This window comes from Saccopteryx leptura, chromosome 2 (genome assembly GCF_036850995.1).
Source record: "Saccopteryx leptura isolate mSacLep1 chromosome 2, mSacLep1_pri_phased_curated, whole genome shotgun sequence".
Taxonomy (NCBI): domain Eukaryota; kingdom Metazoa; phylum Chordata; class Mammalia; order Chiroptera; family Emballonuridae; genus Saccopteryx; species Saccopteryx leptura.
The window spans coordinates 85,888,853-86,033,031 of record NC_089504.1 but is presented as its reverse complement, the minus strand read 5'-3'; positions in this window follow the sequence as shown (position 1 = coordinate 86,033,031).

Genomic DNA, 144,179 nt, shown 5'->3' with positions numbered 1-144,179 from the left:
CTCCACAGTGCATGGACAGAGCATGCTTAAAGGTAAACTACATACTGTCTTTTCTCTCTGGAATGTACAGTTCAAACTTCACCAGTTTGAGAATAATGATGAAAGTATTTTGCCAGGAGGGAGGTAAAGGAACTCCTACCACTGACTGATTTTGATGGCATCATTTGTTAGATAAAAGCCCCAGTTTGAAAAGAAAGCCAGTAGTATGCCTTTGAACATTTACAAAGTAGAGATAATTTACAAAACCATACAACTTGCAGAGATGAAAGTGATGTCAGTGCCTCACAGGCTTTGTTATTATCATTGCTTTATTGTGGTTTCCTTGTTTTTGTAACAGTAAAAATTATGATCATCAAGGCAGGTGACCTAATCAGGAGGAAAGCCCTCAGCTTGATAAAATAAAGTGACAACCAGCTGTCAAAGTGTGGGTCGTGGAGAGTCACACATTATTTATTAGGAGGATACTTGCTGTTTGAAAATTGTTCCCTTATTTCTAAGTTAGTCACCATTCTGATCTCTTCCCCCAGTTAGCTTCCTTTCCAAAACACAATCAGAGGATATTATTTATCAAAACACTTGAAGGATCTGGATGAAAGCAGTCGAGTGTGTTTTGCATACAGATTCAAAAGATATTTTCATTTTAATCAGCAGAGGATTTTCGATAAATATAATCCCCACAGGATTCCAAGTGAAGAGGAAGTCACACTCTATGGATTGTGTTTACTTCCCAGTGCCTTCCATCTTGACAATTAGATTGTTGCCTTGAGTCCATGTGAGTGTACATGTGTGTTGTGCCTGTAGACCAACTCGCAGTCTCTTAAACTTTCATTATTTATTACAGAATACTTGGCAGATTAATTATTAAATAATAAATTTTTTTTGAAGATCAGAGTAATAATGAATAAAACACTGACTATTTTTTTTTTTGGTATATGTGTGTGAGAGGGAGAGAGAGAAAGAGAGGGGCAGACAGGAAGGGAGAGAGATGAAAAGCATCAACTCATAGTTGCAGGAATTTAATTATTCATTGATTGCTTTTTCACATGTGCCTTAACCAGAGGGCTCCAGCTGAGCCAGTGAACCCTTACTCAAGCCAGCAACCTTGGGTTCGAGCCAGTGACCTTGGGCTTTAAGACAGCGACCTTTGGGGTCAAGACAGCAACCATGGGGTTATGTCTATGATCCTATCACACTCAGGCTGGTGAGCCTGTGCTCAAGTTGGCAACCTTAGGATTTTGAACCTAGGTCCTCAGTGTCCCAGACCAACACTCTATCCACTGCGCCACTGTCTGGTCAAACAATTAAAATATTATTACATAGTAGAAGCCACTTGTCTTAGTCTATTGGGGCCAATATAACAAAATACTAGAAACTGGATGTCTTATAAACAAGGACTGTTTTATTTAACAATTCTAAAGTCTGGGAAATCCAAAATTGAGGCAGATGCAAATTTGGTTTTTGATGAAAGATGGAATCCTGTTTCATAGATAGTTACCGTCTGTCTGTGTCCTCAAATATTGGAAAAATGAACTCTCCGTGGTTTGTATATAGGAACACTAATTCATTTATGAGAGCTCTACTCTCATGATATAATTACCTCCCAATGGTATAATTACTTTAGGGGGTAAGATTTTAACATGAGTTTTGGGAGAGCACAGTCAGTTTATGATACCACTGCTAACATTTAAACCAGATTTTTATTTCAAAACTTTCCATATGTATTTTCAAGATAAATAACATCATGTTATACATTCAAAATTATATTCTGTTTTATTTCACTTTAGCATAAATGAAATATTCAATGAACAAAATACTAAAATCATAAATTATTTAAATAATTTTTTACTTTTCAATTACAGTTGACATACAAGATATACTGCTCACAAAGATTAGGAAATATTTCAAAATGAATATGAAGCTATAAAATATCTCCTAATTTTTGTGAGCAGTATATATTAGTTTCAGGTGTACAGCCCAGTGATTAGACCATATATAACTTACTAAGTGATCATCCCAATAAATCTCATACTCATCTGACACCATACATAGTCATTACAATATTACTGACTATATTCTTTGTGCTGTACTTTACATTCCCATTTTATAGCTACCAATTTGTACTTCTTAATCGTGTCACCTTTTCCACTCATTCTTTTAAAACCCCTACCATCTGGCAAGTGTCAAAACATTCCTGAATCTATGAGTTTGTTTCTGTCCTGTTTGTTTATTTATTTTGATATTTGCTTCAATTGTTAAAAAATATGTATTTATTGTCATTTATTATTCATATTTTAGAAGAACCTTTAACAATCATGTAATACTGGTTTGGTGGTCATGAATTCCTTTAGATTGTTCTTATTTGGGAAGCTCTTTATATGTCCCTTGATTCTAAATAATAGCTTTGTTGGGTAGAGAAACCTTGGTTGTAGGTCCTTGCTTTTCACAATTTTGAAATTTTTTGCCAACCCCTTCTGGCCTGCAAAGTTTCTGTTGAGAAATCAGTGGATAGTCTTATGGGAGCTCTCTTGTAGGTAACTAATTGCTTTTCTCTTGATGCTTTTAAGATTCTCTCTTTATCTTTAAATGTTAGCGTTTGAATTATGATATGTCTTGGTATGGACATCTTTGGGTCTATCTTGTATGAGATTCTCTGTGCTTCCTGGATTGTATGTTAATTTACATGACTAGATTCAGAAACTTTTTCATCATTTTGTCATATAAGTTTTCAATTTTTTGTTGTCTTCACCTTCTGGCACAACCAAGATAATAATGTTGATATGCTTGAAGTTGTACCACAGGCTTCGTATACTATCCTTATTTTTTTGGATTTTCTTTTTTTGGTATTTTTGCTGCTCTGTTTAGTAGTTTTCTACTTTTTTATATTCAAAATCTATGATTTTATCCTCTGTTTCATCTACTCCATTTGTTATTCCCTGTAATATATTCTTTTTTTTTCTGACAGAGACAGAGAGAGGGACAAATAGGGACAGAAAGACAGAAAAGGAGAGAGATGAGAGGCATTAATTCTACTTTGTGGCACCGTAGTTATTCATTGATTGCTTTTTCATATGTGCTTTGACTGGAGGGCTTTAGCAGACCGAGTAACCCCTTGCTCTAGCCAGCGATCTTGAGCTCAAGCTGGTGAGCCTTGTTCAAACCAGATGAGTCTGCACTCAAGCTGGCAACGTAGAGGCTTTGAACCTGGGTCCTCCGCGTCCCAGTCCGATGCTCTATCCACTGCATCACCACCTGCTCAGGCTTCGTTTCAGTTAATACATCCTTCATTTCTGACTGGTTTTTCTTATTGTGTTCTAGTTCTATTTTCATATTTTCTATTTCTTTATTGAACTTCTTATTAAGTTCATCTACTCTTCCCCTATGTTCATTGAGCATCCTTATAAACTGTTTTCTGAACTCTGTATTTAACAGATTACTTGTCTCTGTATTGTTTAGTTCTTTTTCTCATGTTCTGTTTTTTTCATTTAGCACGTTTCTTTATCTCCTCATTTGGGCAGGTTCCCTGTGGTAGCTGCTATGTATTAGGTAGAGTTGCTACAGTTTCTGGGCTTGGTAGAGTGACCTAATGTAGTAGTTATTCTGTACAGTTTAGTGGCATAGCCTCCCTGATCCTCTAATTGAGCACTCCAGGTACATAAATCTCTGCTCCCCACTTTGTGTGAGCTATGTACACTGTCCTGCTGTAGCTGAGACTTAACTGCTGTTGGTATGTCAATGAGAGAGATCTATCCTAAGTCAATGGACTGCAAAGACTAGCTGCTACTATTGTGGGGAATCAGTTGTGCAGGGGCTCATCACACAAAAGATCTTATTTTAGTGGCATGCCAGTGCCTATTAAACCTATCTTTTGAGTGTGTCACTTGTGGAGGTAGTTGTGTGGTACTTAGACAAGGTCTGGGGCTGTTCTTTGGGTGTGCTGGCTCTGAGGGCTCCCAAAGTTGTGGGCCAAGGTTAGCCACCACCTGTGCTCTACCTGGGGCCACTCAACATGAACTACAGAACGATCGCAGATGGCTGCTACTTGTTCTGGGCTTAGAGATGCCCAAAAGAGGATAAAATGAGAACCAAGGCCCTCTCCTTCTAGTGCCAGGCTTAGAGCCATTTATCAAGAGGTATAGGGTAAGCCAAGGCCAGATGCAGCTTGCTTGAGAGATTTGAGGAAAGTCTGAAGCATGAGCTAAAGCAGTCTATTCCTATGGAAAAATTATGGGAAACATGTTGGATTGGGCCTGAAAGCTGGGTAGGGTAGGATCTCAGGGAATTACCAGGGCAGGGTGAACAGTGATAGCCAGGTTGATGGAGACTCAGATATATCATTCACCTGCCAGCTCTGTGAGTGGAGGGCTTAGAAAACAAACAATGATTTCTGTCAACACTGTGTCTGGGAGAAGGCTGCCCCTCAGTTTTTGTCCAGATGTCAGATAATTCAGTTCCTCCCCATATGTCACTTGTGTCTTTCAAGTTGCTGCCCCAGTGCTGGTGCTCAGAGCAAGTGAGTCCACTGAAGTCTATGTGCAAACCTTTAAAGTAGAATGCACAGGACTCCACAGCCTTCCATCTCACTCAGCCATAATCCTCATTGCTTTTACATCTGGAAATTATGAGGCTTCTCTTCCTGGTACTGGAACCTTGGGCTGAATGTTGTGGTGTGGGGTTAAGACCCTTTGTTCCTCAGGGGAACCACCACCGCCGAGATATCCCTCACAATTTTACCAGCCCATTCTGCATGGCAGCTGTATTGATGTTGCTTCTTTTTTATATCTTTAGCTGTAGGACTTCTGTTCAGCTGAATTTCAGGAAGTTCTGAATGATAAAAAGATCTAAATTATTTTTTAAAATACTGAAATTTTTGATTATATATATTTATTTATTTGTGACAGAGACAGAGAGAGGGACAGATATGGACAGAGAGGTGAGAAGCATCAATTCTTTGTTGCGGCACCTTATTTGTTCATTGATTGCTGAAATTTGTGATTATATTAAAATATAAGACTTGTGTACATCATATAACTAAAAATAATAAAAATATAGTTACTATCTAATATATTTGAAATATAAAAACAACAGATGATTGAAAAATATAGTAATCTAATCAAGAAGAAGCTAATATGAAAATGTGAGCAAACAACAATTATAGAAGAGAAAAACAGAATAATCAGTAAAACCAAGTAAAAATGTTGAATTGAAGTAGAATAAAAATATTTCAAAATATCCACAAAGAATAAATCACACTAGGATATTCACTAAAATATTAAAGTCTGAAAAAGTTAATTAATGGGTTTGGGTTAAAATATGGTGCAACAGGAAGTCTTATTCAAGCTATCAGAAGTGCAAATTAACTTACTTTGAAAAACAATTTCTTATTATGTAAGAGTATAAAAATAGTACCTCCTCTATGACAACATTTCCATTTTTATACATATGTACTCGACAGAAAATTTTAGGCATGGGATGAAAGTGGCATCTAAAAAATGATTATAGCAGTGGTGTTTTCATAGAAAAAAACTGAAAATAACCTAAACATTTAATAACACAAGAATCAATAATAAAATTGTGGTATATTCACATACTAGAATACTTAAATGAACTAATTAGAAATTATTAATTACAGCCACCAGTATAAATAAATAAGCCAGTGTAAATCAGTATAAACAAATAAAGCTAATTATATTGAGGCCAAAAAATGAGTTAGCCAAGTATATATATATAATATAATGACAGTTAAATTTAAAACATATGCAATATTATGGACTGCTTCTGTTTTATGTTATTAGTATATAATTGTGTGTATTGTATGTTAAATGTATTATCCTCTTTATATATGTTTATATGTAGCATATAAAATATTTATATTCCTCTCTACATATATATAGATACACACACATATATAAAAGTAAACAGTTGAAGATAATAGATACCATTGGAGTGAAGGAAGTGATGTATTTATAGAGGGAATGTTAGATGATTTAACTGTAATTAAAATGTTTTATTTTTTAAATAACAATTGGAATAGCTACACTGTACTTTACTAAATCTCAAGTTATTATGTAGTTGTTTTACATATATTAATGTAGTATTTATTCCTCTCTGTAACACTAAGGTTTTGTTTTGAATTTAACTCTTGTTTTGCAGATAAGTTTTTTGTTGTTATTTGTTTTCTGTTGTTTATTTTTTAAGTATGAAAGTATAAGTCACTTGCCTGAAATCACTCAGCTAGTATGTGGCAGAGTCAGGATTCAAATCCAAAAAATTCAATTTTAGCTTCTATGGTTTCCTGACTGCATAATCTGCCCCAGTCAGCACTCTTTGGTACCACAGGAAATAACCAAAACGCACATTAGATCTGAGGATGTTCGAGAACATTAATATTATCACTTACAATCTAGCTCTGAAGCTACTTACAAGGCCTAACTTTGCTCTTTGGGGCTCTGAAACTGCCTCCAGGGCAAGCAGCTCTTCTGTTCTGATTGTACTGTTTGATAAATTACCGTATACTCCCTGAACCATTAATAAGCAATACCCTTTATATAGGAACTACTTTACAAAAGATTTTGTTCTGTGAACCTGAACCGAAACTAAGATGTTGATAAATGCTTAATTATATTGTTTTTATCATGGCAAGTCCAGTGGCCCCCACCAATCAGAAAATGAATGATATGAGTTTTTAACTGTTTCACTAGCAACTCTTCTTTTTAAAACCCTACTGTCTCTGCACCTTGGAACATATCTTTATTGCATACCAAGGGCTACATTTTATGATTTGAAAATCACGTATAAATAAAACTTATTTTCTTTTGAAATTTTTGTTGACTGATTCCTCCTTACCTTTGACATGCTTGAGCTATCTCATAATGTGAATTATTAATATAAGAGATGTGGACACTAACATACAAGACAAAATTACTCTTTAAGGCCTTTAACTAAATCTATCTAGATCCATGAAGGGAATAGTGTTCTAGAATGGCAAGGATGTGAGGCAGGAGTGACACTGGGAGTTCTGTGCCCAATTTGAGAATATGAAATTAGCATAAATTAGAAAAGTTAATGGTTCTATACAAAGTGTGATAATAAGAATAGCTTCCTGGTCTGGATCCTAGGGAATTCAGTATAATTTTACAGTTATAAGGAGAGTTAAATTCTGCCTTTTATGAATCAAAAGAATTAAAACTACTTTCAGACAAAGTCTGAAACCTATTAAACTTTTCCGCATTTGGTACACAGAAAGAAGCAGCGTCCGGTTGAGCAGTGTCAGTAAGCAACAAGACAAAAGACTACCTAGGTGTGCTCACAGCATCGCCTTGAGCTCCTCAATGCCCAGCTCTCCCATTCCGTGTTAACTGTGGTCCACAGGTGTCTGAGAAGTTGTCAGAAGTAGAGAATGATGAGACATAATGAAATTGTTCTCTTGGATTTGGGAAAAACATTCATTTCTTCATCTACTGTGAACTTTTGGGGACAAAGAGAAAGATAAACTCAAGCAGCATTTCTTTTTGTTATTTGTTTCTTCTGCACCTATTAAGAATCAATCCCTTATACCACCATCATTGCAGCACATGTTTTAATTAAATGTTTACCTAGTTGCTTATTATAATTTCCTGGTTTGGCCTTCAGGTTTGTACTGTTCAACAGGAGCCTTCACTTTCACAGAAACGTGATTATGTGTGAATCCTTCACTGCAATGTATAATGTCAATTAAATATTCAGGAAAATGAATGCATTTTTGAGACTTGCACAAAAAGAGAATGCATGTGCTTGCATACAAATGCGTTTTTTTTTCTTTTAGGAAGCATTTTCTAAATATTAAAAATGTGTTTTGCTGATTTATTCAGCATTAGAATTACTTCTTTACAACCACTGGCATGATTTTTTGTTTAAAACATTATTAAAGATTTTTAATGCTAAAAATCATTTCACTTTTTTTAATTAAAAATGGAGTTGAATCAAATATCTATATATCATATTTAAAGTTTATAACTATTCAGGCAAGTGAATTATTAGCAATGTTTTAATTGAATGCATAATTTATACCAAAAAAGAAAATTTAAATGTTTCTAGACACCACTTGAATGCTTTCAAACTGTTTTATTTTTTTGTTCAAATGACTGTTGTCTAGTTGAATCTATTACTTTAAAAAATTGGACCACATTACTAAATAGAGCATGCCCACTAGAATTAAGTAAATTCTGAAAGTGTTACCATTGGAATCTGGAATCACTAAGAAACATTGAAAGTGGATTGCCATTTAGGAGATTCTTCCATAAGAAACTGCTTGGGTATATTTTTTCTAATAAAACCGTAGTGTGTGATGTTTGCTATGATCAATGAAACAGGGAGTGGAGACAACCCTGATACATATTTGTGATGTTTCCAAAAAGCATTCATAGAGTCATTAAAAATGTTTTTTAAAAGTAATAATCTTTTTTCAAAACACGAAAACATAAACTTACCAGCTGAAGTCTAATCAATGAAAGATGTAAAGTCTGACTATGTAAATGCCCAGAAAAGTTAGTAGATGACATAAACAATCATTTTGTTTGGCAGATATAACCCTAGACAGTGAAAGTGGATAATGTGCATTATCAAAACTGTTATACTTCTCTTAGGATTCTCCTTGCTCTTTTGTAGAAATTTATCAAGAGATGCAAGACTTTTTTTTAGGAAGCGAATATCAGTAAAAACCAGTCTAAGTATTCTGATTTGCAGAGGTAGGTATATTTTCTAACTAATAATTTTAATTGCTTTAGAAATTTGTGACTATGGTTAGACAGTGTCTACCTTCCAAAAACTGAACATTTCAGGAAATATTAGCATAATGGTTTTTTAACCACAAAAATCTAGATATGAATATCTTTATGATTATCTTAATAAAAATATATTAAATCATAATTTGCAGTTTCTTACCATTTTCCTTCTCCTACTGCAGAAGATTAATTTAATTTTTAGGCTACAGATTATTCTATCAAAGTAATCAATGTAATCATACAAAAATAATCAAGGTTGAATGCTTTCTATTGACCAAATTTGTTAATAGACCAATAGCTCTTATATAAATTCAAATCGGTCAGAAAATGTCAATGTGCTATGATACCACATAGATAAGGTTCATACAATATAATTTATTAAAACAAATTTTCCTATAAAAGTTCCTGTTACCATTTCATCTAATGTAAGACTCTTGAATGCATGGTCTTTAATACATTATATGTTTTTTTGTGAATTTTTCTTTATGCATGTGTTTATCTGAACTTTGTTCTTTTGTTTGGTACTGAATCTTGATATTTATAAGTATCAATTTGCACCCTTAGAGATTTATAATGATCCTGTTAAGGACCCTTCTTTGTCTAGCCTAACCCTCTTGAGGCATTTGAAAAGCAAAATTCCGTGACTAAAAGCTGCTATGCATTAATTTGTACCAACACATGGTATCAAAGATCATGAAAGCAATGTTTTCATCCAATTAAACTTGCTAGAAGCTAATGAAAACTGCCCAGAGAATTTCCCTTTGTAAATTAAAAATATACAACTAGGACTGTCACTTGACTTATTTTCAATTGGCTTTGTATGGCAGAAATGATCTTGGTTAGTAATAGCTATAAGGAGTTTGCATGTGTGAAAGGCAAACCACAGAGGACAGAGATTAGCCAGAATTTGGCTAAGCCCCTTCCAGAGTTTCATTGTTTATTCCAAACATCTTCAAACTCATTAGGTCTATAAAATTGAGTTGCAGATCTCTGGAGCTTATGTTTTATTAAGAGATGGCTGATTTTTTTTTCTGGTTAGGCAGAAGCCCTGTGAGGATTCCACTGTTTCCCCTGGGAGAATGTTGGCACATCTGTCAAAGCCCAAGCCAGAATCAATAAGTCCATCGGAGTGTGAAACAATGAATTATTACAAATATTGTTTTTGGACTCATAGTCTTGGACATTTTATAAAATTTTAATGTATCTGTTAACTTGAACCATCTCTCATTTAGAACTCTTCAAGTAAAATATTAAATCACCTGTTTGAGGCCTTTTTTTTTTTTTTTTTGTATGAAAGATCTCCTAGTATCTAGCATTTTTCCAGTTTAGCTCATAGTTTTCCTTCAATTGCCATATCTTCCAGCAATGGTGCATTCATTAGGACAAAAAAAAAAACACCCAAAAAAACACTTGGAAGAGGTATGTGGTATTTTGCTTTATATATCCTATCTTTCATAGGTTTAATACTGAAAAAGAGGTTCAAAAATATTAGCTTCTCATATCTTGGCTTTCATAGGGTTAAGACAAAGAGATAGATCCAGAAAATACTAGATTGGGAGGACAGGTCCCTGAAGATGCTAGGCTTAGAGCCATGGAGTCCAAGCCTGAGGTAGGTCAGATGCCAGGATTTCAAAGGTCATGTAAAGATCAGCCAAAAACAAATTCCAAGAGATGCCAGCTCAGGTGTCAGCAGATTTCTTACACTGAGAATTGGGAATGCTTTGTTCCACTAACTCATCTGTCTCAGAGTTTTCCACATTAAAAGGGGGAAAAGGCCAAAACAAAAACAAACAAACTGGTTTTACAATATGGTTCATGCACAAGAAAAAATATAAAACCACTTTTTAAAAAAGCCTCATATCACAACATTGAGAAAAAAAGGACATGGCTCAGAAACAATTAATCCAAAATAAGAAAATGAAAGTTATCTTGAAGATAAAAATAGTTCATAATCAAATAGTTATACATTGTGTCATCTACATAAGCTCCTATGGTCTTGTTGCAACTGACAATGTTAATCTATATAAATTCAGATTTTTTTTTGTAACTAAGCAACTTGTATATGTGTATATTAATACTTCTTTGTAAGAAAAATTATTTCAAAAAAGCTACCTCAATATAGCTGTGTGAAATTTTCTGTAAATGTTTTAATCTACACTTCCAAACCTTCATATCCTAGAGACATCGGTGTGGAAACTATACCGCTACTAGTGGGGCCAAACAGTAGCATGTCAAAAGTGTAGTGATAACAACAACAAAAAAACTAAAACAAGAAAAAATGAAAGGAATAAAAATCTAAACATTAAAGTTGACTGGATTGAGAATGGTATGAAAAAAACGCAATCAGTGTATGATCGCATAATCTTGTACAAATGAAAAAATTTCTAGATCTCAGGTTTTTTATCGCAAAGAATACTTTTGTTGTTCTAAATTGATTGTATTCATTTCTCAATATTGCTGTTTCCATAAAAAAGAAATGGAAAAAGTGTCTATTTGTTTGCTCTAATTTTATTTTCCTAAAATTCCCCATTTCAAACATTGGTCACTATTCTAGTGTCACTTCATTAACAATACAGAGCTAATAATTGTCTGTGTTCCAATAGCTATTAGCAAAACTGGTTATTTCCTAGACCTGATTAAGTTTGCCTTTAAATAAAATGTGATACATACCTTGTATCTTAAAAATCTAAATTTCCTCTGATACTCAGTGACCTCAAAAATTATTTGGTATAACACTGTCACAACACTTTGATGCTTTTTCATTAGTGAAGACCAACAGCATCTTAAATATACAATTAAAAATCTGACAAGGACAAATGATAAATAATGGCAAAAAAATGAAACCATTTAGCAAAGGCGTAGACAAAAATGTGTGCCTCAGGACAAGAAAACAAAACACATTAATGAATGTTGCATGTAAAGCAAATTATGATTTGCAGAAGGCATAGAGAAAGGTCTCATTCATTATCTCTTAACAGTGGAAAAGAGCATAACGTGTTCTGCTATGCTGTAGTGCTGTGACTGTTCAGCTTAACTCTGGCCTAGTTACATCAGTTCCCAATAAACAGTTCTTTATCCCAACCATGGCATTGTGAATCCATCTATATTTTGGGTCTATGCTCCAGAAAAAGTGTAACATGCCAGAGGCTCTGATGAAAAGTTTGAAAATATTCTGAAAAACATATTTAGTCTTTAAAAAATGTCTAAGATCATCTTGATATTTTGTGTTTAATATATATATAATTTTTAATAAAGGAACTGGTAGATTACTTTCATTTACCTTTCAAAATAGTTAATGCCCTCAAAAATCACTATCCTAAAAGCATTGTAGAAGGTGAAAAGGGGGGGTATGAGAAGAGGAATAAAATTTGCATCAGGATTGCTCTGTGATAGACATTGTATGTATATCATTTCTACTAACTGTGGCAATGATTATATAAAATAGCTATTCCCATACTGCAGATTATAAAATTAAAGCTTCTAAGTCAGTTAAGTCACCAGCCCAATGCTACATAGCTAAAAAGCAGTAGAGGTAGAGATTAGGTTCAGGTCAGAAACCAAATTTCATATCTTTCTACTAGCATGACTTAAGAGCCAAAGAGCAAAGATCATTTCCCTAGACATTTTGTAGTAATGACAACATGTCTTCCTTTTTGGCAATCTTGATTAAAGACTTAAGCAAACCTTAAAATGCCAACCACAAATTAAGAATTGGCTTTTATTGTTTCAACCACCATTAGCTCTAGAATCTTAGTGAAAAGAATCAAGTCAGATTAAATATCAATAAATATAAGACTTAAAGATCCATGTTTAGAGTAACAAATTTAGTAAGTTCCTAAGAGCAAATTTCTCTAATTTATATTTGTTCTCTTTCATTCATAAAATTCTGTAAGGAAACATGTAAGATATTTATCTAATAGTGTTTCTGTGAAAAAAAAGAACAGTTACATATTGTAGAAAACAACTAGATGGAAACACAGTAATATGAATAGATTCTTAAAACATAGAAATGAGTAGCCCTGGCCAGATAGCTTGGTTGGTTAGGGCATCATCCGCATACACCAAGGTTGTGGGTTTAATCCCCGATCAAGGCACATACAGGAACAGAAAGAACAAATTGATGTTTCTCTTTCTCCCCTCATCTTTCTTTAAAATCTATAAGTAAATAAAAAAAAAACCCGCACAGTGTAAATTATGTAAAACAAAAGTAGAATGTATCTAAATAAATATATATATACCCCAAAACCTCACTATGTAGTTACAATATTATATACCAGTTCAAAGACATATATTTACATTTCAGCCATTGCCTATAAGAATATAGAGAAGAATGAAAGGTGTAGTTAAGGAAATATAAATGAAGCATGAAAAGGACACACAATGCAATATACAGATTATGTATTAGATTATGTAAATTTATTAACTAATATCACCCCACTAAATTTAATTAAAATAAATAAATTTAATAAATGAATAGTTTCTCTATGTTAGACTTGTGATTCCTTTGTCAGGCTCTGGGAAATGTTACTAATCTGGGACCAACTTTTAAGTCACCTTAAATCTTACTTGTGCAACATTTAAGTTAGAATTGTCAAGTGTAAATCTTGAATAAGAAGACCATGTATGCTTACTGTCTCTCTTCATAGATTTCATAGGGGTGTTTGTGTATGATAGTAGTAGGACTGGAGTGTTGGGATTGATGCTTATATCTCTTACTGAAAGTGTTGACTCTTCTCAGTCTTGGGTCTTGGCTAAAGGTATTTTTAACAGGTTATTCTGATATAGTTTCAGGTTCTGTTGTGTCCCTGTTTAGACACACCTTTAAATGCATTTATGTCCTAATTCAGTACACCGATCTGCAAATACCTTTAGGGCAATCTGCAGCTACAATACTTCATTGACTTTTGTTCTTGTTCCTGAAAATGTTCTTTATATAAATCAACAGATCAGCCATATTTTAAAATTAAAATTAATGTTTCTGTATATATCTGGCATTTTAGGTGTTTACCTCAAAAGATGAAAATGATTATAGCGATAATGAATATCATTTTAAAAATAGCTTATCTATCAGTTCTTTATTCATAAGATTCACCTCTTAAGATTAAAAAAGAGACATTTTTTCAAATTGAGTTGACATAAAAAAATATATTTTCTAGATAGGTTTAATATTTCAAAAAGATTTTCCAAAGGATTGTTTTTAAAAAAACAATGATATCTGTAATTGTGTTGTATGAATGGTTTGCTTCTGATATAGGTAATTTATGTTTAATGTGATCATTTACATTGCATCAGCATTTTAGAAAATGACCTCAAATAACCAACAACCTATTTTGGATAAATTCAAATAAAGAATTATTTGTTTTAATCTTGGACATAGATTATGACATTTCATTTTATTCTCAAATATATTTAGAGATATAAAAATACCTTTTGTAAGCCCTTTCTAAAAGATAAAATACATTATGAACTTTGACAAGCATCAGGTAAAAAATTGTGATATAATCTTCTAGAATCTTCATACCATAATTGGAGCACATTCTATATTATGTTGTCAGTAACCGATGACTAAAAGTAGTAGTTATCATATATTGAGTGTGCAAAATATGCCAGACGTTGAGAGAAATTTAATTATCACAGCACCTCTTACAAAAAAACAACCTAATTATATATATGAAAAAATTATGATCTATAAATTCACTAATATGCTTTGCCATGCAATGCTCACAAATTACCTAAATCCAAGGAAAGAATAAAATGCTGAAGAAATTAACACGTAGTTATAGTAAATACATTAATAGATAAATCTTTGCTTATATTTGACCAGTCTGTTCCTGTCTTAATTGATATTTTAAATGTTTATTTAATATTTTGTATCTATTATTAAGCTACAAATTATCATCCTTTTCCATTATCAGTAAAGTGATAACATGTCATGACTTCAAGTATGAGCTCTATGCTAAGATTGCCTGAGTTTAAATTCTGGCAACGTCATTTTCAACTGTATGACTTGGGGTAAGTTATGTCACCTTTCTGATCTTCAGGTTCATCATCTCTAAAGTGAAAATAAATAATAACTCATAGTAATAATTTATAAAATAATTCTATTTCATGGTGGTGATATAGCACTTAGTATAATAAATGTCAAATAGTAAGTGCTCAATATGTGTTTATATTGACGTTGCAAAATAGTTTGCCTCGAGCACTCATTTATGTGCTATTACTTTTAATGCTGTCTGAAATGAAAGCCTGTACTTTGTTTGTTAGGCTGGAAATTAGTGCGTGCATTTTGCAAGTTCTCTCTGTGGTTCAGAGGTTTTCTACTTATTTCTGTGTGGTTTTCTTTTAGTGTTTTCTTAACTAAACATGACAGAATTGTGAGCTTCGGAGTCAGCAAATTAATTATATATTGTGATTTTTGTCTTTAAAACTACTATTTTATATTTTACACAGAAGAATTACAAAAGCAAAACAAAGAATAGTTTGCAACCTTTTAAAAATCCTTTTGCCTTTAGGTGCTAAAGAAAGTAAAAATATCCCACCAAAGCTGTGAAAAGAAAGAAGACAATTCTGAACTTGGGCTATCCTATTGTCTCACATTGAGGCTTGAAGAGACTGAGAAGATATCAACATTCATTGATTTAGTGACTGAGTAGAATATTTTGCTTTGTGTGGTAGACCAAGTTTTCTCATTCTTGCAAAAACTCCAGTGAACTTCCTTTCTAGTGTTTGTTACAGCATCATCCTGTAATGATAGGTAACGGGAATCAGCCTAAGTCTAAGTATCATTCAGTGGTTTGCTATTCAATACCAAGTATACTAACTTTTCTTTGATTATAATATAAAATATCAGAAGGCAAAAAGCCCAAAATAAATTACTTTCCTTTCCCAGTGTTCAAATATTCAGAAAATCTCAACATTAACATGTTCAACTCTGTTCAAGTCTTTGGAAAAATTAGTTTCTTTCTTTTTCTTTCCTAGTACCATGTAATACTTTAAATTAAATGGACATTAGGGAAAATAGGATTCACTCTTCTTCATTTTACAGATGCAAAGCTGAAGCTCAGAGCCACACACTTTTATGCAGCTCATGGCCAAGGCCAAACCAAACTGCATCACTCATTTCACTGCACCCCCCATTATGCCACTTAAGGAAACATTTTTCATTGTTTATAATTTCCTTCATTTTTTATTTTTATTTCCTGAAGGACTAGTGATTCAGTTAATCCTGTGGACATCATAAACAAAATATATCTGGTATGGACTTGGTGAAATTGAATATAATAAATTAGAAAAAAGGAAAAGTGCTTCCATTTTTTGCCCAGATTTTAAGTCCTTATGATTAAGTACTATCACAAGGTACACTGATTAAAATAAAATGTAAAATTTATGTTGTGGACTAATTTGCCCCCCTTTTTGATAGTTACAAAATGACTTGATGTACAAGATGAAAGTTAAAAGATGACTGGAGGCAGAGTGTTTTCAAGAATGATAAAAGTAAGGGTCCTTAGCTTATTTCCCACGGCTATATCTATGATCCTCAGTGAGATAATGCATGCTGAGTACTAAGACTGATACATGAAACACAATAAGCACTCAGTACATATCAGTAATTCGTTCTTCATCATCACGATTAAAGGAATTAGAGAACTGAATGAAATTAGTTGCCAGGTCCACAAAGTAATTTCCTTCTAGATGCCACTAGACTTAGGTCACATCTGTTTTTGCTATGGAGGAATAAGATTGTTAATCTCAAAATATATAAAATGTGTTCTCTTTGGAAAAAAAAGTCAGAGATGGAGGTCTCTGCAGTATGTTCTTATCTTCTAAATTAAGAAACTATAAGTTCTCAGCATTTAGATTAAAAATTAATTACTACCTCTAATAGAGAAGTAAATGGTATATACTATATTATGGAATATTTATATACAGCAAGGTTAATTCCAGCAAATACTTCCAGAAATTAGTAGGTATCTTGCATTCTAATCCTTGCAATGTCAGTGTTAGTTTAAAAAATTAAATTATTTTATGATATTTCTGAATAACATTTAAATTCATCCATGAAGCTGTGAACAACTCCTATGTGATATTCTAGCATGTTAATCTTGCAAACTCATTCAGAGTGTCTTAAGATCTATGCTAGGAGAAGAGATAAGAATGCTAATTTCATTTATTTTTCTATCTGTTTGCCTCTTAAAGGAAATTGAATTTTTTTAAAGCTAATTTTTGTACCGCACTTTTATGGTAGATACTTCTTTCAAGATTGAACTGTTCTTGTAAGCAAAAGTTAAATATTAAATTTTCCACAGGGGGAAACTACTCTCAGAGATACCTGCAATGTAAATTATTCCAGGTAGGGAGCTGAGGGGGAGAGAGTCTCTGGGATAATTTTGTTTCTCAATCAATATTTTAATATCATTCACTCAATAAAAACTTATTAGACACATAACCTGTACCAGGAACTGTTGATAGAAGAACAAATAAAAATCTTCCCTTTTCCAAAGATCTCAGTGATACATGAGGCAGTCTTTGACCTTACATAATGTTGCCACAGTGAAATTTGAAGTCAACTATAAGAATGGGCATAAGAATGGTACAAAAATAAAAAAAAAACAATTTTATGGTTAAGAAAAAAAAACATTTTGAGAAGACATTTGATATGAAGATTGAACAAATGTAACATTTTTACAGATGGAGGGGACAGAGCAGTAGAGAAATTTAAGGGAAAGAGACTCTTGGGCAAAAGCGTCAAGTAAGAATCTAGAAATAAAGCAATAAATAAAGAACAAAAATAGATAAGTTACAAGAGATTAGGGTAAACAGAAGCCTACTAAAAGACAAATGGCAACCTTAAGTAATTTTTCACTCTTAATATTAAATTGAAAAAAATATTAAATTGAGCTAAAAGTAATAATCTCACTTTGTGATACTGCATTTAGTTTTTTTTATTAATTAACATATACAAGTATCAAGATGGTAATATGGTATCTGGAGATGCCCCTATAAAAGTTAGAATACTTTTGACTTTAAAAGTGACACAACTTAAAGTATATTATACAACAGGGCCAAAATTTTTCCCTTATTATGATGCCTAGTGATGGATTCTGAATCAAAGGCAAGTTATTTCAGTAACTCAACTAAATTTTTATGGACACCAGTTCCTTTCAGTTTACCATTCTGACGTTTGTAACTTGTTGATTTCTCCCTTAACCCTAAGGTTCCAGATTGTTAGGCCTACTGAAACATCCAAAAGTAACATTTTCAAACGAAACTGTCCCCAAACCAGAAGAGCGTTAGAATAGCATCTAATCTTTATATAACACTTAAAAGAAGAGAAACAGCGTGACCAGGCAGTGGCACAGTGGATAGAGCACCAGACTGGGATGCGGAGGACCCAGGTTCGAGACCCCGAGGTCGCCAGCTCATCTGGTTTGAGCAAAACTCACCAGCTTGGAACCAAGGTCGCTGGCTCGAACGAGGGGTTACTTGGTCTGCTGTAGCCCCATGGTCAAGGCACATATGAGAAAGCAATCAATGAACAACTAAGGTGTCGCAACAAAAAACTGACGATTGATGCTTTTCATCTCTCTCCGTTCCTGTCTGTCAGTCCCTATCTATCCCTCTCTCTGACTCTCTGTCTGTAAAAGAAAGAAAGAAAGAAAGAAAGAAAGAAAGAAAGAAAGAAAGAAAGAAAGAAAGAAAGAAAGAAAGAAAGAAAGAAAGAAAGAAAGAAAGAAAGAAAGAAAAGGGGGGAAACATACCTTAAGGCTGTGAAGAAGGTTTTTCATTACATCTCCTTAGCCAGAAATGCATTACGGGTTTTTTTGTAGTCCAGTCATTGGCAAGGTAAATAGGGTTACTGAGTACTGCTGAAACTAATGAAATTTCACCAATTTAAACTGGGGACATCGGCTAAAACACTTGGATACTAAGTAACTGATCAGAATTGTTTTGTTTTATTTTTCTGCTTCTACTGACATAAACTGGGGAGGGAGAGCTATTGAGTGTATGAATAAGATGTTTGCCACATATTTAAAGCTTTTATGCTTTTTAAAATAAGTTTCTACTTGTAGCCAATGTTTTCAGAAATAAAAGTTTATTTTATTTATCCATACAATCCAAAGATGTATTTCTTCCTTATAGTATGTATGATTATATAAGCAGATTTTGAATAGAAATTAGAAAATGTCAAATATATAGGTTTAATATTTAACACACATATAAGTTTAAATAAAAATAGATATTTTAGAACAAGGGGGCTTCTTCTGGCTATAATGAGGTGGATTTTAATAGACTGGTACTCTGGCTGAGAAGCTCTAGAAAGCTGAATGAAATATTTCCAAAAATCTATTTATAAACATTAATGAGCTTCAAGGGCAGTCAAATTAAAGAAGCCAATATCTTTGGAAGAATAGGTCATTGAACAAAATCCTGTATCACCTTTTGCCACTTTCCCCCTTTGGCGTTCTACAGTTTCTTAAGCTTAACTAGTCTCAGATTCCCAGCTAAGCATGGCTGCCACGAGGAAGGAAACCACCAGAACTTTAGACAATCTTCATAGGACCAGGTAGAAAAAGAAAAAAATTCTAGCCTGCTAAAAGGAGGATGGAATTGAAGGTCCAAAACCCAAAGAGGAGGGAGACATCAGAGAATGATCTGGACAGTATGCCAGTTTCTCCAGAAATGATTTGCTATTCATAAAATGTATAACATAAGAGAACTAGGAGCCTGTAAAGAACGTTGAAAGCTCAATGGATCTTTCAGCAGATATACAGTGCTGAGGATAAAAAAAAAAAAAAAAAAAGAGTTTAGCATCTACCAAAAAAAAAAGGGTGTGTTTCTTCAGTAAACACAATGGACAATCCAGAAGTATACTGATTCTTGTAGCAAACTCTGAAACCCCACCTGAGAGTTAAAGTTTAGTTCTTTTTGATTGTGTAGGTAAGGAAAAATAATTTTCCCTTTACTCTTCTAGGTTTATGGATGAGACTTCCCTGGAATAAATGATTAATGGAGAGAAACAAACTGAAGTTTAATAACATTTATGCCTCCTGCATACATGGAGAGACCTACGAAAATTGAGTAACTCCCTGAAATGGCTAAAGCCACCACCTGATATATCAACTACAGCTAAAGACAAAAGAATGATTTTGAGGACAGGGAAAGCCAATTATTGGAGGTTACCAGAAAAAAGACAGTAAACAAGAATTCGGTTGTTATGCAGCTCTAAGTCTCTGCCTTCTTTTGTAAGAGTTTTTAGACTCTTACACTCCTTTCTTTTTGGTATAGAAAGGGAAGCAATCTTACAAAAGAGATTTTCCTTATAAATGTACAGTTTTCTTACACAAGGGTAACTTCTACTCTATTTTCAGTGTCTACTTTGTCTGGTATTTCTTAATAATAATCAACTGGAAATAATTCTTATGCCAAAGAAGATTGGGGTGACAAATACTGCTTCCCTTTAATTAAAATATTTTTTTCCATTTTTGATGTTTAACATAAAATAAGGCAACTAGTTAGTGGAAGAATGTAACATTGCATTTTGTGTCTTTGAGTTTCCTCTAAGAAATACAAAATTTTATGCAGATTTTGACTTTTTTTTCCATATTTTAATACTGCAGCTAGTATGATAGAACCTCTATGTAAATCCTAAATTATTTATATCTGTGTAAAAAAAATGGGAGATGAACAAAAAGTATAATTATCTGCATAAGTATTTTGATAAATATAAATGCCCATAATTAATATAAATTTACACATAAACACATAGAAAATATATTAGTATTTGCATCAGAGCAAAATTTTAGGGAGTAAAAATGACTGCCTTTTTTTACTTTAATTGCATTAAGATTTGAAAAATTTGTTTTTGACCTTGTGAATAGGTTCTCTGCTGACAGATCAAAGAAAAGAAAATGAATTTAAAAAGAACAAAACAGAAGACTTTTATTGAGTGTTGTGTGCCTGATCACAGAATCTCACATAGAAATATTATTTAAGCTATTGTAGGGAAACAAAATTTGCCACCCCTAGATATTTCTCTTTGACTTAAGAACTATTTTAGGATGATTAATTTAAAAAAAATACTCAGAAAGAACATTTGACCTTCCGTATTTGTCTAAAAGAATTTACATAGAAGACCTGCTTCAGGAAGACAGCTATCACCACAGACAAATGTATTTTAATATGATAGGTGTAATAGACAGGGAGGAACTTAGCAAGGTCCATTTGATCAAAGGTCTCTCTTCCTCTCATTGTTTTTATATTGCCCAGAAAACATTTGTTTCCAAAGATTAAATCTTTTCATCTTGCTGTGAATTGCTTTACTTATTGAAGTTGCAGAACTCAATCTCCTCCTTAATCCAGAAGGGCATATATACTTCATTTTGCCTTACTATTCTTGGAATCTTTCATGTTTGTGCAAACTCCCCTTATGTACATATTAAATATGATTTTCTTCTGTTAATCTATTCTACGTCATTTTAATTATTTGACCAGTCAACAGAACTAAAGGAAGGAAAGGGAAATTTTTCTTTCCCCCTGAGAATTAAGATTATAGAGACAGAATATCAGCTTAGTTCTTACAATAACAATGTGTAAGATAGGGAGAAGAGAGGTGACCAACAAGAAAAGACCCTAAACAAAAGAGATATAAGTAGACTTGGAAAAATTACATAAAAGAAAAATGATATAAATATAATGACAGAAAAGAAAAATAACATAAATGATAAAGATCAACTTTAAAATTGAACTTATTTAAAAATAATTATAACACTTCTAAACATTCTAAATATTAGTGTGTCTCTAAAACATAAGTAGGATGGAGAAAAACAACACAACATAGATTCACTTCATTTTCAATAAATATTGTGTGAAGTCTTAGATGCTCTTATCATTTAGAAGGATATTTGTTTTTCCATTCATTCTGTGTACTATTAATACATAATAATGTATGAAACTCTCTTGCCACTAGTTCTTTGATTACTGTATAGGATTATTCAGTCTGATGAGAGATCATAATTTTGAGGCAGAAAAGGTAGAGGTAAGCTGGTTCATAATCTTGTACACAATTTTTGACTAGAGGTGACTCTTAATTTCTAGTCAAAAAAAAAGATTATAAGCCCTGGTCAATTGGCTTAATGTATAGAGTGTAAGCCTGGTGTATGGAAGTCCTAGGTTTGATACCAGGTCTGGGCACACATGAGAAGCAACTCTCTGCTTCTCTCTCTCCTCCACTTTCTCTCCCCTTTTCCTTCCTGCAGCCAGTGGCTCATTGGAGCATTGGCCTGGTTGCTGAGGATAGATCGATTGGTCCAAACGCATCAGCCTAGGTGCTAAAAGTAGCTTTGTTGATTTGAGCATTGGCCCCAAATGGGTGTTGTCAGTTGGATCCTTATAGAGGCACATATGGCAGTCTGTCTCTCTATATCTGCCCCTCTCACTTAAAATAAATACATAAATAAATAATAAATAAATATTATAAAGTCTTCTCTTGTAGCACTACTACCATACATATAAAAGTACTTTTCTAAAAATTAGAGTTTTTTTTAATTACTACTTTCAGAAATAAGTGCAGTGCAAAAGACAAAATATATATTTTAATAATGAGATGAGGTATCTGGATCCAGAAATTGTACCAGGAGCCAATTGGCCTCATTTGATAGTGCTGTTGCAAAATAGTAAAAGGGGAAGATAAATTAAGTCTCTGAACTTGAACTATTAAGTCAAATCTCAAGTATCGCCTTTCATGAAGTTTGAAGTTTGACACTAAACAAAATGAGTTTTCTGAGTTGGAAAAGAAGTAAGCGTCAGGAATATTTCATCTTGCCATGTAAATTCCCCACAACTGACACTGTTATTGAAAGCACAGATAATACATAAAGTATAAAATTTTAGTTAAAGTCAACTTTATATTTTGACAAAACACTATTTCAGTTTTGTTACAAAATTAATGAAGTTACAGAAGAAAATAATTTCCACTTATCAGATTGGGATCAGTTAAAAGTTAGGTTTGGTTGTTTTAAAATTATTATTTGCTTTCTCTCATTTTCTTTCTCATCTGTTAACAGCATCATCAATTTGTTCTCTGGGAACATCCTTTTCACCAATAAGTGGGGAATAGAGCACGTGTACCAGACCAAGGGCCATCTGAGCAATTCATTAACTATTCATGACAAACACTTGAGTCCATCAGAACCATGGAAACAAAATATTACTGTTGATGGAGCTTTTAGGAAAGAAACAAACATTCTAGCACCTGATTCAAGCTGAGGTCTGTTGGATCTAAAGCTGTGATAAGTGTCTTGAAATCACAGGAAGTCTTGCTGAATATGGAGGGAATCAGGAGAGAGTTGAGTTGGAGAGATAAAAGAAAATAAATAAATACTGTGGCCAGGAGACATTGTTGGAGTGCTTCCATCTAACTGCTTCCTGTGCTAACCTTACACTTAATATTCTAGTTACATCATCAATCAATAATTTCCCTTTTAAACTAGTTCGGTTTGCATTATATTACTTATAAACCAGAGATTTGAAATCATTTGATGCCACTTTTTATGACAACTAGAGAAGGTGTCGCACCATAAAAATGTAGGGACCTGAGGTGAGTGACATGATGGAAACAATGTACGAAGAGAGTTAAGAAAAGAACTGGAGACAGAATTTCAGAGCCTAATATTTTTTCATTGAATTGGATATAAGAGGTCATTAGTTATGCTCTCTAGGTCATCCTGACTTTAGATTAAGTTTCCTGAAGAAACATTTTGGGTTTCATTTATTCCCTGCTGTAGTATATAGTTTTTAAATTTATTTATTGATTTTAGTCCTGGCCAGATAACTTGGTTGGTCCTGAAGCTTAAAGGTCGCCTGTATGTGTCAGGGCACATACAGGAACAGATTGATGTTTCTGCTTCTCTCTCTCCTTCTTCTATTTCTAAAAATCAATAAAATAACACTAAAAACAAGATTTTAAATTTATTTATTAATTTTAGAGAGAGAGAAATAAACCTGCTAAAGTATAAATATATTAAAAGTTATTTAAATAAATAATATGAGTTACACAAACTCAATAAAAACACTTGGATTAATTAATATTACCTGTTCTTTGAAAAATTATAATTTACTCATTTTTAAAAATTTCATCAATATCCACACTCTTAGGCTGATAATTGCTAACTTATTTTTCACACTATTTTCCTTCATTTCATAGTCTACCTCTGACAAAGTTAATTATTTCCTGGACTTGTATTAAGTTTTTAAGTTTTTTCCATTCTCATAATTTAACTCTTTTTAGAATAGTTTCAGCTCTTTATTTGATGATTTCTATGTTTCCTAAATGTTACCAAGAACATGATAAATTCTATTACAAAACCTCCCTTCAGTCTTTCCTTTAGAAATATTTACTTTTTGCTCTAAACCCCCAAATATTTTCATCTCTTCACTATTTTTGTACCTATCACAATATAGCTACATTTTAGTGGTTTTATTTGCATGTATATTACATCCTTTAAGACTGAAAATGTTTTTTATACAGTCTTAATCTTCAAATATGATTCAGCATTCACAAGAGTGGTATTTACATAATGTATATAACATATACATTATATGTTATATGTTAAATTAATTACACAAGGAGCCATTAGACTAAAGGGGTTTTAATGCTTTGGTTTATATAAGAAAACCAAAACCTAAGCTTATAAATGCCTCGATGTTAAGAAATCAAAATTTATAGACAACTAATCAAGTCACAAACGGCCAAATGAGGTTTTAAGCTGTAGACAGTCAAATAACTCCCTCATATGCTTCTTCCTTATCTCTGTACAAGCCTTTTTCCTAGCTCCTACCTGAGGGGTCCTCCTAACCTCTTTCAGTTTGGTACTGATGGAATTGAGATGATTTTTGCTCTGATAAACTATTAACATTTTTAAAATGCCTCGGTTTATATTTTAATGTATGATGAATTATTTTTAGATACTCAAAATAATGAATCAATAAAAAAAATTCTGCGCTATATCGTTAAAACAATTTCAATTTAAAGTATGCCTAATCTTCATGTTTGATACAAACACAAAAAATACTAAGGAGCCCTGGCTGGTTGGTTTAGCAGTAGAGCATCAGCCCGGCATGTGGATGTCCCGAGTTCAATTCTTGGTCAAGGCACATAAGAAAAGCACCCATCTGCTTTTCCACCCTTCCTCCTCTCCTTTCTCTCTCTCTCTTCCCCTCCCACAGCCAAAGCTCCATTGGAACAAAGTTGACCAGGGTGCTGAGAAAGTCTCCATGGCCTCTACCTCAGGCATTAAAATGACTCTGATTGCAGCAGAGCAACACACTAGATGGGCCAAACATTGCCCCCTGATGGGCATAACCTGTTGATCCTAGTAAGGTGCACGTGAGAGTCTGTCTGTCTGCTGCCCCCTCACTTCTTCCTTCAGAAAAATACACACACAAAAATAAACACTAAGGCAACATTTTCAATAGTTTTGCATTAAGGAACACTTAGAATATTGTATAGTATTATTTTATGAAACTTCTAATAAAACCTATAAAATTTCATACTCCATGAAAATTGATGTTATGTAAATATCATTTATGGTTTCTAATTCAGGTTAAGTAGTTTTAATTAAGATTTTATTGTGTATCACATCTATACATTCTGATTAATTCAATTGGTATATGGCATCATGAAACATATGGAAGAAAAAGTTTTTATTACTTTAAGAAGATTTCATTATAGTTTTAATGACACCTAAACTTCATTTTTTGAAAACAAAAATATCCAAAAATTATGAGGTATCTAAACACATATGATCAGAGAAGACATTTATCCTAATTTGGATCTAAAAATTTACTTTTGGCTGAAATTATTCAGAAAGCTATGTTGGTTTTCAAATTTTTTTCATCTGTATACCTATAAACTAAATTATTTACCCTAAACATACTTAATTAGGCATTAAATTGAAATTAATGGGATCATTATTGAGGTTAAAAATACTTTACTGATTTTTGAAAAGACACTATGAGTGTATAAAGCAATGTTTAGTATGTGGTTGTAAATCCTTAACAAACATCTTATATTAATAATCTATTATTTAATAAATATAATTAAATTCTATGAAGATCTAGTTATTGAAGTCTTGCCTTATTATTAACTGATCATTATTAAAATGTATTTTGGGGACCTGAACTGTGCAATAACTAATAATTAACATACTTAATGATTAATTATCTGTGACGAGTGTTATGTGAACTGACATTAGTATGTTACATGAAATAAAATTAATTTCTTTTTAAATAAATATTACGTCTATTATATATACAAAAATTTGGAAAATAAGTTTACAACTGTGGTTACAGAAAACACAGTTTACTATTGTATTATTATTTATTAATTACTGTATCATTTATTTGTATTAAAACTGTAAACCTACTTTTGCTCCCTCCATATTTTACTTGGACTTCACACTAAATTTTTAATATTCTGTTACATCATGACATATTATATAGGACACATCTTCAGAGATGAAATATTAAAAAAATGATATCACAAATAAATATTGAGCACTGATAAATGTGTGAATAAATATATAAGATATGCCTGACCTGTGGTGGCGCAGTGGATAAAGCGTCGACCTAGAAATGCTGAGGTCGCCGGTTCAAAACCCTGGGCTTGCCTGGTCAAAGCACATATGGGAGTTGATGCTTCCAGCTCCTCCCTCCTGTCTCTCTCTCTCTGTCTCTCCTCTCTAAAATGAATAAATTTAAAAAAAAAAGAACAAAAAAAAATATATATATATAAGATATAATATACCAATAGAGAAAGATCTCTGGAGGATTCCCAAATACTCAGAGATTAAGGAACACACATTTAAAATAATAAATATATCAAAGAATAAATCAAAAAAGGAATTAAAAAGTATATTAAACTAAGTGGAAATGTTATGTTGACAGCTGATCCATGACTCCTTGCTGATGAGCAGCGAGGGTGGACAGAACCAGAATAAGAGAATACAGTGGGGCACGCACAGTCACTGGATTGATGATTATTATGTTAATTATCATGATTGTCATGATTTTTCAGTTATATATATATACATCTAAATCTTATTAAATTGTACACTTTAGGCCCTGGCTGGTTGGCTCAGCAATAGAGCATCAGCTTGGCATGTGGAAGTCCTGGCTTCCATTCTGGTCAGGGCCAACAGGAGAAGTGACCATCTGCTTGTCCACCCCTCTCTCTCTCTCTCTCTCTCTCTCTCTCTACTCTCTTCTCCTCCTTCAGCCATGGCTTGAATGAGCATGTTGGCCACAGGCTCTGAGGATGGCTCCATGGCTTAGACTCAGGTACTAAAACAACTGGATTGCTGAGCAACAGAGCAATATCTCAGATGGGAAGAACATCAGCCCCAGACAGGGTTTGCCGGAGGATCCCAGTTGAGGCACATATGGGAATCTGTCTCTCTGCCTCCCTGCCTGTCATTTGATAAATAATAAAATTGTACAATTTAAATATGTACAGTTTGCCTGACCAGGTGGTGGCGCAGTGGATAAAGTTTTGGATGGGATGAGGAGGACCCAGGTTTGAGACCCTGAGGTCACCAGCTTGAGCACGGGCTCATCTGGTTTGAGCAAAGCTCACCAGCTTGGACCCAAGGTCACTGGCTTGAGCAAGGGGTTACTCAGTCTGCTGAAGCCCCCTGCTCAAGGCACATATGAGAAAGCAATCAATGAACAACTAAGGTGTCGCAATGAAAAACTGATGATTAATGCTTCTCATCTCTCTCAGTTCCTATCTGTCTGTCTCTATCTATCCCTCTTTCTGAGTCTCTCTCTGTCTCTGTAAATAATAATAATAATAATAATAATAAACATATATAGATGGTTTATTTTACAGTAACCATACCTTAATACTTCTGTTTTTAAAAAATTAAGAGATGACAAGGTCATGAAGAAATACAGAAGGTAAAGAAAATGAGATTGTATAGTGCAAAAGGAAGTTGTATAAAGTTATGAGAATATGCATATCAGGTGGAGGATGTTCCCTACTATTCTCAGTTTCAGAAATTTTCATTTGAGTGAATGCTGGGATTTGTAAATTTTTTTCTGTGTCAATTCAGATGATCACATAGTTTTTCTTCTTTTTATAAAAATGTAAATATGTTGAATTGCATTTTGATTGATATTTGCATTTTAAACTAATCTTTTATTCCTATGATAATACCCATATATTCATGTATAGTATGTATTTTATATATGATATTAGATTTTTTTTCTCTAAATTTTGTTTAGAATTTTTGCACATATATTCAAAAAAAGTACTGTATTTCAGTTAATGTCATTCAGGAGGGTGGTTATCAAGGCCTCATTGAATTACTTGGGACTTTCTTTCTCTTTAATTTTCAGAAAAGTTTTATATAATTGCACTATGTTTTCCTTAAACATTTGGTAGAATTCACCAATGAATCTATTTGATTATGGAGTTTTCTTTGTGGGAAGGTTTTTACATATAAATCCAATTTCCTTAATAGATATAGAATGATGTAGGCTATCAATTTCTTTTTGAGTATGGTAGAGTAGTTAGTGCCTTTCAAGGAATTGTCTATTTTATCTAGGTTTTAAAAATTATTGACATAAAATTGTTTATAAGATTATTACCTTATACTTTTATTATTTATAGAATCAATTGTGATGTAAACTCTCCATTCTTTTTTTTTTATTTTTTACAGAGACAAAGAGAGAGGGATAGACAGGGACAGACAGACAAGAACAGAGAAAGATGTGAAAAAATCAATCATCAGTTTTTTGTTGCGACGCCTTAGTTGTTCATTGATTGCTTTCTCATATGTGCCTTGACCATGGGCCTTCAGCAGACTGAGTAACCCCTTGCTCGAGCCAGAGACCTTGAGTCCAAGCTGGTGAACTTTGCTCACACCAGATGAGCCCGTGCTCAAACTGGCGATCTTGGGGTCTCCAACCTGGGTCCTCGGTATCCCAGTCTGACGCTCCATCCACTGTGCCACCACCTACCTGGTCAGGCAACTCTCTATTCTTAATTTTGAAAAAGTATATCTTTATTTTTTTCTGATTAGTTTGGTTAGAAGTTTATTTTTTAATTTAAGTATAATTGGTATACTATATATTAGTTTCAGATGGAAGTATTTTTTTATTTTTTGAATGATCAAGAGAGAGAGAGAGACAGACAGACAGGGACAGGCAGACAGGAAAGGAGAGAGATGAGAAGCATCAGCTCATAGTTGTGGCACCTTAGTGGTTCATTGATTGCTTTCTCATATGTGCCTTGACTGGGGAACTCCAGCCAAGCCAGTGACCCCTTGCTCAAGCCAACAACCTTGGGCTTTCAGCCAATGACCTTTGGGCTTAAGCCAGAAACCATGACGTCATGTCTATGATCCCATGCTCAAGTTGGTGAGCCCACACTAAACTGGCAACCTCAGGGTTTTGAACCTGAGTCCTCAGCATTCCAGGCTCATGCTCTATCCACCATGTCTCCACATGGTCAGGTTATAATAAAACCTCTTAATGCTCAGCGATATGGAGACAAGCAACCTGATTTAAAAATGAGCATCAGCTTTGGACAAATACCTGAACTTACAATAGACACACAGATGGCAGGAGATCGAAGATGGAGGTGGATTAGGTGAATGTTACACTCTTTTCCAGGACAAAACCTAAAATTTATTTTTCCATTTTCTTAATAAATTTTATTTTGATAATTTGAACAGTATAATTAAGACCAAAATTAAAGTCAATGTAACATTTTTATATGTATTCTTCCTATACAGTAGAGATATATCATTTCAGAACTGTTCTTGGAAATAAAGACCCAAAAGGCAAAGGGGAATGCAGAATACCCTCATGCTATTCAGTCAATCAAAAGAGATGTTTTCCCACCACAGAAGCACATGAGATAAAAAAGCAACAGTGGAAAGATGTATGGAATACAACCAAATAAAAACGAAAGATAAAAAAACGAAAGAGAAAGATCAAACAAGACACAAAACTAACAGAAAGCAATCTATAAAATGGCAATAGGGAACTCACAAGTGTCAATAATTACATTAAATGTAAATGGATTAAACTCACCAATAAAAGGACACAGAGTAGCAGAATGGATTAAAAAAGAAAATCCAACTGTATGCTGCCTACAGGAAACTCATCTAAGTAACAAGGATAAAAACAAATTCAAAGTGAAAGGCTGGAAAACAATACTCCAAGCAAATAACATCCAAAAAAAGCAGGCATAGCAATACTCATATCTGATAATGCTGACTACAAGACAACAAAAGTACTCAGAGACAAAAATGGCCATTTCATAATGGCTAAGGGGACACTGAATCAAGAAGACATAACAATTCTTAATATATATACACCAAACCAAGGAGCACCAAAATATATAAGACAGCTACTTATTGACATTAAAACAAAAACTGACAAAAATATAATCATACTTGGAGACCTCAATACACTGCTGATGGCTCTAGATCAGTCATCCAAACAGAGAATCAACAAAGATATAGTGGCCTTAAACAAAACACTAGAGCACCTGGATATGATAGACATCTACAGGACATTTCATTCCAAAGTGACTGAGTATACATTTTTCTCCAATGTACATGGATCATTCTCAAGAATTGACCATATGTTGGGCCACAAAAACAACATCAGCAAATTCAGAAAAATCGAAGTTGTACCAAGCATATTTTCTGATCATAAAGCCTTGAAACTAGAATTCAACTGCAAAAAGGAGGAAAAAAATCCCACAAAAATGTGGAAACTAAACAACATACTTTAAAAAAATGAATGGGTCAAAGAAGAAATAAGTGCAGAGATCAAAAGATGTATACAGACTAATGAAAATGACAATACGACATATCAGAATCTATGGGATGCAGCAAAAGCAGTGATAAGAGGGAAGTTCATATCACTTCAGGCATATATGAACAAACAAGAGAGAGCCCAAGTGAACCACTTAACTTCCCACCTTAAGGAACTAGAAAAAGAAGAACAAAGACAACCCAAAACCAGCCGAAGAAAGGAGATAATAAAAATCAGAGCAGAAATAAATGAAATAGAGAACAGTAAAACTATAGAAAAAATTAATAGAACAAAGAGCTGGTTCTTTGAAAAGATCAATAAAATTGACAAACCCTTGGCAAGACTTACCAAGGAAAAAAGAGAAAGAACTCATATAAACAAAATCCAAAATGAAAGAGGAGAAATCACCATGGACACCGTAGATATACAAAAAATTATTGTAGAATACTATGAAAAACTTTATGCCACTAAATTCAACAATCTAGAAGAAATGGATAAATTCCTAGAACAATACAACCTTCCTAGACTGAGTCAAGAAGAAGCAGAAAGCCTAAACAGACCTATTAGTAGAGAAGAAATAGAAAAAACCATTAAAAACCTCCCCAAAAATAAAAGTCCAGGCCCTGACGGTTATACCAGCAAATTTTATCAAACATTCAAAGAAGACTTGGTTCCTATTCTACTGAAAGTCTTCCAAAAAATTAAAGAAGAAGCAATACTTCCAAACACATTTTATGAGGCTAACATAACCCTCATACCAAAACCAGGCAAGGATGGCACAAAAAAAGAAAACTACAGACCAATATCTCTAATGAATACAGATGCTAAAATACTAAACAAAATACTAGCAAATCGAATACAACAACATATTAAAAAAATAATACATCATGATCAAGTGGGATTCATCCCAGAATCTCAAGGATGGTTCAACATACGTAAAACGGTTAACATAATACACCATATCAACAAAACAAAGAACAAAAACCACATGATCTTATCAATAGACGCAGAAAAGGCTTTCGATAAAATACAACACAATTTTATGTTTAAGACTCTCAACAAAATGGGTATAGAAGGAAAATATCTCAACATGATAAAGGCCATATATGATAAACCATCAGCTAACATCATATTAAATGGTACAAAACTGAAGGCTTTCCCCCTTAAATCAGGAACAAGACAGGGTTGTCCACTCTCTCCACTCTTATTTAATGTGGTACTAGAGGTTCTAGCCAGAGCAATCAGACAAGACAAAGAAATAAAAGGCATCCATATCGGAAAAGAAGAAGTAAAGGTATCACTTTTTGCAGATGATATGATCCTATACATCAAAAACCCCAAAGAATCCACAAAAAGACTACTAGAAACAATAAGCCAATACAGTAAGGTCGCAGGATACAAAATTAACATACAGAAGTCAATAGCCTTTCTATATGCCAACAATGAAACAATTGAGAATGAACTCAAAAGAATAATCCCCTTCACAATTGCAACAAAAAAAATAAAATACTTAGGAATAAACATAACAAAGAATGTAAAGGACTTATATAATGAAAACTATAAACCATTGTTAAGAGAAATTGAGAAAGATATAATGAGATGGAAGAATATTCCTTGTTCTTGGATAGGAAGAATAAATATAATCAAGATGGCTATATTACCCAAAGCAATATACAAATTTAATGCAATTCCCATCAAAATTCCAATGACATTTTTTAAAGAAATAAAGCAAAAAATCATCAGATTTATATGGAACTATTAAAAACCCCGAATAGCCAAAGCAATCCTAAAGAAAAAGAATGAAGCTGGGGGCATTACACTACCTGACTTCAAACTCTATTATAGGGCCACGACAATCAAAACAGCATGGTATTGGCAGAAAAATAGACACTCAGACCAATGGATCAGAATAGAAAGTCCAGAAATAAAACCACATATATATAGTCAAATAATTTTTGATAAAGAGGCCAAGAACATACAATGGAGAAAAGAAAGCCTCTTCAATAAATGGTGCTGGGAAAACTGGAAAGCCACATGCAAAAGAATGAAACTGGACTACAGTTTGTCCCCCTGTACTAAAATTAACTCAAAATGGATCAAAGATCTAAACATAAGACCTGAAACAATAAAGTACATAGAAGAAGACATAGGTACTAAACTCATGGACCTGGGTTTTAAAGAGCATTTTATGAATTTGACTCCAATGGCAAGAGAAGTGAAAGCAAAAATTAATGAATGGGACTACATCAGACTAAGAAGTTTTTTCTCAGCAAGAGAAACTGATAACAAAATAAACAGAAAGCCAACTAAATGGGAAATGATATTTTCAAACAACAGCTCAGATAAGGGCCTAATATCCAAAATATACAAAGAACTCATAAAACTCAACAACAAACAAACAAAAAATCCAATAAAAAAATGGGAAGAGGACATGAACAGACACTTCTCCCAGGAGGAAGTACAAATGGCCAACAGATATATGAAAAGATGCTCATCTTCTTTAGCTATTAGAGAAATGCAAATCAAAACGGCAATGAGATAACACCTCACACCTGTTCGATTAGCTATTATTAGCAAGACAGGTAATAGCAAATGTTGGAGAGGCTGTGGAGAAAAAGGAACCCTCATACACTGTTGGTGGGAATGTAAAGTAGTACAACCATTATGGAAGAAAGTATGGTGGTTCCTCAAAAAACTGCAAATAGAACTACCTTATGACCCAGCAATCCCTCTACTGGGTATATAGAAACATTGATACGTAACATTGATACGTAAAGACACATGCAGCCCCATGTTCATTGCAGCATTGTTCACAGTGGCCAGGACATGGAAACAACCAAAAAGCCCGTCAATAGATGACTGGATAAAGAAGATGTGGCACATATACACTATGGAATACTACTCAGCCATAAGAAATGATGACATCGGAACATTTACAGCAAAATGGTGGGATTTTGATAACATTATACGAAGCGAAATAAGTAAATCAGAAAAAACCAGGAACTGCATTATTCCATACGTAGGTGGGACATAAAAGTGAAACTAAGACATTGATAAGAGTGTGGTGGTTACGGGGGGAGGGGGGAAAGAGAGAGGGAAAGGGGGAGGGGGAGGTGCACAAAGAAAACTAGATAGAAGGTGGCAGAGGACAATCTGACTTTGGGTGATGGGTATGCAACATAATTGAAAGACAAGATAACCTGGACTTGTTGATCTTTGAATATATGTAACCTGATTTATTGATGTCGCCCCATTAAAAAAATAAAATTATAATTAAAAAAAAATGAGGATAAAAACAAAACAAAACAAAAAAACAAAACACAAAAAACAAACAAACAAAAAGAGATGTTTTCAAGAGATGAAAGGGCTAAGAAGAGAGGGAGATGAGAACAATCACCCTGAATAATCAATGGAAGGTTCCTGAACAGAAGTCTTATAAACAAGCACTACAAAAGGAGCCACATCTAGACTGGTAGGAAGGAGGAGATCTGAAAAGGCCTGGCCCACCTTCTCACATGATGGTAAAGACTCCACAGAGATATCTCAGTGGCAAAGGTACTCCCAGAGAAGCTAGGGGTCTCGATCTAATACTGGGATTCTCAGCCCAGGGAACCAGAACTGGTAAGAGGCATCAACCTAACATCTAGCTATGAAAATTAGGGGAGATTTTGTCTGCCAGGCAGAGATGGGATGGTCTGGTAGAAAATCAGGTGCAATGATTATAGCCAGACAAGAGGAGCTGCCTCAGAACAACCCATTAGGCCAGCTCTAAATCTGCTTGTTCTTCAACAAACTGTTCCAAACATATCAAAAAAATTTGTTTTACCACCTCTCTTTGATAGTTTTATCTTTTCTTTTTTTTTTAACTTTTTTTTTCAATTTTTATTTATTCATTTTAGAGAGGAGAGAGACAGAGAGAGAGAGAGAGGAGAGAAAGAGAGAGAGAAGTGGGGGAGGAGCTGGAAGCATCAACTCCCATATGTGCCTTGACCAGGCAAGCCCAGGGTTTCGAACCGGCGACCTCAGCATTTCCAGGTAGACGCTTTATCCACTGCACCACCACAGGTTCTTATCTTTTCTTTATGTTATGTTTTTATTTTTTTCCATGGTGTGATTTATGCTTTTATTATTTTAACTTTTTAATTGTTCTGCACTTTTATATTTGGTTCTTGTTCATTTTCTCTTTTGTGTTTCCATAGAGTGATCTATTCTAAGTAACAAAAGTTACTGTTTATGTTTTAAGATGTGTCGTTCCTGAGTGTGAAATACCTTCATGATACTCTTTAAGCATCACTTCTATCTCGTTGCAGAATGTTCCATCACCTCAAATGGAAACCCTGCACCAAATGACTCACTCCCCACTCCTCCCACCCTACAACCCCTCACCTGCTTTGTGTCTCTGCTCCTTTACTTGTTCTGGACTTTTTTTATAAGTGGACTCTTATAAAATGTGCCTTATTGTGTCTTCTCACATACTTTTGCTTTGCTTTTATTTGAAATGCCACTTTTTTCATTTAAAATGAAAATTCCAGGTGGAATACGGACCAGAAAAGATGCCCTTGTCATAAATGTGTGCATTATATAGGTGTAGACACCGCTGTGCTAAGTGTGACCCCAGGGCCACAAGCTAGTCAGGCAAAGGCTGGCCTTTCCTGGGCCTAAAAAAATGAGAAAAATGCAGAAATCTGTGAAGACGCACCACATGTTGAAAATCATTCCTCATAACCCAAGGCCAGGGAGAGGTTTTACATTCCTGTGGTGTTTCTTAAAGGGACTGAGGGCACGCACTTCTAATGAGAGGCAGTGCACAGGACTGTGCACGTCAGATGATGACCTACCTCTCCGATGGGAACACATGCTCTTTAAAGACCAGTAAGGAAGCCCCTGTCTCCATCACAATGGAAGGCTTCAGTTCTGGTTGCAACCAGCACTGAGAACAAAGTGAGGATGCAGAGGCTCAAGCAGCTCCCTGGACGGCAGTAGGGAAGTCCCTTCCTCTGGTAGGACAATGTGCAAGACCCGATGTAGGTCCACAGTTGCACACTCGGTGTTGGCATATGCATGTGTCTGCACCAGTGTTCCCACTCCACATGTACACATATGGGTACCTGTGCATATTTACATGTGTGTGCACACTGGTGGGTGTTGAGCAGCGAGGATTCCTGTGCATGTCTTCTTCCAAACCTCATTTTCCTAGTGCTGAACAATACCAGTGTCCTTGCACTTTCTGGTCTCCCCACATCAGAATTTTCAAAGCTTATTCTGTAAAACATGGGTCATTTCTGATTTTAACTCCCATCATGTGCTGAAGGGAACATCTGTGTCCAGAAATTTCTATTTATTTAAGACAGTTCCTAGAAGTTGAGATTCTTGGTCTAATTTATACAGGATTTTAAGGCATTGAGTACATTTTCCTCCATCCAAGGTCACCTTGTCCACTTTAACTCTTTTTTGAAAAGCAGGAGCCCTGATTCCTGGGGCTCAGTCCTCAGGGAAGGGAGAAGAGCAGGGACTGGAGGACATGAAGTCACCTTGGAGTGACATGTTCAACTGGAATGTTCCACCTGCCATGCTTCTGTTCTGCTCCATGTCTCCTACCTCCCCTCTTCCTCCTAGTCCACACCAACCCCGCCCTCCTCCATAACTCAGCTGAGCTGAGCATCCAATCACAAGAGAGTGCAGACCTGGACAAGCTGGTCTGCTCACTATCTTTCCAAGTGGGGAGAGGCTTTCTCTCCATCATGAAAGCAGGTCTAAGGAGACTGAGTTAGTCACAGGGACCGCCGTGAACATGCTCAATCCAGAAGAAGTCCTTGCAGTGGCCACAGCAAGACACACTAGAGCTTGTGTGAAGTGAAGGGACCTAACAAGGGCTTTCATTGAGGGTTTCACATAGTTAGAAAGTCAGGCTTGGGGCTTTGTGGCAGTCCACAGTGCCCAAACCACACCTCCAGGTCCTCCAACAGTGACCACTGACCCAGCCCTGTGCTAGCCTCTAGCCCACATTTCTAGCATTTTCAGATTCTGTGAGGGAGGGTGCTCTGCTCAGTGGGGTGAGAGAGAGAGAGAGAGAGAGAGAGAACTCATGTCTTTTAAAGTCAGGTCAGGTGGGATCATTGTGTTGAGTGTGCCAGATGAAGCCATGGATGATCACCAACATTTCTCATATCTGCCCAGTAATGAACAACTCAAGCAGGGAATATTGGTCCTCGAGATGGGGACTCACTAGGCTCTTCCTGGAAGAAGAAAGACAAGCCCATTATGATAGGTGAAACAGGAGAGAGAAGAACATTAGAAAACATTTTTGTGGATGTCAGTTTTCTAACCAATTTTTATATAAACCACTGACTTGGGGAAGGTATTTTCAAAACACATATCAAATAAAGAACTGGTATCTAAATATATATATATATATTCTCATATGTGCTTTGATGGGTGGGTGGGCTAGGAAGAGCCTTCCAGATGAGCTAGTGATCCCTTACTCAATCCGAAAACCTTGGGTTCAAGCCAATAAGCTTGGGTTTCCAGCCATTGACCTTTGAGCTCTAGCCAGTGACCATGGGGTCACAGGGTCATATCTATGATTCCATGTTTAAGCCAGCAACCCCACATTCAATCTGGTGATTCAGCACTTAAGTTGGATGACCCTGCGTTCAATCTGCTCATCTCAGGGTTTTGAACCTGGATCCTGAGCATCCCAGGCCAACACTTTATCCATTGCACCACCACTTGGTCAGGCTGGAAGTACTTTTTATTCATATTCTCAAATAAAATTTTAGTTTTATTGATTTTCCTAAATTTATTTTCTTTTTTTGATTTTATATTTTCATTTTGATATTTTTCTATTTCTACTAATGTGCATTTAATTTTCTTTTATCTTTGTAGTATCTTAGCATGAAAACTGAGTTCATTTATTTAAGACATTTTTTTCTTTACAAATATAGGCCTTATTGCTATTTATTACTTTTGATGTAATGTTTTAACAGCATTCCATACATTTTATGTTGTGTTTTCATTTTTATTCAATTCAGAATGCTATCTCCTTTTTATTTTAATGTTTTCATATGTTTGGATTTTCTGGAGATCTTTTTGTATTGATTTCTTTTTTAATTCCATTCTGGTCAGCTTTACATGCCTTGGATCCTTTTAAACAACTAAGACTTATTTTATATCACATTATATGGTCTATCTTGGCAAATGTTTCATATATCCTTGAAAAGATTATCTATCTGCTGCTGATATTTGATAATATATAAATTTCAATTAGGTTAATCTTTTTGATAACATTGATAAAATCTTCTCTACACTTACTGATTTTCTGTCTATTTGATTTATCTACTACTGAGAGAAGTATATTAAAACCTGTCCTAATAATTGTGAATTTGGCTTTTCCTCCTTTCAGTTCTAACATTTTTCTTTCATGTATTTTAAAGTTCTGTGTAACCTCTTCAATAATTGACCTTTTACCATTATAAAATATCTTTTTTATTTCTGAAAATATTCTTAGATCTATAATCTACTTTGTCTGATATTAATATGATTGACCAGTACCTTTACAATTATTGTTATCATAGTGTATATTTTTCCATATATTTTCTTTAAATTTATATCTATATTTAAAATATATTTTTAAACAACATTATTTAGAAAATTAAATTTATGAGGTGACATTGATCAATAATAGTACATAGGTTTCAGGTAACATTTCTATAACATTTGAACTGTTGATTATGTTGTGTATTCATCATTTTTTATACACAGCATTATAAGTGCTAGTACAATTTTATTCAGTATTATAATCTGATATTTAATTTGTATATATTTATATTTAATGTGATTATTGCCATCTTTGCCTTTAAATCTATCATCTTGTTATATCTTGTTTACTACTGATCTCCTTTGTTTGGTGCATTTGTTCTCTTTTCCCAATTTTTTTAGATTAATTTATCATTTTGTAATTCTAATTTATTGAGTTTGTTTCCTTGTTATATATAATTGTCTTATTGTTTTAGTGGTTTATGTAGATTTTATAATATATACCTTAATTTATAATAACTGCCTCTAGGTGATTTTATATTACTTTATGCATATAGTAAGACATTTATAATATTATACCTCCATTTCTCCCTCTTTGTCATTTCAAAGGTAAATTGTAATACATACCTTTACACATATTATAATACCTAGGCTGCCTTCTTACTGTATTAGTGTTCTCTTACTGTTATAATAAATCATCACAAAATTAGTGGCGTAAAACAAAATAAATTTATTACCTAATATTTCTATAAGTGAGATATATGATTCAGGTCTCACTGAGCTAAACAATTTTCATTGTATTTGAATTACACCCACAGAGTGAACAGACTATTTTGGAAAGAAAATCAGAATATTTTAGTTTGGCTTAAATATATTTTTCTGTATTTTATTTTTTGTTTACCATATATTAATTTTAAAACTAGAAAAATAGATATCCTACATATGTATATATTACATTTATAGAAGAAACATTAATTTAAGCTATAGGTTAATATTTGTCATCTTAAATAACTTTTGGACTAAGGTAGGATGTAAATATAGCACAAATTAATTTGAAAATTTTCAATTCAAACAATTATACAAAAAAATGCATCATTTTGTGGCAAAATATAGATTTAAAAATTATCTAGTAATTTAAAAATGAAAACTGAATCTTCAATGTTTTTCAAGGTATGCACATATCTTTTCATGTACCTTTAGCAAGCAAATTTTCAATTTTTCTTTTGATTTAATAAAATAAAATATACTGGTTATTTTATCTTAATTGAGTTTAAAAGAACTACTGTGTATAATGGACATTTGGCAGTATTCTATGAATAACTGTTCACATGACTGTTCCAATAGTTATCTCAATGTTCATAGTCTACTTTGAAACTAAAGAAGTTATCATTCACCTCTGTTCATGAAATGGTATGACACAACAAATGAACTTTGCAAAGCAGTTATATTCTTAGTAATATATAATATAGCTCTTCCTTCTCTGTTAGATAGTATTCAAAAGGCACAGAAATATAACAACTAAAAAGAATCCATAAACTACATATTTTGGACTGGGAATTTGTATGTCCAGTGTTGGCTACCCCTGTTTAGTAGAGCTAGTTAGAAATATTGAAAACTTTTTAAAAATGAAGAAGAACTAAAAGATGAAAAAGAGAATAAGGAGAATAAAAAACAAACAAACATAAGGATTGAGAACCATGCCATTTCACATCTTTTAGAAAATCTCTCTCCATTGCTCTTGAGCACCAGCTGATAACTTTAGTCATCAATGCATTTGTTTCATCTCCATAAGCACTAGTCTATGTGGTGTCATTTGTATTCACCTCGGGCAGACACAGAGCCTCTGCTCATTTCATCAAAGAACTATTTATGAGGCAGTAAAAAAGATGAATTTCTCCAAATAATCTCCAAATTAAACTTTTTAAAGTTTAATGTTAGCACACAAGAATAATCACAGTTATAAACCTTTAAATAGTTAGGAGAAATTTATAGAATTGGAGGGGAAAAATTTACAGCTGTGGCCTAATACAATAAATTTCCTCTATAAAAGCAGAACCATTGAAACATTTCTATTCTGGCCTCCAGAAAAAGAAAATGCTTTATTAGCATTACCCATATATGGAAGCACTATATTTGGGCATTATTTATATAAAAAATAAATATCTTTTTAAGATACTGTTATTTAACCTTACAAAGCAAAGTTAATATATATATATATTTTAATATCAGTAAATAGAGCACATTAAATTCATTTGTAGGATTCAGCTATATATCCTCTCATTTACAAGATGACAATCCAGTGCCTTAGAGTAGTTTTACTTCCTCTAGGAGTTACTGTACATCAATTACTACACCTCTGGGTGGATGGTGGTTGTTGTTGGAGATCTCTATGAAGTTAAAGCATGGTATTAAAAAAAATACTCAGCCTCACACTGAAAACTGCAGTTCAGTTCCTACAGAGATTACTTCCTTTGAAATTTTAATATGCCTTCATAGGACAGAATATATATACTTTTTACTGTCTGCTCTAACAAGGCCTTCATTCTAATGGTCCACTAGGTAGAGATGTCAGGCAAACACTCAGTTCTTGTGAGAGAATATCTGGTCATCAAACAGACTGGCTTTTCAGTTAACAAATCACCCACTGTATAGAGCTCAGTTCTACCTGCCATGCAACTTTAGACAGAAGCATCCATGCCTTTATATTTGTTCATCTTCTTTTTTGACTTTTGGTAACATTTAAAATTATTATTCCAAGAAATATTATACATTTTTTATTAATTCTTAGGCATCCTTTTCTTTGCTTTTTGTTTATATATATTGTATATATATATAAATCTATTCCATTATTTTTTACTTCACTGCTTGTGTTAGCCTACCTTTTTATTGAATTATCATATCACTTGTAGTTTTAATTAATTCTCTTCAGTATTCAAAATAAAAACTAATATCAGCTACAAAAATAATTTTACTTTCTCCTGTATAACTTTTATACTTCATATATTTTACATACTTTTATATGTTTGTTATGATAAAAAGGGTCCTTATGTTGTTCCTTGATGATAAATCAGATTACAATTACAAAATACTTTTTATGAGGAAGTGGTTTAATGAGATTTTTACAAATTATCTTTCTTATCACTTAGGCTTTAGAATCTAAGGAGATAAACATATACTTAAAAATTTTTGGTCTATTGCTATAGTAAATTATATTAATAGATACATTAATAAAAAGAAATTCTTATATTCCTGGAATAAGTTTTTTTGTTTTTTTTCTGAAGCTGGAAACGGGGAGAGACAGGCAGACAGACTCCCGCATGCGCCCGACCGGGATCCACCCGGCACGCCCACCAGGGGCGACGCTCTGCCCACCAGGGGGCGATGCTCTGCCCCTCCGGGGTGTCGCTCTGTCGCAACTAGAGCCACTCTAGCGCCTGGGGCAGAGGCCAAGGAGCCATCCCCAGTGCCCGGGCCATCTTTGCTCCAATGGAGCCTCGGCTGCGGGAGGGGAAGAGAGAGACAGAGAGGAAGGAGATGGGGAGATGGGGAGGGGTGGAGAAGCAGATGGGCGCTTCTCCTATGTGCCCTGGCCGGGAATCGAACCCGGGACCTCTGCACGCCAGGCCGACGCTCTACCACTGAGCCAACCGGCCAGGGCAAGAATAAGTCTTACTTTATTATATCCTTTTGATGTACTTCTGGATTGTTCCATAAAAATTATATTAAATGTAACAGTATTTTATTTTTCTTAGAAATGATGAGTCTTTAATAAATCATAAAAATAATAATGATACAAATAAAGACAAAAATAAAAGCATAGATATTCTTTGTTAAACTTATATGGTAGATAAAACCTAATAAGGTGGTTGGTTGATTAGTTAGCTGTATAGCCTATTCATTCATGCTATGAAAAGCCTAAAACAACCATTAAAATTAGAGTTTTTTTAGCAAATGACTATCTTTATTAGTCCTGTTTTGAAACTGATAATATAATCATATTATTAAATGGATTGGTCTGTTAATATGATGAATGTTTATAAAGCATTACATTCTTGTAATAAACCCTATTAATATTTCTAGAATGGTGGAGTAAGAACTTGATGATACTGTCCTCAACAATAACAACAACAATTTAAGTAGACATAATTACAACAATAAATTATAGTCTCTGGATATTTTCCTAGGCCTATACAGTCAATAGAAAAACATTTACTAAAGAAAATCTTCTAAGCCTTAGTAAAAATAGTGATAGTGTAGCATTTATACTACAATCTATTCCCCAGCTATGTCAATGGAAACTCAATGGCAGAAAAAAGTAGCTCACTTTCCACCTAACTCCCAGTCTATGCTTGTGATTTTACCCTAAGGAAGCAGGTCACCTATGCATGTTCTCCCAGGCCCTTGCTGCAGAAACTGTCTTCTGGGTGCACACTATCAAAAGGACTGATGCTCCATTCATTGTCAAAAATAATGATGATCTTGGGAAGAGCAATCAAGAGAGTCTGATAGCTCCATAACAGTGATAACAACAAAAGAGACAACAGATAATTAAAAAATTTAAGAGAGAGCAATAGGAAAAAATACAGGAAGAACTGCCTTGAGATCATACTCAACCTAAAGAATCAGAAAGATTGTGAACCAGTCTGTACTCAATCTCAGAACAAGATGTAGAACATACTTGAAAGCAGTCACCAAGTAACACACACATTCATTAACAAAGGGCAGAAAACCATCTGCACAGGGGACTTAATTAATCAAATGTTCGCTGACCATTAAGCTACACTAACCAAAGAACAACTTCTAAGAAATTTATATACTTAAAAATAAAATTAGATGTACTCTTGGGAGTCTGAAAAACTGTGTTTTTATTAGAGGTTTTGTCCTCTCAGAAGTAACTAGAGTGGGAACTTCCAAGCTACTAGTTCATGGCTGAAAATTTGTCAAAAACAAACTGTAATTAACATATGCAACAATAGAGTAAGAAGTTTGGGCTTAAAAAACTCTTGATCAATAAGTAACTTATGCTGACCAAAGGGCAACTCTTGATAAGCAGGGTAAAAGATAAAAACAAGAGAAAAACCTAAGCAAAAAAACTGCAGGAAAAATAAACTTTACAAAACAGGTTCAACCAAGTCACTTAATAGATAAAAAAATGACTAATGCAACCAACCACAAAAGCAAAAACTACTCCTTATATGGGTTTGTGGGTGTGGGACTCAGTCTCCATAGTTTTGAGAACATATTATCAAAGATACAGTTTTTAACCCAAAATAATGAGATATGCAAAGTTCTGGAAAGTGTACTTTATACAAATGGGAGAGAGATATCTTTATTATATGCGGCTTAAGTGTCTGTTTGTTGCCGATAGCTTATTGGTTGCTTGCGTAACTGTACTAGCCAATGGTGTGAAGTTGCCATGGCTGAATGCAAATTGAGTGGGTCAGGGGGAAGATGAACATTTGTTTGCATTGGCAATCATCTGTTTTACATAAAAACTATGTCTTAACGTAATTTCTTTTAAGAATGCCTCCTAGAAAATACAGCACTGAAGAGGAGAGAAAAGGAACTAAAGCTGCACAAAAACGGCTTTCTCAACAAAAAGAAACCACTGAGCAGAGAAAGACAAGGCTTGCTTCAGTCGCAGAGCAAATGCGTCTTTCTCAGCAAAATGAGACTGATGAGCATAGAGAAACAAGGCTTGCCTCAGATGCAAGACAAAAAAAGCCTGTCTCGACAAAATGAGTCCCTTGAACAAAGGCAGGAGAGAAATGCAAGAAAATGACAGAGTAATGCTGACCGAAACGCAAAAAGGATTCAAACAGTTTCAAATGGAGAAACTTTAATTTTTGAGCATTCCTCTGGTGACATGAATATTAAATGTGAACACTGTCAGTCCTTAAACTTCAAGTTAGAAACTAATCGATTTGACCATGGCAAGAAAGGATTTTCTCAATGTTGCAAGTACGGAAACATTGTAGTTCCACTAATTGAGAATTATCCACCACTCTTGAATAAATTATTGACTAATCAGCATCCAAATAGCAAACAGTACATGGATAGCATTCGATCCATTAATAGTTCGTTTGCTTTTGCGTCCATGGGAAACAAACCAATTGACTTGCCTGGACCAGGACTTTATTGCTTTTGACTTCATGGTCAAGTTTACCATCAAACTGGAACTTTGCATCCTTCTGACGGGAAAAGAAAGTTTGCTCAATTATATATACTTGATCCCTCAGAAGCCAGTTCGGCACGTTTAGAATGGAATAAAAGAGTTCCTGAGACCTTACTTATAAAGCTAGCGGTGGCTCTTAAGAAATGTACCGCCAGTGGTTTCCTTCATTGCACTCTACTTTAAGCAATTAAGCAAGAAGGGGGAAACCCCATGGGGCACTAAGCAAAGGGGCGTCCTCACCGCCTGCCCTGAGTAATTCAGTTTGAATTAGCAGACACCTTTGCATAAATCATTTTAATTACAATTTATAATATCTAGAACAGCGGTCATTTCGTATGACCGCCAGGCTTTCTAGTATAACATAAACTGTTTTTGTGGGACCCAATTTTGTATTTAGCATAATTCCAAGCAGCTGATATTAATTTGTTTTAGGAACTAAAGAAAATCACATGAAAAGAATTAAAGGAAATCATAATGACAAATTCTCAGCAAACAGTGAATATCAATAATGAGATATAAATTGTAATAAATGACTAAATGAAATTCTAGAGTTAATTAAAATAGAAAATAACTAAATGGTCAACAGTAGATTTTGCAGGCAAAAAACTATTCAGCAAACTTGAATATAGATGATAGATATTATCAATCTAAAGAAGAGTTAAAAATAAATAAAGCAATGATGAACAGAATCACAGAAATATGTGGGTAATCATGAAGAAGACCAACGTACGCACGATATCAAAAAGAGAAAAAAAAAGATCAGGGACAGAAAATATATTTTAACAAGTAATGGCTATAAAAATATTCCAAATTTGATGAAAAATACTATTTTACACATACAAAAGTATAACTAACTCCAAGTAAGATAAATACAAAGATATCTGCACTCAGCTACTTACAGTTAGATGTTGAAAGCCAAAAATAAAGCAAATAGTTTGAAGGCAGAAAAACTACTCATTACATTTGAGGGAAACCTAATAAGATTAATCATTGACTTTTTATCAGAAGCAATGGAGACCAGAGGCAATGAGCAGCAAAGCTCAAAGTTCTGAAAGTAAAAACTAAAGGTCATTTATAAATGAAAATAAAATAAAGATAATTTGTTGTGACTATGTTACAAGAAATAATAAAAGAAATTATCCTAATGGAAATGAAATGAAGCTAATTTGTGCTATCTCTATTACAATAAATAATGAAAAAATTTTCAGGTTGAAATCAACTGACAGCAGACAAATTCAAAGCTACATAAGAAAACAAAGAGGGCTAACAAAATAAATTATGTAGGTAGTTACAAAAAACAGTGTAATTATGTATTTCCTCTCCATTTTCTTAACTGTTTAAAAAATTAATTAAAATATGTATCTACTTTTGTTATTGCATATATATATATAATTTGCATAGTATTATACAATATAAATATACAATATCAATATAAAGGAGACAAGTGAGAACAAAGATATATTGGAGGAAAAAAATGTAAAACCAGATGGTAATATTGATACAAATCTATAGAAAGAAGTGAAGAGAATCAAATGAGGTGATGAAAATATTCTATATTAGATTTTGGTAATGGTTGTCCAACTCTGTAACTTTACTAAAAAAATAAAAAAGGAATTATATACTTTAAATGGATTTCTGGAGAAAGTGTCATTTGAAATATGTTATTAATTGATAAAATTCTCACAGAGAGGACTTAATATACAAGACTTAAAATACTGCTCTTATCCTGAATGTTCCCACATAATACGTGGTACAGAAAATCATGGAGTTTGCAACCACGGTAAAAGACAAGCAAAGGTCAGCCAATGGAAAGGTTTTTTTGTTGTTGTTTTTTTACAGAGATAGAGAGTCAGAGAGAGGGATAGACAGGGACAGACAGACAGGAATGGAGAGATGAGAAGCATCAATCATTAGTTTTTTGTTGCGCATTGCGACACCTTAGTTGTTCATTGATTGCTTTCTCATATGTGCCTTGACTGCAGGCCTTCAGCAGACCAAGTAACCCCTTGCTCGAGCCAGCAATCTTGGGTCCAAGCTGGTGAGCTTTTGCTCGAACCAGATGAGCCCACACTCAAGCTGGCGACCTTGGGATCTGAACCTGGGTCCTCGGCATCCCAGTCCGATGCTCTATCCACTGTGCCACCGCCTGGTCAGGCAATGGAAAGTTTTGTGTTATGTGCTACAACACTAGGATTTTTTGTCTAATTGAATCTTAATTTGATAAGACAAAATATAATTTTATAACAGCTCATCAGATAGATTTATTTATTAATTTATTCCACAATATTTATTTAGCACATGTTAAGTAAAATCACTTTGCTTGGTGGTAGACCTTATGAAGTCACCTAGCTTGTCTGAGAGATTAAGGAAAAGCTAGTAATACAAAGGTTACAACTGAGCTATTAATAAAATGCACTAGCTTGAATTGTGTATTGTGACATCATAGACATCAATGCTCTGGATAACCTTCCGTAGGGCATTGTTGAACCATAGTATATGGATTAAGAGATAAAACAGCAGCATTGAAAAAGAAATTCTATGTATCCTGTACATTGAAAATATTCAATACTTAGTCTCTTAGTAAGAAAACAATAGAAAACAAAGGGGATAAAAAGAGAAAAATAAGAAGATTAATAAGTCTCTATTAAAAATAAAATCATATTCAGACTAATATTTAGCAACCTTACATCACATGGGACATGGATTTTTTAGGGCCCCTTATTGATTCATTTCTTAAAAAGTAGTACATTAATGGACTTTTAAAAATCTCTCTATATATATTTTCTTATTCTGTTTGTGTATTTGATATTGTTTGAAATGGAAAAGGAAGATGGTAGAAATTTGAAGTGGTTAGAATTGGGAAAAAAAGATGAAGATTTCTTTCATTGATAAGGTTGTGCTATTCTTATTTCACTGTCTTCTTACACAGGATTTGTTGACTGATGTAATCAAGTGAAGCAGCACTGGTGATGGATGTCAGATGATTGTAATTTCTGTGTTGTTCCAGCCGTCACAAGTCTGAAATATTTTCAGAATGCTGCAGCTGCAACTGATGCAATTTCTGAGCAATGATCATAACAATTTGCAAATATATGATACATGGATTAGCATGGTGCAGCTGTTCATTTACAGTGTTCATATAGATGTCCACTTCTGTGGGAATGGTGCCTGTGTACCAAGATGAAGCTAAACAATGGCTTGGAGAATGGCACACGTATTAGTTACAAATTAAACGCACATCTGGAAAGTACATTTTCTTCCTCTACACACAAAAATTTTTTAAAAATAAAATCAAAGTTTCTATCTATGGGCCACCTTCTTCTGTAAAGTATGTTCATAAAGTTAAATTGATTAGCCTACCATGAATTAAACTAACAATGATGAATAGGTCATTTTAAAAACTATTTTTAAGCTGAAAAGCTTCTGAGTAATTGGTTTCCAATAAAATTTAATTTTTTACTCTAGAATGGAGTCTCACCTATGTAGGATTACAAGGCATATTTTTTTCTTGATAAAATTTACAAAATGATTTGTTGCTATAGCCCATAGGAAACAAAAGACAAACAGGATAAATACATTTCTCCAATTATATTTTGTATAAGTTTCTGCCTCTTTAAAAAAAAAAAGTATCTTTAGGGAGAACAAAGTGATATACATTGGTATTTTTTAATCTCTTTTTTGGAATAGGTCACTTTTATTTTTTCATTGAATTTGTTGGGGAACACTGGTTAACATAATTATACAGTTTTGAGGTGCCTAATATATATTACAACACATTTTTGTACACTGTACTATGTGTTCACACCCCAAAAGTGTCTGTCTTGTACTTTTTATGCCCTTATATCATTTTACACCATACCCCACAATCACCAAACTGTTGTTTATGTCCATAAGTTTTTTTTGTCAATTTTGCTCAATCTCTCCAGCCCCCTCACCCAGTCTCCACCCCCAACAGTAGTCAGCCTGCTTCTATGTATGAGTGTGTTTCTATTTTATCAGTTTTGTTCATTAGATTCCAAATAAGAATAAAATCATATTGTACTTGTCTTTCTGTGACTTTCTTATTTCACTTAGCATAATGTTTGCCAGATCTATTCATGCTATCACAGAAGGTAAAAATATCCTTCTTTTTATGGTTATGTAGTATTCCATTGTGTAAATGTACCATAGCATTTTATCCATTCATCTACTGATAAGCGTCGTGGCTACTTCCAAATTTTGGCTATTTTAAGTAATGCTTCAATGGACATAAGGATGCATGTACTGTTTTGAATTAGTATTTTGGATTTCTTTAGATAAATTCCTGGAAGTAGAATCACTGGGTCATAAGGCAGTTACGTCTTTAATTTTTTGAAGTGACTCAATATTGTTTTCCACAGTGGCTGTAATGGTATTTGTACCAATAGTGCATTAGGCTACCAACATTTGTTTGTTGATTTATTGATGATAGCCATTCTGACAAGTGTGAAGTGATATCTCATGATTTCAATTTTCTTTTCTCTGATAATTAGTGATGTTGAGCATCTTTTCTTATGTTAATGGTCTATCTGTATATTCTCTTTAAAAAAATACTTATTTGAGTCCTTTGCCTAATATTTAATTGGATTTTGTTTGCTTTTTGGTGTTGAGGTTTATAAGTTCTTAATAAATTTTTTATATTAAGCCCTTATCAGATGTATTGGTGAATATGTTCTCTCATTCAATGGGCTGTCTTTTCATTTTGTAAATGATTTCTTTTGCTGTGCAAAACTTTTTAGTTTGATATAATCTCATTTATTTAATTTTTCTTTTGTTTCCATTGCCTGAGGAGATATATCAGAAAAAATATTGCTATGAGAAATATCTCTATGAGAAATATCTGAGATTTAATTGCCTATGTTTTCTTTTAGAATTTTTATGGCTTTTGAATATAATATTTAAGTCTTTAATCCATTTTGAGCTTACTCTTGTGTATAGTGTAAGGAGGTCATCTAGTTTCAATTTTTTTTGCAAATATTTGTCCAATTTTTCCAACATCATTTATAGAATAGATTATTTTTACCCCATTGTATGTTCTTGCCTCCTTTGCTAAATATTAATTAACCATACAGTTGTGGGTTTATTTCTACCTTCTCTGTTCTGTCCCTTTGATCTATCTGTATGGTTTTTATGTCAGTACCCTGTTGTTTTGATTACTATAAACTTATAGTATAGTTTGATATCAGGGTGCATGATTTCTCCATCTTTGTATTCTCTCTCAAGATTGCTGTGGCTATTTAGGGTCTTTTGTGGTTCCATATAAAATTTTGGAATATTTGTTCTCATTTATTGAAATACACCATTGGTATCTTGATAGGAACTATATTGAATTTATAGATTTCTTTGGGTAATATGGACATTTTAATTATGTTAATTCTTCCCATCCATAAACATGATATATGCTTTCATTTATTTGTACCTTCTTCAATTTCTTTCTTCAATGTCTTATGATTTTCTGAGTACTGAGTACAGGTCTATTATGTATTTGGTTAAATTTATTTATTTATTTTAAGTGAGAGGAGGGGAGGAAGAGAGACAGATCTCTGCATATACCCTGACTGAGATCCACCTGACAAGCTCAATAGGTAGCGATGCTCTGCCCATCTGGGGTGTTGCTCCATTGCTGAGCAACCAAGCCATTGTTTCAGTGCCTGAGGTGGAAGCCATGGAGCCATCCTCAGCACCCAAGGCCAACTCCCTCAAACCAATCTAACCATGGCTGCAGGAAGGGGAAGACAGAAAGAGAGAACAGAGAGGAGACGGAGGTGGAGAAGCAGATGATTTCTTCTCCACATGCCGGGCCAATGCTCTACCACTGAGCGAACTGGCCAGGGCCTAAATTTATTCTTGTTTTTATTTTTTTTATTTTTTAAGCAACTGTGAAAGGGATTTTCTTAGTTTCCCTTTCTGATAGTTTACTATTGGTATATAAAAATGCAATTGATTTCTGGATATTTATTTTATACCCTACTATTGTACTGAATTCATTTAACAGCTTTAATAGTTTTGGTGAAATTTTTAGGTTCTTTATATACAGTATCATGTCATCTGCAAATAATGACTGTTTTATTTCCATTTTTAATATCTTTTTTTTTTTTTGTATTTTTCTGAAGCTGGAAACAGGGAGAGACAGTCAGACAGACTCCCGCATGCGCCCGACCGGGATCCACCCAGCACGCCCACCAGGGGCGATGCTCTGCCCACCAGGGGGCGATGCTCTGCCCCTCCGGGGTGTCACTCTGCCGCGACCAGAGCCACTCTAGAGCCTGGGGCAGAGGCCAAGGAGCCATCCCCAGCGCCCAGGCCATCTTTGCTCCAATGGAGCCTTGGCTGCAGGAGGGGAAGAGAGAGACAGAGAGGAAGGAGGGGGGTGGAGAAGCAAATGGGCGCTTCTCCTATGTGCCCTGGCCGGGAATCGAACCCGGGTCCCCCACACGCCAGGCCGACGCTCTACCGCTGAGCCAACCGGCCATGGCCTTATTTTTAATATCTTTTATTTTTTCTTGTTTTCTGATTAATTTGGCTAGGATTTCAAGTACCATGTTGCGTGAGTGATAACTGTGGACGTTCTTGTCTTGTTCCTGATCTTAGGGGAAATACTTGTAAATACTTGTCCATTGTGTATGATGTTGGCTGTGGATTTGTCATACATGGGCTTTATTACATTGAGTTACATTCCCTCTATTCCCACTTTTTGAGAATAGTAAACATAAATGAGTGCTGGATTTTCATTAAATTGATTTCTGCATATATTGGTATGATCATGAGATTTTTATCATTCATTTTGTTCATGTGGTGTATCACATTTATTTTTTTGCAGATGTTGTACCATCTTTGCATCTCTAGAATAAATCACACTTGACCATGGTGTATGATCTTTGCAATGTATTGTTAGATCTACTTTGATAATATTTTGTTGAGGATATTAACAGCTATGTTCATCATTATTGGTCTATATATATTTTATTTTGTAGTATCTTTATCTGGTTTTGGAATTAAGATAATAGCCTCATAAAATGAGCTTGGTAGTCTTCTTTCCTTTTAAATTATTTGGCATACTTTGAGAAGGGTAAGTGTTAATTCTTCTTTGACTATTTGGTTAAATTCACCAGAGAAGCCGCCTGGTCTGGAACGTTTATTTGCTGAGAATTTTTTATTAGTGCTTCTATTTCACTGGCTATAATTTGCCTATTTAGGTTTTATGAATCTAATTCAGTTTTGGAAAATTGTATGTTTCTAGAAATTTGTCAATTTAATCCTGATTTTCCAATTTGTTGGCATATATTTTTTCATAATATTTTTTTACAATCCTTTGTATTTCTTTGTTGTCAGCTGTTATTTCTATTTATTTAATTCTTATTTTATTTATTTTGGATCCTCTTTCTTTTTTACTTAATGAGTCTTGCAGAAAGTTTGCCAATCTTGTTTGTTTTGGTTTTATTGATCTTTTGTATTGTGTTTTAGGCACTATTTTGTTTATTTTTGCTCTGATCTGTATTATCCTTTTTTCTTCTACTCACTTTGGTTTGTTACTTTTCAAGTTCCTTTAAGTGTAAAGCTAGATTATTTATTTAATATTCTTATTGTTTCTTGAGATAGGCATTCATGTGCTATGGCTTTTTTTTTTTTTTTTTTTTTTTTTTTTTCTGAAGTTGGAAACGGGGAGGCAGCCAGACAGACTTCCGCATGCGCCTGACCAGGATCCACCTTGCATGCCCACTAGGGGGAGATGCTCTGCCCATCTTGGGGCCTTGCTCTTCCACAATCAGAGCCATTCTAGCGCCTGAGGCAGAGGCCACAAAGCCATCCTCAGCACCCGGGCAAACTTTGCTCCAATGGAGCCCCAGCTGTGGGAGGGGAGGAGAGAGACAGAGAGGAAGGAGAGGGGGAGGGGTGGAGAAGCAGACGGGCGCTTCTCCTGTGTGCCCTGGCCGGGAATCATACCCGGGACTCCCGCATGCCAGGCCGACGCTCTACCACTGAGCCAACCGGCCAGGGGCCTATGACTTTTCTTTTTAAGAATGTCTTTGCACTGTTCCATAAAGTTTGGGTTATTATGTTCTCATTTTCACCCACAAGGTATCTTTTGATTGCTTCCTTGATGTCATTGTTAACCCATTCATTGTTTAGTAACATGTTATTTAATCTCCATGTCTTTATGTATTTTATGGTTTTTTTTCTTGTGATTGATTTCTAATTTCATACCATTATGGTCAGAGAAGACACTTGATATGATATTAATCTTTTTAACATTATTGAGACTTATTTTATATTCTAAGAGTTGGTTATCCTAGAAAATGTCCCATGTGCACTTAAAAAGAATGTGTAGTCTTCTGCTTTGCTGTAAAATGCTTTGAAAATATCAATTAAATCCAGCTAATCTAATGTGTCTCTTAATGCCAGAATTTCCTTGTTGATTTTCTGTCTGGAAGATCTATCCATTGATGTCAATATTATGCTAAATTCCCATATTATGACTGTGTTACTCTTGATATCTCCTTTTATGTCCATCAAGATTTGCTTTACATATTTAGGTGCACCTACACTGAATACATAAATGTTTACAATATTTATATTGTCTTGTTGGATTTTTCTCTTTATCACTGTATAGTATCTTTCTTTGTCTCTTACTATAGCCTTTGTTTTAAAGCAGGGGTCTCAAACTCGCGGCCGTGCAGCCCACCCACCAATTTTGTGTGGCCCGCAGACTAATCAAACTTCGTGGATTAATCTGCGGGCCAGTCTGCGGGTCGCACAAAATTGGTGGGCGGGCCGCGAGTTTGAGACCCCTGTTTTAAAGTCTAATTTATCAAATATAAGGATAGTTATCCAAGTTTTTTTTTATTTCTATTTACATGAAATACAATCCATCCCTTTACTTTTTTTTTTATCTCTTTGTGGCAGAGACAGAGAGAGTCAGAGAGAGGGACAGATAGGGACAGCATCCCTTTACTTTTAGTTTGCATGTATCTTACACTCTGAGATGGATCTCTTTTAGACAGTATATATATGGGTCTTGTATTTTATCTATTTATCTACTCTGGTTTAAAATAAATTTTCTGTTTAGCATATAAAGTGTTTTCACTATACAAACTAGATTATACAAACATACCAACTATGAGATCTGATTATCAAAGGAACTTTCTTTTGATATTCTCTTTTTTGTGGTGATCTGAATGTTATACATGAAAAGGGCATATGAAAAACTGAAATACATCTACTATTAATCCTAATAATATCTTGTCAGTAAAGGAGTCTAAAAATACTTGATGAATTGCAAGAGTCTTTCCCTTTAATGCTGATCAACAGTAAGATAAGGTGAGGAATAATTTTTGTGTATTAGAACATAACACCAGACTCAGTTATTCCAAGTCTATAGTGTGCATAAGAATTATCTGAGGCTACTTCTAAAAAGTGTTGGGCCTCACTCTGTGATTCCCAGTCCAGAGTAGAACAGAGGATAATATATTTTAAAAGGACTCTTGGCAATTCTATTTTTTCCACCAACAAACCACAGAATAAAAAATGCTGTGGCAAATAAATGATGATAAAATGAGACTTGGCTTGGAGTGGTAAACTCACAATAGAATATATAGATGATGTGCTATAGAATTGTACCCCTGAAATTTATATAATTGCATTAACCAATGTCATACCAATAAATTCATTGAAAAATAAAATATCATAAAACAGACAAAAAATGCTGCACTTATATAAGATTCCAAAAAATTAAATTAATTAATGGTTATTTTCTGCTATATGCATAATAAAATGTTTTAGATTATTAAAAATAAAACAGAAATCATGCCTATTAATCTGAAGAAACTAATGATATAGTTTGTCAAAAATAAAATAACATATGAGACAAGTAACATCGAAGGAATAATCAATTAAACAGTATTTACTGAGAGATGTTAGTATTAAAAGAGCTCAGTGAAGGGCAGACTTATCTGACAGTGAGTCATAAAGATGATAAAATTTAAGATTTGATTGGTCCTTTAAAAATGAGAGCAATCGGAAAAGATCTTTTGGTCAAAACTCTAGACTTGCAAGTAATGAATGTAGTATTAGGTTAAAATACTATATGCATGTTAAAGAGAACTGAGAGGGTAAATTGAGTAAATTGTGTAACAACAGATTATGAAGAAAATTGAAAACCAGGCAAACTTCAGGTTCTGTACTGAGTACTATGAAACTGTCTCTTTTGTTGTCAGTATATTCAGACTGTTTCAGCAACAACAAGAGTGACTCTGATTAAACTGAGTAAACGTGAATAAAATATTGTTTTATAAGGTTAAGAATTAAAATATGAAATAAATGATTGTTGCTTATTTAACAATCAATTATAATCTTAATACACTATGCAGAGCAAAACACATAATTTGTTTTTTGTTTGTTTGTTTGTTTTCTGTGACAGAGACAGAGAGGACAGACAGACAGAAAGGGAGAGTGATGAGAAGCGTCAGTTCTTCGTTGCAGCACCTTAGTTGTTTATTGATTGCTTTCTCATATGTGCCGTAATCAGGCCAGGGTGGTTGGTGCTACAGCAGAGCGAGTGACCTCTTGCTCAAGCCAGCAAGCTTGGGCTCAAGCTGGTGAACCTTGCTTAAACCAGATGAGCCAGTGCTCAAGCTGGCGACTTTGGGGTTTTGAACCTGGGTCCTCTGTATCTCAGTTTGATGCTCTACCCACTGCACCACTGCCTTGTCAGGCATCACAAAAGCTTTCTAATCCACTTATTGTATTTTCCAAATGCACAATTTGGATGGTAGATGGCATAATACCCATTTTTTTTTTTCAGCACATCAATGTTTGAAAAAGACTATTATGAATTGATATCTATAGGCTACTGAGTTATGATTACCTTATTTTAGAACATGCAATTAAATATTTCTTAAATTCAGTAATAATAAGGTTTCTCTGTGATTTTGATATGCAAAATTTTTTTCTTTTTTAGTGATATATGCTTTTTATTTGTACATTTTATAAGATCAGCAGTTCCTATAAATGCTAGATGTAAATAAAGATAATCAAAAACATAAATGAAAGATTTACCATAAGACATATAGGTGACTTCTTGAGCAGTTAAAAAGCATAAGAGAATGAGTTTAAGTTTGAGGATGAGAGTCAAATATGAGAGACTTATTGTGGAAAACTCTTTCTAGGAGAAAATATTGTCCCACTAATAAAGGATCATCAGGCTTAACATTTAAAATTTGAGGAGAATTGTGGTTCTGTTACAACCACCAGGAGAAATAAAAAATAAACCTGACTTGAATAAAATATATTTTTAATTTTTATTTTTTTATTATTCATTTTAATGGGGTGACATTGATAAATCAGGGTACATATGTTCACAGAAAACATTTCCAGTTTATTTTGACATTTGATTATGTTGCATACCCCTCACCCAAAGTCGAATTGTTTTTCATCGCCTTCTATTTGGTTTTTTTCATGCCCCTCCTCACCACCAACCCCCTCCCTCTCCATCCCCCCTCCCCTCCTGGTAATCATCACACTCTTGTCCATGATTCTGAGTCTCATTTTTGTGTCCCATCTATGTACAGAATCATACAGTTCTTAGTTTTTTTTCTGATTTACTTATTTCACTCAGTATAATGTTATCAAGGTCCATCCATGTTGTAAATGATCCGATGACATCATTTCCTGAAGTACTATTCCATATTATATATGTACCACAGCTTTTTTTTTTTTTTTTTTTTTTTTTTTGTATTTTTCTGAAGCTGGAAACAGGGAGGAGACAGTCAGACAGACTCCCGCATGCGCCCGACCGGGATCCACCCGGCACGCCCACCAGGGGCGACGCTCTGCCCACCAGGGGGCGATGCTCTGCCCATCCTGGGCGTCACCATGTTGTGACCAGAGCCACTGTAGCGCCTGGGGCAGAGGCCAAAGAGCCATCCCCAGTGCCCGGGCCATCTTTGCTGCAATGGAGCCTTGGCTGCAGGAGGGGAAGAGAGAGACAGAGAGGAAGGCGCGGCGGAGGGGTGGAGAAGCAAATGGGCGCTTCTCCTATGTGCCCTGGCCGGGAATTGAACCCGGGTCCTCCTCACGCTAGGCCGACGCTCTACCGCTGAGCCAACCGGCCAGGGCCAGTACCACAGCTTTTTAATCCACTTGTCCACTGACGGACACTTGGGCTGTTTCCAGATCTTTGCTATTGTGAACAATGCTGCCATAAACATGGGGGAGGGCATTCCTCCTTTTGAAACAGTGCTGTGGTGTTCTTCGGGTATAATCCTAAAAGTGGGACAACTTGGAAAAAGGCAGTTCGATTTTTAATTTTTTGAGGAATCTCCATACTGTTTTCCACAGTGGCTGCACTAGTCTGCATTCCCACCAGCAGTGCAGGAGAGTTCCCCTTTCTCCACATCCTGACCAGCACTTATTCTGTGTTGTTTTGTTGATGAGCACCATTTTGACTGGTATGAGGTGATATCTCATTGCGGTTTTAATTTCCATTTCTCTAATAATTAGTGATGTTGAGCATTTTTTCATATGCCTATTGGCCATCTGTATGTCCTCTTTGAAGTGTCTATTCATTTCTTTGCCCATTTTTTATTGGATTGTTTGTCTTCCTCCTTTTGAGTTTTACAGGTACTTTATAAATTTTGATTATTAACCCCTTATCAGACGTATTGTCGAATATGTTCTCCTATTGTGTAGTTTGTCTTTTTATTCTGTTCTTATTGTCTTTAGATGTGCAAAAGCTTTTTAGTTAGATATAGTCTCATTTGTTTATCCAGTCTTTAATTTCACTTGCCCTTGGAGATAAATTGGCAAACATATTGTTGTGAGAGATGTCAGAGAGCTTACTGCCTATGTTTTCTTCTAAGATGCTTATGGTTTCACGGCTTACATTTAAGTCTTTTATCCATTTTGAGTTTATTTTTGTAAATGGTGTAAGTTGGTGGTCTACTTTCATTTTTTTGCAGGTAGATGTCCAATTTTCCCAACATTATTTATTAAAGAGGCTGTTTTTACTCCATTGTATGCTCTTACCTCTTTGTCAAATATCAGTTGTTCATATAAGTGTGGGTTTATTTCTGGGTTCTCAGTTCTTTTCCATCGATCTATATGACTGTTTTTATGCCAGTACCAGGCTGTTTTGAGTACAATGGCCTTGTAGTATAACTTGGTATCGGGAAGTGTGGTACCTCCTGCTTTATTCTTTATTTTCACGATTGCTGAGGCTATTTGTGTTCTTTTGTGGTTCCATATAAATTTTTGGAATATGTGCTCTATACCTTTGAAGTATGTCATTGGTATTTTAATTAGTATTGCATTGAATTTATAAATTGCTTTGGGTAATACAGACATTTTAATGATGTTTATTCTTCCTAATCATGAGCACAGTATATGCTTCCACTTCTTTGTATCTTCCTTGATTTCTCTTATCATTGTTTTATAATTTTTTGAGTACAAGTCTTTAACCTCCTTGGTTAAATTTAATTTTAGGTACTATATTTTTTTGGTTACAATAATGAAGGTGATTGTTTCCTTAATTTCTCTTTCTGACAGCTTATTGTTGGTGTATAAAAATGCCTCTGATTTCTGAGTATTAATTTCATATCCTGCCACTTCGCTGAATTCATTTATCAGGTTCAGTAGTTTTTTGACTGAGACTTTAGTGTTTTCTATATACAATATCATATCATCTGCAAATAATAATAGTTTTCCTTCTTATTTTCCAAATTAGAAGCCTTTTATTTTTTCCTCTTGTCTGATTGCTGTGGATGGGACTTCCAGAACTATGCTGAATAAGTGTGGTGAAAGGGGGCACCCCTGCCTTGTTCCTGATCTTAAAGGAATTGCTTTTAATTTTTGCCCATTGATTATGATGTTGGCTGTGGGTTTGTCATAGATGGCCTTTATCATGTTGAGGTATGTTTCCTGTATTCTCACTTTGCTGAGGGTTTTGATAACAAATGGGTGCTGGATTTTTTCAAATGTTTTTTCTGCATCTATTGAAATTATCTTGTGGTTTTCCTTCTTTTTTCTGTTTATGTGATGAATCACATTGATTAATTTGCAAATATTGTACCAGCCTTGCCTCCCCAGAATAAATCCCACTTGATCATGGTGTATGATTTTTTTCATATATTGCTGGACCCGGTTTGCTAATATTTTGCTAAGGATTTTAGCATCTATATACATCAGGTATATTGGCCTATAATTTTCTTTCTTTGTGTTGTCTTTGTCTGGTTTTGGATTCAGAATTATGCTTGCCTCATAAAAGGAGCTTGGAAGACATCCTTCCTCTTGAATTTTTTGAAATAGCTTGAGAATGATAGGAGTTAGTTCTTCTTTGAATATTTGGTAGAATTCACTTGTGAAGCCATCATGCCCAGGACTTTTCTTCCTTGGAAGTTTTTTGATAACTGCTTCTATCTCATTTGTTATAATCAGTCTGTTTAGGTTTTCTGATTCTTCCAGATTGATTTTTGGTAAATTGCATGTTTCAAGGAATTTGTCTATTTCATCTAGGTTGTCTAGTTTTCTGGCTACAGTTCTTCATAGTATTTTCTTACAATATTTTGCATTTCTGTATGGCAGTTGTTATTTTTTCATTCTTATTTCTAATATTATTTATTTGAATCCTTTCTCTCTCTCTTTTTTTTTTTGGTGTGTCTGTTTAAAGGTTCATTGATCTTGTTTACCTTTTCAGAGAACCAGCTCTTAGTTTCATTGATCCTCTGTTTTGTTTCTTTAGACTCTATGTCATTTATTTCCACTCTGATCTTTATTATTTCCTTCCTTCTACTACATCTGGGCTTTACTTGCTATTCTTTTTCTGGTTCTTTTAGATGCAGGGTTAAGTTGTTTATTTGAGCTTTTTTAGGTTCTTAAAGTATGGCTGTAATGCTATGAACTTCCCTCTCAGTACTGCTTTTCCTGTAGCCTACAAATTTTGAGTTGTTGTATGCTCATTATCATTCATTTCTAGGAATTTTTTTATTTCTCCTTTGATCTCATTGTTAATCCATTTTTTATTTAACATACTGCTATTTAGCTTCCATGTGCTTGAGAATTTTTGAGTTTTTAGTTGTGGTTGATTTCTAGTTTCATGTAATTGTGATCAGATAAAGTGCTCGATATGATTTCAATCTTCTTAATTTGTTGAGATCACTTTTGTGCCCTCACATGTGGTCTATCCTAGAGAATATACCATGAGCACTTGAAAAGAATGTATATTCTGCTGCTTTAGGGTGAAAGGTTCTGAAGATATCTATTAAATCCAGTTGATCTAGTGTGTCCTTTAAGTCTGCTATTTCTTTGATAATTTTCTTTCTTGAGGATCTATCTAGTGATGTTAGTGGGGAATTAAAATCCTCTACTATTATAGTATTGCTGTTGATCTCACCCTTTATATCCATCAAAGTCTGATTCATATATTTATATATTTAGGTGCTCCTATATTAGGTGCATAGATATTTATAATGGTTATATCTTCCTGTTGGATTGCTCCCTTTATCATTATGTAGTGTCCTTCTTTATCTCTTATTATAGCCTTTGTTTTAAAGTCCATTTTGTCTGATATAAGTATTGCTACTCCAGCTTTTTTTTATTTCAATTTGCATGAAATATTTTTTTCCATTTTTACCTTCAGTCTATGTGCATCTTTTGTTTTAAGGTGTGTCTCTTGTAGACAGCATATGTACAGGTCCTGTTTTATTATCCATGCAGCTACCTTATGTCTTTTGGTTGGATCATTTAATCCATTTACATTTAAGGTTATTATTTATATGTAGTTGTTCATTGCCATTTTAGTCTTTAAAGCTGTATTCTTCTTTTGCTATATTCTTTTCCCACTTTGATCTGTTTACAACAGACCCCTTAACATTTCTTGTAGCATTGGTTTGGTTGTAGTGAATTCCTTGAGGGTTTGTTTTTTTTTGTAAAGGAAGCTTTCTGTTTTTTTTTTTTTCAATTTTAAATGATAACCTTGTTGGATAAAATAGTCTTGGTTGTAGGTTCTTGTTCTGCATTACTTTGGATATTTCTTGCCAGTCCCTTCTGGCCTACAGTGTTTCTGTTGAGAAGTTGATGTCATCCTTATGGGGGCTCCTTTGTAGGTGGTAGCCTTTTCTCTCTAGCAGCTTTTAATATTTTCTCTTTATCACTTAACTTTGATATTTTTATTATGATGTGTCTTGGTGTAGATTTCTTTGAGTTTTTCTTTAATGGAGATCTCTGTGCTTCTTAAACTTGTGAGAGTTTTTCCTGCATTAATTGAGGGAAGTTTTCAGCTATGATATGATTGAACAAAGTCTCTATCCCTTGTTTTTTCTCTTCTTCTTCAGGAACCCCTATGATGCGAATGCTATTTCTCTTCATGTTGTCACAGAGCTCTCTTAGAGTTTCCTCAGACTTTTTGAGTCTCTTTTCTTTTTTTCCACTTGCTTCCATGCTTTTGTTCAACTTATCCTCCAACTCACTAATTCGATCCTTAGCTTCATCCATCCTGTTTTAATTCCTTCCATTGTGGTCTTTTTTTTTTTTTTTTTTTTTGTATTTTTCTGAAGCCGGAAACAGGAAGAGACAGTCAGACAGACTCCCACATGCACCCGACCAGGATCCACCCGGCACGCCCACCAGGGGCAAGGCCTGGGGCAGAGGCCAAGGAGCCATCCCCAGCGCCCAGGCCATCTTTGCTCCAATGGAGCCTTGGCTGCAGGAGGGGAAGAGAGAGACAGAGAGAAAGGGGGGGGTGGAGAAGCAAATGGGCGCTTACTCCTATGTGCCCTGGCCGGGAATCAAACCCGGGTCCTCCAAACGCCAGGCTGACGCTCTACTGCTGAGCCAACCGACCAGGGCCCCGTTGTGGTCTTCATTTCTGATATTGTATTTGTCATCTGTGACTGATTCTTTTTTAATATTTCAATGTACTGTTTTATACTTGCTATTTCATTATTTAGGTGTTTGTAATGACCAACCATTGTTGTTCTAAGATCCCTAAGCATCCTAACAATCATTATTTTAAACTCTGCATCTGGAGGTTTGGTTATTTCCGTATCACTCAGTTTATTTTCTGGAGGTTTCTCTTGTGGTTTCATTTGGATTGCACTTCTCTGTCTTCTTATTATATCTGTGTGTTTCAGTGTGTTGTTTGTAGAGCTGGTTGAGTCTAGGCTTGGTGTTTTCTGCCTCCAATTTTTAGTTTTGTTATTTCTAGGTCTTCTTGGGTTGGCATCAACTGTTATTTGTACCTCACTGTTGGATTTGGCTTTTTTAGTAGAGCTGCTTTGAAGTCTTGATTTGTTTATTTTCTTCTCAGTTTTATTAGCAAGGTGGTAGTCTTGTTTACTGATCTCAGCAGGGGGCTTATTTGAAACTGTATCCAAGAATGCAGTAAGTGTAACCTAACACTCTGAAGGCCTGATCTGCCAGTTACTCTTTGTGGGGGTGGGGTGTTTTCTCTGCTTTGATAGGGGGAGGTGTATCTCAGAACTCCATAGAGACATGAGTTACTGCCTCTCCTCTCCACTTCTTGTTTTCAGCTGTGTCTTGTTGTGTTGATTGAGTAAAAGTTTTAAATCCACTAATACTTTTGTGTCAAATACTACATGTCTTATACCCTCAGGGAGAAATGGAAAGATGAATAAGGCATGATCTCTTTACCCAACCTGACCACAGTGATGGAATGTAAAGTTAGATAACATGGTTTTGTTGAAGAAGTAATTACCATATTTATGGGGTTTTTTATATGTTTATTATTTACTAGAAATAGTAATAAAAATGATAGTGACCATTTACTTAGTTTGGAAATTGATAGTTGGAAGGAAGTGGGAATGAAAATACCAGGAATAAAATGTCAAATGTGTGGAAGCAGTAGTAATAATGTAGAAATATGTTGGAAAAACAATCTCCAAACCAGTTTTCTTTTTAGGAAAATGAGCATCATTAAATTTATCAAGTTATTACATACATAAAATTAGACTATACATATGAAGGCATTTTGAGAGAAAGAAATACTCAATATGTTACACCATTTTTAAAGTCCAAGGAGAAATAATTCTCTTGTTTTACATATTTCATTTTATATATTTTCTAAGGTAAATGATAAATTAATAAAAAGAATGATGAAAAATTTTATTTCTCATAATTTTTATATAACATTCACTATGTTGTGTAGATATATATATTTATTCACCAACAGCTTTTGATCTATAATCAACAGTGATTACTAGGCAATCAACTTTATTTGACCTATGGAGAAAAATGGATAGTTCAAACTCTCTATGAAAGTTACAGTAAATCTAATACCTGTGTAATTAACTCATAATTATATAAGCAATAAAGGTATAATTATAAGATTATTAATGTGTTAAAATTATATAAGAAATTTTTTGGCATTTAATTAACATTTACCAAGGCAGCTTATAGCAAATTAAATATCAATTAATAAAAAAGTGACATTTATTTAGATACTCTTAGTTGTCATAATTATTAACATGTTATGACTGGCTTTTAAAATTCCTATTAAGTGGCTAAATATTCCTTACAATTTTTAGTGTTAAAAATCTAATTATATTAGTTTCCTGTAATTTAAAATTGATTACATGGTGTCTCTCATAATAAATCTCAATAATCTCTTAATTGTCAATTGATGCATAATTGACATGTACTAGATTTTGAAGCCAAGTAACCACTTCCATAAGAACTAAGCAGTCTTTAAAATTCACTCCTTCTTTAAAGTACACAAATCTTAGAAACTTCAAGTTACAAAACAACAACAAAATCAATTGTATTAATCATATGGGAGCATCTAGGTCTAGTGAAAAACACTAGATGTGGTTCCCTCATAGTTGTTCTAGGTGTTTGGCTCAGATCCATGTTCTGGAATATGTGCCTCTGGAAATATAGTTGACTGCCTAAGATATACTTATATAAATTGAACTAATCTGTTCTAATCTTTGTCATGTCAGCAACTTTGCAAAGCATATACGTATATTATTATTTCCCAAGCAACCACTGACTTTTAAGACCAGTAGATGTAAAAACATATCTAGTTTGTAATGGTGAAAGATTTCTCAACTAGTGTAATACACTTATCACAGCCAGGTTAATCCCAAACTCTCACAATGCAGTTTTTGTTTTTGTGGGTTTTTTTTTAAGATTTTTTTTTTAGATATTATTTATTCATTTTAGAGAGAAGAGAGAGAGAGAAGGAGGGAGGAGCAGGAAACATCAACTCCTGTATGTGCCTTGACCAGGTGGCCCAGGGTTTTAAACCAGCAACCTCAGCACTCCAGGTTGATGCTCTAATCCACTGCGCCACCACAAGTCAGGCTCACGATGCAGTTTTATTCCATAATTTTCCAAGTACCAAGATGAGATAAGATTGAGAAGTACACTGATAGATAAGCCAACATCTTTGTAAAATGACTGCTTAAAAAAAATTATGAAATTAAGAAAGCCTCCAAAAGATATAGTTAGTTAAAATGGTCATTGTTTTATGACACCCATCGTATAATGGTAGGATATAATATGTACGGCATTTAGTAGTAAAAATTTCAGGATTTTTCTCATTAGGAAGTTAAAAGAGAATATGTTTCTTTTAGGTAAGTTTCTGACATTTTAAGGGGCTGTGTATGAAGTGTTACTAAAAAAAGGATTGTATTTATTTTTTGTTTTACTATACAATAGCATAACCTAGAAAATAAAAGGTAGTCTTGATTATTTGTCAGCAGGTCCTCAAATACTGTGAATATTTGAAAAGTTGGATATTGCATTAAGAGAAAGTAAAAACTTCCTTTCAGTTAGAAGATTATTTAAAAGGTTAAACTATATTTAAAGAAATGACAATCAAGTAAATTATAATTTATTCAATGTGTACAAAAACATATTTAGAATTCAAATCAATAAGAAAGATAATAAGTAAATGATAATAAATCAGAGAAAATTATCTCTGTACCTGAAATATCTTTAGGAACTTTGACTCCAATATTAAGTGTAATTATCTTATTTATTGTAACTGTCACTTAGACTTTGTCATTATTGTTAAAATTAAACTGTTTTCTTTGCTAATATACCTTTAACTAGTATATTTTAGAAAGAATCTTTCAAACTAAAATTGGAATAATTTATTAATATGACACAATATGTCATTCTCACAGAGTCTATCTTCTTTTAAGAATTAGAATGACTGCCCTGGCCAGTTGGACAATGGTAGAGCATCGACCTGGTGTGTGGATGTCCTGGGTTTGATTCTTGGCCAAGGCACACAGGAAAAGCATTCATCTATTTCTCCACCTCTCCCCATTTCTTTTCTGTCTATCTCTCTCTTCCCCTCCCACAGCCATGGCTTCATTGGAGCAGAGTTGGCCAGGGCATTGAGGATGTCTCCATGGCATCTGCCTCAGGTGCTAGAATGGCTCTGGTTGCATTGGAGCAACCACCAGGATGGGCAGAGCATTGCCCCTTGGTGGGCATGCTGGGTGGATCCCGGTAAGGCTGATGTGAGAGTCTGTCTCTCTGCCTCTCTGCTTCTCACTTCAGAAAAAATACAAAAAATAAAAAAAATTAGAATGACCACCTGGCTCCACACATAGTTATTAGAACATTATTGACTATATTCCCTATGCTCTAATTTACATATCTGTGACTGTTCAGTACCAATTAATCTGTACTTCTTTATTCTCTCACCTTTCTTACCCAGCCTCTCATCCTCTTCCCCTCTGACAACTCTCAGTCAGTTATCTGTATTTCTGAGTCAGTTTTTATTTTATTTTGTTCTTTAGATTCCACATACAAGGAAATTCATGTGGTATTTGGTTTTTTTTGTCTGACTTATTTCAATTAGCATAATACTCTTTAGATCTACCTATGCTGTTGCAAAAGGCAAGGTTTTATTATTTTTCATGGACAAGTAGTATTCTATTGTATATATGTACCACCGCTTTTCTATCCACTTTTTTGTTGATGGACACTTGGGTTGCTTTCATATCTTAGCTCTTTGAATACATAAATACTACTAAAAGACCACAGTTAGGGTCATGGTACTGCCTCTAATTCACTAATTATCTCTATATCTTGATTTCTGACACAGTAGTACTATGGATCTTTACTGCACAGAAATAACATAACATTAACTAAGAAACTACATGAGAAAAAATTCAAATGGCAACTTAATCTGTAACATTTTTTAATAAGTCACACATATATGTCAGCTTTATAAAAATTTTTAACTTTCCCATTACAAAATATATAATATGCCTGACCGGGTGGTGACCGAGGTTCGAGACCCCGAGGCCGCCAGCTTGAGCGAGAGCTCATCTGGTTTGAGCAAAAGCTCACCAGCTTGAGCCCAAGGTCACTGGCTCGAGCAAGGGGTTACTCGGTCTGCTGAAGGCCCACGGTCAAGGCACATATGAGAAAGCAATCAATGAACAATTAAGGTGTTGCAATGTGCAATGAAAAACTAATGATTGATGCTTCTCATCTCTTCATTCCTGTCTATCCCTCTCTCTGACTCTCTGTCTCTGATATATATATATATATATATATATATATATATATATATATATATATATATATATATATCATATGCATAATAAAAATACACAAAAAGGTATGTACCTTTCAACAAATTATTCTAAAGGTGCCTTACAGAATGCCCACCTAGTCAAAAAATTAAATATTGCCAGAATTTTAGTGGTACGTATATGACTATTTGTAATTAAAATTCCTTTCCTCCCCATTTGATACAACCACTATTTTGATGGCAAAAGTAAATAAATGCCATTTAATTTTTTTATAGTTTTACCAATTGAATATGTATTTTGAAATACGTTTTCTACTGCTAATCATAAAACTTTATAAAAATAGTCATATTTATTATTTTAACTATAGCCTTATATATTCAAATTATACTTATAATTTTACTCACTTTTGTATATAAAAGTACATTTTGTTACATTTATTCATACGTATTTGATGTTTTTTAATGCTGTAATAAATGACATTATTTCAAATCTACTCTATGAGATTTGTTCAATGTTGTTTGAATGTACCTCAATTTATTTATGCATTCTACTGTTGAGGATTTTTATCTAGTGTTTGGTTATTATAAATAATGTTTCTAGCCTGACTGGGCCGTGGTGCAGTGGATGGAGCGTCGGACTGGGATGCGGAAGACCCAGATTTGAGACCCCGAGGTCGCCAGCTTGAGCGAGGGTTTATCTGGTTTGAGCAAAAGCTCACCAGCTTGAGCCCAAGGTTGCTGGCTTGAGCAAGGGGTTACTAGGTCTGCTGAAGGCCCGCGGTCAAGGCACATATGGGAAGGCAATGAATGAGCAATTAAGGTGTTGCAATGCGTAACGAAAATCTAACTATTGATGCTTCTCATCTCTCCGTTCCTGTCTGTCTGTCCCTGTCTATATCTCTCTCTGACTCTCTCTCTGTCTCTGTAAAAAAAAAAAAAAAAATAATAATAATAATAACAATAATGTTTCTAGGAATGTTTCAAACACGTGCATGCATTTCTGGAGTAAAAAAATTATTTTGTGTCAATTATTTCAATAAATGTATATTCCATGTTAGTAGATATTGCAGCACAATTTTTAAAAGTGATTTTAACAATTTAAACTCCCAAGAGAAGTTCATAGAATTTTCATTGGTCCGTACCTTCAATACACTTTTGTACTGTATATAATTTTTATTTTGCCCATTCTGTTGGATGTCTAGTTGTGTCTAATTTTTATTCCTCTGATGAATAAGTATTTGACCATTTATTTAAATGCATATTGACCCTCATCTTTTTAATATGCATATAAAATCTTTATTTAAAGATCTAGTACAGGCCATTTACCCGTTTTTTAATTGACCTTTCTACAATTTTCTTAGTATTTTGTTAAGGTAATTATAGTATATGTGTACAGGTCTTTGTTAGATATATACATTGAATACATCTCATGCTATTTGGTTTCACTTTTACCTTCTTAATGGTGCATTTTAATTAATACCAGGTCTTTATACGAATGGAATTTAATTTTTCAACTATTCTTTTTATTGTATTCTGCTGAATGAACATTGCCTGCTTAAATATGTAATAGTTCGTTTTATCTAAATATATTTTCATCTAAAATCTTTATTGTTTTACTTTTCTCCTATAATCTATAATTGACTTTTGAATATGGTTTAATCAAGGGTTATTATTTCCATTTTAAAATGTAAATTTCTAATTAAAATAAAACCATTTATTTAAGAAATTATTGGCCCTGGCCGGTTGGCTCAGTGGTAGAGAGTCGGCCTGGCGTGCAGAAGTCCCGGGTTCGATTCCGGCCAGGGCACACAGGAGTGGCGCCCATTTGCTTCTCCAACCCCTCCCCCTCTCCTTCCTCTCTGTCTCTCTCTCTTCCCCTCCCGCAGCCAAGGCTCCATTGGAGCAAAGATGGCCCGGGCGCTGGGGATGGCTCCTTGGCCTCTGCCCCAGGCGCTAGAGTGGCTCTGGTCGCAACAGAGCGACGCCCCTGAGGGGCAGAGCATCGCCTCCTGGTGGGCAGAGCGTCGCCCCCTGGTGGGCGTGCTGGGTGGATCCCGGTCAGGCGCATGAGGGAGTCTGTCTGACTATCTCTCCCCGTTTCCAGCTTCAGAAAAAATACAAAAAAAAAAAAAGAAATTATTTTGGCTATAGTCATTAATCAAAGACCATTAATATATTTTCTATTGTTTATTTTACCACAACTTTTGAATTACTCATATTTATAATGGGTTTCGTTACCTAAGTTTTTACCTTCTCCAGTTTGTGGGGTTTTTTTAGTTTCACTTGGCTGTTAAGACTTTTAATTACCAAGTACATTTTAGAATGATGTTGTAGATTTACATAAATGTACAAACTTTTGTAAGATATTAAATATTATTTTAATGATTTTCTAGAACAGATAGTTTTAAAATATAGAGGTTTCTAATCTTTGAACACTTTCCAATCCAATAAAATTTATTTAAATTTTTAAAAATACATACTTAGTGAAGTTCTGTACTTATTAGTGTAGAAATTTTCTACATATTTTGTTACACTTACTCATAGGCATTTGATGTTTTCTAAAGCTGTAATAAATAACATTACTTAAAACGCTTTTGTGTGTCTTCTATAATAAATTTGTTTTAAAATTTTTGACTAATTTTAATTAGAAAAGTATGTCTATTGAGTCATTTAGACATCTTTGACAAATTACAATATCATATCTTTGTTCTTAATCTTCATAAATTTTATTACCTTTGTCTTACATATCTGTTTAGGGCCAAGTTTGCCATGTAGAATAAAAATGTGGCAATGTTTTATCAGAATATCAAACAGTATTAGTAGAAGACAGGATTGTTAAAATATCAGCAAGTTGACTATTTTTCTAATTGCTAACTTATCTGACACTTCTATGTGGAAAGTTTTCCCTTTGCATTGTGAAAACAGAAGGGTTAAGTGTTTAGGTTTCAAGGGACTCTGGCATACAAAGTAAACTGACACAGGTGCAGTTATAGGTAAGCAACGTTGACCTAGCTATTGATAAGGTTGCTAAAAAAGACCAGAAATCTGTAGAGTAGTGACATTGCTGATCAGTTGAGAAGTTATTTTTCTAGAGTAATCAGGGAGTGAGGATGTAATCAAGAATAAACAGGGCCCTGGCTGGTTGGCTCAGTGGTAGAGCGTCGGCCTGGTATGCAGGAGTCCTGGGTTCGATTCCAGCCAGGGCACACAGGAGAAGCGCCCATCTGCTTCTCCACCCCTACCCCTCTCCTTCCTCTCTGTCTCTCTCTTCCCCTCCTGCAGCCAAGGCTCCATTGAAGGAAAGTTGGCCCAGGTGCTGAGGATGGCTCTGTGGCCTCTGCCTCAGGTGCTAGAATGGCTCTGGTTGCAACAGAGCAATGTCCCAGATGGGCAGAGCATCGCCCCCTGGTGGGCATGCCGAGTGGATCCCACTCGGACGCATGCAGGAGTCTGTCTGACTGCCTCCCCATTTCCAACTTCCGAAAAAAAAAATAAACAGAACTTTTGTTTCATTCCATAATATTCTAATATTTAAAAATTAATATTTAGCTTCACAAATGGTGGCACAATGGATAGAACATCGACCTGGGACGCTGAGTTTGTTTGTTTGTTCTTCTTTTTTTTTTTTTTTTTTTTGTATTTTTCTGAAGCTGGAAACAGGGAGAGACAGTCAGACTCCCGCATGCGCCCGACCGGGATCCACCCGGCACGCCCACCAGAGGCGACGCTCTGCCCACCAGGGGGCGATGCTCTTCCCCTCCGGGGCATCACTCTGCTGCAACCAGAGCCACTCTAGAGCCTGGGGCAGAGGCCAAGGAGCCATCCCCAGCGCCCAGGCCATCTTTGCTCCAATGGAGCCTTGGCTGCAGGAGGGGAAGAGAGAGACAGAGAGGAAGGGGGGGGGTGGAGAAGCAAATGGGCGCTTCTCCTATGTGCCCTGGCCGGGAATCGAACCCGGGTCCCCTGCACGCCAGGCCAACGCTCTACTGCTGAGCCAACCGGCCAGGGCCTTGTTTGTTCTTCTCATTTGTTCATTTGCTGCTTTCAGTTTTCTATTCCACATATGAGTAAAATTCTATGATTTCTGACTTTTTCTGTCTGACTTATTTTGCTTAACAGCACATTTTAGATAATATATTGTAACAATTCTGAGTATTTCTCCTCACCTTACCTCAGAGCTTGTTTTTGTTTTTTTCATTTTTTGGTAAACTCTGTTTCACTCTCAATGTGAAGCCTGTTCTGTTGCTCTTCAGGAGCTCAGGTTTGTGTATGTGCATAGTTACACTTGAATGGCAATGTTTTTCTTTGTTTTTTCAGGATTCTCTTCGTCTCTTTCCTGATCTCTTGATTAAGCTGCCTTCCTCTGCTGTTAGGCTTCAATAATGACAAATGATTGCCCTATAATTGTTACTAATACTTTGGAGCATACTTTATTTCACAGTCTGATCTAATTAAATCAGGGCTCCTTTGCATGGGTAGAGTTTTGAGGCATTTCTTTGAGATTTGTTCTGAACCCTAGAGTACCTTTTCTAGTTATAAATTTACTTAATAAGTATTTCTTCATTTGTTGTATACCTTTAGGACAATTTCCATAGACATTAAATGATTTTTAAAGTAATTTTATTGGCTCTTTTTGTTTTGTTAGGGAGTAAGTTCATGAAGTTTCTCATACTATCAATTGGTAGTAAAAATTATATATTTTATAATAAAAGTCTCAATTTTGATACACTAATGGGTATAATCAAATTCAGAGTCAATAAGTTTCTTTGTTTTAGGTTCTTTACACCCTTTATTTTAAACATAAGCAGAAATTCCCACACATATTAGTGCTCAAATTTCAAGGTAACTAAATATCTAATAATGGAAGATCTCTACTCAACAACTGTTAACTTTCACCAGAAGATTCCTTTGTCAAGTTCTGTCCTTTATGTCATCTGGTATACTCCTGTGATTTTTACTACATTTAAAAACACAAAATATTTTACATTAGATACATGGGGTGAAAACTGTGAGTATTTATGTAGACTAGTACTAGGTAAGAGCAGCAGTGATGTCAAGCACGATTGCCTCTGATTTTTATTTCTTATACACCCAACATGTTGTTCAAAAAGTATGATTATATAATGGAATTATTAGATATAAACCTCCAAAAATAAATATTGTAAGCCTATTGGAGATAAAGCAATGCAAAGTACAGAAACATAAACAATGAAAAGTTTAAATGCATTTGATAACATGTAAAGCTATCTAAGAAGTGGTAAGAATAGATGCAGGTAAGATAAAGCTACAGACTGGATCAATCACAGATAATAAGGGACCCAAAATTTCTTGCAGGTTACAAGAAAGGCTGCATTCTATATGGATGAAAGAGCAAAAGAGGAATATATTGATCCAAAAATCTGGGTTAATTAAAACTCAGAACATGGACGATCACATACCAGCCAAATCTCTTATATTTGTGTCAGTAAATGTTTCCTAATAATTAATTCTATTTCTTTAGAGAAAAACCCTTGGGCTTTTGTCAGTGATAGAAACACCTAGTTTTACACTCAAAACCTATAAATTCATTTTTTGCCATTTACTTAATATACTTGAAATTATTTTAACTAGAAAATTTTTAACCACTGTGGCTAAGTTCATGCATTCAAGTTAAATTCTATCCATAGCTGTGGGTTACTGACTTCAAATTATTTAACTGTTGTCTAACTTGTCAGTGCATGTTAAATGAAGATAAGTGGACAATAAAATATGATTAAATGTTAAATTACATAATCTATATAAAACATTGTTTTTATTAATTTTATCATTTCATTTCATCTTTAAATTTAAATTTTTATCTGTTTTTTCTATTTTGATCTATTTTGATAATATAACTGTTGGCAATCTGGACACCTTTTGTTTAGAATTGAAGTTGAAGTAAAAACATAGCACTGAAAGAGAAGAGTAAGCATAAGTAAAATGTTTTAGACATAATGATTAAATTTAGTAACATCAATTAATATCTACTATTTATTTATAATTATCAACATCTACTATTTACTAACAATTTTGTGTTTGTGCTCATTCAAATAGAAATACCTTAAACTGAGAGAATTACTTGTTCCTGTGTTAAATAATGACAGTGCAGGCATAGCTTCCTATAATAGACAATACTGAAGGAAGCAAAAATAACTGAGCTGCGTGCTCCAGGAAATATTTGCTCCTGGAACACAGGACTATAAATTAATTAACAGTGTACTTATCAGACTAATAGCTTGCTCATCAAGACATGCTTCACGTTCTAGGAGTTGCTGTGCTGACAAATTCTAAGCTATATGTCAAAAATTTTGACCCATTCTAGTACCTTTCCTTGCAAGATCCAATCTTAAAATAATCCTGGCCTTATAACCCCATACATATTTTCTTTTGATGCCTCCTTCTGAGACACTGATGAGGCACTTTCAAGATCAATTCTCCCCTTAAAGAAAAAGGTCTAAAAATTTTAACTTTTGATCAAAGAGTTTTTCTGGTGGTCTCTGAGGAAGGCATACCATAACAACATCTTTCATAAAAACAAATGTAAACATCAGTGGGACACAAGCTAGTTAAATGATATAGAAGAAATTTGATTTACTAAATAATCTAACTTTCTGAAATAATATTATTTAATTTTCAAATGTTTTACATTTTTAAAATGATTCATTTGAAAAATTCTTATTCACTTACATAATTTAGATTGATACATTCTAGCACTTTGTTAATAAAAAAGTAAAATGTACTCTAGCAAATATAGAGTTTTATTTAAGTTTGAAATGTAGGATTAGTAATAAAATTTAAGTCACATTTTACAGACTTTCCTGTTGACTACATAGGGAATTTGGTTCAGTTTAACACCCCTCCTTTAACATAATTATGCCTACAAATTTCTACCTGCTGATTAATGTTATAAAAACATATTTATCATACTCTTTCTTGTGAAAGTTAATAAATTTTATTAAATACATAGTGGATATGTAATTATCATCTCAGTTTTACAAAATAGTCTATTTTTTATAATTTTTTCATAAATATTATGCTATAATAAATACATTCTCTTTCTATGGTTTGTACTTATTTTTTTAAAAGCATGATGATATTATATGAGTTGAAATTCTTATACTGATCAGAAATGTAAGACTAGAGAATGTATCATTTTTTAAATAGTAGATTCAAGAATGCACTGTTAATAACTAAATAAAAAGAAAATCACAATTATTAAAAATTTTGATTGAGAGACATTTTTTGTGCATAGTTTCAACAATACTAAGTTTATTCACCCATTCAAATTGAACTATTTTTTGGCAGATATTCTGATATTCTTCATCAAATTGTTTTGGGTTTTTTTTGGTATTTTTCTGAAGTTGGAAACGGGGAGGCAGTCAGACAGACTCCCACATGCGCCCGACCGAGATCCACCTGGCATGCCCACCAGGGGGCGATGCTCTGCCCATCTGGGGCATCGCTCTGTTGCAACCAGAACCATTCTAGTACCTGAGGCAGAGGCCATGGAGCCATCCTCAGTGCCCGGGCCAACTTTGCTACAATGGAGCCTTGTCTGCGGCAGAGGAAGCAGAGGTGGAGGGGTGGAGAAGCAGATGGGCACTTCTCCTGTGTGCCCTGGCCGGGAATCGAACCCGGGACTCCTGCACGCCAGGCTAATGTTCTACCACTGAGCCAACCGGCCAGAGCCTTCATCAAATTTTTATTAGTGACAAAGTATATAATTTGTTCATTGTCTCCCACGTGCAGGTTATAATATAATATAAATCTTGTTTATAATATAAATTTTCTTATCTTGTATTCATTAAATCAAAGCTGTCTTTAGTATTATTTATATGTAACACATTTTAAATTAAGTTGGAATCTGCATAAAAGGGTTTTTTCTACATTAACTACTATAAAAATAGAATGATTGAATTAAAAGTAGAACATAAAAAAATACAAAGAATATTTTCAAAATATACAATTCAAAATTAAACCCAAAACCTTAAACTTTGTTTTCACTTTCCTACTATTAAAAAAAATAAAACGTTAAAAAAATAAATGTGTAAAAGAATTACTCAGTCTTTTTCTAGAATAGCAGTAAACTCCAGCTCATGCAAGGAGATAATTTGTTGTTGGTATTTTGTTCTCATTCTCTTCAAAAGTGAGATTGCTTTCGTTAGATATCAATATTGTCCCTGGTCTCAGAAGCTTTTGCCAAATAGAACATACCATAAGTTCTGAAATTTGATATTCAGTGTTTATTATAGCTGCATATATGTGGAAATGATCTTGCAAGACTGTTTTATTTTCTACTTGCCACACTTCATACCACAGAGTAGTACCTAAAAGTTAAATGCATTTGCTTGAAATGGGCCACATGGTAAAACAGTGCATAAGAAAAAGGCAATAGGATACAGTGCAAGTACGCTATGAAAATGAGTAAACCAGATGTCAGCGATGCTTGAGCTCAGTTGTGGATGTGTTAATTTTCACCTAAGATCTGTTCAGGAAGCTGGCAGGCAGAATCCCTTGCCTCACAGATCAGGGAAATAGCTCAAGGAAGGCTCAGAGGCAGAAAATGCAATTGACAGGGAAAAGTCATTGAAGTCTTTTTTAAAAAGAGAAAGTAGGACTGTTTTTTTGTAGTTTTCTTATTTGTTTGTTTGTGTGTTTAAAAGCAGACTTTACCACAAAGATATAAAAGTTAATGGAGGCCCTGGCCTTTGACTCAGCAGATAAAGCATCAGCCCAGCATGCAGACGTCTTGGGTTCGATTGATTCCGGTCTAGCTGCACATGAGAAGCAACCATCGCTTCTCTCCCCCTCCCAATCCCAGCTCTTCCCTTCCCTCTCCACAGCCAGTGGCTCCATTGGTTCCAGCATGGCCCTTGGCACTGAGGATAGCTCAGTTGGCTAGAGCAGCCCTAGAGGGATTTTCCAGGTGGATACCAGTGCAAGTGTCTGCCTCACTATTCCCGTCCTCTCACAAAAAACAAACAAACAAACAAACAAAACTCAGAATTTAATGGAGCTGAATAGAGGAGGATTTATTGAACTCCAGGTTACCTGAGTGAGATAGTCAACTCCTGTTCTTTATTCGATGAATCAAAAAGAAAAAATGAGCAGTTCAGTGAATTAGTGAGCACTATTCTGAGTCTATGACAGAACAAATAATTCAACCCAAGTGATTACCAAGTGATTAAATTTTATATACAGGGTTTTTGTCCTAAATCAAAAGTGAAATATTTGAATGGATATTCAGCATTTATCCTTGCAACAGTTTGTTAATAATAAAAAACAACTATGTATGGACCATTCTATCTTCATATAGTTATTGTTATTTTGTTTTTTAAATGAATATTTTGCTTTGCAATTCATGATATCAAATTGAATTAAAAATAAGTTATTTTTATTCAGCTTTTCAACAAATACTTACTTAAAAATGTGCTAGAGTCTGCCACTTGTCAATGAATATTTATCCTCCCAATACTCTACAACAGAACTATGGAATTTTATCTGTATATCAACCTCGTCAGAATACTCTTACAAATTAACTTACAGTTAAGTTTTGTTATATAGTTAATTAATAGCCAGTGATATATATAGGAAGTTGTGTGTGTCACTTTCGGAAAATGTTCTTAAGTGGAGAGGGTGTGATCTTCTGTTCCCTTTCTGTTGGTAATAATACAGACATGGAGACCACAGAGCTGGAGTTGAAGTTACAGCATCCGTTTTGAAGTTTCTTAAAGCTTTGAATTGAAAAATAACTAGTAACACTCTCACTGGGAACATCATACCAGTCCTGCAATACCTTAGGGGGACTTTTATGTGAGCACAAAACATATTTCTTTATTGTTTAAGCCCTTGTTACTTTGGTTTTTATAACTGTCAGCCAAATCTTAGTGTAACTATTGTGTCCCTACTATGTACCAGCAACTGTTCTAGCCAGTAGACTAAAGAAAAAATTCCCTGCTTTAATGAAACTTAAATTCTGGTGTAGGTTAATATAAATGGGTTAAAGATATGGAAGATCTAAGATGGAATATTTTCAATGTTGTATAAGGGGTCAGGAGAGTTGTATTGAAGTATGATAAGATGACATTTGACAGAAACCTTAAGCACATACAGAAGTGAATCATGCAGAAACTTGAGGAACAAAACTTTTAAAATCCTAAAGTAGGAACTTATTTCCTTTGGAATGCTAAAGGATTAGTAAATAAACCAGTGTGTCAGGAGCAGAATAAATGATGAAGAGAATGGTAGAGGATATAAGACCTCATATGCCGTTAAAACATTTTTGCTATACTTTAATTGGGATGAGAAGCAACTGGAAAGAGTTTGTGCATAGAAAAACCATATGATGGGTACTTACAAGGGCACGCTGATAATTGTATTTGCTTGACTAAAAGGAAGTAATGTTCTTACCAAATCTTAAAAGGATATTTAAAAATATATGATCCTGACCTGTGGTGGCACAGTGGATAAAGCGTCGACCTGGAAATGCTGAGGTCGCCGGTTCGAAACCTTAGACTTGCCTGGTCAAGGCACATATGGGAGTTGATGCTTCCAGCTCCTCCCCCCCCTTCTCTCTCTCTGTCTCTCTCTCCTCTCTAAAAATGAATAAATAAAAAAAAAAAAAAAATATGTGATCCCATAATGCAATATGTTTGCTCAAGACCAGAAAAGTGATGACTGCTTTCTGAATATACTGTATTACATGATTTACACCTATGAATTGTTCTGATCCATATGCAGAAATTTAATATTCAGCAATATGTGTTTTTATTCTTCACAATAATCTTAAGTAATTTCAAATCTTTATTTTACATATAAGAAAAAAGTGAATAAAGGTTTTCCAAGGTTACATATAGAAAACTTATTAGAAATCATTTTCAGACTTGGAAAATCTGAGATAGACTTATTTACCTTCTTAGCTAATCTCTTAACCATTATACAATATTACCTTCCAAATAGATTATCCTACAGCATATTCAAAGACAGAAAACACTTGTAAGTGACTTTTAAGTTAATAAGAAAAATAATCATAAAATACAATTGATAGAGCACATGTGACAATTCAAGTTAACCACAATTTTACTTGAACCCATTTTTGTGTCACCAAAATAAGTACGGATATATTATTATGATTTAATTTTATTTAAACCTCTGGTAAATAGAGGGTTAAAAAGTCTTAAATTTATAGTAGTTAATAAAGCCCTTTTGGGTTTTGTTTATTTCTAGCTGGTGGAGAATTAATTTGTCATGCTCCAGGGGGTGCCAAGCTCCAATTAACACCCCGTGTGTGGTTAGCACATTTGTAATGTATTGGCTGTGGTGTATGATAAAAGCAAAAGGCTCAGATCCCTACACTAACAAGTGCTGGGCCCACAGTTTCTGGGCCTCATGTTAATCCAGGGGTAGAAACAAAGATGTAGCTAGCTCATTTGTTGCTTACTGTATACGGAGTATCACAGCTGCCATTCCACATTTGGAAGACATCTTTAAAAAGTACTTTGATTAGATTACCTCTAACGATGTTGTCCTGGTTATAATGTAATAGGTAAACTGTTTTTATTCTCTAAAAACTGAAAGGAGTTCAAATTCTTGAGGTATATACTTAATGACATTTGTAGTTACACAAAAATGGTATCTACTAGTTTTATCCAGTTATTGGTAAATTTACTAAACAATCATATTACAACTTGCTATTTGCCAAGAGGCAGCAAGATTTTTAAAATCACATTTACACTCTTCTTTTATTCTATTTTGATACTAGTATGTAGTTATGTACTATGCAAACAAATGTTTGATTGAGCTCCAGTTTGGATCACTCTAATAATAATTTTGATTTAGGCTGTTGAAAGATAGTCTAGGATTATTATCTTCAATTAGTGCCTTATTAATGTAATAGAAATCAAGCTTCTTTTCCATTGCAAAGTTATTTCAAGAATTGTTAATGTCCTTTAGCCTTTGTATATATTTAAGATGACAATACTTGGAAACTAAAGTAAATAATGGAGAAATAAGTGTAAATGTTGAAAAGGATAATATTAATAAGTTGATGTAAAATGGTGAGAAATAATTGAAGAATGCAGTGATGTAAGTGAAGTTTTAATAAAGAGAATTGTGCCAAGTTCAGTAGTTATTAGTTATATCATGGCAAAATTTTCCTTTAGTGTTAACTGCATTTTAGTCTTTTTTTTTTTTTTCAGGACTGGGTGATTGGAGAGGCAAACTAGTACACTATGCTACATAAACACTTATTTCTAAAGGTTTTATCTTTTTTAACATAGTAAAATAGATGTAATCCCATTTTAGATGAAAATTTCTAATTGTAACGAAAGGCAAACTATTACAAATAAAGATGAATTACTATTTTAAAATATAATATTTTACTGAGTTTATAATCTGAATCCATCCATGCCTTATATAATCATACCTGCTGACCAGCAATTTTCTCTTTTCTGTATCTCATGACTTCTCCACATCATCTCCCATTCTGGTTCGGTAATTAAACATTAGGCTTAGGGTTATTTTATTTTAACTTGAAACCATATTTTGAATGAATCTTTTGACAGGAAGCAATAACAATGGAAACTCTCTCTTCCCCATCATCTGCTGGAGTACATAGTTCTGTTTATAGGAGTCAGAAAAGGACATTCATTGTTCCAACTATCAGGGGTCACTGTTTTGGAAGAATATGGGCATGTAATAGGGCAGCAAGAGAAAAGACTAAGAACACTGACAGGGAAACTGAAAGTTGCCAAGTTTTTCTCTCCACTCTGCTTTACCTCACTTATGATGTCAATGAAGCAAACGGTCACTTTTGTTGTTGTTTTTGTCTTTCAAGAGAAGGAAGCTCAAGAAACATTTTCTGTTTTAAAAGCACCCATTACAGAAAGGAATAAAATACTAACAGCAAGGCATCCGATAAAACCTTTTATTGAATAATGAAAGAAGGGTGATATCAATATGTTTTTACATCTGGTCAAGAAATTTCTGTGTAACAGTCTTTTGGTGCCCAGAGTTCTAATGGGTTTATGACTACTAATGGATTTTTAATCTCATCGTCTGTAATGTTAGAGTTTTAAATCTATTTACTTCCATTTCCTGGCAGGCTTCAGAGACAAAGAGGGCATTTACTGGCTTTGTGGGCTTTGTACTACATTTTTTATTGCACTAAAATTGCCCGGACTTTTGCATCAGCAACTCAACTGGATACGTTTGGGAGGACAGGAAAACTGAAAGAAAATGTTATCAAATACATCGTCTCAGAACTATCATTCTAAATGATATAATGGGAGACTCACTGTGTAAGTACTTTTGAATGCCTTGAAAAATTCACCCATGTCGTCAGCTTGTGAGTTTTGCATGGGTCAGATAGAACGAACATCGTTCTCTTCTATTTAATATATATCAGATTCTATTTACATTATTTTCTGCTATTTGTTTCATAATCTTTTATGTTTCAAAGTTTTGCTTTGTTTTGATTTGGTGATATTGATAGTTAATATATTTTTATTTTAATACAGTGGTGCTGAGAAGGATCATTTGGGTCATCTTGCACAATTTACTGAGTTTCTCTTGTTTTGAATTTCTTCCCTTGTTAAGCAAAAATGATTAGAGTAAGTGTTTCTAATCTCAGAGCTTTTTAAAAGTAGAAACTGTATGTCAAAATTTCTTTGAAAATGTCCACATTTTAGGGAAAACCAAAATGTGATCTACACTGGAGGGAAAAAAATGAAGAAATAAAAACATGTAAGAAAATCATAGATGCCAAATAACAATATATGCATTAAAATTTGATTACTTTAATTATATTCACCAGCACTTTCTCTAAAAAATAACAGTACTGTGAACAACTCCCTGTACATGTATCATGTATTTTTGGTACATCCAGAAAAAAAAAAGTCCACTTCTCATAGTTAAAGACAAATGAAAACAAGATAAACAAAAACAGAGTTGATTTCACTTAAATGTGAAATCTAATGAACAAGATAAAGAAAAATATAGAAACAGACTCATAGATAAACAAAAACAAACTGATAACTGTCAGAGGGGGGTTTGGGTGAAAATGGTGAAGGAATTAAGCAAAAAACTAAATCATAGACAGAGACAATAGCATGTTGATAACCAGTAGGAAAAGGGAGGCTGGTGCATGTAGAAGAAGGTAAAGAGGGATAAAATGATGATGAAAGGAAACTTCACTTTGGGTGGTAAACATACAATACAATATACAGATGATGTATTATAGCGTTGTACATTTGCAACCTAAATAATTTCATTAACCAATGTTACTGCAATAAATTTAATATAAATTTAAATTTTTAATATTAAATCATTTATTAAGCTTCCAAATTTGTTACAATATATGTTTCCAGTTTCAAGAAACACACACACAAAAAGAAACACAGATAACTTTAAACAATATCAATTCAATGCATATGCATATCATAGTAAAGTTTCTGATATGACAAAGAAAAAAACTCATGGACACAAAGGATGGAGGGAGGTAGAAGAAGATAAAGGAGAGCAAATATATAGTGACAGGGGACTTGACTTTAGGTCATGAGTGCACAATTTAATATACAGATGATGTATTATGGAATTGTACATATGAAACCTATATAATCTTATAAACAAATGTCAGCCAAATAAATTTGATAAAATCAAGAAACTATATATATATACATATATGGAAAACTTCACAAAAAATTCAAATAAAAGATAAAGAGTAAATCTTCCGCAATGAAATATATCATGTTGTATATTGGGAAACATCCATTTAAAATTCAAAGGTTTATGTAATTTATTGTTTCAGATCTTATATTTAGGTCTTTGATTCATTTTGAATTAATTTTTGTACAAGGCAACAAACCGTAGTCATGTTTCATTCTTTTGCATGTGGCTTTCCAATTCTCCCAGCACAATTTAATGAAGAGGCTTTCTTTTCTTTATTGTGTGCCTTTGGCTCCTTTGTCAATTATTTGTCCATATATATATGTGTGTGTGGTTTTATTTCTGGGTTGTCAATTCTGTTCTATTGGTCTATATGTCTGTTTTTCTGCCAATACCATACTGTTTTGATTATCATGGATTTGTAGTATAGTTTGAAGTCAGGTAGTGTGATACCTCTGGCTTCATTTTTCTTTTTTTTCAAGATTGCTTTGGCAATTTGAGATTGTTTATGGTTTCATACAAACTTGATAAATTTTTATTCTATTTCTTTAAAAAATGGCATTGGGATTTTTGTGGGGATTGCATTGTCTTTTAAATTAAGAATTAATATTGCTTTGGGTAATATGGCAATTTTAATTATGTTGATAAACCCATAAATATGGAATATTTTTTCCATTTCATTGTGCCTTTGTAAACTTCTTTAAATAATGTTTTATACAATATTTTTTAGTTTATAGTTCATTCACAACCTTTGTTAAGTTTATTCCTAGGTTTGTTGTTTGTTTGTTTGTTTAATTGTAAAAGGGATTGTTTTCTTTTTTTTTTTTTAAGTTCATTTTCTGAAATTTCACTATTGCCATATAAGAAAGCAATAGACTTTTGTATATTGATTTTGTATCCTGTGACTTCACTGTATTGGTTTATTGTTTCTAATACATTTTAAGTGGAGTCTCTGGGGTTTTCCATATACAGGATCATGTCATCTGAAAAAAGTAATATCTTTACTTTTTTTTTCTATATGGATGCCTTTTATTTCCAGAATTATGCTGAATAAGAGTGGAGAGAGTAGGCAACCTTGTCTTATTCCTGATTTTAGAGGAAAAGCTTTTATTCTTTCACCATTTAGTATGATGTTAGCTAATGATTTGTCATAAATAGCCTTTATTATGTTGAGGTACTCTCCTTCTATACCCATTTTATAGAGTGATTTAAACATAAAGGAATGTTGTGTCTTATTAAATTACATGGAAGAAAACATAGGCACTAAACACATGGACCTTACATAAAGAACAATTTATAAATTTGACCCCAAGGCAAGGGAAGTAAAAGCAAGGGAATAAATGAATGAGACTATATCAAACTAAAAAGCTTCTTCATAGCAAATGAAACTGATAACAAAACAAAAAGACAACCAACTTAATGGGAGATAATATGTACAAACAACAGCTTTGACAAGAGGTTAATACCTAAAATATATAAAGAACTCACAAAGCTAAGCATAAAATAAGCAAACTATCCAAATAAAAAGTGAGGTGGGTAGAGGACCTGATCAGATACTTAACCCAAGAAGATATAAAATGGTCAGCAGATATATGAAAAAATGTACATCTTCACTAGCTATTAGAGAAGTATAAATCAAAACTACAATGAAATATCATCTCATACATGTTAGATTGGTTATTAATAACAAGACAAGTAATAACAAGTATTGGAGAATCTGAGGAAAAAGGAAACCCTCTTTTACTGCTGGTGAGAATGTAAACTAGTACAACCATTATGAAAGAAATATGATGATTCTTCAAAAAATTAAGAATAGAACTATCATATGACCCAGCAATCCCTCACTGGGTATCTACCAAAAAAAACTTGAAAACATTGGAACGGAAAGACACATACACCCGCATGTTTATTGCAGCATTATTCACAGTGGCCAAAACATGGGAACAACCAAAGTGTCTTTTGATAGAGAATTTGATAAAGAAGTGGTACATATATACAATAAAATACTACTCACCTATAAGAAATGATGACATATTGCCATTTATGACAATAAGGATAGACCTTGAAACATTATAATGAGTGAAATAAGTAAATCAGAGAAAGCTAAGAACTATATAATTTTACACATAAGTGGAATATAAAACTAATACCTATGGACACAGATAAAAGTGAAATGGTTGCCAGGGGGAGGGAATTATGGGAGAGTGAGGTAAGGGAAAGGGAGTAAAGAGGAACAAATATAAAGTGACAGAAAATGATTTAATTTGGTTGATGGGTACACAACATAATCAATAATTCAATGCTATAGAAACATTTCCCTGACACTTATATACTCTTATTGATCAATGTCACCCTTTTAAATATAATTTTCTATATAATTATTTTTAAAAATCAAGGTTCATTCTTGAAACTAAAATGACCAGAAGACAGGAGCAACATTTTTAAAATGCGGAAAGAAAAGTGGTTCAGAATTTATAAATAATTATTACAATTCAATTAACCAAAAGAAATCAATTTACTTAAATTTGGGTAGGTGGCTTGAACATACATTTTAAAAAGGTATACTTATGACAAATAAACATATATAATACATGTTCAATATCATTATGAGGGAGCATGCACATGCACAAGATTCAGAGAAGATAAAATGATAGAAATATTTTTGTGTCAAATAACCTAAAATATGGAGATATTTTCTCTGAATCTATGTACCCTAATTGATCAATTTTCACCCCGTTAAAACTAATTGTCTAAATAAAAAAAAACAATAACCTAAAATAATATCAAAATATATGTAAAAGCAGCAGAAAATAAAAAGGAGAAATTTGCATAGGGACAATAATATTAGGAAATTTTAATTAATTTCTTTAGACAAACAAGTAAGAAAATAAATTATTTGCAGTTTATTTCGTAAGTTGATTAGAGTTTCTCTCTCTCTGTTTCACTCTCTAAAGATTTTTATTTATTTTATTTTTTTAATTTATTTATTCATTTTTTTTTTTTTTTAGAGAAGAGAGGGAGACAGAGAGAGAGAGAGAGAGAGGAGAGACAGAGAGAGAGGTGGGGGAGGAGCTGGAAGCATCAACTCCCATATGTGCCTTGACCAGGCAAGCCCAGGGTTTCGAACCGGCGACCTCAGCATTTCCAGGTCGATGCTTTATCCAATTTTTATTTATTTTAGTTGACCATGAACCTCCTTTAGAAATTATACTAAGCCAAAAAAAATAAACTCACATTAATTTCAAATAAATTAAACATATTTTTGAGACATAATGTACTGTTATTTAAAAATGTTTGTGTATTAATTTGTCTCTTTTATTTTTTATCTTCATTTATTTATTTTTGTACCCTAAAATGTGTTTATTTACCTTAATAATCAAAGTTATTTTGACCTGAGAATCAAACATGAGGTGAACTTTGTTTCCCTAACAGATTTGATATAACAATTGCATTAGTCTTTTCACACAGCAATCAAACCAAATAACAAGAAAATACATTATGATTACCTGTATAATAAAAAGCCTATAAACTCCTTTTAACAGTTTACATATCACCTGAATCAATATATGACAACAGAAAAATGGCACTGTCCTCAATTAATATAAACTAATTAAATTCTATCAAATATTCTATGCTCTTTATGTTACATGATTTTCTTTTCAAGCAGAGATGTATTTCCAGTTTTATATTTTTGTTTTTTACCTCTAACGTTATTTTTATTGATTTTAGGTATATAACATACTGTTTAGTCAGTCATATATATTACAGTGTTCTCCATATTTCCAGTACCCCACCAGCATCATGCATAGTTATAGCAATATATGCTATAATTCATATCATCATGACTATTTTATAACTACCAATTTGTATTTCTTTTTTTTTTCTTTTTTTTTTTTTTTTTTCTGAAGCTGGAAACGGGGAGAGACAGTCAGACAGACTCCTGCATGCGCCAGACCGGGATCCACCCGGCACGCCCGCCAGGGGAGACGCTCTGCCCACCAGGGGGCGATGCTCTGCCCACCAGGGGGCTATGCTCTGCCCCTCCGGGGCGTCGCTCTGCCCAGTGCCATCTTTGCTCCAATGGAGCCTTGGTTGCGGGAGGGGAAGAGAGAGACAGAGAGGAAGGAGGGGGTGGGGGTGGAGAAGCAAATAGGCGCCTCTCCTATGTGCCCTGGCCGGGAACCGAACCCCGGTCCCCCGCACGCCAGGCCGACCAGCCAGGGCCCAATTTGTATTTCTTAGTATCTAACTTCATCTCTTTCTCTCAGTCCCCCATGCTTCTTCCCATCTGGCAACCACCAGTCTGTGTATATAAGTCTTTTTATTTTTTAATTGGATTTATTGGGGTGACACTGGTTAACAAATTTACACAGTTTTTAAATGCATAATTCTATAACATTGTAACTGTATTTTGTGTTCACACTCCTAAATCTAGTCTCTGTTCATTACCATTTATTCCTCCTATACTGTCCTACATATCCCCCAACTCAGCAATCACCATATGGTTATCAATATTTACAACTTTTTTCTTTTTTGCTCAATTTTATTTTTATTTGTTTATTTTATTCTTCAGTTTCCTCATATAAGTAAAATTATGTGATATTTTTCTTTTTCTGACTAGCTTATTTCACTTAATATTCTCTAGATCTGTCTATGCTGTCACAAATGGTAAAAATTTTATTGTTTCTTTATAGCTAAGTAGTATTCTATTGTGTAAATGTACCACAGTTTATTTATCCATTCATCTACTGATGGGCACATGGGCTGCTTCTAAATCTTGGTTATTGTAAATAGTGCTGCAATGAGCATAGTGGTGTATATATTATTTTGAATCAATGTTTCAGGTTTCTTTGGTTATATTCCCAGCAGTAGAAACTCTATAGTGTTTTCCTCAGTGACTGCACCAATCTGCATTCTAACCAATAGAACATGAGGGTTTCCTTGTCTCTACATCCTTGCCAACACTCACTGTTTTTTTATTTATTGATGATAGCCATTCTTCTAAAGGTGTGAGATGTATCTCATTGTACTTTTAATTTGTATTTCTCTGAATTAACTGCACAGGTCATATTTTCATATGTCTATTGGCCATCTGTATGTCCTCTTTGGACAAGTATTCTGGACCTTTACCCATTTTCAATAAGATTGTCTTTTGTTATTGAGTTGTATAATTTTTAAATAAATTTTGAATAATTACCTCTATCAGATATATTATTGATGAATCTGTTCTCCAACTCAGCAGATTGTCTTTTTTTATCATATTTTCTCATGAGCATATTTAGGTCAGTTTCTAAAATATAATCAAGTCATGATGGTGTAGATATTTTTAATCTTATTTTTATTAATTTTAATGCAGTGACATTGATTAATCAGGGTACATATGTTCTGAGAAAACATCTCCAGATTAATTTGACATTTGATTATGTTGCATACCCCTCACCCAAAGTCAAATTGTCTTCCATCACCTTCTATCTGGTTTTCTTTGTGCCCCTCCCCTCCCCCCACTCCCTCTCTCTTCTTCCTCACCCCATCCCTACCTCTCACCCCATGCCCCATTACCATCACATTCTTGTCCATGTCTCTGAGTCCCATTTTTATGTACACATCTATGTATGGGTTCATATAGTTCTTAGTTTTTTTCTGATTTACTTATTTCACTCCATATAATGTTATCAAGGTCCATCCATGTTATTGTAAATGATCCGATGTCATCATTAAAACCACAATGAGATATCACTTCACACCAGTCAGAATGGCGCTCATCAACAAAACAACACAGAATAAGTGCTGGCGAGGATGTGGAGAAAAGGGAACCCTCCTGCACTGCTGGTGGAAATGCAGACTGGTGCAGCCTCTGCGGAAAACAGTATGGAGATTCCTCAAAAAATTGAAAATCGAACTGCCTTTTGACCCAGATATCGCACTTTTAGGAATATACCCTAAGAACACCATAGAACTGTTCCAAAAGGAGAAATGCACCCCCATATTTATGGCAGCATTGTTCACAATAGCGAAGATCTGGAAATAGCCCAAGTGGCTGTCAGAGGACAAGTGTATTAAAAAGCTTTGGTACATATATACTATGGAATACTACTCAGCCATAAGCAGATTGTCTTTTCATTTTGTTGATGGTTTTCTTTGCTGTGGAAAAACTTTTTAGGTTGATGTATTTCCATTTGTTTCTTTTGTTTTTCTTACCCAAGAGATATATCAGAAAATACATTGCTAAGAGAGAAGTTAGAGACTTTACTGCCTATATTTTTCCTCTAGGAATTTTATGATTTTGAGTTTTACATTTAAGTCTTTTTATATGTAAAATTTTAATTAATTTATTAATTTTTGATTTATTAAGATGACATGATTTACCAAACCATTCAGGTTTCAAGAAAAACTCAATATAACATCATCTGCATATCACATTGTACACCCTCTGCCTGAGGCAAAGTCTCTTTTTGTCCACATCTTCTTTAATTAATTTTGAATTTTTTCTTGTATATGGTTTTAGAAAGTGGTGTAGCTTTATATTTTTACGTGTTTTTGTCTTACTTTCTCAGCACCATTTATTAAAGAAACTGTCTTTACCTCATTGTAAGTTCTTGCTTCCTTTGTCAAATATATATTATATATAGTGATATTGTGACAGGGACAGAGAGAGACAGAGAGAGGGGACATATAGGGACAGACATACAGGACAGGAGAGATAAGAAGCATCAATTTTTGTTGCACCTTAGTTGTTCATTGATTGCTTTTTAATATGTTCCTTGACTGGGGGGTACAGCAGATCGAGTGACTCCTTGCTCAAGCCAGTGATCTTGGGCTCAAACTGCTGAGCCTTGCTCAAACCAGATAAGCCCATACTCAAGTTGGTGACCTTGCGGTTTCAAACCTGGGTTCTCCACATCCCAGTTTGATGCTCTATCCACTGCACCACTGCCTGGTCAGGTCCTTTGTCAAATATTAATTAATCACATAGATGTGGGTTTATTTCTGGCCATTCTACTTTGATATATATAGTTATGTCATTGTGGTGCTGCTTTAATTACTATGGTCTTGTAATATAGCTTGATACCAGGTAGGATAATACCTCCAAGTTTGTTCTTTCTCAAGAATGCTGTAACTATTTGGGATCTATTGTGGTTCCATATGAATTTTTGAAATATTTGTTCTAATTCTGTCAAATGTACCATTGATATTTTAATAAAAATTGTGTTGAATCTATAGATTGCATAGGTAGTATGGAAATTTTAATAACAATTATTTCTATCCATGAACATGGAATATGTTTTCACTTATTTGTATCTTCTGTCAATTCTTTCTTCAATGCCTTATACTTTTTTGAGTATAGGTCTTTTACCTGTACTCAAAATTTATTAAATTTAGTTCTAAGTATTTTTGATGCTATTCTAAATGGTATTGTTCTCTTAGATTTCCTTTCTAGTATTTCATTACTGGTGTATAAAAATGCAATCAACTTCTCAATATTTATTTTGTATTATGATACCTTGCTAAATTCATTTATTGGTTCTAAGAGTTTTTGGTGTAATTTTTAGATTTGTCTATATACAGTATCATGTCAACTGCAAAAATAATAGTTTCACTTCTTTCTTTCTAAGTTGGATACCTTTTATTTCTTCTTTTCTGTCTGTTTGCCATAGCTAAAGCTTTCAGTACTATGTTGAATAAGAGAGATGAAAGTAGTTATTCTGATTTAGTTACTAATCTTAAAGGTAATATTTTAGTTTTTCCTCATTGAGTATAATGTTGGCTGTGGGTCTATCATATATCTCTTTTATTATACCATGGCATGTCCCCTCTATTCACACTTCACTAAGAGATTATTTTTTAATCTCTAGATTTTGTCAAAAGCTTTTTCTGCAACTGTTAATATGATTATATGATTTTCATCTTTCATTTTCTTTGTGTGGTGCAACCTATTAACTGATTTGTGAATATTGTATCAACCTTGCATGCCAGGAATAAATTCCATTTGATCATGGTATATAATTTTTAATTATTGCTGGATCTGGTTTGTTAATACTTTACTGAGAATTTTTGTCTCTGTGTTCATCAAAAACATTTACCAATAATTTTTTTCTTTTGTAGTGTTTTTATCTGGTTTTGGAATTAGGAAACTGCTGGCCTTATAAAATAAAATTAGGAGACTCCTGCCATCTTGAATATTTTGAAATAGTTTGAGAATATTAATTTTTCTTTGAATATTAAGCAAATTTTACCTGTAAAACCATTTGGTTCAGGACATTTATTTTTTGAAAATATTTTTATTACAGCTTTAATTTTATTAGCTATGGTTGGTCTGTTTAGATTGTGTTTCTTCCAGATTCAGTTTTGGAAGATTGTTGTTTCTAGGATATTACTTACTTCTCCCAGATTATTCATTCTGTTGGCATATAGTTGTTTTTAAAAATTTCTTACAATCCTTGCTACTTCTCTGGTGTCATATTCTCCAGTTTTATTTCTAATTTTATTTATTTGGGTCCTTTCTTTTTTTTTCTTGATGTTTCTGTTAAGGTTTATTGTTTAATCTTGCTTATATTTTCAAAGAACAAGCTCTTGGTTTCATTGATCTTTCGTATTATTTTTATGCTATATTTTATTTATTTTCCTTTAATCATCATTATTGTCTTCCATTTACTAATTTTAAGCTTTTTCTCTTCTGCTTTGTTTTCTTAGGTGTAATTTTAGATGGTTTATTTAACATTGTTCTTGTTTCTTGAGATAGGCATGTATTGCTGTGAGTTTTCCTCATAGGACTGTTTTTGTTCTGTTCCATATATTTTGTGTTGTTGTATTTTCATTTTTTTCTAAATATACCTCTTATATTTTTTCTTGATCTCATTTTTAACCTGTTCATTGCCTAGTTACATGTGATTTATGTCCATATGCTTCTGTGTTTAACAGTTTTTCTTATAACTGACTTCTGATTTTCTACCATTGTGGTTGGAGAAGATGCTTAATATTAGCTCAAACCTAGTAAAATTATTAAGACTTGTTTTCTGTCCTAACATGTATTCTATCCTAAAATATGTGTCATGTGCACTTAAAAAGAATGTATATTCCCCATTTTGGATGTAAAATGCTCTGACAATATCAATTCAATCCATTTGGTCTATTGTGTCATTTAAGTTTGATGTTTCCTTGATGATTTTCTCTCTGGAAAAATCCATCCATTCGGTCAATGGGATGTTTAAATCTCCTACTATGACTTTATTACTGTCAATCTTTACCTTTATATCCATCAGAATCTGCTTTATATATTTAGGAGCTCCTATGTTGGGTACATAAATATTACAAGGGTCATAGCTTCTTGTTTAGTTGCTCCCTTTGTCATTAGGTAGTGTCCTTTCTTAGTCACTCATTATAGCCTTTGTGTAAAGTCTATTTTGTCTAATATAAATATTGTTTTTTTTTCATTTATTTGCATGAAATACCTTTTTCTATCCATTTACTTTTAGCCTGTGTGTATCTTTCCCTGTAATATGAGTCTTTTTTAGACAGCCTATATATAGATATTGTCTTTTTATCCATCTAGCTATCAATATTCTTGATTGGAACTGTTACTTAATGTATATTTAATGTCATTATTCAAGCCCTGGCCGGATGGCTCAGTGGCAGAGCATTGGCCTGGTGTGCAGGAGTCCCAGGTTTGATTCCCGGCCAGGGCACACAAGAGAAGCACCCATCTGCTTCTCCACCCCTGCCCCTCTCCTTCCTCTCTGTCTCTCTCTTCCCTCCCCACAGCCAAGGCTCCATTGGAGCAAAGTTGGCCCGGGCGCTGAAGATGGCTCTGTGGCCTCTGCCTCAGGCACTAGAATGGCTCTGGTTGCAACAGAGCAATGCCCCAGATGGGCAGAGCATCGCCCCCCTGGTGGGCATGCCGGGTGGATCCCGGCCGGGTGCATGTGGGAGTCTGTCTGACTGCCTCCCCATTTCCAACTTCAGAAAAATACAAAAAAAAAAAACCCTAATGTTATTATTCATAGGTACATAGTTAATGACACTTTATTCTTTATAGTTATGTTTTTCTCTCTGTTTTTTTTTCCTTGTGTTAAAGAAAACTCTACAACATAACTTCTAATACTGGTCTGGTGTACTGAAGTCCTTTAGCTTTTTCTTATCTAGAGAACTTTATATTTCTCCTTAAATTTTATTTTATTTTTTTAAATTTATTTATTCATTTTAGAGAGGAGAGGGAGAGACAGAGAGAGAGAGAGGAGAGACAGAGAGAGAGAAGGGGGGAGGAGCTGGAAGCATCAACTCCCATATGTGCCTTGACCAGGCAAGCCCAGGGTTTCGAACCGGCGACCTCAGCATTTCCAGGTCGACGCTTTATCCACTGCATCACCACAGGTCAGGCTCTCCTTAAATTTTAAATGATATCTGTGCTGGATAGAGTAGTCTTTGTTGTAGGTCTTTGGTTTCCATCACTTTGAATATTTTGTGGTATTCTTTTCTGGCCTGAAATCATTCTGTGAAGAAATTAGCTGACAGTATTATAGGAGCTCTTTTGATGTAATTGTACATATCATGCTGCTATTAAAAGTCTGTTTTTTTGTTTTAACTTCTGGAATTCTAATTATGATGTCTTTTCATGTGAGTTTGTCAGGGTTTATCTTTTGGGGTACAATCTGCACTTCCTGACTTTGTATGTCTATATCTTTTGCAAGGATGGGAAACTTTTCAGTCATTATTTTTTCAAATAGATTCTCAATACCTTGTTCTTGCTCTTGTCCTAATGGTTGGTACCCTTATGATGCACATATTACACTTCTAGTTGCCTCAGAGGCCCCTTAAACTATTCTCGTCTTTTTAAATTATTTTTTATTTCTACTGCTCTGTTGTTTATTTTTTCTGCTTGTCTTCCAACTGACTGATTTGATCCTCTAATCTGAATCTGAGTGTACACCAAACCCTAGGACTTGTGGATATTTTTGGTGAGGTAGGGTCTCAGGGATCATCAGGGGCAAGAGGAGTGGGTAGTGAATTATTTTGGTGCAGGGTTTGCATTCTGGGTGATGGAATATTCTGCAAAGAGATAGCGGTAATGTTTGCACAGCATAATAAAGGTATTTCATGCTCAGAAATGGCAGAAGTTAAAATATATACAATAACTTTTATTTTTACTTAGAATAATTCACAGTATGGGAGGAAAAAAGAAAAAGACACAGAACAAAATGAAAAAAACAGAACAATTTCAATGAAATTAATAAAATAGAAAACTGAATGATACAAAGAAAAAATAAAAATATAACAGTAAAACAAAATAAAACTATCAATGATGGGTGGTAAAATAAAAGCTTCTGATGTGTTAGGGACAGCTGATTAGAAAACAAGTAACCCCTGAGGTGGCCTAACGTGTTTTTCAGAGATAGCGCCTCTTGTCTGGACAGGTTCTTTGGAAGGTTCTTGAGGCAGCAGTTTTCCAGCCTCAGTGTGGCCAGGTGGTGCAGCGGAGACCAGCCCTGGCTCCATTGATGCATCTGGAGGGACTTCAGAAGGTGCACAGCTGCTGGAGTTGGGAGGCCCTCCAGATCTGTGTCAGCCTCCTGGCCTGCCCTTGCAGCCGGCTCTTCCAGATGTTCCTCAGGTAGAGCAGGAGCTGGCTCTGCCTCCTGGGCTGGTGCTGGAGTTGCTAGAGGAGAAAAAATCACCCATGTGCTTTCATTTCCATGTTTTCCCCAAAGACAGAGCACAGCCACAGGTCAGGACCAACCACAGGACATCCTGTCCGCAGGCTGTCTAGCAGATGGGTGGTCTGAGGCCAGTCTTTGCTCCTGGTAAGCCTCTAGGGGTGCTCCTTGTGTGTCTGACACCAACCCATCCCAATAATCTTGCATGCACTTCCACCCCCTACCACTTCATCCCACCATCACCTTCACCACCTTCTCACCTTCAGGCTCTGCCTCCTTTGGCTCCTGGTTGTATAGCCCAGTTCAATTAACATGGGTCTGGTGCTCCAAGTAGGACTCAGGCATGGTGAGGTGTGTGTGGACCTGGGCAGATTTGGGGAAGGAGGCCTCTGGGTCCTGGGTGACTTTGGGGGAAGAGGCTTCCTCAGACCACCCATGGGCCCTGGTTCGCCAGAGTCCCCGGTTGCCACTCCCATTGCAGGCCCGCACTGGGCTTCAGTTGTGTGGTGCGCCTGGCCCACAGTCGTGGAGATGGTGTAGGGGTACACTTCTGTCAGCTGTTGCTCCTCCATGTTTTTGGTTGAACCTGCAATGACATGACCAGTAATTGCTCAGGAGGCCTCAAGCCCAACCTGGCCCTAGTCACTTTTTCTTTTGCACCTTCAGCTCCGGAATCAGACCCAACCAATCCTGTGTCTGAACAGACCTCCTCTCAGGGGAAATCAGATTCCCCTCCAGGGCTCTGGATAAACCTCAGGAAGAGGGTGCCACTCACACTTCCTGTCCAACCAGCCAGTCTTACCTGGGCTGTGAAAGTGCCTGATTCACAAGGCTTCTGACCCACCTGCTTATGTGGTTCCTCCTAAACACAGGCTCTTCCCACATGAAACCCCCACACTTACACACATGTTGGGGAAACAGACCTGCCCAGGTTTGATCAGAGTGGTGGCCTGGCCCAGACAGAACCGCCCCTAGGCCTCCATGTATTACCTCTGGGTTTTTACTTCTTTAATTTAGAAAACTAAATTGAATAGGGTAACATTGATCAATAAGAGCACATAGATTTCAGGTAAAATTTTTATAGTATTTGAACAGTTGATTGTGTTATGTACCCACCACCCAAAGTCAAGTCATTTTCTGTCACCATATATTTGTCCCTCTTTATTCCCTTCACCCTAACTCTCCCCTCCCCCTCCCCCATGTCCCCTTTCTCCTGGTAACCACTTCACTTTTATCTATGTCCATAGTCTCAGTTTTATATCTCACCTGTGTGTGAAGTCATCTCGTTCTTAGGTTTTGCTAACTTACTTATTTCATTTACTATGATGTTCTCAAATTCCATTCATGTTGTCATAAATGGCGACAGTAATTATTTCTTATAGCTGAGTAGTATTCCATTGTATATATACCACTTCTTCTATAGCCAATCTTGTATTGAAGTACACTAGTTATTTCCATGTCTTGGGCACTGTGAATAATACTGTGATGAACATGGTGTTGCATGTATTTTGTGTATCAGTGTTTTTGAGTTTTTTGGAATTTTAAAGAGGAATGCATTAATTTAGTATATTGATTTGGGTAATATGACCATTTTTAACAATGTTGATTTTCTGTTCCATGAACATGGGATGTTTTTCCATTTATTGTGTCTTTTTCAATTTCCTTCAATAATGCTTTGCACTTTTCAGTATTAGGTCTTTCACATCCTTTGCTAAGTTTATTCCCAGGTATTTTTATTGGTGTTGTAGCAATTGTAAAAGGAATTCTTTTTTTTTTTTTTTTTTTCTAAGTTCATTGTTGGCATAAAAAAATTATACTTTTATATTGAGTTTATACCCTGTGGCTTTACTGTATTGCTTTATTGTTTTTAATAGTTTTTCAATGGAATCTTTGGGGTTTTCTATATACAGGATTGTGTCATCTGAAAAAAAATGATAACTTTTTCTTTCCTGATATGGAAGTCTTTTTTCTTCTCCTGCCTGATTGCTCAGACTAAGACTTCTAGTACTATCTTCAATTAGAAAGGAGACTATGGACAGCTTGTCTTGTTCTTGATTTTAGAGGAATAGCCCTCAGTTTTCACCATTTAGTATGATAATGGCTGATGGTTTGTCATATATAGCCTTTATTATGTTGAGGTTCTTTACTTCTAATCCTATTTCGTTAAGTATACTAAACATAAAGGGATGTTGTATCTTATCAAATATGTTTCTGCATCTATTAAAAAAGTATATGATTTTTGTCTTATGTTTTGTTGATGTGGTGTATTACGTAGATTGATTTAGGTATACAGAGAACCCAGAAATAAACCCATGCCTTTATGGTCAGTTAATATTTGAACAAGGAGGCAAGAGTATACAATCTATAAATACAGTCTCTTTAACAAATGGTGTTGGGAAAATTGGGCAGGTATATACAAAAAATCGAAACTAAACTACCAACTTACACCATTCACAAAAAGAAACTTAAAATGTAAAACAGACATAAATGTAAGTTGCAAAACCATAAAAATCTTGAAAGAAAACAGCAGTAGACTCTCAGACATCTCTCGTAACAACATTATCCTGATATATCTTCAAGGATAAGTAAAAAAAAGGATAAAATAAGCAAATGGGGCTCTATCAAACTAAAAACTTTTGCACAACAATAGACACCATTAATAAAATAAAAGGACAACTCACTCAGTGGGAGAACATATTCATTGATATATCTGATAAGGGGTTAATAATCAAAATTTATAAAGCACTTATAAATCTCAACATCAGGAAGTTAAACAATCCAATTAAAAAATGGGCAAAAGAACTGAATAGACACTTTTCCAAAGAGGACAGACAGATGGCCAATAGGCATATATAAAACTAGAAAGCCAGGCGGTCATACGAAATGACTGCTGTTCTAGATATTATAAATTGTAATTAAAATGATTTGTGCAAAGGTCTCTGCTAATTCAAACTGAATTACCTAGGGCAGGCGGCGAGGACGCCCCTTTGCTTACTGCCCCACGGGGTTTCCCCCTTCTACTTGCTTAATTGCTTAAAGTAGAGTGCAATGAAGGAAACCACTGGCAGTACATTTCTTAAGAGCCACCGCTAGCTCAATAAATAATGGAGATTTAAATAATAAAATGTTAATTCACATGTCAAAGATCTCTTTGTACACAACATTTCTTGTGTAGATCTTTCCATCATTTTTAAGCTCGCCTTGCAGAGGACCATCAATTATTTTTAATTTTATGTCATTCTTTCATGAACTCTTGAACAGGCAACATAAAGTTGACCGTGTCCAAATGCAGGCTCAGGTAAAAAAATGCCAACACGCTTAAGCATTTGGCCCTGAGACTTATTGATGGTCATAGCAAAGGCAAGTTTTACAGGAAATTGTCTACGTCTCAATTGAAATGACAACCCTGTTTGAGATGGAGCCAAATCAATTCTTGGAATGACATGTATTTCACCTTTAGAGGAGCCAGTCAAAGACTTAGCTATTATGACATTATTTTTCAATTGGAGAACCTCTAGTCTTGTACCATTGCAAAGACTCCTTCTGGTGTTAAGATTTCTTAACAGCATAATAATTGCTCCAATCTTGAACCTCAATTTGTAAGGTAGCATGCCAGAAGGCGGGACTATTTGAATGCCATGGCAACTTCACCCCATTGGCTAGTACAGTTATGCAAGCAACCAATAAGCTATCGGCAATAAACAGACACTTAAGCCACATATAATAAAGATACTCAATGTCACTAGTCATTAGAGAAATTCAAATTAAAACCAAAATGAGATATCACTTCACACCTGTAGGAATAACTTTTATTAACAAATCAACACGGAGGAAAAAGATGGCAGCGGAGTAGGCGGATGCACAGACGCCCAGCTCTCACCACCAAATTGGAATAAAAATCAATTTAGGAAAAATCAGCATGAAAAACCAACTCTGAACTGCAAGAACGGCTCTCAAAAACCAAGGAGCAAAGAGGAAATCACAGGAGTACTGGTAGGGAGTGCCTGAACCTCCTCTGCTTGCCGGAACAGAGGGGGTGGGTGGGGCTGAGAGCCCAGAGAGGATCTCGGAGGGAGGGGAGCAGAAACTACTGCTCACAGCCACTTGCCTGGCGACCAGGGAGTGAGGTGCGTTGAAAGGACCAGCTTATCTCCCAGGTGGAGAGGACAGGGAGAGGGACAGACTATGAGGGGATAAGGAATGCAGGAGATGAGCTAAAAGGGCTGACTCATCCATGCTGGAGGCGGCCATAGCTGGGGGAGGGACTGAAGCTTTCACAAAACAGAGTTGAAGTGCTTCCGGATCAGAGACCTCCAGACATCTCTCCAGCTCCAATCAGTGCAACAAGACACAGCTGAAAACAAGAAGTGGGGAGGAGGGGCAGTAACTCAGGTCTCCATGGAGATCTGAGATACACCTCCCCCTACTGAAGCTGAGAAAACACCTTGCCCCCAGTGAGTCTAGCTGGCTAATGAGGCCTTCAGAGTCTTAGGTTACACCCACTGCATTCCTGGATACAGTTTCAAGGAAGCCCCCTGCTGAGATCAGTAAACAAGACTATCACCTGTTAAGAAAACAAACAAATCAAGACTTCAAAGCTGCCCAAATCCGAAAGTGGATTACAGATAACAGCTGATACCAACCCAAGAAGACCTAGAAATAACACAACTGAAAACTGGAGGCAGACAACACCAAGCCTAGACTCAACCAACTCTACAAATAAAAAAAAAAAAGAGGATGAGAAGACAAAGGAGTGCAATCCAAATGAAACCACAAGAGACACCTTCGAGAGATGAACTGAGTGATATGGAAATAATCAAACTTCCAGATGCGGAGTTCAAAATAATGATTGTAAGGATGCTTAGGGATCTTAGAACAACAATGGATGGTCATTATGAACATCTAAATAAAGAAATAGCAAGTATAAAAAAGAATCAGTTGGAGATGACAAATACAATATCAGAAATAAAGACCACAATGGAAGGAATTAAAAACAGGATAGATAGAGCAGAGGATCAAATCAGCGAGTTAGAGGACACCTGGAATGAAGGCATGAAAGCAGAGAAGAAAAGAGAAAAAAGACTCAAAAAGTCAGAGGAAACTCTTAGAGAGCTCTGTGACAACATGAAGAGAAATAACATCCGCATCATAGGGGTTCCTGAAGAAGAAGAAAAAGAACAAGGGATAGAGACTTTGTTCAATCATATCATAGCTGAAAACTTCCCTAAATTAATGCAAGAGAAACTCTCACAAATCCAAGAAGCACAGAGGACTCCATTAAAGAGAAACCCAAAGAAACCTAAACCAAGACACATCATAATTAAAATACCAAAGCTAAGCGATAAAAAGAAAATATTAAAAGCTGCAAGAGAAAAAAAAGTTATCACCTACAAAGGAGCCCCCATAAGGATGACATCTGACTTCTCAACAGAAACACTTGAGGCCAGAAGGGAATGGCAAGAAATATTCAAAGTAATGCAGAACAAGAACCTACAACCAAGACTACTTTATCCAGCAAGGCTATCGTTTAAAATCGAAGGAGAAATAAAAAGCTTCCCAGACAAAAAACAACTCAAGGAATTCACTACAACCAAACCAATGCTGCAGGAAATGTTAAGGGGCCTGGTGTAAACAGATCAAAGTGGGAAAAGAATACAGCAAAAAAAAAAAGGAATACACCTTTAAAGAAGAAAATGGCAATAAACAACTCAACATTAATCTCTTGCATTAATTTAGGGAAGTTTTCAGCTATGATATGATTGAACAAAGTCTCTATCCCTTGTTCTTTTTCTTCTTCTTTAGGAACCCCTATGATGCGGATGTTATTTCTCTTCATGTTGTCACAGAGCTCTCTAAGAGTTTCCTCTGACTTTTTGAGTCTTTTTTCTCTTTTCTTCTCTGCTTTCATGCCTTCATTCCAGTTGTCCTCTAACTCGCTGATTCGATCCTCTGCTCTATCTATCCTGTTTTAAATTCCTTCCATTGTGGTCTTTATTTCTGATATTGTATTTGTCATCTCCAACTGATTCTTTTTTATATTTTCTATTTCTTTATTTAGGTTTTTAACTGCCCCTCCATTGTTGTTCTAAGATCCCTAAGCATCCTTACAATCATTATTTTGAACTCCGCATCTGGAAGTTTGATTATTTCCATATCACTCAGTTCATATACATATACATATCAATAATAACCTTAAATGTAAATGGATTAAATGATCCAATCAAAAGACATAGGGTAGCTGCGTGGATAAGAAAACAGGACCCATACATATGTTGTCTACAAGAGACACACCTTAGAACAAAAGACACACAGAGATTGAAGGTAAAAGGATGGAAAAAAACGTTTCATGCAAACGGAAATGAAAAAAAAGTTGGGGTAGCAATACTTATATCAGACAAATTGGACTTTAAAACAAAGGATATAGTAAGAGATAAAGAAGGCCACTACATAATGATAAAGGGAGTAATCCAACAGGAAGATATAACTATTATAAATATCTATGCACCTAATATAGGAGCACCTAAATATATAAAGCAGACTTTGATGGATTTAAAGGGTGAGATCAACAGCAATACTATAATACTAGGGGATTTCAATACCCCACTAACATCACTAGATAGATCCTCAAGAAAGAAAATTAACAAAGAAACAGCAGACTTATTGGAAACACTAGATCAACTCGATTTAATAGATATCTTCAGAACCTTTCACCCTAAAGCAGCAGAATATACATTCTTTTCAAGTGCTCATGGTACATTCTCTAGGATAGACCACATGTTAGGGCACAAAAGTGCTCTCAACAAATTTAAGAAGACTGAAATCGTATCGAGCACTTTCTCCGATCACAACGGCATGAAACTAGAAATGAATCAAAACAGAAAAGCTCAAAAATTCTCAAACACATGGAAACTAAATAGCAGGTTGTTAAATAATGAATGGATTAAAAATGAGATCAAAGAAGAAATAAAAAAATTCCTAGAAACGAATGACAATGAGCATACAACAACTCAAAATTTATGGGACACAGCGAAAGCAGTGCTGAGAGGGAAGTTCATAGCACTACAGGCACACTTTCAGAAGCTAGAAAAGCTCAAATAAACAACTTACCCCTGCATCTAAAAGAATTAGAAAAAGAACAGCAAGTAAAGCCCAAATGTAGTAGAAGGAAGGAAATAATAAAGATCAGAGCAGAAATAAATGACATAGAGGCTAAAGAAACAATACAGAAGATCAATGAAACTAGGAGCTGGTTCTTTGAAAAGGTAAACAAGATTGAAGAACCTTTAACTAGACTCACCAAGAAAAAGAGAGAGAGGACTCAAATAAATAAAATTAGAAATGAGAGAGGAGAAATAACAACTGACATAACAGAAATACAAAATATTGTAAGAAAATACTACGAAGAACTGTATGCCAAAAAACTAGACAACCTAGATGAAATGGACAAATTCCTTGAAACATACAATCTTCCAAAAATCAATCTGGAAGAATCAGAAAACCTAAACAGACCGATTACAACAAAGGAGATCGAAACAGTTATCAAAAAACTCCCAACAAAGAAAAAGTCCAGGGCCCGATGGCTTCACAACAGAATTCTACCAAATATTCAAAGAAGAACTAACTCCTATCCTTCTCAAACTATTTCAAAAAATTCAAGAGGAAGGAAGACTTCTAAGCTCCTTTTATGAGGCGAGCATAATTCTGATTCCAAAACCAGGCAAAGACAACACAAAGAAAGAAAATTATAGGCCAATATCTCTGATGAATATAGATGCTAAAATCTTCAACAAAATATTAGCAAACCAGATCCAACAATATATGGAAAAAATCATACACCATGATCAAGTGGGATTTATTCTGCGGAGGCAAGGATGGTACAATATTCGTAAATCAATCAATGTGATTCATCACATAAACAAAAAGAAGGAGAAAAACCATATGATAATTTCAATAGATGCAAAAAAAGCATTTGAAAAAATCCAGCACCCATTCATGATCAAAACTCTCAGCAAAGTGGGAATACAGGGAACATACCTCAACATGATAAAAGCCATCTATGAGAAACCCACAGCCAACATCATACTCAATGGGCACAAATTAAAAGCAATACCCTTAAGATCAGGAACAAGGCAGGGGTGCCCCCTTTCACCACTCTTATTTAACATGGTCCTGGAAGTCCTAGTCACAGCTATCAGACAAGAAGAAGAAATAAAAGGAATTCAAGTGGGAAAAGAAGAAGTAAAACTATCATTATTTGCAGATGATATGATATTGTATATAGAAAACCCTAAAGTCTCAGTCAAAAAGCTACTGGACCTGATAAATGAATTCAGCAAAGTGGCAGGATATAAAATCAATACTCAGAAATCAGAGGCATTTTTATACACCAACAATGAACAGTCAGAAAGAGAAATTAAGGAAACAATCCCCTTCACAATTACAACCAAAAAAATAAAGTACCTAGAAATAAACTTAACCAAGGAGAGTAAAGACTTGTACTCGGAAAATTACAAAGCATTGATAAAAGAAATCAAGGAAGATACAAACAAGTGGAAGCATATACCGTGCTCATGGTTAGGAAGAATAAACATCATTAAAATGTCTATATTACCCAAAGCAATCTATAAATTCAATGCAATACCAATTAAAATACCAATGACATACTTCAAAGATATAGAACAAATATTCCAAAAATTTATATGGAACCAAAAGAGAACACGAATAGCCTCAGCAATCTTAAAAAAGAAGAATAAAGTGGGAGGTATCACACTTCCTGATATCAAGTTATACTACAAGGCCATTGTACTCAAAACAGCCTGGTACTGGCATAAGAACAGGCATATAGATCAATGGAACAGAACAGAGAACCCAGAAATAAACCCACAGTTCTATGGACAACTGATATTTGACAAAGGAGGCAAGGAAATACAATGGAGTAAAGACAGCCTCTTTAACAAATGGTGTTGGGAAAATTGGACAGCTACCTGCAAAAAAATGAAACTAGATCACCAGCTTACACCACTCACAAAAATAAACTCAAAATGGATAAAAGACTTAAATGTAGGCCGTGAAACCATAAGCATCTTAGAAGAAAACATAGGCAGTAAGCTCTTCGACATCTCTCGGAGCAATATATTTGATGTTTTATCTCCATGGGGAAGTGAAATAAAAGACAGGATAAACAAATGGGACTATATCAAACTAAAAAGCTTTTGCACAGCTAAAGACAACAAGAACAGAATAAAAAGACAAACTACACAATGGGAGAACATATTTGACAATACGTCTGATAAGGGTTTAATAACCAAAATTTATAAAGAACTCGTAAATCTCAACACCAGGAAGACAAGCAATCCAATCCAAAAATGGGCAAAAGAGATGAATAGACACTTCTCCAAAGAGGACATACAGATGGCCAACAGGCATATGAAAAAATGCTCAACATCACTAATCATTAGAGAAATGCAAATTAAAACCACAATGAGATATCACCTCACACCAGTCAGAATGGCGCTCATCAACAAAACAACACAGAATAAGTACTGGCGAGGATGTGGAGAAAAGGGAACCCTCCTGCACTGCTGGTGGGAATGCAGACTGGTGCAGCCTCTGTGGAAAACAGTATGGAGATTCCTCAAAAAACTGAAAATTGAACTGCCTTTTGACCCAGCTATCCCACTTTTAGGAATATACCCCAAGGACACCATAGAACGGCTCGAAAAGGAGAAACGCATCCCCATGTTTGTGGCAGCATTGTTCACAATAGCAAAGATCTGGAAACAACCCAAATGTCCGTCAGAGGACGAGTGGATTAAAAAGCTTTGGTACATATATACTATGGAGTACTACTCAGCCATAAGAAATGATGACATCGGATACTTTACAATAACATGGATGGACCTTGATAACATTATATGGAGTGAAATAAGTAAATCAGAAAAAAAACTAAGAACTACATGAATCCATACATAGAAGGGACATAAAAATGAGACTCAGAGACATGAACAAGAATGTGATGGTAACAGGGGTGGGGGGTGGGGGGAGGGGGGATGGGGTGAAGAAGGAGAGAGGGGTTGGGGGAGGGGAGGGGCACAAAGAAAACCAAATAGAAGGTGACAGAAGACAATTTAACTTTGGGGGAGGGGTATACAGCACAATCAAATGTCAAAATAATCTAGAGATGTTTTCTCTCAACATATGTACCCTGATTTATCAATGTCACTGCATTAAATTTAATGAATAAATTAAAAAAAACAAAAAACAAAAAACAAATCAACACACAACAAATGCTGGTGAAGATGTGGATAAAAAGGAACCTTCCTGAACTGCTGGTGGGAATGCAGACTGATGAAGCCACTGTGGAAAACAGTATGGTGTTCCTTCAAAAAATTAAAAATAGAACCACCTTATGACGCAGCTATCCCACTTCTAGGAATATAGCCTAAGAATTGTAAAACACTAATTCAAAAGTAGATATGTACCCCCATGTTCATTGCAGTATTGTTTGCAATAGCCAAGATTTGGAAACAGCCCAAGTGCCCATCAGTTTAATGGAATACCAATACAATGGAATACCACACAGCTGTGAAAAAAGAAGAAAATCTTACCGTTTGTGACAGCATAGATGGACCTGGAGATCATTTTGCTAAGTGAAATGAGCCAGGCAGAGAAAAATAAATATCATATGATCTCACTTATACATGGAATCTAATGAACACAATACAATGAAGATCAAAACAGAAACAGAGACAGGGTCACAAGGATCAGATAGACAGCTGTCAGTAGGAAGGGGGAAGAGAAGATGGGATCAAAGGTGAGAGAAACAACCAAATTATAAATACATAACTCATAGCTACAAGCAACATGGTAGCAATTTTCAGAGAGAAAGAAGAGATGGATACAGGGGGTGGGGGGCAAAGAGAGTAAAATGGGAATGGAAAAACATTGCATGGGACTTGTGGAGCAAGATATGGGTGGATATTTGAATAGGATGCTTGAGGCCATGCCAACAGAATAAATTAAAAATAGAAATTTTTCTAGTTTTTATACTGTTCTCAAAATTTTTATCTGACTTTTTAATTTTAAAATTTTAGTGTATAGCCTGATCAGGTGGTGATGCAGTGGATAGAGCATCGAACTGAAACCCAGAGGACTGAGGTTCAAAAGCCTCAGGTCACCAGCTTCAGTTTGGGTTAATCCAGCTTGAGTGCAGGCTCACCAACTTGAGCATGGGGTCACTGGCTTGAGCGTGGTATCATAGACATGATCCTCTGGTCACTAGCTAGAGCCCAAAGTCATTGGCTTGAGCACTTGCTCTGCTGTAGCCCCTGATCATGGTACATATGAGAAAGCAATCAATGAACAACTAAGGAGCCACAATGAAAAATTTATGCTTTTCATCTCTCTTCCTTCCTGTTTGGCCCTATATTTCCCTCTCTTTGTCTCTCTCTGTCTCTGTCAACAAAATAAAAAAAATAATTTTTACATTTCTCTTCATGAAGTTAAAATTTTGAACATGTAACTTTAGTAAGAGCATATTTCTTATTCATTTAGTGAGAGCAATTTCTTATTTATTGAAATTATTAAAATTTAATTATTCCCTATGTTAAATATTTTGAATATCACTCAAATTATTCTAATTATATATTATTCTGAACAACTTAGTCTAAAGATCATTGATGATTTTTCAGGATATTTACTTAGATTTCCAACTGAACTGAATACTACAAAGAGTTTTATTTTTAAGGCTTTTTATATATTTTTTCAATTATTTTAAGAAAGAGTATACCAATTTATAGTCTTAGCAGAGATCATTTATCTCATAAGCATAAGACTGATGTTTAAAATAGTATTTTCTGTATATACATTGACAATTGCTTGGTTATCAGCAAGTTACTATTCAGAATGAAATTCTAATAAATGGCTTATATTGCTTTGGTTTACATGTGTTCCCTGACACCATACTATATTTAATAACCTTTAGCATGGAAAAAGTTGGCTAAATATAGGCACTTTAAAACAAAATTTACAAAATGCACATAACTGACATTAAATAATTCTTAATTATTATCTCAAATCATCTGAGGTAAACATTTCTAAGTTCTGGGTAAAGCCTTCCCTTTCCTGTAAATGTCACTTAATACATAAAATACAGGTTCTTGGACCTGACCAGATTTAGGATGAAATATGCTACATATAATTTCTAAAGTAATGACTGGCTGTTTCATATCTACATGCTTAAATCATTTTATGACCCACTTAATAGCAGAACAAATTAGTCATCCTCTCTGATTTTGGTGTACATTATGCTAAGACATGCCCGCCCTAATATGCTTTCTGATAAAGTAAAAGCTCTTCCTGTCAGAGAACAAATCTTATTTGGGCTTCTGGAAAGTCAAGGGAAAGAGAGCTGAGTCTGCAGTAGGATTGCTTACTCAAGTAGAACTGTGATTTATTAGCTGACTTCATTAAATATATGGAAGACCCCAGCACTCAAGGTTAGAAAATTAGGATGCAAACATGAAATCTCTGTATGAAATGAAACAGGAACAGAAACAAGAAAAATGGATCCTTGCACTTTACACAAGTAAAAGAGGTGGACTGATATCAAAGTAAATGCTTTAGCTAGCTAAATTGAAAGGTATGCTTTTCAGTAAATTGCTTGGTTCAGTAATCTATTAGTAGAAGATAAGTAACACTAATTAAATCTCAAAAAGATATATGGTTGTCAGTAATTATGAAGTAAAGTCTCAACCTCAAATGATATTGTTTTATTTACTAAAAAATTTAATTATATAGAGTATGTATTTTAAAGTAAAATTTAACATCCCCAATATTTTTAAAATGTAAACTATTTATCAACAAAATAGTAAACTTCAACTTGAAATAAAATGATGTATGCTACATTTTAATGGCATTAATAAAATATAAATATATAAAAATTGTATTCTGATTATTGGGAAAGAGAGCTTCAGCACAGAGGTTAAATGATAATGATGTAGGTAGCAAACATGGTATGTTTTTTATTATTTTTTTGTTTTTATTTGTTCCCAAGTCTGTTTATATAAACTTATATTGCTTATAGCTAGGAATCAATTTTTCATCATTTTGGAGAAAACAGACATATATATTCTATTTCTAAAAATGCTATCATTCTCAGTCTCTTAATACTGTAATTTGGGAAAATAAGAATAATTGTTTTGTGACCTATACTATTAATTTGCTTTTGATTTGGAAAAATAAAGTGGGAGTTAGAGAACAGGACAACTCAAATCTAGAAAGAGAATATCAGCACTGTAGACTTTAATAAATGGACTTCTTAAAACTAAGAAAAATAAAGGACATTTCCAAAGTATATTATCAATACATTTTTGAAATTTGAAACTATTTTTTTCATTATTACTTTTTTCTCAAATCAAGAAAGCAAGTTTGAAAATAGGATTTATGTTAGTGAAAGTTTAGAGGAGAAAAAAAGAGGTTAAAAATATAAACAGATGATAAAGGCTGAAGAGAAAATAGAAGTAGGTATTGAGATAAGAATTTTATCGACAGTGCTAAATCCATATAAAATATTAAGTAATCATGGTTGCATCTTTTAACATTTTCATTATTTGTAGCCTACATATTCTAAAACTTGTTCGGAATGCACAAAATACACAGAGACTACCTTTGGCAATTTACATTAGTCTATTAACCATAGGGATAACTAAAAGCCATAACATAAGGAGGCTGATGAAGCCAGTTGAGAAGAGTCTACAGAAGGAGATTTATTTTTTGCTGTGTTTATTTTGTGTTCTCACAATGACTTGGGTGGAAGAGGTTACTTTTGATTCCCTCCAAGTTATACTAGAGGGCTTCAAGGAGATAATTTATAGAACTTCTCAGTAGCTTCTAAGTTTGTAAATTAAGCCTGGTGGACTAAAAACACATTATTGAGACTTTATCATGGAAAAGCTCCACTAACACCTAGTGGAGCACACATAATGGGATATGGCCTAAGATCACCCTAAAATGAAGTTTGCTAAAGATAACTATCAAAAAGCGCAAAGAATTCTCCAAAGACTGATGGACTATTATTATGTTGGGCCTAAGGAGCAATTTTAAATGTCCATTCAGCGAAGATGATGGCTGTACTCTATATTGAGGAAGCTTCAGTAGAAGGTCTTTGCTGAAGGGAAAAAATGAACTAGAGTGAGGGCAATTGTCTAGTGACATCTATGAGGATCCAGTAACAAATTAGAACTGTGCCAGCCCTGGGACCCTGTACTTCTTAATCCCTAAGCTTTCTTGCCTTGGATCCAATCTTGGAAGAATCAATAAAGAATATATAGAGTAAGGTAGTAGAATGAGAAGGATGGAAATGAGGTTTGAAGAAAACAATGCTTTCCAAGGGATAATTTGTACCATTTGATTCTACTTACTCAACTCCAACATTCCCTACTATATCTTTAATTAGTTTCACATCTAAGTTTATTGTAAAATGTCTTTCCTCAATTTTCTTGGATGAAAATTATTTTTTTCTCTGCCTGACCTTCATATCTAATTCTTCTTGTTCCATTCACCTTTTAAGAGCAAACAGAGAGGTAAGGGTATCAATAGAAGGCAATTTCAGCAGTCCTTGAAGGGAAGAGTAACTTTAGATTTAGACTGAAAATGCATATTAAAATTGGCAGGACATGCTTATGGTTAAATGTATAGATAAGGGAAAAAACAAAGAGCAGATCACATCAGGATAAGTTCAGGAGTCAGTATATCATTTTTAAGAATGCAAGCTCCATTACCAAACTAAGGGTTTTAATTCCAAACTTAACACTTCCTAGAAACAAAACATGACTCAATTTCTCAGTACTTTACTTTCTCCTTTGTATATAAAGAATAATTTTTCACTTTAACTCTTAGGGTTTCTGTGTATATTAATGAAATAATTCACATAACAGACTTAGAAAAGGAACAGGGACATACTAAGTACTTAATACATTGTAGATGCTGCAATCATCAACATCATCATCACCACCACCACTACCATCATTATCATCATATAAATTCTCTCATTGTTTAAATTGGAGATTTTGGCTAACTCCAAATAAATTTTTCATATATCATAAAAACTTTCAATATAAATTCAGTTATCCAATTGAATTACGATGAGGTCACTTGATGAGTCAAACTGACCAAATGTTCCCATTCTTCTGATTTCTACCAGTTACGAAGTAATCTTAGGAGAGATCCTTTTCTAGCTTCAATTTCCTTTTTTAATATTAGATAATTTTTATTTTAAAATTACAGTTAACAAACAATACAGCCTGACCTGTGGTGGCACAACGGATAAAGCATCGACCTGAAATGCTGAGGCCACTGGTTCAAAACCCTGCACTTGTCTGGTCAAGGCACATATGGGAGTTGATGCTTCCTGCTCCTCCCTCTCTCTCTCTCTTTCTCTCTCTCTTTCTCGCTCACTCTCTATCCTATCTAAAACAAATAAATAAATAAAAATTAAAATAAATAAATAAATAACAAAAATACAGTTGATATACAATACAATATCAGTTTCAAATGTATGACTCAGTGATTAGACCTTATATAACTTGCTAAGTAATCACTCATAAATCTAGTACCCATCTGATATCATACATAGTTATTAGAATATTAATGAGTATATTCCCTATGCTGTACTTTATATCCTTGTGACGATTTTGTAACTACCAATTTGTACTTTCTAATCCCTTTACCTTGCCCCCTCATTTCCCCAAACCCTCTTCTATCAAAATGTCTTTGTATGAAGTAGTCTGTTTCTGCTTTGCTTGTTTGTTTTTAGAGTCCACATATAATTGAAATTACCTGGCATTTGTCTTTCCCTGATTTATTTCACTCAACACAATACCCTTTAGGTTCATTCATGTTGTTGTAGATAGCAAGAATTCATTCTATTTTATGGCTAAGTCATATTCTATTATATATATACACCACTTCTTCATTATCCTTTCATCTATTGATGGAGACTTAGTTTGCTCCATATCTGGGTTATTTTAAATATTGCTGTAATAAAGATATGATTGTATATGTCTTTTCAATTTAGTGTTTTGGGTTTCTTCAGATCAATACACAGTCCTTCTTTATATCTTTTTTTTTTCTTTTTTACAGAGACAGAGAGAAAGTCAGAGAGAGGGATAGATAGAGACAGACAGACAGGAACGAAGAGAGATGAGAAGCATCAATTATCAGTTTTTCTTTGCGACATCTTAGTTGTTCATTGATTGCTTTCTCATATTTGCCTTGACCGTGGGCCATCAGCAGACCGAGCAACCCCTTGGTCAAGCCAGTGACCTTGGGTCCAAGCCGGTGAGTTTTGCTCAAACCAGATGAGCCCGCGCTCAAGCTGGCAACCTTGGGTCTCTGCATCCCAGTCTGACTATCCACTGCACCATGCCCAGTCAGGCTGTAAGAATCTGTGTTATCCATTTAACTCCCATATAATTTTTGATGAAAGCATTTGATCTTTTTGCATTTGGAATAATGTTGATAGATATATCCTTATTGCCATTTTATTATATATATTACTTATGGTTTTTTTTTCTTCTTTTTTAAAGAGGGTTCTCTAACATTTTTGTTGTTGTTGATTTGGTGGTAATGGGCTCCTTTAGTATTTTCTTTTTTTTTTTTCTTTTTTTTTTTTCAGTGAAAGAGGGTAGGGGGTAGACAGGAACAGGCAAGAAGGGAGAGAGATGAGAAGCATCAATTCTTTGTGTGGAACCTTAGCCATTCATTGATTGCTTTCTCATCTGTGCCTTCACTAGGAAGGGTCTCCAGTTGAGCCAGTGACCCCTTGCTCAAGCCAGCGACCATTGGGTTATGTTTATGATACTATGCTCAATCCAGCGACTCCCCCACTCAAGGTGGTGTGGCTACATTCAAGCTGGATGAGCCCATGCTCAAGTCAGTGAACTCAGGGTTTCAAACCTGGGTTCTGTGCATCTCAGGCTGATGTTTTATCCACTGTGTCATCACCTGGTCAGGCTCCTTTAGCTTTTCTATTTTCTGTATTTTGATTCCAAATGATAGATTTCTGAGTAGAGTAATCTTATTTGTAGGTCCTTGCTTTTCATCATTTTGAATACATTTTGCAAATCCCTTCTGGCCTGCAGAGTTTCTATTGAGAAATCAGCTGACAGTCTTAAGGGATCTGCCATTGGTAGCTTACTATTTTTCTCTTGCTGCTTTAAATATTCCCTTTTTGTCTTTAACCTTTTGCATTTTAATTATGATATGCCTTGGTTTGGGCCTTTTTGAATTCATCTTGTTTGGAACTCTCTGTGCTTCCTGGACTTCTATGTCTACTTCCTTCACCATGGTAGGAAGTTTTTCACAAACGGTTTCATTTCCTTGCTCTCTCTTCTTTCAGTACCTCCATGATGTGAATGTTGATACACCTGAAATTGTTCCAAAAGCCTCCTTATACTATCCTCATTTAAAAACAATTTTTGTCCTTTTGCTGTTCTATTTTTTTAAGTGAGAGGAGGGAGACAGTGAGACAGACTTCCACATGAGCTCCAACTGAGATCCACCCAGCAACCCCCATCTGGGGCTGATGCTCAAATCAACCTAGCTATTTTTAGCATCAGAGGCTGATGCACTGAGACCAACTGAGCTATCCTCAGAGCACAGGCTAATGCTTTAACCAATTGAGCATCTGCTACAATAGAGAAGGAGGAGAAAGAGGAGAAAATAGCAGATGGTTGTTTGCCTTGTGTGCACTGACTGGGAATTTACCCAGAATGTCCATACACTATGCCTATGCTCTATCTTCTAAGACATTGGCCAGGGCCCTTTTTGCTATTCTTATTGAGTATTTTCTGATTTTATTCTCTTCCAAAGATCTGATTTGATCTTCTTCATCTACACAACTGTTGATTCCCTATAATGTATTCCCTTTGATAATTTGAACTTCTAAGTTTACCTATTCTTCTCCTAAGTTGATTGAGCGTCCTGAAAACCAGTGTTTTTTAACACTGCTGCCTCCTTGTATTTGTTTATATGTTTTAAGTAGAACTCCTACATCTTCTAGTCTTTGCTATGTGGCTTTATGTAGTAGGTGTCAGGTAGGGTCCAGTTACACAGCCTCCCTAATCACCTGTGTGGGCTGTGTACAACTTCCTATTATAGTTGAGCCTTTATTGATATTGCCACCTCAAAGGAGTGATTTACCCCCTTGGCCAATCACCTCTTAAAACTGTTGTAACAACCATGTATGATCAGCTGTGCAGGGGCCAACCATTCAGATTAGAAATTATTTCAGCATGACTCTGGTGTCTGCTAAGTTTGCCCCTTGATTGTGTTCTTTGTGGAGGTAGATGAGTGGTGTTTCAACATTGACTGAAACTATCTATCAGGTGAGCTGGCTCTGGGGCCTCTCAGGAGGTCAGCCATCACTTGTGCTTGACTCAGGGCTACCTGGAATGAGCTACAAAGGGATCTACAGATGGCTGGTAATTGTGTGGGACATAGAAGTGCATAGAAGAATAAGTTGTGAACCAAGTTTGGCTGTTATTAGTACCAGGCCTTGGGCCACTAAGCAAGTAGAACAAGGCATGCCCAGACCAGATGCTGCTTGTTTGAAAGAGATTAAAATATTCTGAAGCATGACCCAAGACAAGAAATTTGTATTGAAAAAGCACTGGAAAGAAATTGGGTGGACCTGCAAGTTGGCTGAGGCAGGGTTTCAAGAAATACTGGGGTAAGGGTTGGCAAGGTGGATAGAGACTTATATATGGCACACACCTGCCAGCTCCATGTAGGGAAGTTTAAAAAAAATGAACAATAGTCTCTTCCAGCACTTCTGCAAGACATTTCAGTTTCTCTTCATGTGTCCCTGGTGCCTTTTGAGTTGCTGCCTCAGAGCTGGAGCTCAAAGCAGGTGAGTCTGAGTCAGCTCACATGCAGACCTTGAACAAGAATGCCTGGTACTCCACCATCCACCATCTCACTCAGCGATAATCACTACAGATTTTTACAGCCAGAAGTTATGAGAAATTCTCTTTCTGGAGCTGGAACACTGGGCTCAGGGGTCTGGTATGGGACTGGGATACCTGGTTTTTCAAGGAGAACCTCCACAGTCAAGATATCCATCCCAATTTTAATCTACCATTTGTGGGTGAGTCTCTGCCCCTTCTACCAGTTTCAGTGTGACTTTTTCTGTTTATCATTCATTAAAGTTCTGTTCAACTAGATTGCAGCTGGTTCTCAATGATAGTTATTATGCAGTTTAGTTGTAATTTTGATGTGGGTATGAGATATGCAAGTACTGTACTGCATTTACCTATGCTGCCATCTTGACTGGAACCTAAAACTCTCATATTCCTTTTCTTAGTAATGCAAGATATTCATGTCTCTTAAACTATTTAACACATTCCATTAAATATATGCTGTTAATTTGGGGTTTGCTAGGTGAAAGTCATTATACTGTATACATAAGTCCCTTTGGGACTTCAATTGTTCATCAGTAAAAATGAAGATGATAATTTATATTTCATAGAGTTGGTATATTGCAAAATGTTTAATACATAATCTTTGCTAGCAGTTATTGTTACTAACAAGATAGCATGGATACATGTTTCTGAGTGACTACATTCTTGCTTATCAATCATGCTTATAACAAAATAATGTACGTTGAAATTAAAATAAGTAAGAAAAGGTACATGGAGAAAAAGTAAAGTATATAAATAATCCACTATTTCTTAATATATTAACTTAATCAATTTTAATAAGCTACTAATGATGAGAGGCAAAATCTGTGTGTACTAGAACAGCTTATGTTATGCTGAAGAGATGCACAATAGATCAGATGCAGGCCAGTGACCTCTTCCTTTATTTGTGGATAAATCATAATCCATGGGACTAGTTAATGTTTTGTTCACTAAGAATCTCACAATATTTTTTTTATGTGAGATTTAAAATTACAGTTGACTCTTGGACAACAAGAGTTTCTACTATGTGGGTATACTAATGGGTGGATTTTTCTAAATAAATACTGTAAATGTATTTTTCTTCCTTAGGACTTACCTAACAACATTTTCTTTCCTCTGGCATACTTTATTTTAATAATACAGTATATAACACAGGAAGCATACAAAATATGTTTTAACTGATGTTTTACACTAATGGTAAGGCTACTCATTAACAGTAGGTTATTTGTAGTTAAATTTGGGGAGAGTTAAAAGTTGCATGCAGATTTTAGACTGTACAGTGGGTCAGGGCCCCTAACCTCTGTGTTATTCAAGGGGTTAACTTTATAATATAGTGGGATATTAGAGTTGAAATGGGCCTTGGTGATGACCTTGTGAGTGTCTGAATTTTTCAGATAAAAAAACTGAGGCCAAACTCATAGTATGATTTGTTCTGGGTCACTCAATTGGTCAGTGACAGAGATAAAGAAGAATTCTAGTAGTCTCATAGCCAGTGTAGATATGAAAGTTTTATATCTACAGACCTTGCAGAGTTTTAATAAGAAACAGCTGGAGGCGGGGTGCATTTTATTACATTCTGCAAGAAAATTGACTCTGCAGATAGTTTTATTCCAAGGGAACAATTCTCCACAAAATTAGGTTCAATAGCTGTCAACAATAAAATAATTCTATCAGCTATTTAAAGTACAATTATTACTGTGAAGTACTTGGTAGTCTAAGGATGTTTTATATAACACCAAGACATCTGGACACTTCAATCAACTGGTGTATTAACATTTTATATACAAAGCCCACGTGATGAAGCAAATTTAGAATTAGTTTTTAAACCACAGGATTGAGGGCTGTGAATGTCAAAACAAGCAAGTTGTAACATAGAAAGTACACAATTAATATTAAGTTTTCTTAAAAACAGGAACTGTATTATTCCATACGTAGGTGGGACATAATAGTGAAACTAAGAGACATTTATAAGAGTGTGGTGGTTACGGGGGGGAGGGGGGAATGGGAGAGGGATAGGGGGTGGGGAGGGGCACAAAGAAAACAAGATAGAAGGTGACAGAGGACAATCTGACTTTGGGTGGTGGGTATGCAACATAATTGAACGACAAGATAACCTGGACTTGTTATCTTTGAATATATGTATCCTGATTTATTGATGTCACCCCATTAAAAAAATAAAATTATATAAAAAAAAAAAAATTAAGTTTTCTTAATACAATGCTTTTTGTTTTTGTGTTAAGTTTTAATTTTCAGAAGAATATCTCTATACTATTATACAAAAAAGTAATAACAACTCAGAAGAAATTTTACATTTAGGTAATATTTTAGATGAGAATTTAAAATTTTTATTTTTAGTTCATATGTGTATTTTAGGGACAGGTAAGTATTGTAATGTGAATAATAATATTTTAAAAGTATAACAGTATCTTACACTAAGATAATATCCCATATGAAAAGTTAAAAAGATAAGTATCAAAATCTATAATATTTATATGCTATACAATACCTTTAAAATCATTGTGGGACATGATTTTATGATTTTAAATATTTAAAATTTATCACACATTATAGTCTTTACAGGTATTTAAATTTATGATAAAAAATATAAAAACAAAAATATTTGAGGGAACCTGGTGTTTTTTTAAATTCCTTTAGCATTTATACAAACAAAATTTTCAAAAACCAGTCTTTTGCTTGACATTTGATTTAGCTTTATTGGATATGTAGGAATCAAGTCGTAATACTAAAACAAGTAGAAAAACAAACAGAAGTTCATATAGAAACAGAAGCTTAGGGAGAGATCAATAATGGAAAGAATGAGAAACTTAAGTAGAAATTATTTTTAGAGCAGTGGGCATCAGGAGAGAGGTAAGTTATAAGTTATGAATTAATGAGAAGTTGGCAAGCTCTCAAAATTCTAGGTTTGATGGTCTCATTACATAAAAGTATCTCTATAATACTTATAATAATATGTGCTGTGATACAGCCTCCAGTTCACCCTTTCAGGATTTTTCACATGCTATTCTGGGAAGTTGGTTTTGGCTGAAAGAAGCTGCCCTTCATGAGGTCATAATGTCTCTCTTTCCCAGATTGACCTATATCTAAGGACTGAATAATATGTTGATACAAAGGCATGGCCTTACCCTACCAGGCCCCTTTTAATTTGAACCATGTCTGAAGGGTCTTTCTAGCTTTAGAACTTTCACTAGGATCAGCTGAAGCTTCTGTTGCAGCTGCATGGCAATTTTCCCTTTGCCCAGTCCTGATTTTTTTTTACTACTTTTCAGATATTGTTTTATTTTACTTCCAAGATGTTGTAACCAGTGGTCCTCCCTGATAAAGTTTCTGCATGTAAATCTCAATTTAAGAGTTTATTTCTTAGGAATCCCAGCTGAAAACATCTTGTTGTGATTTTGTGTTTGACAGGTGTTATTACCATCTTCATAAGAACCAATTGGCCAATAAGTGTCACACTTTAGTAAAATAATAATCTATAGAAAAATAGTAAAATAAAATTACTGCATGTCTTAAAATGTTGGAGTAATATCACATTTTTTTGGAACTGTGACTTTGAAGACATTTTTGTATCTCTGAAAAAAGATAACTTTGTTGGAATGGGGAATTCAAAGCACATGTTTTCTCAAGATTCCTTTTTTTCTTGATATCCTATAGAAAATTCCAGTCTATATTACTATGCTTAGTATTTTTGTATAGTCTAGAGACTTAAAAATTGACATCAACTGCTTTAAAATGCAATAAAAAAGTAGAGTGAAATCAATAATAGTGTGAAGAATGACTTGAATAGCTTGTTTTTTCACAATGGTCATCAAAAAGTAATTTTATATCCAATAATTTGTATTGATTGTTTGTGGAACTGTAATGCATTATGCCATAAACCTGGTTGTGCAGTTACAAATATATGTACCATTTTGTTGGTCTTGTTTTCTTTTCTTCTTTTCTCTTATTGAGTTTCATTTTCTCTAAAGCGAATCTTATTTTGTAGTGTTTATATGTGGAGTCAAGATTTAGAACCATGACTATTAATTCAAATTAGCTTCAGCCATGCAATGGGCACTCTCCGTTTTGGATAGTGAAAAATGAGGGCAAAATATGTGTAATATTATACAATTTAAGAGCAAGTACTTTTGTAATAACTTACAGTGTGATCATCAACTACTATAACTTTATATTAACTTTAAATAGTTAATTAAAAGCCTGATCATGCATTTAAAATCCAAAAAGATGCATAATCTATGACATATTCAACAGAAAATCTCTCAATTTATCTAGAATTTCTATCTTAGATAGAGGAGATATTACCTCACCAAACATTGTGTTATTCTTAGCTTTCATATTGTGGGCCTACCTATAGGTACAATTTCTTTTCTCTTTTATTCTTTCAGTCATAACAATCTCTAAAATGGGAGTGCTACATTGAAAAGCTTTAGTTGACTTGCTTATTAAAATGCCAAAGCAAGGCATACCTGAGATAAAATAAACATGTTTTGCTTTTATAATCTTGACATGAATTTAATTGGGAAAAGAAATCCTGAATCTAGGATTCTCTTTGCTTATGGCTACAGTAGTAAATTGGATTAAGTTGTAGGGAGAAACTGGAAAGGCCTGAATAACCGTGAATAATAATGAGGATGAGGAGCAGCAGAAGAAATTGCATCATCTGAAAAGAAGGAATATAATACCCTACCAGGATTTTTAATGTTCACTACAGGATGGATGAAGCAAAGTCTCTCGTCTATTTCTCCTTCAGTTGAGTGTATTTTTCAATGTAGTATGAGATAAAAGAGGATTTTGGGGGAGGAACAAGAAAAGGATCTGAGTTATGATTTATAGAAGAAGGGATGATTCTGAGAGCACAGAAGTTAATACTACAATCTCTCAAGTTTAATGAGATAAAACTTTTTAACTACAGCTTTAAAATGTACTGTTTTGTGACCTGGAACAGCTTACTTATCATCTTTGAACCTACTTTTTCTCATCTATACATAAATATTCATACCTATTTGAAGGTTATTGTTAGTATTTAATGAAAACATTCATTCATTTATTCAATAAATATGTGCCTAGAATTGTTCTATGTCCCAGTTATGTAAAAGCACACAAAACAGAAGTTCCCTGACCATAATAAAACAGTTAATACATCAAATCAACAAGTACATGAACAATACAATTATAGATTGAAATGATAAAGATATGGTGAGTGATAGATCAAAGATGATAGAATAAGTAAATGTTAATTGCTTTAAAGAAGAAATATGTTTTAGATGGGTTAGTCAAATGAACCTTTTCTAAGGAGATGACATTTCAGTTAAAAAGTGAGTAGTGGAGGCTATCCACTGAACAATCTGGAGATAAACATTTGAGGCAGACTAAATAGCAAATGCAAAAGCCCTAGAATGTAAATAAGCTGGGCGTAGAGGAATAAAATGGCTAGCACATGTTGAGAGAGGCAGAATGTGTAGTGAGACAAACCTGTATTCAGCATGCAGTAACAAAAAATGCAAAAAAAATAAAAATAAAACAGTAGCTATTGAAATTTATGCTATTCACTAAAGTTCTAAATCTTTCTATTATAATTGTATTGGAGAATTGATCTAATGTTAGCAGGATATTATTGTATCTACTAGTGAGTGGTTTAATGAATAAATTGCTAAACAAGTAGACATGATATCAAGTTTTAATTCTCAAACTTACTACTGACTTCTTATATGAACTGCTAAGAGTTTATAATCTCAGCCTCAATAAAAATGATTCCTTATATTTTACCCCTGTGATTTTTTTTGGATTGAATACTTTATTAAAAGTTGATTATAAAATTAGCTCAAGTTTCAAATATAAATGTCTTATATTGCTGAAAATATTTAATTTTTAGAAAATTGAATTTATTAGGGTGACACTAGTTAACATAGTTATACAGTTTTGAGGTGCCTAAAATTACAACACATCTCTGTACACTGTATTGTGTGTGCATGCCCTCCAAGTCAAGTCTTTGTCCATCATCATTTTATCCTATGTTATGAACTGAATTGTAACTCACCCCCAAATCTATAACACAGATTTGGATGTTGAACACTGTTTCCCAATGTGACTGTATTTGAAGATAAGGCTTTTAAGAAGATAAATAAGATAAAATGAGATCTTAAGGGTAGAGCCCAAATTCAATAAAACTGGCAGCCTTGTAAGAAGTGGAAGGCACCAGAAGTACACATAGACAGAGAAAGGCCATGGAAAGACATACCAAGAATGGGCTACCTGCAACCTAACAGAGGAGTTTTCCAGAAATCAACTCTGCTGGTACCTTGATCTTGGATTTCTAGCCAGTAAGACTGTGAGAAAAAAAAATTATGTTGTTTAAACTACCAAGTTTGTAATATTTTTTATGGTAGCCTGAAAGACAAATACTCCTTACTTACAAGCCAACAAGTTAGTCTACCAGATGTTGTTTTATTGATGCTGGCAGAAGCCACAAAATTCTTGGGTCAAAAACAAAGTTCTTTATGACTCAAAAAAATAACAGCAGAGGAAATATCAGCCTATTGCCTCATGTTGGATCTTTATCTCAGTTTCCTAAAGATGAAATGAAGTGGGTCATGTGATACTTAAACATGCATGGGTTGCATAATAGTAGAAGAAGTTCGAGCTAAGGGAAGCATACTGTTATAATGGAGGTTAATATGCCTTCCCTTTGCTCTGGAGGCTTTAATTTAACATGCCTTCTCTTCTGAAGGGAGACACTATTTATATCTTCCAAGGTCATCCATTGCTATACAATCACCCTTCAAAAAATCATCTAGAACAAAGGCAATCATATTTGAAAGATATCCTAAATGTGAAAGTCCAGTGGTGAGTTGTCTCTTGACACTGGGTAGCTCTTGTGTATTAAAAAGCAATGATCTGGGAATGTTATACACAAAAAAGAAGTTTTCATTAAAGAATCTCGTAGTTCTTATATGAAAGATGACCAACAATTTTCACCTTAAACATTTGTTGGTTACACATTTGTCAAAATATTTTATAATATAAACTAGTTTTCTAAATTAAAATGTTTCTTCAAGTACAGTTACCTTGGGCAACACAATCAATTTGTTGAGTGAACATTATTGATAAATTTAACTTCAGTCTCTTGGTCACTTAAGTAAGTTGAGAGAGACTAGTAATTAAGAAATAGATCTTCTGACCTAACAAAAGTTTACACCTTTGAAGACAGAGCTTTGATTTTGTTTTCAATTCCATAATAATTATTACTGATCAGTCTCAATTATTTCAAGGAGCCAGTTAAATTTGTAAAGCTTCCAAGCATAGTTTTCCCAGAAATGGATTAAATATATTGATTCACTCCTGAGTATGTTCTGTACTTGTTCCAACACAAGGACTCTTTTAAGGCAAGTAATGCACCTTCCCTTGTACTTAATTTTTGAAATCCTGTTGATCAAAAGCCAAATCTATTTACTTAAAAAATGATTTTTAAAATACTAAGTGAATGGCAACATGTTTTAAGATTAGACTTTTGGGAATTCTAAAACACTTGACCCTTAAATGCATTGTTATCCTGAGTCTCTCAAAGAGCCTTATCATTGTAGTAATCCTGTAAGTCTATATTAGCTACTCTTCTCAGGAAAGCTCTGGACACAGTTTTAACTTTGGAAGTAGCATTGGTTCCCTTCTGAAGTCTGCCACATTGTGATTTGTGGTGCCTCACTGAAGAAGCAAAGGAACCTCAGGTCCATTAGTGTAACCATTAGATAGGGGAAAAAGCTGGCTATCTCATTTAATATCTTCATATTACTATTGTTTTTATATAAGCAACAAATCTTTTATTGACCACACTTCACATTTAAGTGTAATTCACAACATATTTCAGCAGGAATAAGAAGGAAAGCTACTTCTAAGTACACATTGGCACATTGCTTGTTGCTTCTAACTTCTTTATATTAAAAAATATTTTAATCATTTTTTTCTCCTTGCTTCCACTAGCAGTTAGTCACAGATTATTTTCAAATAAACTTCTCAGCTCTCACAAAATTTGTTATTTACATTCAGATGAAAATTTAATTTATGCTGTTATTGTGCACTATTTGAGTGTTCATGGTCTGTCAGTCTAAACACTTCTAAGTATCATGAAGCCTCAAACCTCTCTACCATTTCTATAACTTTCTCTGAGAAGGATCTTACACTTATATATATGAAGGTTTTTTCCAATACTATTTGTGCCTGTTTCAATCAATCAATCAAGAAATCAAATATTATAATAAGACACTAATATCAATTAAACAGTTAACATATCAAACAGATAAAGGCCAACTTTAATCAAAGAGAAGAATTTCCTTTAGAGTCATGAATACCTTACTGTTTCAAAAAGAATATGTATTAAGGAAATCATCCTTGGTAATTAGTGGAAAACAACAGTGATGTTTAGGGCCAGCTATATTGGTGTTTTGTTGATTAGTCACTCACCACCCTGTGCTTAAAAGGGTCTCATGATTTGTTTAATATTTGGCTATTACCATCTTGAAATTTTAAATTTTGAGTATGAGGCCCCATATTGTCATTTTGTGCTATACCTCAAAATTTATGTCATCAGCCTTTATTATATTTTATGATATGTTACTTTTTTATTTTCATTTTATTAATCTTCCAAGTATCCAGCATACAGCGGCTCCCACAGTTAACTTACCTCAGGTACAGGGGTCTGAAGGGTTTGGTGTGTTTGTTTGTTTTTAGTGTGGATGATTAAGATGTCTATATAAAACATAGAATGTAATTCTTCTTATAGATAAGGATTGCAGTATATAAAACACAAATAAATAAATAAAATTAGTATATAGCCTTAAGGGCCTCCTAGTACATTGTCACAGTTTGATAACATCATCACACAAATTAAAGAAATCCATATAGAATTTAAATATTTTAAAAATGTAGATAAAAACCAGACAGGAAAATGACCTTGGAAGGCAATATAAGGTTCTGATTAAGCATGCAGCTAATGCCTGCACATCAATAGTATTTGAGAGAGACTATAATATTTTTTTCTTTTTCTCTCTCTTTTTATTTTGAGAAAAAGTCAGAATACTTTGTTGGCAATGGTTTTCACAGTAGGCCTGCTTCTCCCAAGGTAAAGGATGGCTGCTGAACTGACACTCTCCTATCACAATTTTTCATGTTTCTTTATATTGCTTGTGTATCTCTAAATCAGCCTAACTCATTGCTTTAGCATTCTGCTACACTCAGCAGCCACAGAAAAATTGGAATGAAAGGAACTGAAGTTAAAGATGATTACATTTTAATGTCTACTGCTTAATTCTTATTAGTCATGTCCTGAATTCATTAAGACTTGGGCACATAGGCCAATACTTGTTTATGTAATAGTTAAGATATTCTCCTGTTTGAAGATTCAAGGATAGATCAAGAAAAGCCTCTAAGGTCCCTTACAGGTCTACTGTAGTATTTACTATTGAATTCATAAAATGGTGCCCTTCAGGGTAAAGTCACCTCATAGCAGAGAGAGATGAAACATTTATTTAAAATGTGTAAGATGGCACAACATCAGGTAGAATCATATATTAAAATAATATGAAATTTTAGATCTGTCAGCAAGACATTGTGCTTTTCTTTATGTGTCATAGTAGCATACAGGAAAAAAGAGAGCAAAGATAAAACAACTTTCAGACATTTAAAGTTTTAATGTAAAAACACCTTCAGTTGCATCGGATAAAAATTAGACATTATTTAAGTATCTTTACCACTATTTTGTATGCATACCTCAAGACACAATGTGCTTATACCTCTTTTTATCATCAACACTAAACATCTGTGAGGTGTATTAATTTGAGTACTTAAAGAATAAAGTGTTTCTTGAGTAAATGAGGACATTGTGCATGTAGTACTATGACAACTAATAAATTCTTTTATAGTGAAATCATAAGTTCTTAAATAATAAATTGATGTCAATGTATATGTCAGTTTGTAAAGAATGTTTGTCACTAGACATTTGTTTAAACTTCTTAAATCTGTTTCTCAATTTGTAAAATTAAAGGTTGGCCAAGAGGTATAACTTTTATCTTAGCTATTATGCTAATCTGTCATTCTAAGACCAGCAGTAAGACTTAATTGTTCATTATCTGTCTTTGAGATTCAGACTTTCATTACTTTACTTATTTATTTGTTCATTTATCCAGCAATTTTACTTGACTGCTGTAAAGTACTGTTCTTAGCTCTAGAGACTCAATGACAAGGCCATGTGGGGTGGAGTAAGAGGAAGTGGGGGAGACATTTTCTGGCCCTAAGTTACATTACAGTTCAATGAGTGAAGTGGACAATAATATAAGAATAAAAGAGTAAACATGGCCTTGCAGCTGTGGTAAACATCTTAATGAAGCTAGCCAGAATTTAACATAATCAAGTCAAGAAAAACAAGAAAAGTTCTCCTGAAGTTCTTATGATAGAGCCCAGAGCTGAAATCCGAGGCAGAGTTAATGATATGAAGTTAGAGTCGGGACTGGGACAAGAAAAAAAATCTTGACTGATAATAAGATTTAATAAAAGACAAAATATACAATTAAATTGTTTTAATGATGGCATCACAGTGACCTCATAGGCCCTAAAAATAGTTATGGAAGTATTTCAATGGTTTAGAAGTTTAAAAGTTGTTCTCACTTTTGTTTCCTTTTACATATTTTTTATTATTTTTTTGCATGTTGAAGAGTTGATACTCACTGAAACACCACTTATTTATTTCAACACTACCCAGGGATAAATTAATGTTACTGTTTTAAGGTAATGATTTCATAATAAGTCAGTGTTGTTTTGACATTTTTCATGGTGTCCATGCTTCCCACAAAGTAGAAAAAAGAAATTGATCCATTGTCTCTTCTGTTTGTAGACACACTTATTGACAGAGTAGGTTTATACCTGATAAGGTCATCAACTCTATAAATAGTTGGAGATACATTATTCAGAACCCTTATTAGACAATAAAGTTTCTGAATAATTAATGGCTTATGTGTAAATGATGTTTACCATATGAAACAATAAATGCATTTATAATAAATTTTCACTTTCTAATAACACCACTGAGAGCACTCGGTATAAATTTGCTCATCTCTTTTTCATTTGGGGACTGATCTAATGATTTAGAGTCACCTCATGGTCCTATAAAAGTTAACAGATAATGCATTTACTCTTAAAGAAGTTTTAGCAACAACAGCCTTTGAATTTTAATATTCAAATTTAAAGTTGGATAGTCAACATAATACTTAATAACTCCAGTAAAAAATAACTACACAGAAAATTTTCTTTATGAAAATTGGGACCGTATATCAATCTTTATGCATTTAATAAAACATGTATGAAACAAACTCTGAGAGATTCTGTATATGTGAGTAGATAAAGATAGTGCAATAATGCATTTCCCAGAATGACAGCTAGTAATATCTGTAAATGGCCTTTGGAGGAAGAAAGAAAATACACTGTTTCAATCAATACACAGATAGTCTGTAATGTAAAGATTAGGATCAGAATATTTAAAAAATTAATACCATGCCACTCAGTACAGCACTTTGGAAGTCAATATCTTTGGAAACCTGGTCCACTTCCCTTCTTTGAAAGCATTATGTACTTAAGGTTTTTAAATTATTTATCTACTCTGTGTGATTAAAAATGAAAAAAGTCCATCCATTATCTTCTGCAGCTGCTGTCTGGATATTAGTCTCCCCCTCTCCCCTTAAATCTTTGATTATTTCCCCTTCTTACCCTGCAAAGAAAACTCAATAGATACATTAAGAGAGCAAAAGAAAACCTCATCAAGTCATTAACATCAGAGAATGTTGCCATTTAAACAATTGGCAAAGGTGGCTTGGTATAAACAATGCACTCAAATAGTTCTGCTCAACTGTATTAATTTCAGATCTGATATTCAGAAGTGTGATGTATTAAAATGGCAAGAAAGCATTTTATTTTTTTTCCCAGACAATTGTGGTTGAAGACTTAATCTGTTTATCTTTTTAAAAAAATTATTGACAATTTCAAAGTCAACTCTTTGAGAATAAGAACATACTCAGTTAAATTATTTTAGTCTTTTATATCCATGGATTGCTACTGTGAATGGAAAGGCTCATATTTAAGTAAACTGGGACATTGTTTTAAAAATAGTCATCAAATTTAATTTAATTTTTCATACTAGTTTAATTTTATGGTCGTAATTTTTTTCTTTAATGGTTTTGTTTTCGTATGCATTTCCTTCATATTTTACTGAGATCAGAAATGCTGATTTTCCAAATATGCTTTTCAGGATTCATTACAAAATATGTCTTTCATTATTTTTTTGGGGGGGGGTTATACTATTAAAAGTGAAGTAAGTTTTTTTACTATCTTAGCACATTTGTTTTTTTTCAACCAACCTAAATTGAAATTTTAAAAATATATGAGAAAAATACTATAAAATATAATGTATCTAAAGTATCAGTGAAATCTAGCAACATTCCAAGATTAGAAGAAAACATTAGATGGGCTTCAGAATGTTTAGAAACATTAAATGTTAGAAAGAACATCAGAAGTGACTTTGAAAAGAACTCCTTTATATTATTCCATAGGAATTCTTTCATTACATGAAGATCCCATTATGCCAAATGGTTCTCAGGAACATTTTTTTTTATAGCTTCAATGTATTGGCCACAATGGATGGCAGTTCTTTTTGCAATTTAAGGCCCAAGAAGCTCTCAAATTAACACATATACTTCCAACTTATCCGAATCAAAATAAGTAAGAGAATGAGAAGAGGACCCAAGCTAAGGTTCTTGTTTCCATTGGTTGTGAACAGAGTACTTAAGAGTGACAGTCAACTACATGTTTTACTTATTTGGAGCATTGTGCTCAAATACACATTTTGTGAAGCTCAATTTTTTTTTGACACAGTACAGACTGAGAAAACTCTAATGCTATCAAGCCATAGAGAGACTCTTCAGAGGATTTTACTATTTATTTTATTTATCCTAAATCTTTTTCAGTTAGAAGTGGACAGTTGATCTCCTTCTGTTTTTCTAGAGATAAGATTTTAGCTGATACCGGAGGGATAAATGGGTGCTTCTAACATTGCCATGTTATGATTTATAAAACAGTGTGTAGTGAGAACAGAAATTTATATTCTAAAGTCTTTGGTACTTCCTCAGGTCTATAATCCTCCAATTGTTCTCACACTTTTCTGTAATGAGTTCTTTTCACTGATCTTCCTACTGTGATAGCAAATTATGTTCAGAGTGGCATCTTTTATAGACAAGTGCACGATAGCATGATACATATTTTTTCATACAATAATAACAAAAGCACAATTTTTGGTGAAAAAAACAACAACTTTAAATGGTATTGGAAAGATCTAGATATAAGCTTTAAATGTACTAGAAGTAGGAAAATATTCTTAGTCAACCTGAATGCTTCTCTTCCAGTCTTATTCAAATTTTTGACTTGCTAGATTTTTATGGCTTTGTTCTAATATGTGTCACATTATTCTTACCCAGTCTGGATTTTATTATAGTATTGCCATCTCATAGCCTGATCATAACGGCTTGTTATATACCTTTATTCAGGGTAGACTTAGCATACAGTGTCTGTATCTATCTTAGCACCCATGCAGTCCAGCTATCCTTAGGATCCGTCAACCTCTATAAACAATAAGAGCACAATATTAATATATGAAGTTTGATGGCTTCTTATCTTTAATTATCTATAACTTTTCAAAAATTTCCCACATCACTAAAAATAATAAGGGCTAGCACTTATCAAGATACTTTATTTGGTGTGTGCATGACCCAGCTAAGTGCTGTATGTACATTTTCAGATTTAATATTCATCTCCCAACTAAAGGATATTTAGTCATTATCTTCTGTTTAGAAATAAGAAAACAGAAGCCAAGAGAATTTAAGTAATGTGCTTAAATTTTGTAAAACAAACAAAAATTGGTAAATGAGATAATAGAATTTGAACACAATTATCTACAACCTGGGAGCTTGTGCTCTTAAACTCTTAGCATGGTATGTCCTTTCAGGCTCCTCTCTGTGCTCTTTCTAATTATATCTGTTTGCGAAACATCACATGAACAGAAGTAGGAAGCCACTTTGTTTTTCTTTACCAGTGTCTTATATGAGAAACCTCCCTTTCTCACCACTTTAGTGCCACAGAGCTCCAAAACTATTGAATTTCCCTAAGACACTGGACTTCCTTATCCCCTTTGTTTAATTCTGTAGCTTTGCTATTTGCTTTCTTAATTTTTTTTAATAAATTTTTATTGATGTTAATGGGATGACATTAATAATTCAGGGTACATATATTCAAAGAAAACATGTCTAGGTTATTTTGTCATTAAATTATGTTGCATACCCCTCACCCAGAGTCAGATTGTCCTCCATCATCCTCTGTCTAGTTTTCTCTGTGCCCCTCCCCCTCTCCCTAACTCTCTCCCTCCCTCCCTCCTGCATCCTCTTTCCCCCCACCCCTGGTAACCACCACTCTCTTGTCCATGTCTCTTAGTCTCGTTTTTATGTTCCACAAATGTATGGAATCATGTAGTTCTTGTTTTTTTCTGATTTACTTATTTCACTCCGTATAATGTTATCAAGATCCCACCATTTTGCTGTAAATGATCTGATGTCATCATTTCTTATGGCTGAGTAGTATTCCATAGTGTATATGTGCCACATCTTCTTTATCCAGTCTTCTATTGAAGGGCTTTTTGGTTGTTTCCATGTCTTGGCCACTGTGAACAGTGCTGCAATGAACGTGGGGCTACATGTGTCTTTACGTATCAATGATTCTGAGGTTTTGGGGTATATACCCAGTAGAGGGATTGCTGGGTCATAAGGTAGTTCTATTTGCAGTTTTTTGAGGAACCACCATACTTTCCTCCATAGTGGTTGTACTACTTTACATTCCCACCAACAGTGTATGAGGGTCCCTTTTTCTCCACAGCCTCTCCAACATTTGCTATTGCCCGTCTTGTTGATAATAGCTAATCTAACAGGGGTGAGGTGGTATCTCATTGTAGTTTTGATTTGCATTTGCTTTCTAAGTTGAGTATCTTCTATTTGCCAGTCAGCTTATTCTGAGATATTGTGACCAACCTTTTGTTCCTACTCTCATCACCGGAGGGCTATAGTATTAGTCAAAGACTTTTATTAGAAAGAATGCTAAAGTATACTTTTCAAAAAGTTAAAAATATGACTTCCTTAAAAATATAAAATGAACATGTCAGAGTTTTAATTTGACTGATGAAAAAACCAGTATCATACTGAAGCTGATTTGAAGAATAATTTTTGGTACTGGGATATTTATAGTTTATCAGTTTAAAAATGTGGAAATTAATTTACTAATAAATATATGACTATACATGATTAATATCTACTGAACAAGAAACAATAAGCTTTGAGTTACTTTTCCTCCTGACCAGAAATTACTATTGTTGCAGAATCATTTACAACACTCTTAGGCAAATATTATTACAATGCTCTTAAACAAGAATCATAATATTGTTATACATTTTCTAAAAATTAATCTCTAATAGTTTAGAATTGTTAAATATTTTAACAGATGGTACACTTGCAGTGAAACAATGATATATAGCTTAGAAAATCAGATAATCAAATTCTCAGCACTATATTGAAAATATCCCTTCAGATAGTGCTATAGAGCTATGAAAATCTTAACATCATGGTAGTGGCAGAAAAACAGATATACAGACCAATGGAACAGAATTGAGAGGTTGGAGATAAAACCAGATGTATAAAAGCTAGTAATTTTGACAAAAATACCTAAAACACAAGATGGAGAAGAGAAAGCCTTTTCAATTAATGGAGTGGAAAATTGGAAAGCTACATGAAAAAGAATGAAACTAGATTATACTCTGCCCCATGTACAAAAGTTAATTAAAATTAACCCAAGACCTAAATATAAGACCTGAAATAATAAATTACATAGAAAAAAAATAGGTACTAAACATATGTGGGTCTTGGCCATAGAGGAAAAATTATAATTTGACCTCAAAGGTGAGGAAAGTAAAGCCAAAATAAATGAATGGGACTATATCAAAGTAAAAAGCTTCCACATAACAAAAGAAACTGACAGAAAACATAAAAGCAATTAACCAAATGGGAGATAATATTTGCAAACAGCAGCTCTGACAAGGGGTTAATATCCAAAATGTATAAATAACTCACAACACCAGACAAACAATCAATTAAAAAATATGCAGTGGACCTGAACAGACACCTGTCCCTAGAGGACAAAGGGCCAATAGACGTATGAAAAAGATGTTCAACTCCACTATTAGGTGAATGCAAATCAAAGCTTCAATGAGATACCACCTCACACCTGTTAGATTGTCAGTTATCAACAAGACAGGTAATAACAAGTGTTGGAGAGGCTGTTGAGAAAGGGAAACCTCATTCACTTCTGGTGGGAATGTAAACTGGTACAGCCACTATGGAAGAATAGAGTTACCTTATGACCCAGCAACTCATCTTCTGGTTAGCTACCTGAAAACTTTAAAATATATATTTGTAAAGATATATGTACCTCTATGTTTATTGCAGCATTATTCATGGTGGCCTTGACATGCAGACAACCAGTATCCTTCTACAAAGAACTGAATACTCATTCATAAGAAAAGATGAAAAGCTGACATTCCTGATAACATGGATGAACCTTGAGAATATTATGCTAACAGAAATGAATAAATCAGGAAAAACTAAGAATCATATGATTTCACTCATATGCGAGATATAAAACTGAAACTAATGTATACAGACAGCAGTACTGTGGTTACTAGAGGAAAGGGGATAGCAGTGGACTAAAGGGTAAAAGGGACCAAATATATGGTGACAAAAGATGGTCTGACTTTGTGTGATGGGCACACAATGTAATATAGAGATCACATATTATATTATAAGAGTGTACACATGAAACCTATATGATCCTATCAACCAATGTCACTCCAAAAAAAATTAATTAGAAAAAAATAACCCAAATAATCTCTTTGCCTGTTTCCAAGCTTTAAATAAATTTAAATTAATGCAACACTTTCACCGGCCACCCCCATGTCCCCAATTACACCACCTTTAACCCCCTCCTCTTAACTCCTTCTCACCCTTCCCTCTGGGATTTCCTGTCCTGTTATCTTTAACCATGTGATATGTGGTTTGAGTGTTTCTAATTAAAAAAATTAATTAGAAAAAAATAACCCAAATAATCTCTTTGCCTGTTTCCAAGCTTTAAATAAATTTAAATTATGTTTAATTGCCAGAATGGATCGTGGCTAAAATTGATCCTTATTCTGTCGCAACATGAATGTCATGACAAATCCTTTATCATTCTAATAAGCATTCTCCTGTCTAGCATAAGGAAGATTTTTTTCCTTTTTCTTTTTCATGCTCAGTAGCCTCAGTCTTTAGTAGTGCTCCTGTATAAAATGTAAACTTATATAAGAACATTTTCTCATTATTAAGGGTGGGAAGAGAACTTTCTCTCTAGCCATACTTTCTAAGCAAATGACTAAGATGGGAAACACTTGAATTAAATTTTGAGTCATTTCTTTTATAAACTTTTTCGAGGCCATAGGCTCTCAAGAAATAAAAGAAGTCAACTTTGAAGAAAACGTAAGTCATAATAACACAACATTAAACCAGTTGAAGAATCACCTTCACAATAAAGAATAACAAACTAAGATTCTCAAGATAAATGAACAACTCTTTTCATTAGAATATATGTTGAACCTAAAAAATCTCAATTATTATTTAATTTAAATTGCTAGCCATGACTTTCATGCACGTTTTTATAAGTAGAAATATTTTATTTTTGTTTCTTTCAGCAACACACAGCAGCACAAAAGTAATTTTAAAACAGATTAGACACTAATAAAACCATGGACTTATTTGGGAATAGCATATCTTACTTCTCTATGAAAACTTTCTCAACTATATTGCTTTATACAGATGTATGTTTAAATGTTAAATCAAATGATTGTCTAAAGCTATACAAGTTTTTGCTGCCCCTCCACTTCCATTGGCTGCTACTATATTAGACATAATACCTTTAGGAATCTATTGAATTTCACCAAAAATTCTGAACTATGTGAAAAACAAATTTAACTATGATAGTAAACAAAAGTTAAGTATTATGAACTGGATTAAAAAATATTCATGTTGCCATTCAAAGTATGTGTAAGTTATAAAAAAATTCTGTACACTACTTAATACCAATGTTGAAAATAATCAGTTGCTTTCCCTCTACGTACATAAACTATCATGATTTTAATTTGGGATACTTTTTTTGTGTGTGTGACAGACAGATAGAGAGACAGAGAGGGACAGCTAAGGACAGACAGACTGGAAGGGAGAGAAATGAGAAGCATCAATTCTTCATTGCGGAACCTTAGTTGTTCATTGATTGCTTTCTTATATGTGTCCTGATTGGAGGGCTACAGCAGACCTAGTGACCTCCTGCTTAAGCTGACACCCTCGGGTTCAAGCTGATGAGCTGTGCTCAAACCAGATGAGTCCACGTTCAAGCCGGCAACCTTGGGGTTTCCAACCTGGGTCCTCTGTGTCCCATTCTGACACTCTATCCACTGCGCCACCACCTGGTCAGACTAATTTGAGATGCTTAATTATTATAGATTGTTTTTCTAATCATATTTTAAGTCATGGAGAAAAAAACTGAGAAACTTGGATATTATCAACATTAATTGAGCTACCCAATTTATTTTTTTTCCAACAGCATGCACATCATGGTATCATTCTACTTAGCCAATGAATGACACATTTTTTTTTTCTTTCAAATCTCCTGTCATCTTAACAGAGTTTGCTGGATACTTTCTTAAAAATAAGAAAGGTGTGTATGACAGGATTTAAGTATTTCCAGATGGTTGAGAAAAAAGTTAAAGTAGAAATAGCTAATTCTTTCTAGTCAGTGATTGAGAAAATAACAGAAAGTGGCATGTGGAAAAAATGATGAAAATATAAAAAAATGTAACCAAGCCCTGGACTGGACCCTGGAGAAACTAGCCAGAGTGTATGGGGAAGTGAGTTTTGCTATCAGACATTCTAATATAATAAACTCTAAACATATAAGAAATTGTCTAAAATTCATAAGGAGCAAGGTTCCATATGATGAGAAATATATATTTAAGAGACTCTATTTTGGGAGTGATTTTTTATATAGCCTAAACATCATTTTTTTTTAATATGTAGATTGTTGATTTTGAATTCTGTAGCTTTTATTCTAGAGATAGAGAGGAAACAGTGGATAATTTAAACTAAATATTTTAAATATTTTGATACCTGGTAAAAGCTTGTACAAGATATGATGGTCTTACACACAAGCTGGTGTCTCCGCCCCCTCACCCAACTCCCCATGAATGCACTGGGCATTTTCCTGATGAATTCAAAATAGAAGCATTTAATGAAATATTTAATGTGAAAGATTTAGTATAGCTATAATTTAAACTTGGCAAATGACCACGAAGAGAAACATGGATTAATAGTATAAACTAATAAAATAATATTAAGCTGAAAATATGACACATACCCAGTAGTTTATCCACCTACAGTTCAGGTGTGGAGAGTGTAGCACACTAGAGGCAATTACATTTTCAGAATGAAAGGAATTATAATTCCTGATCCCGTGCTCATTCACTTCAAGTCTTGCTCAATTGCAAAATGTAACCAGTTTTAATAACTTGTGCTAACCTGAGATGATGCTTTAGGAATAAACTTAGATTAAAGAAAGAGATGTTTCACATCCTCTGTATACCTGGCGGATTCTTCTCTTCTGCTTAGCAGCAGAGTGACAACGAGTTTACTCACCTTTTCCACTCCATAGACACTTGCACATTTGCAACGTAACTCTTTCAGTGATCTGAGATAGCATTTTTCCAAACCAACTTTTTCATTTTTACATTACTGAATTTTCTGGATCTCAGAGATCTGATAAACACATGTATAGAAAACCCAGTAATGGGTGAATAAGACATGAAGAAATTAGAACCTGATTTCTGAGGAAGAAAATTATATATATATAATTTGAAAAGAAATCGATGATCCTGTAGTTCAGTATGAAGAGATGGAACAAAAGATGTGTTTTGCATTCAATATGAGCTTTTTGGAAGCTGTATTTTTATTACCAAAATTATGTGTTTAGTTCTGGGCCCAAAATCATCAACTTCTCCATCCTTTCTCTTCTTGTTTTTTTTGTTGTTGTTGTTGGGTTTTGTTTTGTTTTGGGTTGTTTTTTTATTTTTATTTTTTTGGTATGCATCAAATTTAATCTCGTTTCAGGTTTGGGATTGAGCAGAACACACTCAGTAAAATATTCTGAAATTCTCTCTTCCCATTGCACTCCTGCAACTGTTACTCTGTGATGTTCATGCCTTATGAACATGAATCCATAGCTTAATGTTGGTACTACAACTTCTCTGCCACTTTGTTATTATCCTGTAACTTGTTTTAATACCATTTTGAATTATCAGCATTATTTGCAATTGTAAAAGTTTAAAAAAAACCTAAAAAAATAAAGTAAACATTTCAATTTTATCTTATTTAATCTCTTTCAAATCATTTATCACATCTTCTTCTTTGAAATTGTTCTGGGTTCTGCAGCAGTGCTTCATAGTGTTTCCGCCCAGACTAGTTGACTGTTTCTTTGCAGTCTCGGTAAGCAAGTCCTCTGGTGGGGCTTCTGCTTATTCATTTTTAGAATACATTGTCTACTTTTGGAATAGATAATATTGCATACACTATAAAATTTTAAAATCAAAAGAATAAATAGATGAAATAAGTCTCCCTTCATTCCCTGTCCTCAAGTAATTTAATATGTCTTCATGGAGCAAGAACTATCAACAGTTTGTTTATTTTTTGGAATTCATTACAGTGTGTGTGTATGTGTGTGTATGTGTGTATGCACACACATATATATAATTTTTTCACTAATAGCATATTTTATATATTATTTTTCAACTTGATTTTTTCAGTTAAAATATACATATTTTGTATATTATTGCCTACTGATCTATTAGAATCATCTCATCCATTCTAACCACCTCATTGTATAATATATAATATATTTAGTACATGTCCTGTGAATTAATATTTAGGCATTTCCATTTTTTGCTAGAAAAGTGATGCATTAAATATCTTTCTGTAAACTTTATTATGTACTTTTGCAAATATGTCTACAGAATAAGTTTTTATAAGTAGAATTTCTGAACCAAAGAATATATATAAATATATACATTTGTCTAAGTGGTGGCACAGTGGATAGAGCATTGGACTTGGACGTAGAGGACCCAGGTTCAAAACCCCAAGGTCACTGACTTGAGCTCAGGCTTATCTGGCTTGAGCATGGGCTCATTGGTTTGAGTGTGGGGTCATAGACCCCATGGTCGCTGGCTTGATCCCAAAGGTCTTTGGCTTGAAGTCCGACATCACTGGCTTAAGCACAAGGTTGCTAGCTTGAGCAAGGAGTCACTGGGTTTGCTGTAGCCATACACACCCCCCTCCATCAAAGCACATATGAGAAAAAAATCAATTAACAATTAAGGTACCCCAACGAAGACTTGATGCTTCTCATCTTTCTCCCTTTCAGTCTGTCTGTCTCTATCTGTCCCTCTCTCTGTCTCTCTCTCTTTCTCTGTAACAAAATAAAAAATGAATCAAAAAAAGAATATATAAAATTTTTTAACATTCAGGATGTAAAACATCTTCCAAATGTCCATTATAAATGCTATAAGAACAGCAACCTTCACTATCAGTAAATAAGAATCTGCTGTATTTATTCTCTGTTTTTAAGTTAATATTGATTAACTCTATACAGTGTTGGGTAAAAGGAAGTTTACAGTTGTGAGTACAAAAAACACAGCTTATTCTTGTATTGTTATTTATTTATTAATTATTGTATTATTTTACAAACTATTTCCCATCTGTATTTTCCAGATGCTTTCCCATCACTTACTTCCACCACCATTTATATTTTATTATTTATTTTAAATTCAAATTTATATCATCCAGCATATTTATACTTCTATTACGTGATTAAACTACTTTAAATTATGTCTATCCCTTCATAGTGAAAATAGAAATAAATAAAAATGAACCATCTTTTCTCTTCCTCTTCTAATGTTAATTCTATTATTTCAACATTGTCAGAATTCAAAATATTAAAAATACTAACTTTTTATTCACTACCCTAAAACTGTAGACTTTTTTCTTTTTTTTTTCTGAAGCTGGAAACGGGGAGAGACAGTCAGACAGACTCCCGCATGCGCCCGACCGGGATCCACCCGGCACGCCCACCAGGGGCGACGCTCTGCCCACCAGGGGGCGATGCTCTGCCCCTCCAGGGTGTCGCTCTGCCGTGACCAGAGCCACTCTAGCGCCTGGGGCAGCAGCCAAGGAGCCATCCCCAGCGCCCGGGCCATCTTTGCTCCAATGGAGCCTTGGCTGCGGGAGGGGAAGAGAGAGACAGAGAGGAAGGAGGAGGGGGGGTGGAGAAGCAAATGGGCGCTTCTCCTATGTGCCCTGGCCGGGAATCGAACCCAGGTCCCCCGCACGCCAGGCCGACGCTCTACCGCTGAGCCAACCGGCCAGGGCTAGACATTTATTTATTTATTTATTTATTTATTTATTTATTTATTTATTTATTTATTTATTTTTAAGGAGAAATTCTTGGTTATTCGTAGCTTCAAGTCCAGGCACTTCTGAATCCATACATTATTCTCAGAGACCCACTTTTCTCTTTCTCTGGGTTTAACTTTTTTCTTGTAGTAGCTTCTGGTTTTGATGTTTCTCCACTTGGAGTGGTAAAATTTTTAGGCTTATATTGTAGGATGTCAGCAATTCTACAGATTGAAAACTCTTTCTTTTTAGTTTCAAAAATACAAAACAAGCCCTGGCCGGTTGGCTCAGCGGTAGAGCGTCGGCCTGGCGTGCGGGGGACCCGGGTTCGATTCCTGGCCAGGGCACATAGGAGAAGCGCCCATTTGCTTCTCCACCCCCCACCCCCTTCTTCCTCTCTGTCTCTCTCTTCCCCTTCCGCAGCCAAGGCTCCATTGGAGCAAAGATGGCCCGGGCGCTGGGGATGGCTCCTTGGCCTCTGCCCCAGGCGCTGGAGTGCTCTGGTCGCTGCAGAGCGACGCCCTGGAGGGGCAGAGCATCGCCCCCTGGAGGGCGTGCCGGGTGGATCCCGGTCGGGCGCATGCGGGAGTCTGTCTGACTGTCTCTCCCCGTTTCCAGCTTCAGAAAAATACAAAAAAAAAAAAAAAAATACAAAACAAAACTAAACAAACAAACTCAGATTTGGATCTTGTTGGACCTTTTGAATTAGGTCCCTAACTCCCAAACCTGAACTGAGTATTGAATGGACTGCCCTCATTTGTCAAGTCTGGGTCACGTGTATAAACTCATGCAAGGGGGGGAGCATAAGTCACGCTAGAACCACGTGGACTGAGAGTAGGAGAGGGATAATAATTTTTTTAATTAGATAATTATTACAAGATAAAGGAAAAATGGATGGCAGGTAGCTAGAAGAGCGGAAGTCTTTAATAATGTTCTTCTCAGACTCAACTTTTTCTTTAGCTCCCTGTTGTTTGTTTATTATTCTTTAAAAAGTGTCTTCTGATCCTAAGTTATTTTATTTGTTGACATAATCAATTCTAATCATGCGTCTTCTTCTGATTTTTCTTTCTTTCTTTAGACATAAAATCTGTATTCCTAGCATACCAATTATATAGCATTCCCAAGCCCATTATTTTCTATATTCTTCTATGAGTTATTTTTAATTTAAAACACCACACATCTCTATACTCACTAATGAGATTAACTAGTCAATGTTTTGTCATATTTCTTTTTATATCTCTTTTTGATACGGATGTAAAACATTACACATTGAGCTAAAACTTACACTTATTTTCATTTACAGAGAACCTCAAATATCTATATATATTTTAAAGCTGTTCATTTTTCTCAAAAAGGAATTGTGGCGGCTACAAAAATTTATAGCTCACATTTTCTGCTGCAGAGAACATAACTGTCTGAGGTCCACAACTGCTCTCTTCTGGATTTGCATCTCTGAGTTTAGGCCACTCCTTTCAGGACTGTTCCAGCCAATGACTGCACATTGCACTCCCTATTGTGTACCAATGCCGTTATCTCATGTACAATATAGAATTCCTTAAATGGACCACTTTGGTTTAAGGACTCTCCGTTGGCCTGCCCAAAGCTTTCCTACAACTGTTCTGTGGTCTGAAGCTCTTCCTCCCCCACCTCCTTCTCCTTCATCTACATGTATGTGCTCTGAGGATCTTTTGCTTAGTCCTCCTTCTTCCCTTATTATCTCCATAGTCTTTTCTCCATCATATTTTCTGCACATCTAATCCTATATTGACCTATACTTCTCTGAGGACCTGGTACAGTTCCCAACCTGCTGGCACAAACCTGACAAGCCAGTACAATAAGAAAAGGGCGGGCAACTTTACAGACGCTCATTTTATTCGATTCTTCTCATTTCATCTCACATCTGTTCTTCCCATCACTCTCAGGACAGCCTTGTGTCTCTAAATGTGAAATTCTTTATAGAACAAAACCTCCAGTTTTCTGCAGGAGTGAGGGACAGACCGTGGTCTCAGTGTGTGAGCCAGGGAAGGGACAGGAATCTAACAGTGTCTAATTCAGAGATTCTACCAATTTATCTACATCACATACTGGCTTATGTATTGAGATTCAGATTATTACATTTTTCTCATCTCCATTCTTATTATACCACCTCCCTATAAACATACACATACAGCAAAGATCAGTTAAGTCTCAGCTTATTCATTTTGCTAAAATTATTGCAACCAATCCATTCACTTTCTCTCTAAAAATTTCATTTAATTTTTCTTTGTCATCTATTAATCTTTTGTGCAACAAACATTTACTGACCATACACTATGCACTAAAATTTTAGCTCAGTGCTGAACATATATAAGAAAAACCAAACCAATCTACTTTTCCTGTGCAGTTTATAGTCTAAATGAGTAGACATATGGTTATTGAATAAATGTAAAATCACAATGGCTGATGTATTTCACAAGTTGTGCATACAGAGTTCAATGGTGTTTTGAGACTATATAAGACAGAATTTGAGTTAGGTGGTCAGGAAGTGGTAAACACCTTACTTGAAGAAAGATTGGGAGTTAGGAGTATATTTCAAATAGGAAAAAACAGATTCCAAAGTCCCATTGCCAAAGTGCCATAGCAGTGACCTACTGATTGCAGTTCCAGAAATTAAGTAAAAAGTAAGAAGAGGAGTAGGAATTGGGTTATGTGCAGAACACCTGCCATATCCTACCTTACTATCAAGTAAGAGAAGCATTTACATGATAACTGGGACTGGTGTGAAAGATCTGCTGTTGAAGGTGGCCAGATTAGTCTCATCTCCTTCTGTGTTGGAAGGGTTTCACAAAAGCACATTGAGACCTACAACTATCCCTTTAATTTCAGTGCTATGTATACTTAAACCACACCCAAAATTCTGGCTAATTTTAATATGAACAATTTTTTTGTAAAATCAATTGACTAAGTTCTATCTTAGATATTATGGAGTTTTTCAAAACATAGATAGGATGTTAGATATAATAAAGAAAAGATTCAGGACTTAAAGACATGCTTGCCATCTTCAAATATATAAAAATTTCTGTGTGGAAGACTGCTGACTACAGAGCTCAGAAACAGAGCTCTTAAATAAAAGCTTCAGGAGGTTACAATTAAGCTCTAACATAAAAATAAACAACAATAGCAAAACAAATAAACAAAAACACTTTGGCATTGACTTGACTCTCAAAACGGAATTGACTGACCAGAATATATTTCCATCGATAGAGGAAATACCTGGTAGAAAAACATTTTGTAGGGTATATTTTATATGTTTTTGTGTGTGGTCACAAAAGAGGATATATTAATACAACAGATGAAAGTTGAACCAGGTGAACTTGAAGGTTACCCATTCTTTTGATTCCATGAGTCTAACCTCTGTTGCTGCCCGATTTCAATTCTTCTTTTTGTAAATATTTTTATTAATTTAATTTATTGTACTAACATGGATTCAAGTATCTCACTCAATGCAACACTTTCACCGGCCACCCCCATGTCCCCAATTACACCACCTTTAACCCCCTCCTCTTAACTCCTTCTCACCCTTCCCTCTGGGATTTCCTGTCCTGTTATCTTTAACCATGTGATATGTATATATAGTCTCACTAATCCCTTTACCTTCTCTGATCCCATCTTGTCATCCCCCTTCCTTCTGAAAGCTATCTCTCTAGTCCCTGTAACCCCGCCTCTGCCTCTATTCCATTCCTCATTTTACTTTGTTCATTAGATTCCACATATAAGTGAGATCATATGATATTTTTCTTTCTTTGCCTGGCTGATTTCACTTAGCATAATGATCTCCAGGTCCATCCATGCCATCGCAAAAGGTAAGATTTCCTTCTTTTTCATGGCCACGTAGTATTCCATTGTGTATGTGTACCACTGCTTTTTAATCTACCTGTCCACTGACAGACACTTGGGCTGTTTCCAGATCTTGGCTATTGAAAACAACGCTGCAATAAACATGGGGGTGCATATCTTCTTTTGAATTAGGGATTTGGTATTCTTAGGATATATCCCTAAAGGTGGGTTAGCTGGGTCAAAAGACAGTTACATATTTAATTTTTTTAGGAAATGCCATACTATTTTCCATAGTGGCTGCACAAATGTGCATTCTCACCAATAGTGCTAGAGGATTCTCTTTTCTCCACATCCTCACCAGCACTTATTGTTTATTGATTTGTTAATTAGTGCCATTCTGATGGGCATGAGATGGTATCTCAATGTAGTTTTAATTTGCATTTCTCTGATGATTAGTGACGTAGAACATTTTTTTCATATGCCTATTGTCCATTTGTGTGTCCTCTTTGGAGAAATGTCTTTTCAGTTCCTTTGCCCACTTTTTAATTGGATTATTTATCATCCTGGTGTTGACTTTTAGAAGTTTTTTGTAAATTTTGGTTATTAACCCCTTATCAGATATATTGGAAAATATGTTCTCCCATTGTGTAAGTTGTCTTTTTATTTTGTTAATGGTGTCTTTTTCTGTGAAAAAGCTTTTTAGTTTTGTATAGCCTTATTTGTTTACTTTGTACTTTATTTCACTTGCCTGTGGAGATAAATCAACAAAAAGATTGCTATGAGAGATATCTGACAGTTTACTGCCTATGTTTTCTTCCAAGATATTTAAGGATTTATGACTTGTATTTAGGTCTTTTATCCATTTTGAGTTTATTTTTGTAAATGGTGTAAATTAGTAGTCTAGTTTTATTTTTCTTTTCATGTACTTATTGTTGTATTCTATGTTGTGTTGACATATTTTCAAATATCCTCCTCAATATAACACTCTTTGCCCCCACATCATGTTCTCATGCCCCATGCTTCAATTCTTGGCCACTTAAAAACTACCATCTTTCTTTGTTAGAAGATATGAATGAGCTGGATGTTGTTCTTTTGGGTTTTTTAAATTGAAAAATGTTTTTGATTTGTAAATGCAAAGCAATGGGCACTGAAATTATTATATATATATATATCCTAGTTTATGGGTATTCCAGATGGTAGGGGACAGTGACACAGAAATGTTGCTGTCTGGTTTCACATGAGAGATTTTTTTATTTAATAAATGAAATATGAATTCTGATAATTTTATATGAGATAGTGAAGACTCATTTATCTCTATCCCTAGGGGTTGAAGGGTAAATACTGGGAATTTTCTAGAAATGTTGATATCTGCTACCAAAAGCACTGCTCAAATATGCTGAGGAATATATTTGACTCTTTAAGTTGTGTGAAATCCATCACATTATTGGAGATTTAACAGGATAATACATCATATTTCATTTGTTTAGTCAACATGGGCTAACTAGAGTAAAAACCTGATATGGTTTGGCCTCATACACAACTGCAAAAACTTTTCTGAATATACAAATGTCTACAGTTTCCTTTTTTTATGTTTATAATTTTTTCTTAATTTTATTATTAATTTTAATGGGGTGACATTGATAAATCAGGGTACATATGTTCAGAGAAAACATCTCCAGGTTATATTGACATTTGATTGATTATGTTGCATGCCCATCACCCAAAGTCAAATTGTCTTCCGTCACCTTCTATCTGGTTTTCTTTCAGCCCCTCCCCTCTCCCCCACCCCCTCCCTCCCCAACTGTAACCACCACACTCTTGTCCATGTCCATGAGTCTCATTTTTATATCCCACCTAGGAATGGAATAATATAGTTCTTAGTTTTTTCTGATTTACTTATTTCACTCAATATAATGTTATCAAGGTCCATCCATGTTGTTGTAAATGATATGATGTCATCATTTCTTATGGCTGAGTAGTATTCCATAGTATATATGTACCACATCTTCTTTATCCAGTCATCTATTGAAGGGGTTTTTGGTTGTTTCCATGTCTTGGCCACTGTGAACAATGCTGCAATAAACATGGGACTGCATGTGTCTTTACGTACCAATGTTTTTGAGTTTTGGGAGTACATACCCAGTAATGGGATTGCTGGGACATATGGTAGTTGTATTTTTAATTTTTTGAGGTACCACCATACTTTCTTCCATAATGGTTGTACTACTTTACATTATGACCAACAGTGGATGAGGGTTCCTTTTTCTCCACAGCCTCTCTAACACTTGTTATTACCTGTCTTGTTGATAATAGATAATCTGACAGGTGTGAGGCGGTATCTCATTGTAGTTTTGATTTGCATTTCTCTAATAGCTAATGAAGATGAACATCTTTTCATATATCTGTTGGTCACTTGTATTTCCTCCTGGGAGAAGTGTGTGTTCATGTCCTCTTCCCATTTATTTATTGGATTATTTGTTTGTTGTTGAGTTTTATGAGTTCTTTGTATATTTTGGATATTAGGCCCTTATCTGAGCTGTTGTTTGAAAATATCATCTCCTATTTAGTTGGCTATCTGTTTGTTTTGTTGTCAGTTTTTCTTGCTGTGCAAAAGCTTCTTAGTCTGATGTAGTCCCATTCATTTATCTTTGCCTTCACTTCTCTTGCCTTTGGAGTCAAATTCATAAAGTGCTCTTTATAACCAAGGTTCATGAGTTTAGGACCTATGTTTTCTTCTATGTACTTCATTGTTTCAGGTCTTATATTTAGGTCTTTTATCCATTTTGAATTAATTTTATTACAAGAAGACAAACTGTAGTCAAGTTTCATTCTTTTGCATGTGGCTTTCCAGTTTTCCCAGCACCATTTGTTAAAGAGGCTATCTTTTCTCCACTGTGTGTTGCTGGCCCCTTTTTCGAAAATTATTTGACTATATATATGTGGTTTTATTTCTGGGCTTTCTATTCTGTTCCATTGGTCTGAATGTCTATTTTTCTGCCAATACCATGCTGTTTTGATTGTCATGGCTCTATAATATAAGTTGAAGTCAGGTATTGTAATGCCCCTAGCTTCATTCTTTTTCCTAAGAATTGCTTTGGCTATTTGGGGTTTTTTATAGTTCCATATAAATCTAATGATTTTTTATTCCATTTCTTTAAAAAATGCCATTAGAATTTTTATGGGAATTGCATTAAATTGGTATATTGCTTTGGGTAATATACTTATTTTGACTATGTTTATTCTTCCTACCCAGGAACAAGAAATATTTTTTCATTTTGTTGTATCTTTTTTGATTTCCCTTTACAATTCTTTGTAGTTTTCATTATTTAGGTTCTTTACATTTTTTGTTATGTTTATTCCTAGGTACAGGTATTGATCGACTTACGACCTCTGCAACTTACGACCATTCAACTTTACAACCACAATCGCTAGTCATGACTGCTCCACATTTGGCAGCTCAAGCGTTGCCCATCTGGGCATACGACAGTGCGGACCAGCTTACAGCAGCACTACCATCTCCGCGTGCACTATTGCAGCTGTTATCCCAGACTCGGTACAGCAATTTGTGTTTTGTGTCTTGGATATTTTTCATCAAACCCCTCCCAAGATGTCTACCAAGAGGAAATTGTCTTTGTCTATGCTTCAGCCTGCCAAGAAGGAAAGAAAAGCCATCAATCTCGACATGAAAATGAAAGTAATTAAGCAGTACAAAGAGGAAAAAATTATAGTAAAATATGACTTAAAGATTTTTATAACATCATTTCACAGTACTGTACATATAGCCTACTCAACTTACGACAAACTGTGTTACGACTGGTCTGTCGGAACCAATCGTGGTAGTAAGTTGAGTACTAGCTGTATTTAATTTTTTTTGTTGTTGCAACCATGAAGGGGATTTTTTTTTTTTAGTTTGTTTTTTGATGTTTTATTGTTGGCATATAGGAAGGCAATGGACTTTTGTATATTAATTTTGTATCCTGCATCCTTACTGTCTTGGTTTATAGTTTCTAGTAATCTTTTGGTGGAGTCTCTGGTTTTTGATGTATAGAATCATATCATCTGCAAAAAGTGAAACCTTTACTTCTTCTTTTCCAATATATATAAATGCCTTTTATTTCTTTTTCTTGTCTTATTGCTCTGGCTAGAACTTCCAGCACTATGTTAAATAAGAGTGGAGAACCTTGTCTTTTTCCTGATTTTAGGGGAAAAGTTCTCAGTTTTATGCCATTTAATATGATGTTAGCTGATAGTTTATCATAAATGGCCTTTATTATGTTGAGAGATTTTACTTCTATATCCATTTTTTGAGTGTTTTAAACATAAAATGGTGTTGTATTTTATCAAATGACTTTCCTGCATCTATTGATAGGATCATGTGGTTTTTGTTCTTTGTTTTGTTGATATGGTTGGTGTGTTATGTTAACCATTTTATGTATGTTGAACCATCCTTGTGATTCTGGGATGAATCCCAATTGATCATGATGAATTATTTTTTTAATGTGTTGTTATATTTGATTTGCTAGTATTTTCTTTAGTATTTTAGTGTTTGTATTCATTAGAGATATTGGTCTGTAGTTTTCTTTTTTAGTGTTGTCCTTGCCAGGTTTCAGTATGAGGGTTATGTGGCCTCATAAAATATGTTTGGAAGTATTGCTTCCTCTGCAATTTTTTGGAAGACTTTGAGTAAAATAGGAACCAAGTCTTCTTTGAATGTTTGATAGAATTCACTAGTATAGCGGTCTGGCCTTGGACTTTTGTTTTGGGGGAGGTTTTTGATAGTTGTTTCTATTTCCTCCCTGCTTATGGGTCTGTTTAGGCTTTCTGCTTCATCATGATTTAGTCTAGGAAGATTGTATAGTTCTAAGAATTTATCCATTTCTAGAAATGGATAATTGTTAAATTTAGTGGCATATAGTTTTTCATAGTATTCTACAATAATTCTTTGTTTATCTATGATATCTGTGGTGATTTCTCCTCTTTCATTTTGGATTTTGTTTATTTGAGTCCTTTCTCTTTTTTCCTTAGTGAGTCTTGCCAAGGATTTGTCAACTTTGTTGATCTTTTTAAAGAACCAACTCTTTGTTTTATTAATTTTTTCTATTGTTTTTCTCTTCTCTATTTTGCTTATTTCTGCTCTGATTTTTATTATTTCCTTTCTTCTGCTGGTTTTAGGTTGCCTTTGTTCTTCTTTTTCTAGTTCCTTAAGGTGTGAAGTTAAGTGGTTTACTTGGGCTCTCTTTTATTTGTTCATATAGGCCTGTAGTTATATGAACTTCCCTCTTATTACTGCTTTAGCTGCATCCCAGAGATTCTGATATGTCGTATTATCATTTTCGTTTGTCTGTATGTAACTTTTGATCTCTGCTTTTATTTCTTCTTTGATCAACTCATTTTTTTTAAAGTATGTTGTTTAGTTTTCACATTTTTGTGGGTTGTTTATCTCTTTTTTGCAGTTGAATTCTAGTTTCAAGGTTTTATGATCAGAGAATATGCTTGGTATAATCTCAATCCTTCTGAATTTGTTGATGTTATTTTTGTGGCCCAACATATGGTCAATTCTTGAGAATGTTCCATGTACACTAGAGAAAAATGTATACTCTGGCACTTTGGGATGAAATGTACTATAGATGTCTATCATATCCAATTGTTCTAGTGTTTCTTTTAAGGCCAATATTTCTTTGTTGATTTTTTTTTTTGGATGAATGATCTAGAGCTGTCAGCGGTGTATTGAGATCTCCAAGTATGGTTGTACTTTTGTCGGCTTTTGTTTTTAGGTCAGTCGGTAGCTGTCTTATACATTTTGTTTGGTGCATATATAAGGTCTACCAGAAAGTTCTGTCCTTTTTTGCAATAAAACAAAATACAAATTCTTTTTACTGTCAATAAACTTTATTAAATAATATAATTGGCATTATTATTAATGATTTCTTGCCAGCATGAAGGCAATTTGTATGTCTCATTTTTGAAAAATGTTTTATCTTTTTTTTTAATTTTTTTTTTGTATTTTTCTGAAGCTGGAAACAAGGAGGCAGTCAGACAGACTCCCGCATGCGCCCGACCAGGATCCACCCGGCACGCCCACCAGGGGATGATGCTCTGCCCATCCGGGGTGTCTCTCTGTTGTGACCAGAGCCACTCTAGCACCTGAGGCAGAGGCCATGGAGCCATCCCCAGCACCCGGGTTATCTTTGCTCCAATGGAGCTTCGGCTGTGGGAGGGGAAGAAAGAGACAGAGAGGAAGGAGAGGAGGAGGGGTGGAGAAGCAGATGGGCACTTCACCTGTGTTCCCTAGCCGGGAATCGAACCCGGGACTTCCGCATGCCAGGCCAATGCTCTACCACTGAGCCAACCAGCCAGGGCCTGTTTTATCTTTTGATGGAAAAAATTGAACTAGTGCTTGTTTGATATCTTCTTCATTTTTGAATTTTTTGCCCTTCAAAAAATTTTGTAAGGACAACAAGTGATAGTCGGAGGGTGCTAAGTTTGGGCAATATGGTGGATGCGACAGACAAGCTTCTGTAGCATTTCTTCCTTGTTGAAATTTGTAAAAATTACAGTGGTGTAAATGTACTTCATCAGTAGC